This window comes from Brienomyrus brachyistius, chromosome 6 (assembly GCF_023856365.1).
Source record: "Brienomyrus brachyistius isolate T26 chromosome 6, BBRACH_0.4, whole genome shotgun sequence".
In the NCBI taxonomy this organism is placed as follows: Eukaryota; Metazoa; Chordata; class Actinopteri; order Osteoglossiformes; family Mormyridae; genus Brienomyrus; species Brienomyrus brachyistius.
The window spans coordinates 27065476-27204516 of NC_064538.1; the positions used below are offsets into that span (position 1 = coordinate 27065476).

General features: G+C 45.6%; 4 protein-coding genes across 4 annotated transcripts; 3 read left to right on the forward strand and 1 right to left on the reverse strand.

Annotated features, from left to right (window-relative positions):
* The first annotated feature begins 204 nt into the window (after window positions 1-204).
* sfmbt1 (Scm like with four mbt domains 1) lies at window positions 205-21623 on the forward strand. Its single transcript, XM_049016182.1, has 21 exons — window positions 205-360; window positions 6261-6386; window positions 8224-8318; window positions 9059-9302; window positions 11847-11935; window positions 12675-12927; window positions 13217-13314; window positions 13669-13770; window positions 13941-14100; window positions 14456-14538; window positions 15792-15918; window positions 16231-16344; window positions 16614-16656; window positions 16746-16813; window positions 16984-17123; window positions 17323-17432; window positions 17555-17730; window positions 18983-19158; window positions 19254-19469; window positions 19605-19733; window positions 20010-21623. Exons 2-21 carry the CDS (start codon window positions 6362-6364, stop codon window positions 20148-20150), a joined length of 2589 nt encoding a protein of 862 aa, XP_048872139.1. The 5' UTR covers window positions 205-360; window positions 6261-6361; the 3' UTR covers window positions 20151-21623.
* A 227-nt stretch (window positions 21624-21850) lies between these two features.
* Window positions 21851-41197, forward strand: stimate (STIM activating enhance). The gene is made up of 8 exons (XM_049016185.1): window positions 21851-23339; window positions 35371-35419; window positions 35751-35846; window positions 36475-36596; window positions 37648-37760; window positions 37992-38069; window positions 38438-38587; window positions 39017-41197. Exons 1-8 carry the CDS (start codon window positions 23126-23128, stop codon window positions 39131-39133), a joined length of 939 nt encoding a protein of 312 aa, XP_048872142.1. The 5' UTR covers window positions 21851-23125; the 3' UTR covers window positions 39134-41197.
* A 720-nt stretch (window positions 41198-41917) lies between these two features.
* LOC125744415 (musculoskeletal embryonic nuclear protein 1-like) lies at window positions 41918-45028 on the forward strand. The gene is made up of 3 exons (XM_049016186.1): window positions 41918-42168; window positions 42921-43047; window positions 43617-45028. Exons 1-3 carry the CDS (start codon window positions 42160-42162, stop codon window positions 43712-43714), a joined length of 234 nt encoding a protein of 77 aa, XP_048872143.1. The 5' UTR covers window positions 41918-42159; the 3' UTR covers window positions 43715-45028.
* Window positions 45029-46744: 1716 nt separating this feature from the next.
* On the reverse strand, window positions 46745-52610 carry ruvbl1 (RuvB-like AAA ATPase 1). Its single transcript, XM_049016184.1, has 11 exons — window positions 52303-52610; window positions 51751-51837; window positions 51483-51615; window positions 50760-50911; window positions 50377-50466; window positions 48918-49067; window positions 48007-48070; window positions 47716-47914; window positions 47519-47621; window positions 47289-47380; window positions 46745-47132 (listed from the first exon to the last, which is right to left on the reverse strand). Exons 1-11 carry the CDS (start codon window positions 52441-52443, stop codon window positions 46973-46975), a joined length of 1371 nt encoding a protein of 456 aa, XP_048872141.1. The 5' UTR covers window positions 52444-52610; the 3' UTR covers window positions 46745-46972.
* Between the last annotated feature and the right edge of the window lie 86431 nt (window positions 52611-139041).

Sequence of the window (139041 nt, forward strand, 5' to 3'; positions counted from 1 at the left end):
GTGGAGCAATGCACTTGACGTGTGCTTTAGGGATAAACGACACTGAAAGACAGTGCGCTTGTGTTTATTTTTTACTTCAGAACACATATATGCCCTGCCACAAGCAGTGGGTATCTTTTTCCCTTTGTTTAAATATGGCTTACTGATTTGCTGTTTTATTGTGCGTAATTGGACGTAAGGAAGTCCTGCTGTACCGCGCGAAGCAGAGTGTGTTCCTGGCAGCCCCAGTTTCAGAAAGTGGATGTGTATTAGAGGTTGCCCATGCGCAGTGACGAATTGTGCCATATTGAAACGAGGCAGTCATCGGCGAGGCGAGCGGAGATACAGCATCTGAAATCTACTTGGAAAAACTCAGAGCAGGTCAGACACGCTTCGGAGACCTAATTATTTCAGTAGATTACAATATGTGCTAACTGGCGAAAGCGATCTTTTGCGTTTTTTTGAGCGTCGTGTCTTTTTTCCCGTTGATAAATAAACGATGTTTGGGGTTTGAGCGAGTACAAGCGCCCCTATCGCCAAAGCAGGAGCTCTGACGTTGTAGTAACTTGGTCATAAGCGCTAACTGTGCACGGTGTACCAAGGGAACTCCCCATCTAGCCACGGAAGCCGCTCCCGGCAGTTTCATGGGCTGCGATGCACGAACAGTCATGTGGAAAAAAAAATATATATCATAAAAAACGCCAGTCGTTGAATATGCGACCATTTTTTCTTTTAATCGTTTCGTGCACGTTGCTTTTAGGGATAGTATGGTGTGAAAGTTGCGCGATCGCTGTCTCTTTAGCTGCTGTATGCCACTGAAATCAAGCAGCCGCATTTATGCTGTTACCCCGAATGTCATTATAGCGACTGCATGGTTTCTGCTTTTCCAAAATCGTATTCAGGATTACTTTAAATCTTCTGAAATAATCTGATAAACGGAGTGCGGTCAACCAGCTACACTGCCTACTAGCACGTCTGGGTGACGAATAGAATAAATTCCATAATATGCACTTACTGGCATTTCGGGTCAAGTAGTTTACTGACTACTAATGATTTAACTTTTGATATTACACCTGCTACGTACGCACTCTGTATGTGTTATACAGAAGCATCGACAGCCAACATGAAATATAACTTTATCTTATGTTGTACTAGCATTAAAATGGCGGCGTAAGATATTATTTTGATAGTTTATCGCTGAGGATAGTGTGTATCTCTATTAAACTCGTGTGTTGAGATTATCGCACTATGTCGAGAACTTATCATTGTGTCCTGTGGCTTGGTATAGCCTCGCACTGGTTCCTTGAGAACCAGTAAACTTCTTAGGCACGAGACAGTATTTTGCGGTAATTACCCTCAGAATCAGCGCTTTTCGTGTAAAATTATGTAAACACTTGACATCAATTGCATGTCATTAATAAAGGAATTAATAGTTTATAAAATAATCATTGTTTCTTCATCGTTACAGTTAATATTATGTTGTTAAGTTAACTTAAGGTAATTTCGGAGAGTATGAATTTTTGGATCTTGCTGTCATGTTAATTAATGTGTTGGATGGATATGTTCACTCTTGGGACGTTAGGAGCTTAAATGAGGATTGTCTGTCCAGGCGCCTGTTTATCTGCGCCGGGTCGCGGCCAATCAGCCGCGCCGGTCGTCCGCTGCTCTACAGCTCCTTAAAGTCCGTGCTGCCACTGGATGGAAGAAGTTCATCACGTTTTATTGCACCAAGATAACAGACAATTTCACGAGCTGCGAGATTCTTGAAAAAAAGATTAAGATTAAAATAAAATTAAAAAAAAAAAAAATCGTAACATATAACAAAGCAAGATTTTACAGTCTGTGAGCTAAACGTTATATGATGGTTTGTTCCACTTTAGACTATTGGCGTCTTAAGAATCGTCGAACAATTTCACTACTTTTTCCAGTGTTAGATTCTCTTGACATATTTCTCAATACCTTTTGACAGATTTTTAAAGTAATGATTAAACTTAAAATTAAATTAATAATAACTTTAAATAGTGAATATTCTGAAGTATAAATATGATTTTTCTTTTTAGTGTATATCAGATAAAGAGTTAAATGACTGAATTATTGAATGATACTCATTGAGCTGAATATCAAAGTGCACTGCCTGGTGTGAACAAATGAACGACATTCCGTTAATGGATTGAACTTTTATTTGCATTGTACTGGTATTGTTCTTTTTTTATGGCATTTATTGGTTATAGTAATCTGCATCATTATTTCTTATTCTCTCAATCAAATCTCATTACAGTGTTTGCATATAGTTTAATTACAGTTGGCAGGATTATTTAGCGTTTCCATGCCATTTAAAGCGTTATCTAAACCAGAGGTAGTCAGCCCTGATCCTGAAGTGCCGATGTCCGGCAGGTTTTCCATCCTACCTTGTCTCTGATGAACCACACCTGATCTCAGGCAGATAGTAACTCATCAGGTAGGCTGGAAAACCTGTTGGATACCAGCACACTAGGATCAGGGTCACCTACCCCTGATCTAAACTAATTATTTGGAATGCATTGTTTGGAGATACATTTTCCCTCTCTATCAATCGATATTGTTTTTAGTATTAAGTTGCAATGTTAACCTATTCTAACTCTGTATGAATACATGAAGGTGAATCGAGTTCAGTGATTTTACGTGTTTACAATGGCCCGATTCTTTGCTAAGCAGCAATGTCTCAATGACTATAATGTAGCCTTAGTATTACTAGGATGTTTACACTTCTCATAAACTTCAGCCTGAACATTTGGCATCCATTTTGATCAGAATATTAGCAGTTAGAATATCAGGAAGTTGATCACACAGGGAAACTCAACATCAAATCAGTAAATGAATAAGTGCTTTCAGAAAATCCCCCACCTTTCGTAGATTCTTTTAGGAACTTCTCCTTCATGTTGAAAATCATTTAAGCTGTCTTAGATTTCCTGATCACATGTATATTTTCTGATGTTTTAGATAAAGTGGATTTGGTGTTACTGCATAAAACTGTTTAGCCTACCTGTCATTCCACTCCCTCCGTATACTGTCCTCCCTTCTGAATGAAACTTCATTTTGGGCTGGTTTTCTTTTGGGTGAACCTGAGTAAACAAGCTGTTCCTCACCTGTGACACATGGCTTATTCATCATACCATAGTTACATCGCATTATGTCAGATATAACTTGGTTAGCTATTCAGCGTGAGCTCTGTAGCCTAACCCTACCCTAACCCTAACCCTAACCATACCTCACATTAAATGCAGTCCTTTACACCTCACTTGGCATGATGTTTGCCAATTTCTGTCCTGAGGAAAAACAAGGTTTCACAGAAAAAAAAACTTGACTCTTGGTCACAAAAATCTGTTAAATAGGCAGGTCCCAGGTAAAGAAAGTCTGACATACGGACAACTGATACTTATAAATGGGCTATCATAGAGCCTATTGTATAAAAAATTCCTGTTGGATTCTGATTCTCCTGCTTCAGATAAAGGAAAATCAAATATAGCGAATGACGCGCTGCAAATGACGTGAATACCATTACATTAGAGGTAGTATATTAGCCATTTGTGGAATGTTTTAAGATAAGAAGGAGATTCACATATTTAAATCTGAGTAACTGCCGGTAACAATTTTAATAGTAATATATATGCATTTGATGTGCAGAACACAGGTTCCTCTGCGCTTGTGAAATGTCTGATGGAATCGTTTATGCCGCCTGTTTGTCTGCATCTCCGTTCCCCCTTTTGTCTTTTCTGCAATCGGAATGGGGCCTAAGTTCTGAGCACAAAGAAACTTTTCCTGATGTGGTTTTGTTGTTGTTTCTAATCCTGGCTCATTGTTTAGAGAGGATGGGTTGAATGAGAGGCTAGCAGAGACAAGCTGCCTGATGCTCATTTCAATATTAATAAAGATATCAGCAGTGACAAAGACAGCCTGACAGAGAGCCTGAATGGAGCAGGTCTGAGCTTTACATGCAGCCTGTGACCACTGGCCTCTCTCCCTCCTCTGCATGGGAGTGTGCTGTTGCATAAACACTCCTCCACCCCCCCTGCCTTTTTTTTGTATTTACTTTTGTTTTTACTGCGGTTGACAGGCAGTGTTTTACGTTTTGTTCGGATGGCTGTGGTTTTCTGTGAGTGAAAATCGAGGTTGATGTGTCAGGGTATGATGGATTTGTATTGGGGAAATGCAAGAGAATGAGTGTCAGTCTAAAACCTTATGTAAGAAGTCAGAATGTGCTCTTTCTGAAAGTGTTGTCATTGTGCGCTGGCATTAACTGTGGCCTGTGTCACAAATGTGCCTTTTTAAACCTAATAGTGTGACCCTGCTTTTTGAAGGGGGTGGAGTGGAGTGGTTCCCTCTGGGTTTGACTCTCGCTTTTCTATAAGAATGCCGGGGTCTCTTCTCTTTTTAGACAAGAGGTTTGGGCCAGCGTGACCCCGCCCCCCCCCCCGGTTTTGGGTATTTCACGGGGTGCCTAAAGACCCCCCAGAGGACTGAAATTAGCAGAAAATACGGACGTGTTAGTTGAAGGTCTGGAAAAGACTCAGTAGAACCTAATCCTGTTCCTCTTGCTCACTCTTAGAGGATGCTGGGAAATTGTAAAAAAAAGGTAGCACTTGTATTCTGGCGGTCATCAGCCCCCTGCTTACCTTCCTGTGTCATTAGCTCCGTCGTCAGGCCCAGCCTTCTCTCCTAGCTTCCATGCTCATCCATCCCGCCTTTGTTGGCTAAGTTGCCCGTAGCCTCTCAGTAGAGGAGGATTCTGCTGGCCGCCTTTCCCCATGAATACCAAGCGTATTCTCGCCGCACCCCCTTCCCTCGGCCCGCCTGTTTTGTCTGCACACCCACAATGCAATGCTCACCCGGGGCCTGGCGGGACCGACCCTGCACCTGTTGCCTTTTTTTGTTGTCTCCCTAACCCTGAATTTAACTTGGAATCTGGGGGGGGGAGTGTGTGACTCGCATTCTCTGTGGTCTCTACCCCCCCCCCCCCCAGGAAATTGAATTTAACTTGGAATGAGTTATTATTTCTATTATTTCTGTGGAAGCTCTGGGGGGCGGGGGGGGGGGGGGTGTGACTGATGCGGGTAGCAAAATATGTTTTGTCAAACTGACCTGCAGTTTGTAGGCTGCAGTGGGCAGCGAGATTCCCTCTCATTCTGTGGTATTTCCAGGTTCTTTACCTCTGCATAGATCCTGTCCCTTCATCCCCTTTCAGCAGTGCTCCTTGGTGACTGAACCCCAGGGTCTAGGCTCTGGTAGAACCACCTTTCCCTATTTAGACCATTTTCCCTGCTTCAAGTCAAGCAGCCGTTTGTCCATTTCAGAGCATCAGTCACATGACTATAATAAACTACAGCTGTGGGTGACAACTTTGACTGTTTGGCACTAGGTGCAGGTTTGTATATAAGACAGAGATCGTTAATTCTTTAGTATAGTTTTTAATTCCACCACAAAAGGATTAGAAAAAGGTTAATGGTGATAGAGTGTACCACCATTCTTTTCTTGCTGGTTTGTAGTTGCGCCTTCTATCGGGCTGCCCTGGTATGAGAACAGGATGTGCGGCACTAGGTCGGCCTGTCCCGGGCAGCATGAGGTGGCAGTACAGTACACGTGCACCCTGGGAGCACGATGACCCCGGCTGCCAGGTTAAGCGCCACCTTCCTGCGCTTCTGTGCGGGCTGCTAAGCGGGTTCTTAATCCCTGCACTTTATGAGATGGGCTGTCTGCTGATCTGGTCTGACAGAGAGAGCAGCATGTGTGCCACCTGTAACCGAGGGCCGACCTGTTACCGTAAAGCGGCCTGTTACCGTAAAGCAGCCTGTTACCGCAAAGGATCCAAGGTGCTCTAGTCGCGCAGGGTCAGGACGTGATTTCTTACCGATGACAGTAGTTAACTCTAAAAGGGGGTCAGAAACCATGAACTGATCATGCGGCCTGAAAGGCTGGAAGGACACACCTACAGAAATGTCAAGGCAAGAGGAATGCTCCTTTAGCTCAGCAAGTAGAGCTGTAGTGTTAACAATCCAGTTGTTATGGGACCAAATCCTGGGGAGCGCATATAAATTATAACCCTTTCCTCTACAGTGAGTTGTTTTGGATAAAAGTGTCAGATAAATGAATAAAATTTAAATATAAGGCTGGCGGAGGTTTACAGCCATGACTAACGTTAACTTGTTGATTTCTCCTTCCAAACACATCTAATGTCCACAATGATTGGATGAAAGGAAAAATGCACCACTTCTTCGTTCCTCTTCCATCCTCTTCTATCCCTGTAGCGATCAGCCGTCTGTGAACGCAGTCCTGAGCCAGGCGTGAGGGGGAAGGGGGTGCCGCCAGGCCTGGAGCAGTAAACGTGACCACCAGGGGGCGGGCCACCATGAACCTTGAACTATTGGAGTCTGGTGAGTAAGGTGATTAAAGCTGTCGCTATCAATCAAGTAATCGGACAGTTCATCTGACCATTCATTGAGTAATCGTTTATATGCATAATATAACAATGTAATATATTACATTGTATTTGGCACTAGGCAGGAACCAACCAACCAACCAGGGTGCACATTCAGTCTGACACATACGGTCAGTTTAGGGCCTGCAGTTCACTGAAGTTGCATGTTTTTCAGCAGTGGAAGGAAACCAGAGGATTCGCCTAAAAGCCATATAAACACAGAGGAAACATGCAAACTTAGCGTGAACATGCAAACACACACAAATTCTCGGCTCTGTTCAAGCCATCAATAAGTTGTGTTAAAACACTTTTACTCTGTCATCGGAAACAAAACTTAGCAAGCTCTGCAATTTTAATGGTTGTTTCTTTTCAACATTATCTAGTTCTGTGCATCTATGCTTAAAATTGAAAAATCAGTCTGAAGTTTACCATTACTGCTTAAGCACGAGGTCTGCATGTGCTCTCCAAGACAGTCGTAATCATTCTCGTCGTTGCTGCTGGGCTCTCAAAAATGAGTCAGGAGGATGAGTGAGTGAATGAGTGAAAAGCGAACAAGAACTGGATATGAAAATATATTCATCTTCCGATGTATGGAAATATTTTCTATTCCATGGAGACGATATTGAGCAAAAGCAGGTGATTTGTCGGCATTGCTTTGTGTCTATTGGCACAACTCACAGCACCACCAACTTATTTGACAGATTGTTGATAGGGAATAAGCTCTGTTTGACTGTATGGTCAATGTTTAACTCGTGAATATCTCAATGTGAACTTTTTCCAATATCATTCAGCCCTACAGCACATAATATGTTCACAAAAAATAATCAATATTATATGCTTATTATGTACAATATTATGCAAGATGATGCAGCTAAGCGACAGGGCTAACCTTCGTTTTTGCAGAGATTATTTTACGTACAGGATTCGTAGAAAGTAAATTAAGCAAAATGATTTAAGTCAAAGTGATGACATACAGGCTAGGCTGCTCTGAAAGGCGAAATGGCGAGTATCTGTGGCTAAGCTCACATTATTGGGTGAGTCTGTCAAACCTACAGTAAATGTTGTCTTTAAAGATACAGTTGTGTTGCAGTCCTGCTGTAGTGATATTTAAGTTATGCTTTGCAATACTCAAGTTGGAACTTCATCCGCTATGCACCATCTTCCTTCTGTCATATTGCCGAGTAACCGGGAAGGGAAATTTTAATATATGCTTTTTAATAGAGTCATGGACTTTAGCTGAGTAATTGTGACAGCTCTAAAAGCGATAGTGGTGGTGTTGGGGGGGGGGGGACACTCATTACCTGTTTCTGCAAACAGTGACTGCTGCCAGTGCTTTAGTGCAGTGTTCATTGGGGCTCCACCCCAAACATGTCCTTCTTATTCATCACTTGGTATAAGCAGATATGACCCAGAAGAAGAGTGTGAAATCTTATGGTACTTTAAGCACAATCCACCATGTATGCAATAAACACTAAGTTAACAAAATAAAGCCTTCTTTAATACAATAAAGTGCAAGTTCAAACAATAAATGCAAACTGTATTATGTACTGCTGTATATATGAGCAAAATAATAGTGGAGAGCAAAGAGTGTCAGTATTTGTTTGAGTGTTGGATTTTAAAGTGGGTGGTCTGGGCATCGGTGCTTGAGATAATGAAAATTACATTTGGTGTTTGCCTGCGTTTGTGTCTGAGTTTGGCTGAGTGTTTGCGTGTGAGTGGTGAGTTTTGAGATGGCATCGCTGCTCCTGGGATAAAAACCGACTTCTCTCGGGGTGGGGGGGTGTCCGTTTTAGACGAGGGTTCCGGGCAGGATGACTCCGACTTCAACTGGGACGAGTACCTGGAGGAATGCAGTGTGTCGGCGGTGCCTCACCACGCCTTCAAGCATGTGAGTCGAGAGCCCCGGCCACCAGGTGCTCACAGAGCAGCTGTTTATGACGGCGTGTCAGGGCCATGCACAGCCTGATGGGAATGTTGCCCAGAAACTGCAGTCTTTGGCTGCCATACTTCATGCTAACTTCTGCCTTACTGGCTCCTCCAGGGCAGTTGGGCAGTGTAGTATTCTGGGGGCCAATAGTGGAGAGCGAATTTCAGAAAGGGGCGGGCACAGCCTCGCAGAAAGGTCCCCCCCCCCCCCTTGCAGTTATAGGGGCTACACTCTCCATCTGAGAGCTGTTTGCTGAAACTCCCCAGCCATGATGGGGAGCAGTCCAAGCCTAGCTAGATACCATCCAAACTGCACTTTACGAGATCCTGAGTGAATTATAGTATCACGCTGCTGGAATTTGTAATACCATTTGGCAGAAATGAAAGGACCTTCCTAGCTCACACTGTCAGATCTACCACTAGGATAAACAGATTAGGCTTTTGTGATAAACAAAGAGCCCAGTTTCCCCTAAATTTGTTTGTGAGCGACATATCTTTGTGGATTACCACAGCGAAGGACCTTATAAAGGTTTATGTTGAGTTTTTGGTAAATTGCTGAAAATATACTAGAGGATTGACCCACCAGGGACGTGTGCTCAGCACTCAAGCCTTCGCCCAATTTTACACCATGTTGTGTAGCATATCCGGGCATTGCACAGGCGTTGTCCTGCTGATGCTGTGGAATCTGTGCCTTCCTACCAGGTTGACCTAAGCCTGCACACAGGCCTCAGCCCCGGGATGAAGCTGGAGGTATGCGTGCGAGGCGAGCCCAATGGCAGCTACTGGGTGGCCACCATAATCACCACCTGTGGCCAGCTGCTACTACTGCGCTATGAGGGTTACCACGACGACCGCAGGGCAGACTTTTGGTGTGACATCATGACTGCGGACCTCCATCCTATTGGCTGGAGCAAGCAGCATGGCCGAATTATGAAACCACCCGAAGGTACAAAGTTTCAGTTATTTTATTTAACCATAATTGCTATTATAGCCTTAATGAAGAAATGTGATGAGTAGTGATGGGTATCGAGAAGCAGTACTGAATTGGTACCGGTTCTGGACTGGGCAGTACCAATACTATTGATGAGCTTCTGGACAAACGGTGCCACTATTGGTATTTTTGTTGTTGATTCATTCTAAGCGCACTTTTCCGATGCACCAAGTACCGTACTTTTGGTACTTAAAGAATGTGTTGGTTTTCCATTGGCGTAAAAACTGGTACTGGCGCTGACAACTCAGGGTGGGTATTTTGTACTGAAAAAAGGCTACGGTAAGTGAAATGGCTGGACACTGTGCGATATTACTACCAGAATTGCATGTTATGCCCATGCAATTCTTACATCGCTAGTCAGCTATATTAAGATCGGGCTTTTGTTTACTTTCAATTCTGTACGTTCAGTATAGCGTAGGGAGTTTGTTTCATTAAAATATTTTTACTTTTCATAGGAAAAAAAATCAGTCATTTTTGCAATTTTAATTATTATTCCTATTATAGATTATTTAATATAAGTTTAAAAATAAGTTTAAAGTTTACCTCTGCTTTTGCATAAGCGTTGCGTGTGTTCTTCAAGACAATCAATCATTATAATTCTTGCTGTTTAAATCACTGGTAGATGGTTTTGTGAGAAATTTATGTTGATCTGCTTTTTGCTTTATAAATACCCCAATAATTATTGCAACAAAATACTGTGCCTCCCTAATTTATTATACAAAATACTTCATTAGTCCTTGTTCTCTGACTTCGCAATTTTTTTCAAGGCTGAGGTTGTGTTTCAGAGGCAGGGTGTCTGCATAAACAATCCACAGAGAAAGCAAGTTCCACCTCAAAGTACCAAAAAAGTATCCCAGTTTGGAACTTTTGGTACTGGTACGCGACCGGTCAATGGAAGCCAACAGAAAAGGGAAAGTACGGAAAGTACTGCACCATAAGCACCGTACCTGTTGCGGCAGAAAAGCGCCCTAACTTGTAGTAACGAATAAAAACATATTGTATTCAATAATACTTTGTAATACAAAATTTTGTATTAACTTTTAATACATTTTGGAGTTGTAATTTAATGTGAATGTGAATATACATTGAATATTTCAACTGGCAATATTTCTGTTGTAATTTAATTGGGAAAATAATCAATTCAAAAGTATTCAGCTTCCACAATTCAGTTCCAACACATACAGTTTATAAAGTTCATTTTTATAGTTCTGTCACTTGAATTCAGCTCATTTACCTTCGCCTCGAAGTAAATTTCGAGACAACAAATTCAGTTGGAAACATTCAGTCTGTATTAATGCCATCTCAGTCCTTTTGTTTTCGCTTTACAAATACGCTTAAAATTTCAGTGGTTTAAAATGCAGTCTTAAATTCAATATCCAGGACTAGCTGGATAGTGAACCAGCATTACAGGAATACAGGAAAATAATTTTGCAAAAAAAGTTGTTAAAATAACTGTTAAATCTCTTCACATCGTATCATGTTTGGTTTTTGCACCACATTATATAGAGTAGTATTGATAAGAGTATCAGTAAGTATTGGCATCGATAAGCAGTATCTGTATCGATGTCTGTATCAATAACATCCCAAGTGATGAGTATCTTTCATTGTAGATATTTCCTTTTTGTGGGTGTGAAAATTTTCTCATACTACTTAATTATGATTCATAATAAATAAATCACCACACTCCCTGGCACACATGCATTGAGCAAACAATACAGTTGCCCATCTGTAGTCAGTCCAACAATTCCCTTCTACCCAGAACACCAAATGATAACTGTAAAAAAAATGTAAATGTGAACACGGTTTTGTTGCATCGTCAGTAGGAATGTGAAAAATAGGGTTAGAATTGCTAAACTGGCTTTGCTCTCAGCTCTCACATTTAATTCATAAACAGCATGGCAACAAAACACTAGCTACTTCATTGTTTGGCGGCCAAATCCTTCGTATTCCTGGCTAATTTTCAGTGCTACAGCCGAATCTTTGATGTTCTTTTGCTGTTTTTTTAGAGTTGGATGTTTGTAGGCTTTACCAGCTTTAAAGGGTTTTGGATGAGGTAACCTATATGATGTGAATACCATCTCAGTTCCCTTAGTGAGAAAAACAAGCTTTCAACTTTGATCTGGCTTCCCTGTTAGCATTGTTCTGCATCACAGAAGTAAGCTCTCACGTTTGAAGTCTTGGATTTTAAACTAATTTGTATTGGCTTGTTTCTTAATGCCTGGTGACAGTTGGTTTGTTTTACATTTTGGTCACACATTTCATGCTAGGTGAAACTGTCCCTGCTCACAAGACTAAGGGTGTGTAAACCTGCAAAAAACGATACATTTTCAAATACAGTTAGCTAGCTGTAAGTCTTCCTTTCTTCCATCCCCATGTGACATTGCGTGCTGTTTTTTCCAGAGCAAGTTTTACAGGACTAACACTGCATGACATTAAATCATTAAGTTAGGACGCTTTGGTGTTTTTTGGAAACTGGACCCTTCAACCCCATTCTCCTAGGTGTGCGCGAGAAGTATGAGAACTGGGAAGCTCTCCTGGAGGATGGGCTACTGGAATCCTGTAGTGCACCTGCCAACCTGCTAGAAGGGGTGAGTGAGCGAGTGAGTGGGTGAGTGAGTGTGTGAGTGGGGGAGTGAATAGGTGAGTGGGTGGGTGCTAGGGGGTGGCAAGTAAGGGGGTTCGTTGATATTTTTTGTTTATATTTTTTATATTGTTTTTTGCTCTCAAAGAGGATTTGAGGCTTGGTGATACCTTTATCAACTTTATGAGAGTTGTTACGTTGTATTTATTGTTTAAAGTGAAACACATGACAATATTGTGTTGTGTGAAAGTCATCTGGCCCTCACATTATCCACATGTATCAAGATATTTTTAAGGGTTTAACTGTTAAATATTAGATTGTTTTTTGCTTCCTGTACCATTACTGTTGATATGACACTTCACACATCCGTCTCAGTCCTGAGTGCGGCTGGACGCCACTTTGCCATTTTCAGTGGAGGCTTTATACACAAATTAGACGAAAGTGCCCGGATTGTATTGATAAATTCTTCATCGATCCATTCTAAACCTCCTTATGGAGTTCTGGGTCCTGGAGGCTGTTACTGGAGCCTATCTTAGACATCAGAGGTTACGAGGTTAGAGAAGAGCATGGTCTGAATGGCAGGCCATTGCAGGGCACACATGCACACGATCATGCAGTATTCACGGAAACCAGAGTGCCCACAGGAAGCCACTGTCGCACGTATACTGGGGGGGGGGTGGGCTTTGAATAGCGGCTGTGCTGTCTGGTGAGCCACAGCACTTCCTTAAGATTCTCTCTCTTCTCAGCCGCACCGTGGGAAGAATCTGTTGGACCTCCTGTGCCCGGGTACGAGTGTGGAGCTTCAGGACAGCGAGGATCCTGGAGTGGCCTGGGGGGCAGTGATTGAGGAGAATGTAGGGGGGCGGCTGCGCCTGCTCTACGCAGGAGCCGAGGGGCTACCCCAAACGCATGCCAAGCACTGGGTCTTCTACCTGCACCCATTCCTGCACCCTCCTGGCTGGGCACTGGAAACTGGCTGTGCACTGGCTCCCCCTGCTGGTGGGTATCACATTTACTTAAAATAATATTCAAACGTGATCTTCTACTGTAACCATTTCCTTTATAATGTGTCAAAGTGTTTTTTAAACCACTAGTGATTATAGCTAGACTCTGGCAAACGTATTTTGTGTATGTCTTAATTGTTGCTATTTTTAAATGATGGCAAAAGATGACCATCGCAGTTAAAAGCCCTTCTGCTCTCACCCTGTGTGAAACATGTCATTGCAATTGTATACGGTACTCTGACTCTCTTTCTCTGTCTGTGTCTGTGTCTGTGTTTGTGCTTCAGCGATACGTGCTTTGCGGAGTGAGGCGGAGTGGAGTGAAGTCCGACAGAGAATTAGCTGCCAGGCAATCGAGGGGACTGTCCCTGAAGATTTATTTAAGGTACTCATCTGGAGCCATGAGCTGCATAAAATATGTCTGCTCACTGTTTGTTTCTCTGCATCCAGCTCCTGAATAGTTACAGCACAGGAAATAAAGTAGATTGTAGCTTGGTGATGCTTGTTAAAGTCAGCTGGATTTCACCCTGCCAACTGGAATCGAGATCTCAGCCACTTTTAACTACTGTTGCAAAGGTTCAGTCATTGTTGGCCATTAAGTAGGATGTAACTGATCAGCACCTACCTATAAAATGCTGTTTGATCTGGCCCGCCTTGCTTTTCTGCAATAAAATTCGCCGTTGACATCAGAGGAGTGAGTTGACCTGATGTAGCCCAAAGCATCTCCGTCTGTGCTTAGGACAAGCCGACAGTCTCCACTCACTGCTTCAGTGAAGGCATGAAACTGGAAGCTGTTAATCCCGCTACTCCTTTCTGCATAAGCCCCGCTACCGTCACCAAGGTAACCCATGCCGTCTGCCCGAGGCCCTATTCTGAGATGCATGCCAGTTGTATAATATATCACGTGTCAATAGATCATCGAGTTCGGTACAGCATTAAATCTTAATAAGAGCATTGTATGTATTTTATATAAAACGCTGTTGCCGATGGTGGCTGACTGTGCTTCGCCAGGTGTTCAGTGATCAGTACTTCCTGGTGGAGATGGACGTCCTGCAGGGCAGCGCGGTGTGCAGGGGGGGCAGCCGCCCCTTTGTGTGTCACAGTGACAGCTCTGGGATCTTCCCCGCCCAGTGGAGCCTCAAAAATGGGGTGCCGCTCAGCCCGCCGCCAGGTTACTGACTCCGTCCTCTTTAGCCTGTTTAACGTGCATCGCGTGATAAATGAAAACAAACCACTGCTTTTATTTACATGTGCACAACTTGATAGCAGGGACGAGTGCTTTTTCTGCTCATGAAATGACTATCTGCCTGTGCCTTCCCTGGTCTGTCTATGTCTGCCTGCGCCTTCCCTGGTCTGTCTATGTCTGCCTGTGTTTTTCCCGGTCTGTCTATGTCTGCCTGTGTCTTTCTTGATCTACCTATGTCTGCATGTGTTTTTCCTGGCCTGCCTGTGTCTGTCTTTCCTGGTGTGGTTCATGTCTGATGGTGTCTTTCTTGCTCTGTCTATATGTGTACCTGTGCTCACAGGATACCAGGGCCAGGACTTCGACTGGGCCGACTACCTGAAGCAGTGCGAGGCAGAGGCTGCACCCCAGCACTGCTTTGCCCCAGTGAGTGATCTCAGTCTAGGTGCTGGCTTCCTGTATGACATGCACTCCTTCTGCAAAACTGCTCCGCCACGCCTCACAGATACTGCCTTGCGCTGTCCAAAGGAAACCATGTTTTCACACTTAATCAGCAAAGGTTTAAGTAAGCAGTTTGTTAAATGTTTGTATTCATTTTCTGCCAGCAGCTGTAGCACGGGGCAGACCGAAAGCGTTCACAGGCTGGTCTCTTGTCACAGCTTAGGACACATTTTCTGTTTTCTTTTTTAGTTTTCTTCTTTGTTCGACCCTGTGTGAGTTTTCACTGTTTGACATCAGCGGCAAGACTCGCGCTCACATTTGATAGGTATACATCACGTTGCACATTTCCAGTCCTTGTTGAGTTTGCAGTGGTGCAGTTTGCTGGCGCATTAGCCGTGAACGTAGCCTGTTGCTGTGGTCAGAGGAGACCTGGAAGTACTTCATTTTTTTTGCTTTCAGATTAGCAGCTATAAACACTGATTGTGGTTCACTGTACCTTCGCCCTTAACCACAACTGAGGAAAATAGCTGCAGAAATCAGCACGAGCAAAGCGCTGTTTCCCTGTGTTTTTACAAATTCTTTTTTCAACACTGGAACCAACCTCCCATGCCACAATGCTCCATGCGTCGTTCTAAAGGGGTTTTTTCAGTTTAACATGTATCCCTTTGTAGTTGTACACACACACACACGTATATATAGAGCACACTGTAACTGTACATAAGAGAGAAATATCCATTTTATAAACAGCGTTATATACGACGCGTTTGTAATATAACTGGCCTTGTACAATTTCCATGCTCAGCAGATTTGGAGTTTAATTACATTTCCTTTCTGAAATCTCATGCCGTTTGCGTCTGTTTTTACTTTGCAACTTCCAACTGAATTTAATAAGTGATCAGTGGATGACTCAGGCAGCCAAACATGTTTTTGGAGAAGCAGAGCTAATGCAATTGTAGTTTAAATTAAACAGCATTATGTAATAGCAGTAAGCGGCAGATATCAGGAAAAGAATAACAACAGACTGTTTGTCACATATGTGATATTGAAGAGAGTGTAACTTACTGTTTAGCAGCTTTCTGAGGCTTTTATAGCTGAAACACAGAAGGATTTGAAAGGCGAAGCTCAGACGGATCACTTTGCTCTTTTCACTTCTTAGCCTTTAAACTTAAAAATATGAATCCTCCGCAGTCACCCTCCTTGTCAGCATTTGAACTGCTGATGCATTCCCTGCCCTCTAGGAGCTGTGTGACCATGACTTCGTGGCATCCATGAAGCTGGAGGCGGTGAACCCACTCTCTCCTGAGCACATCCACGCGGCAACCGTCACCAGGGTCCGGGGGCAGCACATCTGGCTGCATCTGGAAGGTAGGGAGGGAGGGGAGAGCACTGTCGACCGTGCTCCGACTGAGATGCTGGAGGAGAATCGAGATATTACACATCTGTGTACTACAGAGCCCTAGAGGGTTTTTTTTTAATTTTGTGCACACAATATACAGAATTATGAGCATAATTTTCCTTAACGTGACCACAGAATACTAAATCGAGGTCACAAAATCCCCTCAAAAAACATTTAAGAACAACCGTTTACGGTACCTCCAGGGTTCCATAGAATTCAGTTATCGAAAATGTCTTGGGTACTGACAGCGTCGTCTCTGGCTCTGCTTTGTGTCTCTCCAGGGGTGAAGCAGTCCGTCCCAGAGGTCATCACGCATGTTAATTCCATGGACATCTTTCCTGTCAGCTGGTGTGAGACCAATGGCTACGCCCTAAGACACCCCAGTAAACCTCAAGGTGGGTGGGCCACACCAGGATCATTTCCCCAACTTGGATGTAAAGATCAAGTTATTAATGTTTTGGTTTTAATTGCTAAATGATGGTGTCTCTAGTAGTACAGTTTAGCAGTGATCCTGTTATCTATGCTCACTGCCAACTTTCCTGCACGGAAGCAAGTGTTCCTCTCCCAGCTGCTAACATGTAAAGGTGCTGTCATGTCTCGTCGTTTTTTTACTCTCTGTCCAAACAGGTGGATTTCAGTTCTTATTTTTGTTTCATGTTTTCAGTTCAGAAGCAGAGGCGGGTTGCAGTGGTGCAGCCGGAAAAGCAGTAGGTATCTCGGGGAGAAGATAAAAACTGAACAGCAAGCGATTTATGTTGGGGGGGGGAAACTGACCTGTTGTATGTTAACCCGGCAGCCGGACTCCAACCAGAGCCACGCCCACCGATGCCCTGAAACAACAGGAAAACAACCAATCGGAGAGCGGTTAGTGTCATGCCCCTGGCGACCAGCACCTCTGAATAAGTCCCTATTGTACATTTCTCCCCGTTGCTGTAGGCAGTATTATCTGCATTCCCGATTAAGTTTCTATGTATTTGAGGATCATATGTAATTTCCATTCTAATCTCGTACCTACTGACCACGGCACCCCGCAGGACAAAGCAACGGAAAATACTCCTGCCCCAAGATCTACTTCAACCACCGCTGTTTCTCCGGGCCGTACCTGAACAAGGGCCGCATAGCAGAGCTGCCGCAGTGTGTCGGGCCTGGCAGCTGTGTTCTGGTCTTAAAAGAGGTATGATCCCAGCCAGGCTGGAGGCAGAGGCTGCTCTGCGTGACTGGGTGTCTCCAGAGTAACGTTACTCTACCTCCGAGTCGCCCTCTCTCTCTCTATCTCTCGCTTGCTCTGTCTCTCTCTCTTGCTCGCTCTCTCTCTGTCTCGTCTCCCTCATCTCCGCACGATCTTCAGACGCCTACCTGTCCTTTCTCCCCAGGTGCTGACTCTCCTGATCAATGCGGCCTACAAGCCGAGCAGCGTCCTGCGGGAGTTGCAGCTGGATGAGGAGTCTCGCTGGCAGGGCCACGGGGAGATGCTCAAAGCCAAGTCAGTGCTGCTAACAGTGGATCCGGAGCACCGCATGCTGCTGTGTGATATCGCGATGTGGCGAAATAATTTTACACTGGGCTGAGGTTTCTCCTGGTCTGCCACGTGCTCCCGACTCATAGGTACAAGGGCAAGAGCTATCGAGCCACGGTGGAGATTGTGCGAACGGCAGATCAGGTGGCGGAGTTTTGTAGGAAGACCTGCATCAAACTTGAGTGTTGCCCCAACCTGTTTGGGCCACGCATGGTTCTGGAGCGCTGCTCCGAAAATTGCTCCATCCTCACCAAGACCAAGTACAGTGAGTGGCTTGCCGTCCGCCCCCCCCCCCGCCCAGCGTGTCTCTCTCTGCTGATCATGAGCTGCAGCGTATCTTATAATCATTTGGCTTTTTCTTGAAAGCACATTAGCAAGCCGCTCGTTATCAGTTTGCCCGAAATGGAAGTAATTCATTCTCATCACAAGGAGATTCATATCTCCATGCAGGTTCCATGCATCTTTCTTATGTATTAATAACATGCTGTGATATCAAAATCACCAGATCTTGGTTTATGGCATGTGGAAGCCAGACTGAAATTCACAAAGATGTAGCCAAATGTGACTGAGAGGTTAATCGCAGATCTACATTAAAATGTTTCCATTTTATTGTAACAGTGTAATTTGGCTTTGAAGCTTGATATCCACAGTGAAGTTAAGGCAGCAGATTTGCAGCCATCAAAGTCAAAGTATCTATTATCATCTTTAGCTGTAGGATCTAGGAGTCATACTCTGAGATGAAATTACAATCTTGTTGGTCGTTGGTCATATTTCTGTGTGTTTTTTGGGAAAAGCTTGTTTGATCTTTAAAAATATCTGATTTTCCCCACACGGAAAATAATATAGTATTGGATTTTTGTAGAAAGACCGTTTTAGAGCTTTGTTAATTAGATGGGCATGGACTCATAAACAAGTTTGCTGAATTCAACAGGCTCCCCCTTGTGGTGGTTTGCTGTAATACTGTTGAATAAGGTCCTTACTCTAGTGTAAGCATCCATCCTCAAACTACTTATCCTGCTAGGGATAGTGAGGGGCCTGAACACAAGGCTGAAGTACATCCTGAACAGGATTCCAGTCTGTCACAGGTCACATACATATGGGCATTCACACTCTATGGACCATTTCGAGGCACCAGTCATCCTAACTGCGTGTCATTGCACTGCAGGGGAAACTGGAGAACTCGGGGGGGGGGGAACCCCCATCCATGGAAATGTGAGCCATCCTCTGAACTAGATACAGTATAAAGTACACAGTGATGGCTCATTCGAGATAACAGTATTAGCAACCCTTACATATAACGGCTTGTAATGCACTGGCTAGGATAATACAGAAATTGCAGGCGGGGCAGAAATTCTGTATAGATAACTAGGCTTCATATCACTTTAAACACATATCTCTGTACTGGCTCAGTTAAACACAGGTGGTCTCTGTTCTCAGAAGTGTGACCGTCAGTCTCGCTGATTTGGCGTAGCACCTGTTCATGGCGGGAATGTGACAGGTGTGCATATGCTCCACAGCCCATTACCACGGCAAAAAGAAAAGCAAGCGGATTGGCCGACCCCCAGGGGGCCACACAAACCTGGAGAGCGGCATGAAGAGGACGGGGAAGAGGAAAAAGAGGAGGAAGCACTTCTTCGTTCACAAGAAGAAACGATCAAACTCCCTGGATAACACCCCTGCCGGCTCGCCCCAGGTATGTTGAATATCTAACATGCACGTACAACCCGTGACTACTGAGTAGACAGAGAGTCAGCTGATTCCCGACTCTCTCGCTTTTCTTATCCTCAGGGCAGTGGTGATGAAGAAGACCTGGATGAGGAAGACTCCCTGAGCGAGGACTCGGGCTCAGAACTGCAAGACGAGCTGCTGGATGATTCTGAACACTCCGAGAGGAAGTCGCAGCCTCCCTCGCCGACACTCAATGAGACGGTCCGAACTCGTCGCAGGCGCAAAGCCCGTTCATCCTCCTACTCCGACGATGAAAACCGTCCCCCCTCGCCAAAAGTTAGTGAACGGACGCCCTCTTCTCCTCTCGGTGTCAGCAGGGTGTGAGCGCTGTATGAGAAGCCTGGTTCCTTGAAAATTGCGAATTGGTTGCATCTGGTTTTGGCTGATCTTGCCGAATCAATCCGCTCTCAGATGCAGCGGGGAGAAGCACCAGAAAAGCTACGGCTGGACAGCAGCCCCCTGGAGTGGAGTGTGGCGGACGTGGTGCACTTCATCAGGACCACGGACTGTGCTCCCCTGGCACGCATCTTCTTGGACCAGGTAGTGCAGGAAACACATCAAAAAATATGACATTACATGCATGTACTCGTTAGTTGCTTAGCTGAAGCTTGCAGCCGGCACTTTTTTTGTTATGTTATTCATTTGTACAGCTGCATCTTTCATGCAAGCAAACTTGTGATTCCTGGACAGCCTTCAGGTTACCGGTCTGAGCCCTTCACGTCCCCTGCTGGCCCATAGCAGGAACTCTCTGTTTATGTAGCGTTTGTTTTTCTAAATTTACGGCTGAATTCGCTGCTGCCACATTTGTATTTCCAGGAGATTGATGGACAGGCCCTTCTCCTCCTGACACTTCCCACCGTACAGGAGTGCATGGGTCTTAAGCTGGGACCGGCCATCAAGTTGTGCCACCATATCGAAAGGGTGAAACTGGCCTTCTACCAGCAGTTTGCTAGCTGAGATTACCGGAGCGAGTGGGAGGATTAGCTCAGACTGTCGGCCAGGAGTGGCGAAGTGTTTCCACCGATCTACAAGCTACGGTGTACATGCAGTGGAGCTGTACACCTGCAGCTAAGGTCACTTTCATCCAAGGCATTCTTCTCTCATAATCGCGAACAGAGTGGCCGTGGCCATAAGGTATCTTTCTGTCTGCGGTATGAAGCCTCCTGTATCAGGCTTTTCTCTGTTCGGTGCAAGCCGCTGATGGCTTCTAGTTAGCTGTCAGTATTATTATTTATACAGGCACCGCAGGTGTGGATTTCATATTTATTTTATGTTTAAACAGCTTTGAATTGTGGAAAATGAATAAAATGCAAAAAGCCAAGCACAAAAGCATACACTGAAGCAGGTAATATATTCCTGTGAAGGGAAGATATTTGGTTTGTTTTTTTCGTCAAATCTGTATGTATTTGTTTGTCACTGTAAATATATATACATTGTACATCTAAGGCGATATTTAATGGTAGAAACAAATTTGTGTTGCAGCATGAATGTGATTTCACACTTGAAACATTTTAAATCCACTGGAACTATAGTGGCGACAGTCGGTTATCAGGGTACACAGCAGAAAGGTCGGCAGTGCTTAGCACTGAATTCTGGGAAATTGAGTTGAATTCCGAAAGCATTCATCGTGCTCATGCCTTACATTGTGAAATGCTACTGTCTTTGAAGAATAATCCAAGGGATTGTTTTTGCAGACTGAACGAATCTCATATGAAAAAGCAAGGGTCAATTTTGTATGTGGTACCTTTTACTCTGACCCAAACTTTATATAATTTTAAATAAAAAGCAATATGAATTATAATTAGCACAACTTATGTGTTGACACTTATTGGTCTTTTTAAAACACCCAACTGTGCAATATTGAAACAACTGGAATGTTTATGTTAACAGGCATGGGATTTACTGGCTTTAGCTTTAGGTGTAACATTTATTTTCACAAAGTGACATATTTCTTTGAGTCTAGTCAGAGGGTTAAAGGATTTTCTCCTACAGGCCACAACTTGTACTGTTAACCTGATTAACTTGAAATGAGACGCCCTGCAGAAGCTGAAAAGGGACGCAAGTGTGGCAGAAAGTCACCTATTTGTTTTCATTCAGGTAAAAGTGATGCAGAAATTGTAAATAACTTCACAGTAGGCAATGTCTTCTCTTGTATCATTTCTTTTGTATGGATACCTTTAATATGTTATTTTTTGTTTGTTGTTTTTACAGTAACGTGTTTTAACAATTCATTGAACAATCTCATTTTTCTTGCATGTTCCTTTTTCCTGTTCTAATGTTTAAGGTTGGAAAGAAATCCAAGTAATGAAAACAAAAAAAAACTGATTGTTGATTTATTGATCTGTATGTAAATTAAATTGTATATACGTTTGTGGAATATGATTGCTATTTAAAACCAAAACGATGATAAATAAACCACATTTTCATTAATCGATCTTTATATTTTGATATTGGTTTGGGTCATTTACTGTACAGATCTTGCGGCGACATTCCGCTACTTATGTAATAGAATATAAGCATATGTGTCATAACTTAAACCTAAAGAAGGAGTATAAATGGGCAACTTAAAGACAAACTAAGAATTGCCTTTACATTGAGGAGGATATTTAACTTAATAGATGTTCTTTTTTTATTTTATTGTTTACATTAACCACATAATATCGAGATACTCGGTTCAGTTTTTTTTCTTACAAATGTAGTTCCGCTTTTAATTGTATGTCATACAATTCCCAGAATGCACCTCGCTCGACGTCGTGTACCCGAACGTCATCACGGCCGGAGTTGGTAATGAGTGGGCAAGGAAGCAGCTGGAATGGCTGTTTTCGAACTCGTGAAAAAGATGAAAGACGTAGACGCGTATAGAATATTCTTTGTATGTAGTATATAGGGTAAAGAGTTTCGGCGGTTCAGAGTTTAAGACAACGGATTATTTTAGTTGTTTGTTATTCACTGTGAAATCTAGCTAGCGTGCTAACCTACGTTGTCGGTAGAGAGGATGCTGATGTCGGAAACGGTGACTGTGGTAATTTCGTCTATTCAGTGTTTTTGAAACTAGTTTACTTCTGGGGAATACATGCCTTCCTTCTGCGATCGAAGTCGTAATTGCTAACACGACTAAGCGGTTGTGGAGACAGATGTGAAACCACATTTGCCAGCGACAACATTTAAAGGGACGAGGAAACACGAGGGCGACCAGAATAAACCTGTTCGTGGTCGGACGGTGTCATATGAAACTTTACATTGTCCATTTAAAATGTTAATGGAAAAGTTTGTTACCTCGGGAATATTTGAAATTTATAGATGATGTAACTATATAGAAAACGCTGAACTAACTAACGTTGTGACCTGAAAACGACTTATCTCACAAGCAGGTGAAACAGCAATCCAAGTGTCGCTCAGATCACGATGTTTAAAAACTAAATGCATGACAGTCCTATTTGACAATTGACATAAATGAACCGCATCGTTTAACAGTTGCATAAACTTGCTATTTTACTTTCTAAATGTAATGGGAAGGGCCAGATGGCTGTTGGTGACCAGCGGAGTGTCGCTTTTGACCACCATGAGATTTGCTTCAACTCGCCTAAGTTGCTTAAACGTAGTTAGACAAGCCTTTCGTCAAATATTGTTGTCCGTGTTCTTTTGGAATGTTTGACATCGAAACAGTCATATGACCTTAAAAGCTGAGAAAATGCTAGTTGGAGATGTCCTGTTCCAGCACACCGAAGACAAGTTCCTGGAAAGGCGAGCATTTCACCTGCAAATAAGTGTATACTAGTCCATCTGTTCTTAGCTTCACTGGGATCCATGTGCTGTCAAACCAAAACGAAGACCGTGGTACGAAGACTCAACGGTTGGAGCAGAAACCAGACATTGACTTTTCTGGTCGTGGTTTAGTGACCCATTTTTTACGTCTTGGTGACCTCCCTACCATGGTGGATAATGGGGTGAGAATGATGTCCCGCCCTGGGGATGGGGGTGGTCCAGGTGGCATGCTCTCTGCAGCTTCATCTCTGAACTCATCCTCGTCAGCTGGCTCTACGCCAGCCTCAAACAACCAAGGCTGCAAGAATGGTGCATTGATGGACTCTTTTGGCATCTTCCTGCAAGGGCTCCTTGGGGTTGTGGCCTTCAGCACCCTGATGTGTGAGTATTACGTGACAGAACCTCTCCTGCTTGATTTTGTAGGTAGTGGATGGTTGGCCTTCAACTTACTTCTGTGAACCAAGCAGCTGCATCTCCCGATGAATTCTCAGGCATGAATATCATTTATTTGCGTACTCTATAAATAACAGTAACTCTGTTGATATCAACAAGTTGAGCCAGGACAGGCTCTGTACATTGTCAAGCCGTTATTAACTGGTGATTATGTCTGTGATGTAGAACAATAGTAATATTCTCACTTATCTTTAGTTGCTTAATTGATACTGAGCACTAAGTTTGTCTCATTTGTCAAGTTGTATATTTATTCTGGTTCATTGTCTGGCTCACAGGGACTCCTCTTACAAAAAGCAGCCTTTGGGTTAGTTGTCACTTTCCAAGACCATTGTCCTGCTAGAGATTAGAATTTGTGAGTTTGTAGCTTGTACTGAATACAAACATCAATACAGTTTGACAGATTTTGTCAGTTAAGCAGCTGTCTAAATTTATAACAGTGAAATGGCAGTAACTTGGTAGTTCACACTCTGTATGATTTAGAATATAATAGGATAAACTGTTTAACTCTCTTGTTGTGTTGTTCCAAAACAGACTGCAGCTATTTTTCTGTGCCTGATAAGTTTTTTTGTTTGTTTGTTTTGTTTTTCGGGTAAGAAGGGTGAATAAGGTTCACGAATGATTTGATTTGGTAGTTTGTGACTTTTAGGGAAGTCATTGACAGCAGCCATTTCAGAGAAGTTCTGCATGCTGGCCTTTAACCTAGAAGACCACATGCCTCATGCCGTTGTTACTCTGCCTCTTAAGTAACTGCTTAAGTAGTGCTGGCCCAGGGGGCTTCTGACCATCTCATTTTATTGAGTCTGAGTTTCACATCCTCTGTATAAATGTCTATTTGGCCTGTCATTTACATTGAATTTCTGTGGGCCGTTTCACGTGGTTGTAGAGTCAGGACTGGCATACAGGCAGTATTTTGCGCTTCCTGAATAGTCAATATCAGAAGAAGCTTCTATCGAGGATTAAGTCTGTAGGAATGTAGGTTCATGTTTACCTTACATTCCAACATTTTTAGGGTTTGTTTGCATCTGGTGTACCTTTTAAAAATATTGGTACTGAATTTCAGAGTAAAATATGAAGACAATGGGCATTAGATATTTGAGAAAATGAGACAGTGTTTGTTCTCTCTAAAGCTCATTTGTAATTGTCCAAAACTTGACTGTACGATGTGTGTCTGGGAAGAAAAATGTCAGAATTGACTGAGAGCCCAGAATTGACTGAGATTTATGGGTGTTTCTGCTGGGTTATAGTATCATAATTGAAATGAAAATTCCGGAATATATTCTTGGTTCTTCTGAATTAATTGCATATTGCATTGTCAACATATTGTACTGTGTTTTTGTTAAGTCAAGAAAATTGAGTGTGAATAAATTTGTGGAAATTTTAATGTAACTAAGGAAATGTCTGCAGGGAAGAATGGAAGGTGTTTTCTGCAGAGCTCCAGCAAAGCAGTGTGCAGACCTGCACTGTGATTAAATATCTGAGGAACAGGCTCTGCAGGAATGTGGCCATACTGCAGTGCCTTCTTCCTTGTCTGTCGTACCCCCTGCCTTTTCGGCTCCCTTCCCCTAACCATATGAGGCCCCCTCTGGTATATTGTATGTGTTCCAACTTGCCCTGTCTTTCTGCTCCTTTTTCTTGGATCAGCCTTCAGATAACTTACTGGAAATTAGCAAAAATATCTTAAAACCACCTCAGCTACACACTGATTTCACATCACAATTTGCATAAATTGGTTTCAGACTTGTATATGGTATTTACTGTGTTTTATTTTTCTCATTTTTACTGGACAGGTGTTCAGGTAGTCAGCTACACTCAGGCTCAGTAGTTCAGCCATTGTGTGCAGTGCTCATTCCCAGAAAAGTGTATGTTGTTTTTCATCCTGGTCCAGTTAGTGCCTGAGAAAGTTTCATTTTTAGCTGTGCATTGCGCCCATACAGTCTCAGCATAGCTGTGTAAATGCAGTCAGCTGGCTGACACTGAAAATGCACAGGTATCCACCCTCAGTGGACCTGCTGGGGTATGTTAGGCCTCTGAACCCCACAGACCTCCTTTTGGTGACTGATCTTCTGTTGCGAGTGTGTTCCTGCCATGACAGGCCTGATTTTTTGTAGACCTCTACTGAGCTGTACTGCATGATTTGTAGGCTGCTTGGCTGATGGCTACTTTTTTAATTAATGAATGCTGTCAGAATAACTTTTGATTGAACACTTTATAGTGTCTTTTTGCCAGCCACTTATCAAGTGCCATTCCTTACGAAATCCAGTGAGGAACAGCACTGAGACTGAATAACAAGACACAATCTCACATTTCACTAAATTCTGAACTATTTTTGAACAAAGCCTGTTTAGGAAAGTTTCTACTAATATGTGGTCTTTTATTTTGCAATATTGCCCTTCAGTAGTGAACAATAGTAATATTCACACTTATCTTTAAGAGTGGTGTGTGATTCTGTGGGCCTCTAAGTAGAAGGTCACTGGATCAAATCCCATGGCTGGAAGAGTGAGTTCACTGTAGGGCCCTTGATCAAGGTCCTTAAGCCAATTACTCCAAGAACACTGGCTGACCCTGCTCTTTGATCCTCAGTTGTATGGTACTTTTCACAGAAGCATATTCTAAACATGTAAAATACTCAAGTTCTAAAAGTAATAGATTCATCCATGGTGAGGAGAATTACAAAACTCAAGCTGTTACCGATTGTGCTGTAATCAGTAAGGTCAATGCCAAGGCAGGAAGGTCATCCAAAAAAGGGGCAGACTGAAGGGAAAGTGTTTGCTTCGTGAGCAGGACACTAGACCGTTCCAGGTCACTTTCACAGGCTAAGTGCCAAGTGCTTCCCATGGCTTGACAACAGGGTAAACCCTAGACTATTACATATTTCTACATGCCCATGACCACTTATGACATGCAAAGGTAATGAATTGTCTGCTCAGCAGTTTTTGGAATCTGCCCTCTATCCTGGAGCACCATATCTGGCTTTGGTTTTTCTGTAGAAATGATCTTTCAGAGCAAGAAAGCAGGGGGACCTGGCTCATACGAGTCCCTGAGTGATGAGAGGAAGCTCTTCAGATTCATGCCTCTGAATGTTTTATTAAGTCTTTTTAAAATGTTCTGTGTACCTAGCACTAGAGCTGTCATGATTACACGATTAAACCTGTTTACTCAGTTCTTAATAGACGTCAATTTAAAATTGACAGAATTGGCCATATGGCAGGAGGAGGATGCGACATAGCGGATAAGGGTCTCGATAAAGAACGAAAGCATCAGATGTGTGGAAGCATTTCAGATTAAAAGTGAATGAATATGCACACATTCAGAAGACATTCAGGTTTGAGGGACTTTGCCAATAATGTGAAGTTAGATAGCTATAAACTATGTGCCCTTCAGCCTCTTCTAGTAGTCCAGCTTGTCTTTATTACTTTGCTTTAAATCGTTTGACTTAATTTACTTCCTATGATTCCTCTCAGGATAATGGCTGCTAAAACAAAAGCTAGCAACATCTTACATAAGACATAATATGGTACATTAGGGCTGGGCAATTAATCAAAAATTTATCAAAACCAACATTCAGAACCTCTAATCGATGTAATCTTGCCTAAGGCAATTACCTTTTTAAAAAAAATAAATAAATAAAAATTTAGTTAATACTTCTGTTAACACTTCCCCTAGTGTGTGTTCCGCATGTATTGTTTCCTTAAAAACATAATACCGCGTGTGCTGTCACGTGACTCCGCCCCGTTCAGGCTGCTACATGGAAGCAACATGGAGGAGAATTCAAACACCGAGCTGACTGAGCAGCTCCAGCAGTGTGTTCCAAAATGCCATGTCCGTCGTTTGCACACACTGTGGCTTTGGTGTAGCTGACACCGAACAAAAAAGAGGTCAAATGTAAACTGCAAAAAAAACAGTTTCAGCTACCAAAGGTAATACCACTAATCGGTTTCAACATTTATATTTAAAATACAGTGGAAACCGCTTGTATGGATCAAAAAGCTTGGGACAGAATCATTCCTGTACAAATACTGTTTAAATAATTAGATTGTAGGAATCAAGTAGTCTGCTTACAGTGTTCATGCCTACTTTGCCTACTAGCTACCTAAGGCTAATGCTGCATACATAGAAAACATGACAGGAAAAAGAAAGTAATTTTCACTCACTTACAAATATAGATTACAATAAAATAAAAGTTTATGATAAACTGCCAAAAACGAGCCAATGAGATGCAGTAGAAAAACAACAATTAGCTATATTTTATCTGCAGTACCGTATAATAGCGTATTTGAATTATACACAGTTTAGTTGATCATTTAATTTGTGCTGTACTGTAATTTAAAAAGTGTTTGAAACTGCTGTACTGTATTTTGAGTCTATAAAATTCAGTCAGTAGCGACACTGTTTTATGACTTTATGTTCATGTAATATATGTACAAATGTCAATTAGATGGTAATCTGCCTGAGACGTAAATAAAAAGGAAAATTTGGTTATAATGATCATCCACTTATAGTGGTCAGTTTCACCCAGACAGACCTGATGACTATGAATGATTTTCCAGTGTAATCTATTTTGTTTGCAAGAAATACGAGCTATTTATTTTCTACTTTTGTTAGAGAACTTGCTTTGTGCATTAAAACTAAAATGTGACCTTTTTCATAAGACACATTCATTTCAATTTATTTGTGCTTTTGATTTCAGTTGTTTGAAATATTCAGTAAATCTGTGTGTTTCCTGCAATTATTTTTAAATCATAAAGGTAAGATGTACAGTCTTTCATTAGGAAAAATATCCCAGCTTTAATAGTTGAACATATTTACAGTACAAACCTTGTCAGTGAAATGTGAGGGCAAAAAAAACAAACAAAATATTCGTTCATTAATCATAATTGAGGTAAAATGTTCGGTTGCAATAAGCATTTAAGAATCAAGGAGTTAACTATCGCCACATACTTAGGGTATAACAAATAAGTTGGTAGTGTTGCCGAGAGTTCCGCAAAAAAACACAAAACAGTGGCGACAATTCATTTTTATTCAATATTGTCTTTATGGAATCCAAAATATTTCCATACAGTGGAAAATGAATATCTTTTGGTGACTGGTTCCTGTTTGCTTTTCACCTCCTCACTTTTTTTAAAATAAAATTTCTCACAAATGCGCCACACTGTCTGTAAGTCAGTCAAACAGCAAGGATGAGAATGGTTATGATTGGTTTGAAGAGCTTGTGCAGAGCAAACACAGTGGAGGTAAATTACAGACTGACTTTCTTAAACATACACTACATGTTGAAAAGGATCCATCAGTAAAATTGCGAAACATACGTTTTCTTTCCTGTGACTGAATACTAATGTTTTAGTGTAGCTTACTAATGGTCTTAACCTAGCTGCCTGTTAGCTGTCGGTATTTGCAGTGTTACAATTCCATGTATGTAACATGGTATGTCAATATTAAAATCCCACATTGTGCCGGCCTTGTATTGAGAATGGCACGCTAGCGCAGTGGGTAGCATGCATAGCTCCTTTGTGTGTGGTTCTCCTCTTGTTTGCATGTTCTCCTCGTGTGTGTGTGTGGGGTTTCAGCTGATCTTCCTGTTTCTTCCCACAGTCCAAGAACATGCAACTTAAGTAAACTGGAGTGCCTAAATTGATCATATATGTGGGTGAGTGTGCACTCCTCCTCCAGGGTTAGTTCCTACTTCACACCAATTTCAATATTGAAAATATTATATTTAATTATCTGTAAGTTATATTACAGATCAGGGCTATTCAAATCACAGACCTCAAGGTCTGTGTACTACATATTTCCCAGCCTTCCTTTACCCGTGAGCCAGGTGTGAGGCCTCTGTGCCCAGTGAAAATCAGTAATTATTAAGCTAGCTAGCTTGGAAAACTGATTTTGAAATCAAGGTCCAGATTTGAAGAGTCCAGTTATAGATAACCAATTACTCGATTAATCGTCAATTTTAAAAGGTAGATTACCAAATTATTAATATAATAGTGACAATGAAGTACTCACTCCCGTGGTTCTTGTAGACCAAAATGTCAAATTTAAGAAAGGAAATGAATGTACCCGCCCATGATAAGTAACAACAAATAATGGAAAATAACCTCACCATAAAAAACACATTTTTCATGTGAAAGATTTAGAACTTGGGCAATAAGATGTCAGAGCATTAATTGCTGTTGGATTTGGTTGGCAGTTGGTTTATGTTGAGCAACCTAATTGTCTGCAGGCAACAAGTGTGAGGCCTTTTCTAAGAATCAGTGTGAACTGAAGTAGCCAGCTCTTGCAGGACGTGGAGAGGCGGGAGCAATGCTTTGACTGGGTTCTCCCTCTCGAAGAATATTTTAACGAACGTGCTGTATTGTCAACCTTCTGAAATGCTGGCAGACAGTCGCTGTCTCGGCTCTTAGCTGTATTGACGGAGTAATCAGCGTTCCTTTTTTCAGGGTGACAAACAGCCTGGCCGTGCCTGTTGATTTGTCACCATCGATAAAAGGGCAGCAGCTGAGTGCAAGCTGTTCAAAGGGTCCGGTGGTCAGCAGGGTTAGGAAAGGGGATATGGTGGATTAAACAGCACGGCGCTCTCTCGAGCAGACATAGTTACATGATTGCGGTTTGGTAAAAGACACCTCTGAGCGGGATCGATCCATTTGTAACCACGGGAGTTGTTAGGCGACAACGCTGGAATTGAGCCGTTTTATTTGTGCGAATGCGGAGGCGGGACTGTGCAGAGTCCTGCTCTCTGATTTGTCCAGTTTTCTGCAATTTCTCTCCCAAGGCTATGATGAAGTCGATCCAGCTGCTTTCAAGGCACCGTTGTGAGTTTTTCCTGGTGACGAATCCTTGCATAGCGATCCGGACATGCCTGTGCACTTGCTCATAGTTCGTGTCGACTGGACGTTATGTGATAACAAGACTGACATGTCAGTCATTGCCTAAATAGGTCAGCTGGAGGTTGTATGTGAGTGACACATGGTTGTGTTTCACCAGTCAGGCATAGGAATGTCCCAGCGTGTTGCGGCCCTCTGCCGCCTCCTGTTGGCTCCTTGCTTTCTAGGCAATGTCTGCTTGCCGATCTGTGAAGGATGCTGTTGCCGTTTTGGTATTTCCGCATGCCGGAGGATGTTTTCATCCCTGTTTAGTAACATACAATCTAATGCTTCCATTGCCACTCTCAAGGGAAACCTTCCTTTGCCAGCATAAAAATGACATGAGGGTTGGTGTCCTTTTTTCTAGATGTTTAGAAACACACTGAGCAAGTCTGACTGCTTCTGAATAATAAGCGTCGGACTATAATGTCCACCTGAGGCCCACTGGAGATTACTGACCACAGATTTGCTCGTGCCGCTAGTAGAGAGCCCTTTGTGGCCATGGGGTCAGAGAGCATTCCACTTGGCTCTGACACCTGACCACAATGGAGACCTCTTCTCTTTCATCCGTCTCTACTCAGTCCAGGACCTGCGGGGTGAGGGGTAATGTTTATATTACATGGTGAGTACCAAATGTCTCTAAAATATGACTGAAACCTGTTATTTTGACATTGTGCAGACCATTTTGTCAGACCCCACTAGCAAACTCAATTTAATAAAAATCTATGGCTCTAATCAAAATAGTAAAAATGCCAAAAGTTTGGTATTTGGTTATTTATGGTGAAAGAGGCAGTTCACCCCAAAAATAAGATATGTTTTAGAGGGGCTTTAGTGCTATATATTCATCTACGTTGTTCTGCTGGGAGTTGCCTAGTTTTGAAAATATTAGCTGTAGAAATGTCAGACTTCTCTAAAATATAATGGGAGTGAATGGCATTCTTGCTGTTGAATTTTTCAAATGTATTTTTCTAGTGCTTTAATCACTACACAAACAATGTCATTCACATATTCACAGTTTTAGGATGGACTTAGGGCTGGGTAGGGGTTAAAGTTGTCATTGATGGGATTTTTCCCCATAGAAATGAATGGAGATTACCCCCCCCCCAAACGTATGAATCCAAACGTGTGTGTGTCTGAGTGGAAAGATTCTCGCCAGCTTTGACCATGCAGCCAGGGGCTTGAAGCACTTTTTAAAGCAGATTTTGAGCCATTGTACCTGCCTACTAAAAGGCGAGGAAGTCATAAATCATTGAATAGGGTGAAGTGCGTTAGGGGTGCCGCATAAGAGCATAGAGAGGAGTAAATTGTTCTCCAGCATTCTATGACAGCCTGTGTACTGGAGGCTAGCACTGCACTGAGACAGGTAGTGTCTTCCTGCTTTGTTTTTATGGTTCCTGGCAGAGTTAGGAGCTCTTAATTTGGTGTTGGATCACTGTTGACTTACACTAACTGTGTAAGCTCTGTTCCACAGCTGGGACTTATATCAGGAATCCTATCGGAACTCTTTTGTAACATGTTTCCACTGCAGGATCTCAGCCAATCGTAATTCCTAAGAGGTAATTCCTGAACCTTTCTCCAGCCCCTACTCTAGGGGTACGTACTTCTCATTTAAAAGTACTGGGCTGCACCCCATAGCAATAAACTTTGCTGATTGGTTGACCACAAGCACTGGCACTTGGAAGTCACACACAAGCACTGTGGCATTGCTGTTGTTTTTTTATTATTGTGTACCAATTTTGAAATTTTGTCAGCAATACCAAGCAGGGGTGGGGAGGAGGATGCCGACAGTGAATCTTGCAATCTTAGATTAGCAGGAAAAGATTGCATCATTTGGCATTCTGTGAAAAATGACAAATAGTACAGCAGTCAGTTTTGAAAACCATTGGAACCGGGTCATTTATACAAGGTGTCATATTGAGTATGCCGGGCTGACCCACGTGTTTTACTTGCTCCTTTGCCTATTAAGCACATTTTATTGTACTGTCCTTCTTTTAACTCTTTTTTTTATTTATTTTATTAATCTTAAACATCTTTAGATTTTGACTATCTGAAAGAATTTCTAATCATTTATGTTTTAACCTTTTAATTTGTTCAATCTATATTGCTGTCCATTTGCTCGCCATGAATATACCCCTGGTTACTATTTAATTCTGTGGATAAAACTAAGGATCACTCTGCTGGTCAGACTTAATAATTAATAATAAACGTCATGCGCTGTATAAAACCATCTTGCAGACCATTACTTACCCGTTACCCATATTTCACGAGATCATCCCATATTTTACCGAATTAATGCTGTATCTGGTTTTGAACCAATACAAGATGCGATTTGTCTTGTATTTTCAAACCGTGCAGTCGATCCCCCCACTTCCTGTGTCATCCTGTGTTGTTTTTTTTTTTTTTTTTTAGGGTGGCAGTGTAGTTTACTTGCATATGAAATTCTGTGATAAGTTTAACCTATTAATGTTTTGCATCTCCTATGCTTATTTAGCATAAAGATCACAGTTCCTGTTGTGTGGTGGGGAAAAAAACATGCTGTAGTGGCCAGGAGCTACAGAAGTTCCCGGTCCATACAGCCCAGGACCTTGGAACTAGGGGCCTCATTTATCACATTTAGCATAAATTTCATCAACATTTGTACGAATGAAAACAGAAAACTGCGTAGTCACTAAAAAATCGGATTTATCAAACTTGGCGTATGGACCTGTGTCAGCAAGTTCCCCATTATAGATGTAAATGTGTATACAAACGTATCCCTGAGATCCTGCCCTGCAGTCACCCTCAAATAACCATAAATGGTCAATGCAAATGAGCTGTCTGCTCAGATAATGTATTAAGACAAATCAAACCTTTCTGGTTGCAAAGTCTGACTATAGCGACAGTAAATTTAAAAAGAAAAAAGGGAATTTTGAACATTGTGAGGTAGAGGCAAGATGTGTTATTGGCTTATATTTGGGGACCTAAGCACGTTAAGAGGAATATAGAAAGGATGATTGCATGGGAGGCTAAGGATGACATCAAAAGTTTCTTCCAATATTTTAACTCCAGAAGAGCTCTAAAAGCTGAAATCCCTAATCTGCAGGATAGTAAGGGTCTTATAATTGAAAATGAAATTGATATAGTAAATGAATTTAATGATTATTTTACACGGGTGTTCACAGTAGAGAATACAAGTAACTTGCCATTATTTAGTACAAATACAGCATCGTCTATGACCAATATATGTATAACTGAGGCTGATGTGGTGCAAAGCCTAGCTAAGCTCAAAATCAATAAATCGCAGGGCCCTGATGGCATCTTACCTTTTAGTTTTAAAAGAGATGAGGGATATTATTAGCCAACCTTTAACTTTATTATTTCAGAAATCCTTATCTACTGGTGTGGTACCTTCTGATTGGAAGCATGCTAATATAACGCCCATATTCAAAAAAGGGGATAGAAGTAATCCAGCAAACTATAGGCCAATCAGTTTAACTCGCATAACTGGAAAGGTAATGGAAGCTATAATCCAAGTGAAAATGGTAGATTACCTGGATTCAAATAACATTCTGAGGGATAGCCAACATGGATTTAGGAGAGGTAGGTCTTTGCCCTTAAACTTCTACATACATGAGGCATCTGAAATAGGGGATACCCTGTCATACTGTGTTGTACTGAAGCAGTCGGGAGATGCTGATATGGTACGTGAGACTTAAAACAGATCATGAATTAACCCAGGCCATGGAGTTACTGTATTTGTCAGTGTTACGCCAACATCACAGGTGACTTGTGCATTAATAAAATGTATCTGCTTTCGATTGACGATAGCAGCTTCAATAGTACTCATGTTGTTTACACCTCTACCCGAATTTCCAAAAATATGCATTTTTCACAGTCAAGTTTTGTTTAATAAATCTTGAATGAAATGTTATATATGCACATTCCAGACATCGTTTTGTGTGGACACAATTTGATAAATGAGGCCCTGGGTTCCTGAACTGCAGTGGGAAAGCAACTCATGGTGGTTCCCCTTTCCACTCACTGCAGCAGAGATTAGTACCTTCCGTCAGAGGATGAATGGGCTGTGTGCAGCTGTAGGGTGCTGTGTGCTAGAAGGTGCTTGGACTGCTGCTCTGACAAGTCATTTGCGTATTAGCCTTAGGATGACGTGATACAATGCATGTACTCTTTTGCTCTTTCTCTACTGATTTGCTTAGTAGTGGAGACTCCATAAGAATATCATTGTACTATGACTTACTATGTAAACCTTAGCTTAAGTACAGAACTGCAAAGCCATCTGCCTTTGAACAGAAATAAAACACTGAGCGATGAGGTGCACAATATATGTATCAACCAATCGGTTGCATCGGATGATCGGCTGTTTTCCAAAATGGACGACAAGGGATTCTGTCAAGTCATTCACCACTTTGAAGCAGGGTTGTGACTTTCAACCTGAAGAAATAAGGGACACCACCTCCTCTCCTGGGCAATACAATTTGCCAAGGATCATATGGTCAGAAAATAGACAGATTGCGTCCAGGATTGGCTCAAAACAAAACACAGCGTTTAAAATGATCCCATATAAAACAGAATTGGGTGGCAGCTGTACTTAGAAGTCGTCTCAGAGTACCAGCCTGTGAGGCAGTTTTATATGGCCTGTGGCATATTTTTAATTTATTATTAAATCTGTCCAGCAGATCGATCTTTCATTTTTTCCAGAATGAAAGAATGTTTCACCACCAGCAATAATGAGAAAAGACCGGGGGGTCACTATAGTGGAACACAGACAAAATAAACCCCCAGCTAGATGTTACAGCTTGGGGCTTTATGGTGATTTATACTAAGCAGCTAGGCTATGATGACCATAAATACTCATCTCTTGCATTTGGGTTATGAAGTACAATGCTGCATTTACTACAGGTAGGTCTGCTCACTGTCTGTGGGATGGTGACTCTGGTTTCTCAGGTGTAGCGACCTCGTGTGTATGTGTATGTATACCTGCTGTATGTGGAATGGAGCAGTGTGTCTATTCAAGAAGGTGCCTTGTCTAGACTTGAGCTAGCAGCTATGGTGGATGCTCATCAGGAGGCTCTGCTTTTGACGGATGTTTGTTTCCTTGACAGTGAAGCGCTTCAGGGAACCCAAGCATGAGCGAAGACCGTGGAGGATCTGGTAAAGCATTGGCGCTCCTCTATCACTTTTAGCTACATGCATTCACTCTGGCCTGCAGGGGGCGGTCTGTGACAACTGGAAATCACTGTCCTCTGCTGTACCAACGTTTTTTTTTTTTTATTACGTGTGCAGCAAGGGTCAGTAAGATGTGCTGTGTTCCTCGTTTTATGTAGAGAGAGAAACCCAATGCTCCTTCTCAGATCAGCCTATCTGCTGCAGATGCAGACACCCATCCACAGCAGGAAATGCATCACCACTGTCACCTTCAACAATAATCCAGAGCCACTTCCTTACGCTTCAGTGTGTCACCCCATTTTCTCCCGCTGCCCAGGTTCCTGGATACCTCCAAGCAGGCCATCGGGATGCTGTTCATTCACTTTGCTAACGTGTACCTGTCTGACCTCACTGAGGAGGACCCCTGCTCACTGTGAGTGTCTACCTGTCTCTGCTGTTCATTTTTACGCTGCTCCAAAACACTCTTCATTACCCCAGATGTTTCCAGCTATAGTTGAGTGACACAGACCTTTGATAAATAGTATGTCTGTCAGGACATAGCAGGATTTAGTCAGTCACTAACTGAGTTCCTGTCTGTTTGCAGTCAGTTATGTGTGTTTAACACTGTATTGCAGTTTATACTGCAGTTCCAAAACTAACACCACTTACCCAGAATGCATCACAGTGAGCCTGTATCCAGAACGCGAGGATGAAACACCCAAGACTGTAGTCCTGTATCAGACAAACTCATTTATCACATGGATCAGTTATTTTGTGAGTTATATTTAGTTTATATATATATATAGTGAAGTTGTCCTCTAAACAATGTTAGTCATATTTTAAATGATGAAATCTTTATTATTATGAAATTTATTTCAAAATTGTCACATCCGTTCATAATGTGACTGTTGCATATGTGCCCATCGCAATATTAAGATATACACCACTCCCAGCCCTCATATCCACCTCACTGCCCGTCCAAATCCTTTCCCATTATTTCATTCACCTGATTGGTTTCACAGTTTTTGTAAATCAGCCTCTGCCTGGCCTTGGTCCTGCAGGTACCTCATCAACTTCCTGCTGGATGCATCCCTGGGCATGCTGCTGATCTACGGCGGCGTGCGGGCGGTCAGCGTGCTGGTGGAGTGGCGGCAGTGGGACTCGCTGCGATTTGGGGAGTACGGTAAGGCTCATGGAGCCAGGGAACAGGGAGGGTGGGTCATTCTCGGGGGCGCACTTAACGGGGGTGCACGTACGCATTCACCTTTAAAAGTGATACATGCAGCAGTCGATTGTTCTAACAGCGCAAATACGTACGTATTTTATCTGCATTTGTGCTGATACGACAAGAAATTAGTGTGCATTTTAACCTTCATACTGCAAATGAAGTAGGGGTTAGAATATAGTTATGCTCATACACAGCTATGTGCATCCCTGGTTATTCTGTAAGGTGTCGGGATGATTCGGGAGGAAAGCAAAAACCCAGCACATTTTTGAAACATATCGGGATCGTATGATGGTCGATTGTAAAGACGTAGAGTTAAAAAAATGTAAAAAAAATTTAAATACCCCAACATTTCAGGTGGGTTTCTCCAATACTATATTTGTCCACTAGGTGGCACCAATGCGTTCTCAGTGTGTGTAGGGGGTACCTTTTGGTGGTACTGTTCTGCAGTCAAACTAAAAAATGCTGTCTGTGTGAAATCTGGAGGAGAAACCTAGTTGCAGCACAGACTGGTGCTCTGCCATTTTATCACTGAAAGGGTGACAATATGTAACAGGTCCTACAATGCATGAAATGGTTCACTTCACTCTTATCGTAGATCTCCAGAGTCAGAATTTCCTCAGCAAATTGGTCATTAACGTTTGAAGAGATTTATATTATGATACTGATTAATATGAATAATTAGGGTTCAGTTCCAGAGAGATCAGCTTTAATTACTATGTGGTCTAAAATGGGAGGAATCTTCCATCGCAGTGGTAAATCAACATTCACTGCTAAATAGGTTGGTGTCCTTGCATCTACTGAGTTTGATACTGTGTTATATTTAAGGTAACTAAAAGAGCCAAATTTCTTTATGTGAAATAACATGTTACAAACAAAGCTTCCTCCGCTTCTTCCTCTGTTTGGGAGCAATCCCGAGAACGCTATGTGAATATTAAATATGAATTTGTATGAAACGTGCACGTCAGCCTCGCTCAGTATCCATCGCCGTCTGTGTTCACGCCCACAGGTGAACCAGCTCAGTGCTCTGCATGGGTGGGCCAGTGCGCCCTCTACATCATCATCATGATGTTTGAGAAGGTCCTCATCATCCTGGTACTGCTGATGCCTCAGTGGAAGCAGGTGAGAGAGGCCGCCGTCGCCCGAGAGTGCCCCCTGTCTGGCTGTGGGGGGGGTGGCGAGCCATGGCATCAGTCAGCTTGGCTCTCAGTTCTTGCACATTAGTATGACCCCCCCGCATTAACGATATGCAGTAATTTTCTGTTTTTCCACATATCCCGTTGTCTAATAAGTCTGCATGTGGGTCTTTGTCCTTTCGTGTGGTCTTCCTGTGTGTGGGGGCACACATTCCAGCTAACCCTTCTGAACCCAATACGTAACCCGGAGCTGGAGCTGGCCATCGTCATGCTCATCGTGCCCTTCTTCGTCAACGTGAGTACCTGAGCTTGTGCCAGTGTCATGGGCACTTCTTAGTGGTCTGCATTTTAATGTGTTTAAATCAGGGGAGATACAGGGATGTCAAGTCACAAACATAGTAAGAATAAGGGGAACAGTACTGCTTAGCAGGTAGCACCATCTCCTCATGCTTTTAGGGCTGCAGGTTCGAAGCCCAGTGGCCCGACCGATCCTACACTCCAAGCATAGTCTTGGAGACTGTAATTCTGTACACAGATGCTTTTGAAAGGTGGATTATGCATTGCATACTTGTATCCCTTATTCATTCTCCTCATAAGTTGTGTATCTTTGGTTACGTTCAAACAGAAGCTTCTGTACCAGTTGGCTTTGTGTCTTGCCTTCAGGCCCTCATGTTTTGGGTGGTGGACAACTTCCTGATGAAGAAGAGCAGGACGAAAGCCAAGCTGGAGGAGAGGGGGAGCGGAGATGACTCCCGCGGCAGCAGCAAGGTGCGCTATAGGAGGGCGCTGTCCCATGAGGAGTCGGAGTCGGAGGTGAGGCCCCGGGCTGTGTGTGTTACTAGGAGGACACTCACTGAAATGACTCCAGGGCATCCTGCTTCCGCAATGACCCTGGGGCTGCAGTTACCAGGGTGATCTGCCAAGTTATCCTACTTAAGAAGGCCAAGCTTAGGAATATTCTGTGGTGCTCATGGAAGTTTTACTTACACAGAAACGTTCTGAGGGCAGAACAAAAAAAGATTCAGAAAGCTAAGATCAGATTGTAGAGGAAGTGGGTCAAAGCAACTAGAGGAGGCAGGACCAAGACATCTGATTGCTTGGGCCCAGTTCTACAATTTGATTGGTTATCTCTATGAACCAATCATTTTTGTTCTGCCCTCTTCAGAAAATTTTTGTGTATATAAAACTCCCATAAGCATGCAGGATGGAGAGTGACTGATGCCTGCTTGACCCGGCCCTCAGATCCTGATCTCGGCTGACGACGAGATGGACGACTCGGATGTGGAAGAGGACACGCGGCGGCTGACCAACCTCAAGCCCGTTAAGAAGAAGAAGCACCGTTTAGGGCTTCCTGTCTGAGCCGCTCTTCACCCTGCTGGCTGCTCCCACACTTCCCCATGACTCCCAAACTTGGTGGAAACCGTAGCCTTTTAAAATGCAAACTTATTCCTCTAACAGATCGTCCCGAGGAGGTTGTGTTGACGACTGCTGAAAGTCAGCACTCCTCGTTCTCCAGCTGCTAAAACGGAGCTGAAACAGAACATGCCATGAGTGCAGTGAAAATGAACAAGCGGAGACGATAAGGACCATTCAGAATGTGCTTTTACTCTGAAGCTCGCTGGTGTTTGAGTGGGGCACTACATTTGCCTTAATGTCGAGTGTTCTTATAGAATTTGTAAACTAACTCCTGTGACTGTTTTGAGTGATTGCTTTTGGCGTGTCCCCCTGAGTTTTCCTGGGTCTGGGGTCTTTTCAAAGAGCCTGTGTATTAGACTGTGACAAGACTGTAGTTAAAAGGGAAAGGGGCTGATTAAAGCTTCCCTGAAATCCTTGCACTTTTCCTTAATCTTAGAGAGTATAATAATCTGACATTCTTCTTTTTCACATTTAAAGGGAGTCCCCCACAGCCATCATGCATGTATATTTATTTGCTCACTCTGACATTTGATCCTTTAAGTTATGTTTTTTTTTTTTTTTTTTTTTTTTTGCATCCTGGGTGTGTTTCATTCTTCATCATGTGCTGAGGAAATGGTATATGCTTTACTCATCCTTTTAGAGTAACTGATCCACGTGTCAACAATGTAGCAGAGTCAGTAACTCATGAATATGAACAGTCTCGTCTGGGTCGGGTTACACTTCCCAGCAGACAGGCTCTAATTGAGCCTAGACACTAAAATGGAAATGGCCAGGTGCCATGATGGAGAAGCTCGCACCAGATTTTTTTTTTATATATATATATATTTTTTAAGATAGGTCATCTAACGCCCAAAACTGCAAAGGTCATGTATTGATTTGCTGGCTGTTTACTTCTTGGACTTGCAGGGTTAGTCTGCCTGAGGGTCAGTGTCAGCTAGGGGTCAGAGGTCATGGTGGACTACTGTCCGCTCAGCAAGGCTGGAGAGCTGCCCTGCAGTTGCTTTCCTGGAGCTGCTCGTGGGATGACAGCCCCTCCCCCCCCACCTTCCTTCGTCTGATTGTTGCTGTTAAATGTCGGTATCACCGTGAGAAGAGCTTGTGGTGCTTTTGTGTCGTCTCGTTTTGTTATATTTGCCAAACTGTGAGAGATTCCGAGGCTTGCATCCTCTGGCCCAGAAAACTTCCAGTTCCAGTTCTTACCTCCAGCAGAGGGCGATCATGACCCAAATGTGACACTGTCTCCTTTTGCACCCCCACCCCCAACAGCTGGATGCCCATGTGTCAGGGTTACTTGTGCTTTGCAGGAGTGTGCGTGTGCACTGCCCTTTTTGTGGGGCGTTTGTACAGGCTGCATGGGTTTAATCCTGCTGCCTTAATTGGCGTTTAAACATATACAAAGGAGTGAGGTCATTTACAGGCCCTTCTTAATGGGGTATAAATCCAGGTGGCCAAAGAGAGGAAAAGCTTAGACAAGGCTAATGCATGTCACTGAAGTGATGTCACCCCGCAAGAATCCGCTGTGTCAGAAATGGCACCGAGGTCTTGCTCTCATTGGCTGTGCCACTTTTGGGGTTGGACATAGCTGATGGTATTAATGTGACGCATTCTGTGCAAAGGAATATTCTCTGCGTGAGTGCTGAGCTGAGCAGCTGCAGGTATGTGTGTGTCCACTGTGTTCACACACAGTCTGATGTGAAGTGAGGCAGGATGAGTGGGATTGGGGCCTGTTTGAGATTTTTTTCCCCATTCCCTTTAACAGGATATCATATCTAAAAAGACTAACACATCCATACCTGTTCTTCCTTTGTTGTGGTTAAACTGTATTAAAGGGACCATGTTTCTTACGTTATCCATGTTAACCTTAAGGAGACTGTACTCAATGAGAGCAAGGTCTGCTGCAGGTCAGATCAAAGGACCAAAAGGGTTTTGTGGGGATTGTCATGATTTCAAAAAATTGGACTCATGTACTTGCAAACCAATTTACAATAAAGTTTCTATAACATCGAATCATCTAGCAATATGCTGTGAAGTTTTTTTCAGTTATTAGTCTGTAAAACGAGGTTCTGGTTTGTGTTCCCATTTCATTTTTGTTTTTCTTGTATGAGTATATTTGGGCGCTACATCCTGACATTAACCATTAATACTACAGCTGCATTTTAACCCTTTCGTCTTTCTGTAATGGAAACACAAATGAATCTAACCTGGTTTGTTCTCAGTCAGCCTTATTCTTGTTGGCCATGTTAATGGAAAAAGAGCATTAATGAATGACGAAGCCTTGACCTATAAAATAAATGTTCCGTTACATCTATTTGCATGTGTTTATGTGCTCATAACTCCGCAGGGCTTCTGTTACTAGAACACTGTTCCTTAGGTCAAGTTCATGTGCCCCCCTCCCCTTCTGTATCCAAGTGGATGAAATAATGACAGCAGACCTAGAAATGGTAGCTGAAATCTGTCCCCCCCCCCCCCCGAAGTCGTTCACTGGGTCTTGTTTTTCTCAAAAGCTCTCTCGCTGTTCCTGTTATGGTATCTAATGCTGAAGGAATGTGGGATTACACAGACGGGGGGGGGGGGGGGGACATTAAACAGACTCACAGGCACTGCTACCACTTTACTGCCTGTGTCGAGAAGAAAAGAGGGAGGGAGTTTCAAAGGAAGGAAGAGTGTGTTGCTAACGGGGGGCGGGTGCATGTTGCTGTTGCTTTTTGTTGTGTGTTTTTTGTTTCTAGTTCATCTGGAGTTTGTAGAAGTCGGTCCTACTCCCAGCCATTTAGCCTCATGTCTAAAAGTTCCCTGGGAGCAGTGGGAGAGGAGGTGGGGCTTAAGGGCCAGGCACAGAGCAATGGTCCTCCTGGGAGTAACTGTGTATATAATGGGTTGGACAGGGAACTGGTCCAGAGGAGAAGGAGTGGCTGAGTAGCTTGTGCCTTCTTTTCTGACACTTGTGGAGATCCGCTGCAGAGCACACAATGTCTCAGGTAAGGTGGGTTTGTGTTCTCTGGGCAAGGCAGGACTAATGTCATTTTAGTTTACAGATGCATATATATACATTCAGTAACCACTTTATTAGGTACACCAGTTCTAATGCAGCCTGCTCTTCTGAATAAACTATGTGGCTCAGAAACGTTCAAGGTTCATTTACTGACTAGGGATTGAAATGGCTAAGATGCCTGATCTAAGCGATTTCGAACATGGTGTGGTTGTTGGTACCAGATGTGGTGGTTCCCAAATCCGCGTCGACAGTTTACAAAGAATCTTGTGACGGACGAAATACATCCAGAAGTCAGGGGAGAACAGCCCAACTCGGTAAAGTAAACAGGAAGACCACAAGTGCAAAAATGAGAGCTCAACACATTTGTAGTGTGTAGAACTGATCTACTCTTAAAATTGTTCTGCAGGTAAAAGTGGATCCTTCCTAGTACTCGCTAGGGGTCACTGCGTGTATTTCATTTATTTGGAATTAATAGGACCGTAAGGGGCTTGTGAAACAAATATATTATTGGTGGGGGAAATTCTGAGTCCCCAGACAGAATGGCAGCTCCTTTCACTTTCTGAAGAAACACTTGATTATAATGTGTCCCCTTTTTGCTAGTGCTGGGCATTCTGAATCTGCCAGGGTGTCTAGGCCCCCTGCAGCCCCCCTGGTTACTGAAATGATAGAATAGTGATGGTTCAGTGAATGAGAGAGGGGCAGTATTGACGATTTGTCTCTACTCTCTACCCTACCAAGCCCGACGACCAGCTGGAAAAGCAGAATCGGCCAGTGATGAGGGAAGAGGACTTGATTGGAGCCCGTGAGACTCTGGGGTCAAAGGGTCCACTGAGGAGCAAGACTTTTGAAGTCATGGATGAGTGTGGTGAGTTCATTTTGTGACCTCCAGTTTTCCGCCTTATCTAATAAATAAACTTTTTTGCTGTCCTTCCCTATGGTACATTGCATGTTCCCAGGGCCGAACCACCCTATAAGTGACATCAGCTTTGTTTAAGGGCGCAAAACAGCAAGTGAAAAAAATCTGTAGAAATATGTGATATTACCGTTATTTACACTAGTTCGATTTTTCATTAATTTTTGTGTGAAACAGACGCCAGATAGCTAGTCAGCAGCTGGATACCCAGTGCTGCCGAAGTGTTTTTAATATAAATGAACTGCCAGATTTTATTTTTTGCTGGGGGGAGGGACTCTTCCCTAAGGCGTTAGACCGCACAGGCCCTGTATGTGCCCAATGTGGTTAATTTACATGTTTTCTTATTTTGAATTTTAATTTTTAGACTTTCTATTAGTTCTGTTGGTTATTCTATCAGTTTTTAACTGACCAGTTTTACAAACATGTCGTAGCGTCACTCGCTGTGTTTGTTCCCCTGTAAGCCGATCAGCTACCGTTGCATGTCAGAGAGGTTCCTCACCTGCTATGCTAATGATCTCCAGAGCGGGCTGGCAAAGCTGCGCCCTCCGTCTTCAGTGGCGTGCGGTCCGGAGCGGAGACCGCCTTCCAGAAGCCGCCCGCTCATAGCAAGAAGACTTGATCGAGGGATGTGAACATTGTTGCAACAATCTTGGAAATCGAAAAACAAGTGGATTTAACCATTTCCCTTCTTTGTTTTCTGATTGATTCTTTTTTTTTTTTGATCCAGCCGATTCAGTATAACCTATAATTATTACTTTTTGCATTTGCTCACAGCGAAGTTTTATGAACCTGTTCCCATTACGTATCATCCCCAAGGGCACTGCAGCGATGAGCTTTAACGGGGTCTGAGGCTGCTAATGTAAGGTGTAAGTAAGGTGTAAGTCCGCCCTCTTTCCCTATAAGGAGTGGTTTCGCGCAAAGCCATGTTCACTCTTTACCTGAACTACTTGCACACATACAAAAGAAAAGAGCGAAGCAAACAAAAATGGCTTTTGATTCACTGTTTACATTACGAGTGAAACATTTGTTATTAGTTTTATGACCGCTAACCCCAGTGTTGCCAACTGTCATGCACCAGGCGTGCCACTCACGCTTTCAGTCTTTCACGGTCGTGTAAGAAATCTGTATTTTTCCATTATAAACATAAAATTAGCTACATCAAATAGATTGGGATAGTTTTGCAAACGTAACCGACTATTTACAAGGTAATGAAACTGTTACATACGTGTAAATGTGTCTGCACACTTGTTTCGAACTGAAAATCTCACGCCAGACACCATTTTAACCTGCTATGTGTACAGTTGCTTATTTTTGTTTCACATTATGTATAGATTGAAACATAGAGTGTACTGAACCACTGTTTACACAATCTTGTTTCGTGAATAAATGTTTAAATATAGTGATGCGTAACCGGTATGTTTGTTGGCAATTACTGTGGAGTAAGCACTAGTCTGATAACGATCAACCAGTGTTTTTTAATCACAGTTAAGAATCCAGAGCTGTAACAGTGTGCTGAAGTCGGTGGAACGCTAGAGGGCAGAGTGGAGCTGCAATGAATGAGCCAGCATGTACTAATCTTTGGGCTGTTATGGGTCTTATTCGGCATTTACTGTTCCAGGATCGGATTTATAATAATGTTGTTATGATGGTCATGTGTAAACCTATTCTGTTATAATGATCCATACATGGTTATTACCATGTTTGTTAATGATTATAAAACATTTCTGAGATTGCATACTAAATTCTTGCCACAATTGATTTTATCCTCATTGCACAAGCTTTAAACAGAAATGATGTCAACACGTTAGTAGAAATTCTCCATTTTATTACCTTAAATTCCAACAGTGTGTTTGTGTTACATGAGCATTGCATGATGCCCAAGATGTCAAACACCTTGTACCTTAATAAATTTAATTACTTAAATTTAATCAAATTACAATCGTGCGGCCATTCACTTTGTATTTGGTGTCTATACACTGTGTGCACAATTATTAGGCAAGATGTATTTTTGAAGATTCATTTTAATATGGATCAAATACAGTGCTAACAGTTAGTCCAAAATGTCAAAAAACCTAAAACCCGAATGTTTCCCAAAGGAAATATGAGTGTGAACATTCTTAGGGGAATACATAAGTTTATTATTATTATTAATTATTAGGAAATTATTAATGTGCAGAATTATTACGCAACTAAATGAAACATATCCCATCTCACCTTATTCTCATCTGTTAAAGTGAAAATAACTCAAAATTTACAAATAAACATGTCTGACATTTTTAAAAAAATCATTGACCAATATAGCCACCCTTATTTTCAATTACAGTAATAAACCTTCCATTCATGGAAGTTTCTGAATAAGTTGACGATCACCTTTTTTCTGCAGCAGCAACCACAACTTCCCAGACACTGTTCAGAGAGCTGTACTGTTTTCCTTCCTCTTGTTTAAGGGCCCACAAGTTCTCAATAGGGTTTAGGTCAGGTAAGGAAGGGGGCCATGTCATTATTCTGTCATCTTTAAGGCCTTTACTGGCTAGCCACGCAGTGTCTACTTTGATGCATGTGATGGAACATTGTCCTGCATAAAAGTCATGGTCTTCTTGAAGGATGCAGACTTTTTCCTGTACCACTGCTTGAAGAAAGTGTCTTCTAAAAACTGGCAGTAGGTTTGGAAGTTGATTTTGAATCCATCTTCAACCCAAAAAGGTCCAACTAGCTCATCTTTAATAATACCAGCCCATACCGGTACCCTACCTCCATTTTGCTGGTGTCTGAGTCGACGTGGAGGTCTGTGCCCGTTACTGATCCAGCCACGGGCCCATCCATCTGTTCCATCAAGTTTCACTCTCATCTCATCAGTCCATAAAACCTTTGAGCAATCAGTCTTCAGATATTTCTTGGCCCAGTCTTGATGTTTCAACTTTTGTGCCTTGTTCAGTGGTGGTCAGGTTTCAGCCTCCCTTACCTTGGCCATGACTCTGAGCACTGAACACCTTGTACTTCTGTGTGCACCAGGCAGGTTACAGTGCTGGAATATGGCAGCACTGGAGGACAATAGGCTTCTGGTAGCTTCATGTTTGATTCTTCTCAAGTCTTTGGCAGTTAATTTGCATCTTTTTGTCTCAACAGATTTCTTGCCACCCTGTTGAGTATTTGCAACAAAACGTTTGATTCTGTGATCACACCCCCATATCTTAGCAATTTCAAGAGTCCTGCATCCCTCTGAGAGACTGTTTACAACTTTTGACTTTTCAGAGTCAGTCAGCTCTTTTTGGCCCATTTTGTCTGAGGACAACAAGCTGCCTGATAATTATACATGCCTTGATATGGGTGTTGATTTCTTTAGGCCACACCCTCATTACACATCACCTGATATGATTAACTCCAATAAGTGTTCAAAGCTATACAGCTCGGAGTTGGAATATATGCATGAAAAAGATGATACGGTCAAAATTCTCACTTGCTTAACAATTATGCACACAGTGTATTGTATGGTGTCTACATCATACCTGGGTATGTAAAAAGGCTGGATGGAGATCAAACAGGTAACAAGTACTAGGAGACGAATAAACTGGTGTAGACTGAGAACATATACATCTTCTGCTGAAGAGGAAAACAGCTTTCACAGACTACGATACCCACAGCAAGAACATACGACACACCACTGGTTTATTTGAAATGTCAAAACTAGTTCATTCACATTGCAGGAGCTTCATCAAATGCATCCAAAAATAAAATTTAGTAATATGATACAATTTACTAGCCAGCAAAATGCATGGGGGGTGCAGAGCCAGAAGTAGCCATTAATGGTGGTAAGGAGCAGAAAAATGAAAGGATGATGGAGGGAGGAATATAGGAGGGTAGGGAAAGAGGAGGCCAGTTATTTCATGAACTTGTCATGTTGGTCCTGCAGGATCTTAGCGGAGGACTTGGCGTCGTAGAAGAGCTCGTTAATCTCCTCCACCTGCTCCCTCTCCACGGTCTCCTTGCCCTGGACACGGCTTAGTAGACTGGCAGGGGTCAGCAGCTGCACAGCATACCTGCAGTGCACACGGGGGGACAATCATACTCTCAGAAGTCGGAGAATACATACAAATGGAGACATGGGAGGCATGGGACTGTGTCCTGGTGAGGAAGGAGTTAAACTGAGGGAACTGAGAAGTAGAGGATGATGGGAGCCGTGAATCCTAACTCACCTCAGTGTGGTTTTGGTGCCGATCTCTCCCAGGTGAGTTAGGGCCTCCTCGCTGATGCTGATGCCCTCTGTCTGAGCCCGGATCTTAATGATCTACAGACACAGGGAAGCATTTTGTCACCCTGAGTGCACAACTCTGGCCACCAGACAGCTAGATACCTCAAATGAACCCTGAAGCAGGTGACCTATGGGGCGACTGGGAGATGCGGGGGGTGCGGTAGGGTGTGACACCTGTTTCATCTCTTGAGGAGTATATAGCATGGTGCGGATGATCATCACTCTGTCCAGCAGGTCTAGGGGAATGCCATGGGGGGAGGAGATATCCTCTGTGCCCCTGAAAGGAGAAACGAGAATCAGCGGGTACACCGCACTCAAGGCCAGGTGCTGACAAAGAGAAGCAGCTCAGTGATACCAGAGAAGAGGCTCACCTGATGAGGCAGTTTCCGCGATTGGAGGCAAACACCACGATGGGAGAGATGGAGCTCTCCAGGGCTCGGTGCAGGTAGGTGAAGCATTCAATGTCCAGCATGTGCACCTCATCCACGAAAAGCACGCCGGGCACCAACTCCGCCACACCCTGGTCGATGTAGCGGTTCACCACCTTGTTGATCTCACTGCGCAGCTTGTCTGAAGGAGGAGACCCAAGGAAACCATGTGACATATCGCTCCTGACTAAGGAGGTCAAGCAGATAGACGACGCCGTTGTGGCCCAGGCCCACCTGTGATCTCAGTCTTCTTGGGCTTCATCAGCTGGCCCATCATTGACAAGATATCTTGACCTCCCTACAATGAGACACATGCGCTTTAGTAATTACGCAAGCTTGGGAGAGCCGCTCTGGAGGATGTGCAATACTGTGCAAGAATCTTAGGCAGCAGTCAGAGAACATTATACTTTAATGTACTTCATGTTGGTGTAAAACTATGCTATTATGTCTGCAAAGTGTGTCAGCTTGGCCATTTCAAAGGCCCTTCTAAAGTCACCCTAGTACTTACAGCAACCATCCAATACACTGATGTGTTTGTTGGCTTGACCATTGGCACACCTTGTTTGGCTAATCAATATCTCTTCAAAATATTTAATTACTTAAGTTAATTAATTAGATGGGCTGGCCCCCCTGTCCTGGGCTGTTCCCTGCCTCGTGCCCATTGCTTCCGGGATAGGCTCCGGACCCCCCGCGACCCAGTAGGATAAGCGGTTTGGAAAATGGATGGAAGTTAATTAATTATTTGAGCTGGTGGTAAAATTTAACAAATACATGGAATGGCTGGGATGCCTCTGTGGTGAGGTCTGGGAACTGAAGCGGTGTTCGTCTAGCCCTCCAACAAGATATTAGTAACTTTTTGGAGAAAAGAAGAAATTCCTTTTATTGTGTTACTGTTAATTTGTACATCGCTGTTTCTCAGCACATATACGCTGACTACCCAAATAAATAGACTTCAACATTTTCTTTGACTGCCTAAGACTTTTACACGGTATTGAATGTGAGTATAGTAAAAATATCAGAGTCTGCATTTTAGAACATACCCTGAAACTACCATGACCCTACAGCTCAGAGTGAGCGACCTGCACCAGTGTAACGTCTCATTGACGTGGGAAGCTGAGAGGCCGTGAGGCCAGAGAGAGCTGCACCTGAGGCCGGGCATTGGCTACATCCAGGTCATGCAGCGTGACATCCTGGATTATCTCCTTCTTCTTGTGCACGTCCCCCTTGGGCAGTGGTACGTACTCCTCTGCCTCCAGGTCAAACTCTGTGGCGAAGGTGTCACAGCGGCCTTGCCTCTGAGGAGGGACAGAGCACGCGAGTCAACCACCATTCACTACCCATTCACTACAGTGGTGGGCGGACTACAGGCAACTAAAGCAAGTCAAAATCAGTGCAGCCAAAGCGTTTCAGACATTTCTCCCGTAATCCTCACAAGCAGCCATTTATTGAACTTCTCCCACCACATTATATCACCACCATAATTTATTATTTATACTATTATAACTGTTAAATGTAATCCCAGCATGATAGGTTTTTCTCAAATTCAAAGTAGAATCTGTATTATACTTATCTTTTGGGAAATGATCAAATGATCTTATAAGTAATTCTTAAGAAGCATTTCCTGCACTACTATATACGTAATACAAGAAAATACCTGTAATTTCAACTTTAATACCTGTAATTTTACCAAGAAAATGTCAGACAAGGTCAAAGATAATCAGCTCCAGTCTTCACAATGTTACAGGTTTTCACTCAAACTGTTACTTGATTCATTGTGGACTGCAAGCCACCTCATCTGGCTTCCCAGAAGTAAACCTGGCACTAATAAATTAACTGGTTATGGATGCCTGGTCAAAGCGACAGGCTCATTGGCTTCTTAGCTAGCAGCCGACCCATAGCTGTGGACATGGGAGGGGTGCTGGCTCGGTGTCTGACAGCATGCTAACTCTGGAGGAGGGGGAGAGAATGAAAGTGGACAGAGGGAAGTTGTAACAGGGTTGTCAACAGCAACAAATGTAAGGGGCCACCTTCTCCTTCAAGCCTCCTCCGCGGCACTCGGCCACCTGCGCTGATTAAAGGGCCTGTCGACACGCTTTTCAACGGGCGTCACGGGGGAACGCGGCAAGAAGAAAGAGCCAGCCGGCCAGATGAGGAGATAGGGGGATGAAGTCGGGCAATGAAAAACGTAGGAATGAGGGAGCCATTCCCGAGCACAACAGCGGGCTCAGAAATTAAAAAAAAAGTCAAAAAGGGAGAGAAAGATAGGAACGCGGCAGAATCTACACAGGCCAGAATGTGTGCGGAGAGAGACGGAGGCTGAAAACGAGAGCGCTGTGTAACCTGGGCACGTCACACCATGTGGGGTGTAATTTGGGGAGCACAGGTGGTGCATGGCCTACACACAATACCCCTACTGTACAGGCTAGCTCGGCAGACTTCCCGCACACATGACCAAATACAGAAACACACTGTTCAGTCTGACAGAGGGAACACACTATAATATTTATACATTTGGACAAGGGTATGCAGTGTGTGTGTGGATGCACCGCATGCCGCATGTTCTGCACCAAGCCTGCGAGCAGCATGGTGCAGGTTTTCCCCTACCTTCACTGCTCCGCTGTTCGCTTCGATATAAATGACATCGCCGACCTCGACTCGCTCCTTCTGCAAGCTTTCATAGATGCTGGGATCCAGCTGTAGGGACAATAGCATCAAGCTGATGTATCTGTACCAAACGCAGGGGAAAGGTTTCCTTGACTTGCACTTTATTTATTTAGCAGATGCTGTTGACCAAAGTGACAGATCCTGGAGTGATTTGGGGTTGAAGGGCTTACTTGAAGCCTTGTGGTTCAAATCAGTCTGCTAGCTCTGGTATTCGAACGAGCGACCTTCTGATCACAGGTGCAGCCTCCTAACCCCCGGAACCACACATCTTCTCCACCAAGGATCACATCTCTAATCATGTGAAGTAGGACTCTTCATCAAACCTTTAGCTGCTTGGTGCCCTTGGCGGTCTTCAGACCAATGACGACATGGCTGATGGTCTTTCCATAGCCCCCCATGGGATTCTCGGTCTCACACGGCGTCAGCTCCGTCACCTCGCCCTCGTACACCTCCTTGGTCTCCTTGATGCGCAGCCCTGACACGCAGAAGGGAGCAAAACGAGGACGATAAATGAACACAAACAGGAACATATAAGACAAGGTCATTGAGTATTCAGGAATGAACTTATGGCCCCTTAATCGAAGCATAGCAAATATTGAGTGTTAGCAACGCTGCATGTTAAAGGTGAAAACGTGGCAAATACCCCGTTATCATGGGCATTACATCCCGGTCCCTGCCTGCTCTGCAATGAAGGACGACCTCCCTTCAGAAACACACACAGCCCTGTGCAGCACAGACGCTTGATCTGTCTGCAAAAGCTCCACTTCCACACACATGACAGGTCACATCAACACCCACAAAAGCTGACCATTATTCTCCCCTTAGATTATTACATCCCCCACAGTCACTCCCTCTTAGACCGATCGGTAGAGTGTGGAAAAACAACATGACAGGCATTCTCTGTGACCAAAAGGAGGAAGCATTATTAAATCTCCTCCTACGCCCGTTTCTGATGAACCCTAAATCCCTCCACCCCCTTGCTCCCAAAATTCTAACCACGGCTGTATTTTTTCATAATCATGAGGAGTTCAACCCCCGTCACCTACCAATAGCCCTTCGGAAGTTCTCCATCAGCACCTCGGTCTTCTTGATCTCAGAGGAGTAGACCTCGCTGCCGACCATTGGGCAAAACGGCACCTTATTGCCCAGCTCCTGTGCCATAGCCAGAGCTAAGGCTGTCTGGAGTATCAGAAGGCAGTCATGACCATCACCGACAGCTCAGGGACAAACACATACCATGTCACATATCCATAGATGTGACAAAAAGCCATTTATTATTATTAAAACCCCAGGTAAAGGTAATAAAATGTTCACCTTTCCTGTTCCGGGAGGTCCTGCAAGTAAAATTGCCCTCCCTGCCATCTTCTTTGAACGGATCAGGTCCACAATAATGCCACAGGCCTGGAATACGGACAATAGGGATTCTGTCAGCCATGGTATGTTAGTTACAAGGGTGTAACAGCAAGATCTGTGACAATATGAAACATTACAATGCAGCTACATCCAGTGTCATTGTAAGGACTGTTCACAATTCCATGATCCACATGTAATATATATCGGAAATCATTCAAAATTCCAACAGTGCACTGCTATAAATTACTCCATTTACCGGTATTTTTATAAAAATATTAGCATAATACAACTACGGCAGCCACTACTGCTACTACAAATAATAATACCAATAGCAACAACAATAATAATAATAATAATAATAATAACAAAGCAGCGTTATATACTTCCGTCACAAAACATTTAAATTAATATGAAGAAGCGTGTATAATATCCTTATGACTGGTACAGGTGCACAGCAAATGACCTTCTAGTCCCCTGGCCCTTCCCAGCACATGACACCGTTCGGCTGGATACCTCTCTGGCAGTCTCTTGCCCGACCAGACCGGACGCGGACTGCTTGGCATTGCCGGCCTCGTCCAAGCCGAGCCCCTTAATGTGGCTATGTGATGCGATGCGCTGGGTCTTAGTGGTACTTTTCACCTCTTCGATCTTCATGGTTGCTCTTTAAGACGTTCAGGGATATTTAAGAATAATTTAAATGTAAGACTGTTTATCTAAATTCTCCTTATCTGACAAAAAAAGTCACTTCGCCGTTAAAAAAATACGTGCCTGAAACACACTTTAGCGCGTCTCCATGTGGTTACTAGGGAAATATAGGAAGTCCCGCCTTACGCTTTTCTTTTGAAATTCATTGGCTAATGCTTCGCCTAGCGGCCAAGTGATTGGATAGTGCCGTATCCATCCCACATTATATTCTGAGGTTAATTTCCGCTAGTGTTTCTAACATAACTGACTTTAGGGAAACATTATTTTATTTCCTCGCAGCCTCAGTGTACAAGTTACAAATTATTTTATTGCAATTAAAATGTATATTATTCATTATACGGCATAGTTTATTTATTTCAGATATAACAGCAATGCGATTGCCTTTTTATTTGTTTCCTAGCATATTGGTCATAAATAATTTAACCGATATTTGATGACATTTGGAAAACAACCCCATCACTTGAACGCATGTGAGCAGGGCCAATGTTCGTATATAAAAATAAAAAGGTCTTATTTACTGACTATTTGGAAATGTTTTACATAAGGATCTTATTTGTGTTGCACCGGAAATACGACCATTTCCTCTGAACTGTGGAGTTTTCCGTTTGTTTCAGTTCGGTACAGATTTGGAAGAGAAACTGAAGTTTCCCCTAAAATGTGCGTTATATATTAAAATGTTTATTTAGCGACTCTGAACAAACAGTTGATCTTGTCATCAGATAACGGACCGTAAAGATATAAAACGATAAAGTCTGTTTAGGAAAACTAACGTAGAATTAAACCTCTGCGCATAGCAGGTAATTTAATCAGCAGCTTATACTTGATCGACTAGCTGGAGGGTCACAGATCAAACTGAAAGAACGACGTGAACAAATACTGAAAGGGATGATACCGACCTGATACTCTTGTAGAAACGTAACACAATTTATTTAAGGCATTGGCGCGTTAGTCATGCCGATTCGGCCTCTTTGGAAAAGGTTGTATATTTGCTATTGTATAGCTACAAACTAAACTAAGAAGCGTTAATGCGGTTCTTTATTTACAGACAGGATGCTAACCCCAAAGTAAATGTGGCTGTTAAACAGAAATAAAAAACCTTTCTGTAAGCTAGTAGAAGGCCCTGTACATCCAGCAGATGGCGACAACTTAATGTATTGGCTTTTTACTCTTCGGCCCTTCAAAAAGGCCCTTATTCGTACTGATAAAAAATATATATATTGAATTCAAAATGAGATTAAAATATCCTTGACTAATTTCTGTTTAAATAAAACTTAATGGTCCTTTGTTTTTCAAGGGATATAAAAATGGCTGGTCCCCCATCCTGGGTTGTTCCCTGCCTCGTGCCCATTGCTTCCGGGATAGGCTCCGGACCCTCCGCGACCCAGTAGGATAAGCGGTTTGGAAAATGAATGGATGGGATATAAAAATGCTGTTATGTATATATCCCATGCTTATAAAATAAAGATGTAAATGTGGGAATATATAATCATTTAGTTACTTATTTTACGGGGAGTCACTGAGGCAGCCGCTTTGCTGAAAAGATGGGAGGGGCAGGTGGGGTTTCATGAACCACGGAAAGGAAAGTGGGGCGACCAAACACAGGAAAGAGAGGAGCGCAGTGAGCCCTGAGGGAGCAGAAGCACTTCCTCACCGGCAGAGCCCTGCAAATTCAATCCTCCTTCTCCCCTCTCCCCTTCCTGCCTCTGCAGAGCTCGCCTGCCCCTGTTTAATCCACTCTTATTATTTTTATTAATGTCAGGAATAGACAATATATCCTGTAAGGGGAGAAGCATAGTCAGTGAAGGCGCAGGCTGAGAGCAAGGGGGGGGGGGTGGGAGGGCGATGAAAGAGAAGAAAAACTGAAAAGCGGACAGAGAAGCGGCTGAGTGCAGGCGGCCGCTGAAGTGTGAATGGCAGCCTGTTACTCTACGTGGCACATGATGTTGATTAAAACGAGAAAAGTGAGGCAGGAGCTTTTGGGCTCAGGGCCTGTGATACACTTCCTTTGGCGTCCCCGATGGGAAGTGTACAGGAAGGAGAGATTGCCAGCGAAGGAGAGCGGGCGGAAAGACATCCAAGGGAGCTTGCTCTCTTTTTCTACTGCATTTTCCCCCTTTTTCCCACTATTCTGCTGGGGTTTGGCACTCTAGCCCTACAGCCCCTTTAGTCATCAGTTCATTCTCTCCCTGTCACTTAGACTCCCCAGCATAACTGATTTCTTAGCCCTAATTGCAGGTTTCAGTTGACACATGCCCTTGAATGACAAAAGTGATTTACTTAAAGTAAGTGTGTTGTAACACATCATCCAGTTAAACGGGGGGGTTTTGAGCCCCAGACTTCGGGCTTCCCCTGGGAGTGTGAGCTGTGATTGAGTTGTGCAGTGGGATGGAAGTAGGTGGTCCAGACCTGGCTCTGTGACCTGAACTGTGGACACCGCCAACTGGGGACATTTCCAGGAAGCACTTGGATTTCTGCTCTAAAAGTGTTGCTTGCAGTGTATCTTTCGTTCAGTATCACTGTGATATGAGTACTCTGTATGTTCCCTTTCTCAGTGTATAGATATTGGCCCAAGTGTCTTTTTTTGGTAAACACAGAATGCTCGCTGTTATTTAATGTTCGCTCTAATTTCAATAAGACTATTCATTTGAGTGTGTGTGTATGTGTTGGGGGGGGGGCAGTAACAGTGGAATCAGGAACTGCTTATTGTAACTGTATTCCTAGCTGAAAGACATTCCAGTCAGTTCCAAAGGCATACAACATTTATCTCAAAACTCCTGCAGTTTGTGACATTCTGTTTTCATTAAATGAATGGTTTAGCATGACTGCTGAACTAGTTTTTAACTGAATTTCATATTTTTCTTGGGTACACCATTGTTGGGGCTGGGAATGGAAACTAGCTGGCATCAGTTCTGGGTAAATAGTACTGTTGTCAAATAAGTATTTGACATCCCTGTTCTCTGCTTCTAAATGCATGTTTCTGAGCACTGATTAGTAAAGCGTGTGTGTGTAGAGTTTTTCCCATAGAAATGAATGGAGAGTCCCCTCAAAGATGTAATTACAAACCTGTGTGTGTACACATGAGCTTATGAGTGAGTTCCTATTTCGATTAAGAGTGCTGAGGACATGTTTTCTAATGGACCAAAGGCATGAGCTCCAACTCTGGTCTTGTCGGAAGTTCAGGAGTTGACTAGAACTTTGAGTCAGGGTGAGGAGGTGGGGGAAAAGCAAGAGAGAGAGCTGGGGGCGCAGAACTAATTCAGACCAGATGCAGTACTACGGACACACAGGACAGTCGACGTTAAGGAGCAAAGTCAGTTTGTCTGTTTTCGGGCGTCTCCACATCGAAGTTTTCCCCGCTACAGTAACCAGCAGGGTATGATAGTGTGACTATGTCACTGAGAAGTGGACGCCAAGCTTCTTCAAGTGTCTTGCGCTAACTGTTCATCACAGGGCGAAGACAGATATTCCTGCCCGCTTGTTCAAGTAAAGTTGCACTTCTGATCCACCGGGTGGCAGCAAAAGTCTTGAAATTAAGTTCTTTGCTTTTCAATAGCTGGAGTTACTCCATACAGTAAAAGAACACCGGCGTAAAGCACAATTCTGTGAAATTCAGTAAAACCTTACGCATCTTTATAAAGCTATACATTATAAGTCGTGGTCTGTAGATGTATAGATAAGGGTCACAGTGTACCTTCTTGGGTATAACTGCGTACATTGCTTGGTACCAATACCAAAGCATCCTGGTCCATGGAACTGTTATCACCGTACTTCGGTAACGGGTTGCCAAGGACCAGCCCTCTAATCCCCACAGATAAACCTCCACTTGGTCGAGTAACAAAGTATGAGAGCGTAACTTTACGCGTACGTGAGCGCGCTCTGTAGGCGCGCGCATGCGACCGCGGATCCCCGGCGGATCTGCAGATACTTGCCGCGTCCGGGCGCCCGTCTCTCCCACGCTGCATTTACACGTAAGCGTGCATGTCCACACATGTGCGGCCGCTTCGGATGCGGTGGGGGGACGGCCAACTTGAAAGCCCCGGGCACTTTCGGGACAAACTTCAGAGCGGGAGCACCCATGCTAAATCGAAATCCATGCAGTGTTTATTCTGATTACAAGTACTCTTTGTCTTGTAAACATATGGGGCAAATCTTAATACTCTATATGGTACGTTTACTCATGCAGGTAAACGTCAACAGTGTGTTCCTTGTTTATTTCCATGTAGCTGGCTGAATTATTCCAGCAGAAATATAGCAATGCAATAATTAAGCGTTATAAATTGTGCTAATGCTGAAAAACTGGCTCCAGAACCAGAGTGAATAGAACAAACATTCCTGTAAATAAAAAAATAAACCACTGAATATTTAATCACTTTATTTTACTTTTTGAAACAGATGGTAATTTTTAAAAATGCTTTTTATAATATTATAACCACGTGGATCATATTTTGTTACGCTACAGTAAAGCATTGCGGAAAATAATATACGCTGGAAAAACTTTGCCGACCCAATAGTAGGTAGAAGGCGGTCGACAGAAGGTCCTGTGAAAACGCTGCCAGCTCTGATAAAGTCCAAACAGGAATTCAATTAGCTGGGTCCTGTAACATGTCTTGGCATAGAAATGAGGCTTTGTGGGAGGTAGCTTAGCCGCCGAGTTCTGATCAGGCGTGGAGAGTTTATTAATTACTCCAGTACCAAGCGGCTTGGCCAGTCTAGCTACTCCTCCACCTGCTTAGCTTTGTTGTGATGTATGATTTATAGATAGGGATTGTTTTAAGGAGAGCAGCAAAAATTTGAGCTAGGACCCAAACATGCTGATGTTGCCTAGGTAGCTAAGAAGTAAACAAGTGAGCTGAAGCTCAGCAGATAGCTTCTAGTGAATGACTCAGGCTTGGGTGAGGAGGTCACCTGCCCATCAAAGCATCCAGGGGCACTGACTTCGAGCTCTGGAAGATGATTGTCATACAGAGGGCAGTCTGAATGTGTGAGGTGAAATGCAATGAGATGCAGGTTCGAGTCTTTGTAGGGTGGGCAAGGTTGAGCTGGAGGCACGATCACGTGAGAATTATCGCAAAAGGGCTTCGGTGCAGGACGAGGGGCGATGCCTGAAGTTCGGACGGCTGTAAGGTGCCGCGGCACTTTTAAGGACATTTCGTTTTCATCTTTTTCTCCAGATGGGTTCTAGTGACCAAAATGACTTACAAAATGCAATGTAATAAATTGCTTTTGCCTGGTCCCATTTTTCATTTTGATCACACTGTAACCTCTCGCCCAGCAGAGAAATGGCTGCGTGCAGGCGGCTGTGAGGGCGTCCACAGCCTTTGCAGGCCCAGAGGCAAGCAGAGCCACTTCAGTCAGTCAAAGTGGCGGTTCTGCAACTTGATCTGTGGCCACCTTTTCTACGCAAGCCAAGTTTGGGCAGAAAAGTGTGATGGTGACGGACCCGTGTCAGACGCCCCTGCCTGACCGCTCCCGCGCGTCCCTGTGCCGGACCCGTGTCGGACGCCCCTGCCTGCCCGCTCCCGCGCGTCCCTGTGCCGGACCCGTGTCGGACGCCCCTGCCTGTCCGCTCCCGCGCGTCCCTGTGCCGGACCCGTGTCGGACGCCCCTGCCTGCCCGCTCCCGCGCGTCCCTGTGCCGGACCCGTGTCGGACGCCCCTGCCTGTCCGCTCCCGCGCGTCCCTGTGCCGGACCCGTGTCGGACGCCCCTGCCTGCCCGCTCCCGCGCGTCCCTGAGCCGGACCCGTGTCGGACGCCCCTGCCTGTCCGCTCCCGCGCGTCCCTGTGCCGGACCTGTGTCGGACGCCCCTGCCTGCCCGCTCCCGCGCGTCCCTGTGCCGGACCCGTGTCGGACGCCCCTGCCTGCCTGCTCCCGCGCGTCCCTGTGCCGGACCCGTGTCGGACGCCCCTGCCTGCCTGCTCCCGCGCGTCCCTGTGCCGGACCCGTGTCGGACGCCCCTGCCTGCCCGCTTCCGCGTGTCCCTGTGCCGGACGCCCCTGCCTGCCTGCTCCCGCGCGTCCCTGTGCCGGACCCGTGTCAGACGCCCCTGCCTGCCCGCTCCCGCGCGTCCCTGTGCCGGACCCGTGTCGGACGCCCCTGCCTGCCTGCTCCCGCGCGTCCCTGTGCCGGACCCGTGTCGGACGCCCCTGCCTGCCTGCTCCCGCGCGTCCCTGTGCCGGACCCGTGTCGGACGCCCCTGCCTGCCCGCTTCCGCGTGTCCCTGTGCCGGACGCCCCTGCCTGCCTGCTCCCGCGCGTCCCTGTGCCGGACCCGTGTCGGACGCCCCTGCCTGCTCCCGCGCGTCCCTGTGCCGGACCCGTGTCAGACGCCCCTGCCTGCCCGCTCCCGCGCGTCCCTGTGCCGGACCCGTGTCGGACGCCCCTGCCTGCTCCCGCGCGTCCCTGTGCCGGACCCGTGTCGGACGCCCCTGCCTGCTCCCGCGCGTCCCTGTGCCGGACCCGTGTCGGACGCCCCTGCCCGCTCCCGCGCGTCCCTGTGCCGGACCCGTGTCGGACGCCCCTGCCTGCCCGCTCCTGCCCGTCCCTGTGCCGGACCCGTGTCGGACGCCCCTGCCTGCTCCCGCGCGTCCCTGTGCCGGACCCGTGTCGGACGCCCCTGCCCGCTCCCGCGCGTCCCTGTGCCGGACCCGTGTCAGACGCCCCTGCCTGCTCCCGCGCGTCCCTGTGCCGGACCCGTGTCGGACGCCCCTGCCTGCCCGCTCCTGCCCGTCCCTGTGCCGGACCCGTGTCGGACGCCCCTGCCCGCTCCCGCGCGTCCCTGTGTCGGGCATCCCGTGGCATTTAGGGTCATTTCAGTTTAAGGCTTGTCAATTTGGAGATTCCTTTGTTACCCCTCGTGTCTCGTTCCAGTCTCGATCACCTCTTGCCCCCCCCCCCTTCCTCCTTTGTCATCTCTTTATCTTTGTTTGAATTTTTCACATTTTTGGTGCCGGTGGTGCGTGCCCCAGACACTGAGCGGCCTTTGTGTGTGCGTGCGGGAGCGGGCCCGTGCAGGAGGCGTGGAGAGGCATGCAGCAGGACACGCGTGTGGCCCCCTGACGCCAGCCGGCTCGCCCGCCTGTCTCACACCGCCGTTGTTTGGACACACCTGAGCACCACCAGATTCACTCCGATGTCCTTTATGCCTCTTTCTTTTTCCCCTTCTCCATTCTGCAGTGCCCGCTATCGCCTATCTTCCATCTTTTCTACCTATCGCTTTTTTTTCCTTCTTACGCTTTTTCTATTGCTGCTGTCTCTTGCTTTTCATTTTGTTTTCTTTCTTTTTCAGAAATAAAAGAAATGCATATATTCCTGCCGTGTCAATGCAAACATACATCAGCATCTTCAAGACACCAACAAAACTTGTTTTGTATTTTAACATAAATTCCCTTTAACAAAATCAGGACGTGTTGAATGAGAGCTGGTTTGATCAGAGTACTTCTGCTAGGGGTGTTTGTCGTCAGCTATACAGTGAGCAGTGTTGTTGCCACGGTTGCGGGTATAAATGCAGCCCTGCTCCTCAGTGTGGACTTTCTTCCTTTCTTCCTATAACTCAAACGTCCTATAACCCAAGGCGTTGAATCCATAATGGTAGGCATCCAGAGGTGGCCTCGATAACAAGATCGTTTAGCTTTGCTTCCATGTCATTCCCATAAACGTCATATGATTTGTGAGCACAGTCAGCAAGCGGTATGTACTAAGCTAACAACTGCCCCCTTTATATCATTGTCCTTTGTGAAAATGTCACCACGAATCACATGACTCTTCATGAGGAGTGTCATTAAGAAATCTGTGTTTGTTTGTGGAATCAGTCCAAGTGAAAATCAGGCCCCGCAAGCAAAACATTGCTCCAGTAATAAAATAATATGTTAATTTATATAGGGGGGTGGGATTTGACACATCCATGAGCCATCCCCCCAACATGGCTCATTATCTGGGGACGCATTTAGAGAGTGATGCAATGAATTAACTTGTAAAAGAATGCAAATTCCATGGAAATGACTGTGGTGTCCGCAGAAGATGCTAGTGTTTTCATTTTGCCGCAACCTTGAAAAATGCTCAGGGTCACAATTAAAGTCATACTTTTATTAGAACTATTCAGGGAACCCATAGAGTCATCTCCAAAAGAACTCTGTGGAATGAAAGAGAAAGTAGATTACAGTGTGTGATGATACGAAGTATTTTTTTTACAGTCTTTTTCTGACAGTCTGCATTTAGAATTGTGTTGTATGCAGTCTGGGGTCAAAGTTCAAGTGTAGGGAAAACGGCATAGGAGAGTAAGTGCTGCTTTTATTGCAGGTGACACCTGAGGCGGCTTCTGGCACGACGGGCATGAGGTAACGTAAACCATCACGCTGACCTCGAGGCCGGAGGCTGAGCCGCGCCTCTGTGCCATCAGACGCCGCTTTGGAATCGCTCCCTCCAAACTTCCTGGGATCCAAACTTCCCAGCTATCGATTGTCTGAAATGGCCCCTTTTTTCATAAGTGTGTGTGTCTGTCTGCGTATGCTTGTGTGCGCGTGAAGGCATATAGGGGTAAGAGGTGAGCGGGGGGAGGGGGCGACGGGGGGGGCAGGCATGGAGCCGGGAGGAGGGAGACTCAGCGGTTCCCTCTGTTGTTTATCTGGGCCACGAGGGCGAAGGAAAGTTCCAGACAGAGCGATAAGGCTAACAAACAAAAACAAACAAAAAAATAGAGAATGAAAGAGACGAAGCAGACATGCAGACAGATGTCAGGGCAAACTGGAATGCCGGCTGATGGGCCAGCCTGAGGGTGGGCACAACAATGGCCTCTACTCAGCTGCTCATCGCCATGTGGGGGGCGCGCAAACCAAACATTTGGGTGCCCGTGTGCCTGACAGGTTGGAAGGTCTTGCTTTAAGGAAAGAAAACCTGCTGTTGTTTCTTTGTAAAGCAGCTGAATGCAGTGTCTCTTCTTGGGGGGCTGGAGATGGGCTTGCCGTTTGGAGCGGGTGGGCAAATAGCTTACTGTGATGAAGTTTTGCCTGCATTCTCGAACTCGCAGCTGATTTATCATATGACAGATTATACGGTGTTCTGATTGGTCAAATGGGGCGGCATGGTGGTGCAGTGGTTAGCACTGTTGCCTCACACGTCTGGGACCCGGGTTCGAGTCTCCGCCTGGGTCACATATGTGTGTGGAGTTTGCATGTTCTCCCCATGTCGTCGTGGGGTTTCCTCCAGGTACTGCGGTTTCCCCCCACAGTCCAAAAACATGCTGAGGCTAATTGGAGTTGCTAAATTGCCCGTAGGTGTGCATGTGTGAGTGAATGGTGTGTGAGTGTGCCCTGCGATGGGCTGGCCCCCCATCCTGGGTTGTTCCCTGCCTCGTGCCCATTGCTTCCGGGATAGGCTCCGGACCCCCCCAACCCAGTAGGACAAGCGGTTTGAAAAATGGATGCATGGATGATTGGTCAAACCCGTTTAAACTTATTTAGGAAAGACCGGAATGACTGAGGGCTCATTTGGGAAAGATGTTTAATGTTAGAGCATAGCTGCCGTAAATCACAAAGAATAGTTAGGGTGTGGTGTCTTTGCGCAGTCATCTGCCCTGTTAAAAATGGTGGATGCTGATGTGTTGGGTGTATCGAGTGCCGCTCCACTGTCTGTCTGTTCTTCCGACCTTCCGCCATGCTGTCCGCCTGTCTCTCGTTCCCCAGCTCGTCCTCGCTCACCATATCAACTCTCCCTCTCCGTCTCCGTCTGGGTCACCAGCCTGTATCAGGATGTGGTGAGGCTGGTGGGCTCCTAATCCGGACAGGCATTCGGAGAATGCTGCTGAGGCGTATTCCTGGTGCAGGGGGAAGTCCGGGTCATGTTTATTTTACATTCTGTCTCTCTGTGTCTGCATCAGGATGAGGGAAATGGTACCAAAACCCAAACGGCCACCGACTTCCTCTGCACTCATCCCCTAGAGTCCGGTCTCTCCGTGGGGTCTCTCCGTGGGGTCTTTCAGTCTCAGCCGTGGCAGGCATCGTCCTTCCCGGCATCTAGGACTGCCGCCTCATCGTCATGGAGACCAGCGGCGTCGCTGTTGACAGAGCGGCTCTTTTAAAGTCGTACGCTCAAAGGACGTAGCAGGGCTTCATTAAGTGAGCCAGACATGGAACGCAGAAGGCTTGAGGAATGACATCAGTGCTGGTGCTTGGCTGTGAAAAGGCCTTCAGTGCTGTGTGTGGGCATGTGTCTGAGAGCGGGAAGCGGCACTGATCACCGCCACCTGTGCTCTTGGAGGGATTGGCCTGCAGATGCGTTGTTAGCCTTAGTGCAGATCGAGGAGCCAAATGTAGCCATGGATGACACCAAGGCATCGTGCCTCCATCCAAACCGTCTGCTGTGGCTTTCCCTTTGGAGAAGCAGTAAGGCCGAATGACCACCCCCTCCCGCTTTCCACCACATTCCCACATGGGCTGAAGGCCCCCGCCACGATGGCCCCTAATGACCCCCAGCTCACCCCCACAAACCGAAACATGCCACAGCGGCAAAGGCGGTTTTTGCACATCAAATTAGCCTCAGTCTGCCGTGCGGCTCTGACGTCTCTGTTTACCTGCTGGGGCCCAAACACTGCCGCTCTGTGCCGCGACTGCGGGGGTCCCTCTGGCTTCGGCGGGACCCCGCCTATCTCCAGTCGCTATCTCTGTCCTGACCTTCTCTCTTTGTTTTCTCTGTTTTCATCTTCTCCTCAGTCCTTCAGGGCACACGATCAAAAGTGGGCCCGAGCTGCCAGGTTTTACTGAGCCTTTGAGGTGCAAACCCCCCACACCCCGCCACCCAAACTCTTATTTCTGGAGAGACATCCCCTGTCCCACCCCTTGCGACCTACTACTGACCCCAGCTTCATCCCCCCTCCCGAACAAGCCCTTGGGTCCAGCCAGCTGGCACCAGACAGTCATTCTAGCCCCACTGTAGGTCACTGGGGGGGGGGGGGGGGGGGGGGGAGTGACATGCCTTGCTACTTAATGCGCTCCTGACTGTCGCATGTAACCTCGTTTATCCGTCTGCCAGTGTTTAAGTGTCAAGTGCTTTTCGTGACCCGTAGGTAAGGGATCCCGACCCCAGGACTGTCAGCGGGTGGGGGGGGGGTCACATATGCATATACTGGCCTGGCGTCAGGCCCCGCTGCTTTGAAGGCTCTCTCCATTCACTTCTCTTGGCCAATAAATCAATAATGGTGTTTATTTCCCTTCCGTGTGGTTTCATGTAATAAAATGAGTCGTAATTAATTTGAAGATCTCCGAAGAGACAGGGGAGGTAGCGAGGCAGCTTTCGCGGAGCAGCACAAAGGCCCATTCGCTGTTTCACTCATTCTGTGTGCAATTGTCCCCCACTAATACAGCACTCAGAAACCGGCAACTGGAGAAAAAAATATATTTTGAAAATAAATTAATTTTATTTAGGACGGCGGTGGGGTGGGGGGGGGGGGTGGGGGGTGTTAAGCAGATTAAAAGAGTTGGCTTGCGTTTTGATTGAATTAAATTTCCTCTTTTTAAACGTTGACCCAAGCTTTTGACAGCCTCCTCGTCTTCATGTTAATTAAGCGTTTGCAAAAAAGAACAAAGAAAGCACAAAGGCAACATTAAAAAGAGGAATTCATTTATTATGTGGGATTTTATAGGGAGACTGTGTTAGTGGGTGTCTGTGTTGTTGCACCATGTCAATACAGCTTATACCCTAAATCTTTTATTTGCAGGAGGAGAGAGAGCGTGTATCTGAGGGTGTCGGGGGGGGGGGGGGTGCGTCTGTAGCAGTCTCCCTGCCAGTGGGGCAGTATGGCAGAGAGCTGTCCCACCTGCTTATGGTCTTCAATTGCTCAGTGCCTGGCAGGTGAAGGTTCATAGGGTGAATCAGCCGTGGCCTCCATCGAGCTGGTCTAGCCAGTGCCGGATCTCACATCCCTATTGGCTCAGGGGGCTCCGAACCAGAGGCCCCCAGGCGACTTTCAGAGCCAGCCGCAGGACAGCTGAGGCCCGAAACTGGCCACTGATGGATGTACGAGATTAATTTCCATAGGAAGGTCAGCCGTGGGTATTTGCAGTTTTTCTGGGAAAAGACAATAACTGGCAAACTGATACATAAATACGCGTGTATATATGTGTGCTGTTCAATATACGTGTGTGTAACATATGACAGTATGCTATGTGAATTACTTGTCGTCATGGTGACTTGTCTATCGGTGTCGATCAGTATCGCTGGCTGTCCTGATACTCGAAAGGTGAACCTCAATCACATGGCAGTATATGAATTCCCTGTTACTCCTCATATGTGACTCTCTAACATTGGTGCTGCTGCAGTCTTCTGTGTAACTAGCTCCTAGATATTGATGAATGGGTAATCCCAGGTCCAAAGCAACAGATGGTTCTGTTTTGGTGAACCTGTCAATCAGAAATGCTCGCGACCAAGGTCTCTGTCCGTGTTTCTCTGCCAGTAGCTGCAATGGATTGTGGGTGGGTGTCTGTGTGTGCAGATGTGGTGTGTTTGTGTGTGCATATCTTAGTATGTACACATATATATGGATTGGGTTTATATTACATTGTAGGGACCAAATGTTCCCCACAATGTAATAAAAACCTGTTATTTTGACATTGTGGGGACCATTTTTCAGGTCCCCACAAAGATCAGTGAATGCAATTAAAAAAAAGCTAGAAAGTCTTCTACAGTATTTAGTTTAGTTACTTATGGTTAAGGCTAAGGTTGCGTAAGGGTTGAGGTCGTCATGTTGTTTTCCCCATAGAAATGAATGGAGAGTCCCCACAAAAATATAATTACAAACCTGTGAGTGTGTGTGTGAGTTGCAGGTGGGCGCTTGTCCCTCCTCTTGCACTTCCCTATCCAGTTTCACTAATGGATAAGACTCAAAGGCAACCAGCTCCGGGTCGCTCTGCAGGGACAGTAGCAGTACAGCAGGTGTACGGATCGATTCGTGTGGTGCGGGTACGTGGGCAGGAGCTGATATAGGATTCAAAGGAGCTTGCCTTGGTACGCTTGGGAAATGTTCCCAGAGACATACGGCTGGGTATGTGAATTAAAATTTAAATCAGGGAACAATAAAAATTAAGATAACAATAAGTCGTTCCTGATAAGGGCATTTTCTAGATGAACTGTAAATGAATTCTATGAATTCTTTCCATAAAGTGACACACCTGTCGTCTGGCGTCATCGAAGACTATTCCTCTTCAGCAGGCCGCAGGTGTCAGTCCAGGCTCCATTCAGTGAGCAGAGAATCGCTAGGCTGTATATCACGCGTTACCGCGTCCCGATGCGCTCAGCCCCACATCGGCCCATTAAGGGATGGTTTTGAGTTCCGGTTGGATGAGTTTTCACATGGACACGTAAGCAAGGTCTCCGCCAAAGAGAAGTTCTGCTCATTCTCAGAAACTGCTGATATATATTTATATATCATATGATGAAACTTCAAAATTGCATAAATTTAGGAAAGGAATCTATAGCTAATGGAAAAAAACATAAACCAAGAAATAAGGTGAGAAAATGTAGGTACATTGCAGCATATGGCAACAATATCTTATGTGCTCCATAAAAGCATATAGCAACAATTTTATATGTATAAAAAGTAATTGTGACAAATGTACAGTACAGGTAGGGTCCATGTAAGGCAGTGGTCACATCATGTTAACCGTGAGCTACAAATATCTCAAAGAGAGCCAATGGGAAGTCCGTGTTACACGCAGTTTCACTGTCTCCACCTCTCGGTGGGCAGCTTTTATAATTATTAAACCCCGGTTGTAGGAATAGCTCTCGCTAGACAGAATTTTGGAAACCCCTGGTGTACAGGATATATATCAGGTGTACAGTTCTGATATATAATGTTGTGTACAGTACCGACAGTGAGTGAGAAGAAATTGCAAAGTATTAGTACAGCGTTGGAAAGACGCTGTGGAGGGCCCCTGCTCTGAGTGCATGCGGTCCGACAATGAGCGGCTGTAGGGCAGGTGTACATCTCCGGCGATGTCAATAAATCGTCCCCATAGACGCTGGCTGTGTTGGGCCCGAGATGGCTGGAAATCTGAGTTATGCCATTAGCCATAGCGAGACAGTGACAGAGAGTGGGGGGAGCTGCAGTATCAAAAGGGGGGACACTGCAGAGATTGTTCCCGCAGACTGACAGTCCTTTTAGCCTTATCTTCCCGAGTTACTCTTACAGAACATGAAAGAGGAAAAAAACAGTCTTTCTCTCTTTACTCTGTCTCTTTCTCCAATTTCTCTTTTTCTCCCCCATCTATCTCCGCAGACTTTATTCCAGCCTCTTTCGGCCTGCCTGTCATGCTGCTGTCCTTCCTTCCCTCTCTTTGCCGGACTTTTCCAGTAACGCGTCGGCCATCGCCGATTCTCTTCCCCACCGTCTTCCCGCACCCACTCTCAGCTTCCGAAATTTTCCGTTTCGCCCGCTCCGGTCATCCGGCCGAATTGTCCGCAGTAGTGTGACGTTTAGTCATGCGCGTACGTTTACTTGGATCTTTTTTGCAGTGGGTCGGGGGTGTATTCTTTGGACAAACGGAAAAGGACCGATTGTATAAATGAAGGGATAATGGAACTGAGCACACCCTTCTGACCCCGGACGCCTTGATAGCGAAGCGCTCCTTAATGAGGCTGGGCTTATCTGTCCTTGTGGCTGGAAGTCCAGCTCTGATGGATGCCATGTTGGCTGTTAATATATTTGATTGATAAGCTAAAATGAGAGCAAGAATCAGAGCTGTGAAGCCTGTGGGGGGGGGCAGCGTCAGAGGGAAGAGGGAGGCGAAAATACGATCCCCGCTTGTAGCAAAATGACCTCCGATAGAATCTGTGGTCCTCCATCCTATCTCACAGATAGGCTCGGGACACGCAAATGTAGGCAAACAGATCACACATGACACACACACACATGTGGCGGCCAAACGCACAAGTGCCCCCTAGTGGTGAGGGGCAAGAGCATCTCGGTAAAGAGGGTAAGATAAGCAAGACACTGAGACAAGATTTGAGATGTGCCGCGTGAGTTATGGTCACATCTTCTCCTCTCGCCTTGCCAGTACTGTATTCCGGGGGGGGGGGGGGGGGGGGGGGGGGGGGCGGGGGTGTCTGTGATACTGGGGGGAGACGGAGAAAGATAAGACTGCTTCCCTCAATAACACCAGTCCAAGCTCATCTGCACAGGCGAGCGGGGACACGTCAAGTCATATTGCGTCCAGTCAGAGGCACCTATGATGAAGTGTTACAATTACTGCTTCGTGTCCCTTCAGAGCGAGGCTCTGTCACAGTCACGGGGATGTGACCACAGCGAGGCTCACACTGCCCGCGAAACAGAGCCTCTCCCACTGATCACTGCAGCCATCCATCAGCCACCCCTCTGCAAGCCACACAGCCACACGGTTACAGTGCAAAGTGCAAAGTGTGCCCGGCAATCATTAATCAATAATATCGATAGAAAATTCTGATGCACCTCCACGGAATAGTGTAAGATATCACATTCTGCGCACAGCCGTTGGGAAGAATGTCCCACATCCCACCCCTGGAAAACTCAGGTGCCATTTCACGGTAGCTGCTGCCCCAAGAGATAGTTTTCCAAATTGCACCTTCTGAATTCTGCCCAGGATAAAACAAAACAAAGGGGCAAATGATTAAGCATTACGGAAAGCGGCGGAGACAGAGGGACAGGTGGGGCTGAGAGAGGATGGAAAAGTTATCCCTCTTGCTGCCCACCCCTCCCCCCAGCCTGCTGATAGGAATCTCCCCATTTCGTTAAGAGAAGCAGAGAGGTGGCAGGGTGGGGGACGTCCTGCCCCCGGATCCCGTGTGGGCTCGTAAAAGCCCGCGGCGAGAGCCGTCCGTCTTCACTGCCAGCACTGCCGCAGCCCGGTCCGAGTGCAGGTGGGTGGGGGTGGGTGGGGGTGGGTGGCGTAATCCCGTCTTAGGGGCCGTGTTCAATTATGCCAAGAGACAGACGTGGTGGCAGTCAGGGAACCATGGAGTTCGGTTTGGAGATGTGGGACGTTGACTTAAGAGTAAATGAGGCCAGAGTAAATGAGGCCAGAGTAAATGAGGCCAGAGTAAATGAGGCCAGAGTAAATGAGGCCAGAGTAAATGAGGTCGCTCCTGGCGTCGCCTTCCGAGCAGCGTCAGCACCCATGGCCAGTATGTGGAGACCCCTCCCTCCCCCCAGGTCCCCCCTCTGCCCCGCCCCCATCCCCTGCCATGTTTAAGGCGGAGGAGCGTGACCTGTGGGGAACTTAAGCATTGTGTGAGACTGTAAGCGCTGTCGTCCGGGCTGCGCGCTGACATCATCCACATCTAATATGCCGTAGCATTCGCCGCTAATCCTGTTTGTCGTGTGGAAAATCCTGTTTCTTTTTTGTCTTCCTCAGACTCACATCTTTGACTGTAGGGCAGAAGGGAGGAATAGGGGCGAAACGCTGCACTTCACAGCCCCAAAACCACCAACAATAACACTGCATGCACCCCCACCACAAAATATACAGAATATTACACATGCAGCAGCCTGGCATCCCGCCTGCACGTCCCAGTGATGTCCTGACAGAGGCTCCAGCCTGATGGTGGCCCTGAATATAAAGGGATGGATTATATATCAGAGAAATTATATTACCTGTGATTTTTGTTAACTCTAAATTAACAGCATAATTTTGTTAACGCTAGCTAAAATGTGTATTTAGTGTTTCTATAATAAATGTTTACACAACAGCATGTTCTTAAATGTGAAAGTTGTAATGTAGTCATTCTGAGTAACCTTTTCAATATTATATTTTCATATCCATAGGTATGAGCTTATTATTTTAATCTAATAATAATAACAATAATAATAATAACAATTAATTATCAATTATTTTTTATCAATTATCATTATTATTATTATTATTTATTATTGTTATTATTATTATTGATGTTGTTGTTGTTTTGTTGTTGTATCTGGATAAAAACACAATTAACAGTAGAATCGATATCCAATTGTAATGGCAAACAATACTGTATAATACATTCTGCCAATGTACCAGGGTGGACAAAATGACAGAAACACCATTTGAAGAGGGCTGCACCTTTGAAGTAACTAAATCACAATTACAAACACAGATACAAAGGTGGGTCATATTAAGCCGAATGCCAATTAGCAGCAACTTAATGGCTGTGAAAAGAGGTCTGACAATCAGCACTTAGAATTTTTCATTTACATTTACATATTTTAGAGACGCTTTTGTCCAATGTGATGTACAGCGAGGCAAATAGCAAATTGCAAACATTAATGCTGTCAAGGACTCAACCAAGCATTAGTGCGGCTAGGCTGAGCTTCCAGTGAATGCCCAGGTACAAAGGTAAGCAGTATTAAAGCAGGAGCTGCTTAACGGCTGCACAAATACATAAATATGGACCAAAGTATGAAATTAATAACACAAGTCATGGACTAGCAGTGCAACATGAGGGCATTCAAAGAACATAAAGGGTAGAATAGGAATTCATGGATGAGATGGGTCTTGAGATGTTTCTTGACGGTGGAGAGAAAATCTGATGACTGATTGTGGTTTGGCAGCTTATTCCACCATCTGGGAACCACTTGAGAACTGTCTGGAATTTTGAGAAATTTCTGTTATCGCCAAGTTTACTATGAACCTAAAACATACAGTACCTCAATCGGGGAAGAAGATGATTTAAGAATAATAAAAATATAGATACCTTTTGTCCCAGTCATTTTCCATGGTAATAAGCCAATGCATTTTAAAATCACATTAGAGAAGCCAGAAGCTGCTTTCTTTATGACAAGAGGAAGAGTCAGGAAAACATGGGGATCCACCCTCAAAAAAATGGGGCGCTCACATGGGGATCCACCCTCAGAAATAACGGGGTGCTCACATGGGGATCCAGCCTTAGAAATAATGGGGCGCTCACATGGTGATCCACCCTCAGAAATAATGGGCTGCTCACATGGTGATCCACCCTCAGAAATAATGGAGCGCTCACATGGAGATGGAGATCCACCTTCAGAAATAATGGGGCGCTCACATGGTGATCCACCCTCAGAAATAATGGGGCACTCACATGGTGATCCACCCTCAGAAATAATGGGCCGCTCACATGGAGATGGAGATCCACCTTCAGAAATAATGGGGCGCTCACATGGTGATCCACCCTCAGAAATAATGGGGCGCTCACATAGTGATCCACCCTCAGAAATAATGAGGCACTCACATGGTGATGGAGATCCACCTTCAGAAATAATGGGGCACTCACATGGTGATCCACCCTCAGAAATAATGGGGCACTCACATGGTGATCCACCCTCAGAAATAATGGGCCGCTCACATGGTGATCCACCCTCAGAAATAATGGGCTGCTCACATGGTGATCCACCCTCAGAAATAATGGGCTGCTCACATGGTGATCCACCCTCAGAAATAATGGAGCGCTCACATGGAGATGGAGATCCACCTTCAGAAATAATGGGGCGCTCACATGGTGATCCACCCTCAGAAATAATGGGGCGCTCACATGGTGATCCACCCTCAGAAATAATGAGGCACTCACATGGTGATCCACCCTCAGAAATAATGGGCCGCTCACATGGTGATCCACCCTCAGAAATAATGGGTCGCTCACATGGTGATCCACCCTCAGAAATAATGGGCTGTTCACATGGTGATCCACCCTCAGAAATAATGGGGCGCTCACATGGGGATCCACCCTCAGAAATAATGAGGCACTCACATGGTGATCCACCCTCAGAAATAATGGGCCGCTCACATGGTGATCCACCCTCAGAAATAATGGGGCGCTCACATGGTGATCCACCCTCAGAAATAATGGGTCGCTCACATGGTGATCCACCCTCAGAAATAATGGGCTGCTCACATGGTGATCCACCCTCAGAAATAATGGGGCGCTCACATGGGGATCCACCCTCAGAAATAATGAGGCACTCACATGGTGATCCACCCTCAGAAATAATGGGCCGCTCACATGGTGATCCCCCTCAGAAATAATGGAGCGCTCACATGGTGATCCAGAAATAATGGGCTGTTCCAACTGTGAGATGGAAGGGGACATGCACGGGGGGAGGAGGCTTGTTAATTGACAGGGAAAAGGGACGAAAAAGAGGAGGGGTGAAAAAAGGAGCATGCAGCAGAGGAAAGAGATTAAAAAGAGTAATTAGCAGCCGGGTGACTGATAAATGAAAGAATCATTAATTACAGTGGTATAACTGGTGGGGATGTAGTCAGGCACCCATTGTCCTCTCCTCTCTCCGCTTCTCTCAGCCCATCAAACCATCTCTTCTGTCTTTTGGCCCCCTAGCCATGCCTGTGTGCTGACTCCTTCCCCCCTAATCCACCGACTTGTATGGGACCCCCCCCCCCCCCCAAACCCTACCCACCCACCCCACATAAATTCGAACCCGGCATATTGCCCTGCTGGGGTTCTTCTCAGCGTTGGCCGAGTTACGAAACTCACAATCCGCAAAGAAATACATTACCATTCCAGCGATGTTTCCCCCCCCCCATTATCAGTTAATTTACGAATGTTAATATAGTAGATAATATTAAGACAGTAATATTGTTTCTGTTGTCGGCTTCTGCCTTGTGCAGATGCGCTCCAGTGATGAAATAATGCTTGTGTCGCGATAACATCGGCCTTCCCCTCGTTCCCTTGCTCTCTTTTGCCTGTTAATGTAATTAACTCTGATGAAAATGAGCTATTTTTAATCACCGTGGCGCTGCGTACTTTGTTCCCCTTCGCTTCTCGCCATCCCTCGCTCGCCAGCCCATTGTTTCGCCTCCACAGCCTCACATCCCCACTCGGCGCCTGCATGGATGCGTATTCATGCGTCCGTTTGCACAGACCCGGTAATAAAACAAGGGACACAATATATTGTTGTGTGAAGGCCAGCTGGTAGACACCAGGACCTCTGCCATGCTGCCCCAGTGCTGCAGTCAGAGCTGAGATTGCCAGGCTGCAGAGGGCGAAAACAATGAAAGCCCTGATATTGGATAACACAAGTAGCCGAAAAAAGGGGTTAAGGCGCAGTGCCAGTGAAGAGCTTGAGAGGGTGTGAGGCCTAGCTAATGTAGCATCTTTGTAACACTGACGTGCTGTTCTTGGCTACATCCTTCTTACTGTTTTTGATAAATTAGGCTCTGGGCCAGTGGAAGGACTTATGAACATGAATCAGAGTGAACCAGTAGATTCTCTATATCCTTGATGTTGCTTCCCCATGTTCCACCTAATAAATGGTTTCCATTGCCTTCACTGGCACTTCACCCATGAATGCAGCTACTAATTTCAAAGGGTAAAGCAGGTCCATCCAGGGTAATGTTCAAAAACACCGCAGCAGTGACTCTACTCGACTGAGGCTCAACGACTCTCAACCGAGTTCCACAGACTCTGTCGGGGTCCAGACTCAGAGGAATGAGTGAACGTGGACGAAGGAAGGGCAGAGTGCGAAGGGACTAAGAAAGGGAGCGATGGCTGATGTGAGGTGGTGAGTGGGGGATCGCTGTAGATGGAGGAAGAGGCAGGATGCAGAATGGAGGGCTAAGGACTGAGCCGAGTGTAAATCATGTTCATGGATGGAGTAGGGCCGCGGAAAAATCTGCGGCATGGTGGCGAGGATGTGACTCATAAACAAGGCGCTGACAGCACACTCATCACCAGGGACAGCCCTGCCTGCTGCCATGGCGATAAAGTGAGTCGGGGGAAGGCAGGCTGGCCACTTGCTGTTCTCATATCAGCACCATCATCCATCTCCACCCTGCCTCTCTGCTCCATCTCCCTCCATCATCCCAGTGCCCATGAACACATGCATATTAGTCCTGCCTTTTATTCAATCCAATTTTTTACCCTGCAACTTTTGATAAATAAGGCTTTTGATAAATATACCTACTGCATATAACAGAGTGCAACAGTATATGCAAAAAGACCGCTCACTTCATCTTGGATACAATGCTATACATTTTGGAGGCTTATAAACACTGCCCTTGGTGCTGTAACAATCAAATGTTCAAGTTTGCATGCTTTGGAAAAATTGCAAGTGTAGCCAGATAAACTATGTGTAATATAGTATATAAGAATAAGGTTCAAGCATGCAAAGGTTCTCAGACAGTCTACAAATCTGTAACTATTTTAGTCTACTGGCATTGGAAATCAAATATAATAAAAATTTGTATGAAACTCTTTAATGTAAAAGTATTATATGAAATAATATGAAATGAAATTTTACTTGATTAAATTCAGTATGCTTAGTACACTTCTTAGTACAAGTCTTTACACTTGTTCTAGATAACCAGTTAAAAAAATGTTCAATTTTTAATTGAGCATTATCTCTAATAACCTAATTATATAACTGTATTTTGGCTCTGAATTGCCATTCAGTAAGAATACACCTATATTCATGTAGACCCACTACCATAAACAAACCATAAATGGGCAAATGGAAGCAGCTGCTTGGCTAATTTGTATTATGAAACATAAGTGTGTGGTTTTGCAGGTGATGAAGTACTGTTGGCAACAAACAATGGGGAATTATCCATCCCTCAATCCATTGCTTCCAACCGCTTATTCTAGACAGGGATATGCCAGGCACTATAGGGTACAAGGCTGAAGTACACGCTGGGTGAGTCAGTCTCACGGCACGCAGATGTGCTCACACGCTCATTCACAATCTCTCTACGGCAGTGTTTCCCAGTCTGGTCCTCGGGGACCCGTAGCCAGTCCATGTTTTTGCTCCCTCCCACCTCCCTGCCAGATAGCCCACATTATTGCTCCCTCTTAGCTCCTGGGTCAAAAACGTGGACTGTCTGTGGGTCCCCAAGGACTGGGCTGGGAAACATTGGTCTACAGGGAATTTAGGTCAGCCTAAGTGCTTTGACTGGGTAAGAAACCTGGAGTAGCCAGAGGACACTAGTGTAACATGGGGAGGAGTTATGGTTTTATAGTTGAAATGGATGGACTCTCCATGCATTTCAGGAGAAATTTGTTATCACTACCCATTTATTAAACTAAGTTATTGTAGCTTCGCATACACGCTCAGCTATACATTTGTGCTTAAAAGGAAGCTTGCTGTAGAAGACTCACCCCAGATATGTTCCATGTTTTTTAATAAGTATTTTCGGTTTAATATATCCGAAATGCTCAGCACAGTAAATCAGGGTAAAATAAAAGCGGGGTGCCACACTGTGGTGAATATTTCTGGAGTATATAGGGGAAAAAAATCCAGGTTACATAATGATGGAACTTCATGCAGCGTGACATGGAGGCTTGAAAGACAGAAGCGTGTGCAAAACATTGTCTTGGGTTTGTTTTCCTTAATAGCGTTAAGTGAGGCACCTCTAATGGGCGGCTTATCAGCACCGTTGCAAAAGGGAAGCATTCAGCATAAATCTGAAAATTAAGATTTTTGGCGACAGATTTTAGAAACTTGACTGCCTTGTTCTGGGAAATAGAATTTTAGTGTCGCCTGATTTTTGAATTTGTGTCTGCTTGTTCCCCCAATAGTGTTAAGGCAAAGGCAGAAGGAAAAGCGCTTTAAAATGTAAACTTGACAAGCTGATTGATAAATTTAATGTATGGTCATTGTACGGCACATTTCTATATCTGCAGTTCTTTTTATGGACGGTTATAATTTCTTTAAAGCGAAGGCCAAAGTATGACTTGCTGAAATTTCGGTCTTCTTTTTTTCTTCTAGGTTATTTGAGGGCTACTGTGCATGAGTGCCATCACGCTTGCTGCCGAAGACGATGTTAAAGAACGGTTGGTGTTACATGTAGCATAATTAGTCAGTTGAGTGTAACATACACGTAGCCGGAAACTCACTGCCTTAAAACCTTCTGTTTCACAATGGTAACATTACACCTCAGGGGTGGCATGGTGGCACCATGATTGGCACGGTCACCTCGCGCCTGTGGAGGCCGTAGTTCAGGTTTCTGTCCTGGCTCTGCATGTCAGGAGTTTGTGTGAATTGGAGTTGCTAAATTTGGTGCAGGATGGATTGACACCCCATCCTGGGTTACGCCTGTGATTGTAACTGTAGCTACCTCAATAGGCTATGGACCCCACAGTCCTGTGCAGGACTAGCAGGCAACGGAAATGGATGGATATTGTACATAATCCTAATGTCTTACCTAACTAGGAAACTTTAATCCAGTCTGATGTCACGGTCATAGGCTAAATTAAGAGTCACCAGCCTCATGCACTTCACAAGTCCATTACAACCTGGTACCGGTCCCATAATTCCCAGGCAGACAACTCTGATCTGGGAGATGGCCAGGGCTCACACATGAAAAAATCATTCGTATGATGAAGCATGTATGCATGTTTGATTCCCCCAAACCTTAAGAGAAAGATACAGTATAACAGCAATTGTGGCTGCTGGAGGGGATGGTCAACAGGTCAAGGGGGATGTGACGTCTTTGACTACAGACTCATAGGGGTGTGACATCATTAGGTACAATCTCAGAGGGGTGTGACATCATTGGGTACAATCTCAGAGGGGTGTGACATCATTGGGTACAATATCAGAGGGGTGTGACATCATTGGATACAATCTCAGAGGGGTTTGACATCATTGGGTACAATCTCAGAGGGGTGTGACATCATTGGGTACAATATCAGAGGGGTGTGACATCATTGGATACAATCTCAGAGGGGTTTGACATCATTGGGTACAATCTCAGAGGGGTTTGACATCATTGGGTACAATCTCGGAGGGCTGTGACATCATTGGGTACAATCTCTGCAGGATGTCACTGAATCAGGTAAGGTCATCAGGTATTTTTTGAATCAGGTATTTTTTGCAGTCAACATGTTGAAATTTCAGTATTTTGTCAGAAATGCACAGGGAATATGCAATGTCTAAACATGTGGCTACAGTATATTTTTTATTATGCCAAATATGCATTTTTTTAAATATGTGTTATAAAACTATACAGGAAACTTGTGAGCCAGAGATGTGTGCAGTGTATTTACTGACAAAATACCCTCATCAGCTGTTTGTGAATGAAAGTGACATAAGTCAGAGAACCACCCTCCCGAAGGAAAAGCAAAAGACCCTTCAAGGCCACCATTGTTCCCTCATCACAAGCAGCTTGTTTGCATATCTCTCCCTGCCTTATTATTCACAAAGAGAAAACATTTATGTAAATTTGCACTGACACCCTGGTAAAGCAATATATTGATATCCTGTTTTTGCCTGTGTCCCCCCCCCAACCTTTCTGTGGGGCAGCATTGTGTTTCTGCCCATCACTGCATATACTGCACCTGTCAACAGGCCTCATCCATCGGCTAGCTTTACTTTAGTCAGACAGCAGAAGAGAAATGAATGGGAGGGACAATAAAAGGGTAAAGAATGAGCGCCAATCATGGAGCTTAAGCGACCCTGCAGGTTCCAAGAGAGGCCAAGGCATTAGGGTCAGAGGGCGAAAATGGCGGAGCCCGGAAGGCGATGCAAAGTGGCTCCCCGTCACCGGGCCGTCCGGCTCGCTGTCGTCCATCCTGACAGTGAGGAGGTGCGTTTCACAGGGGCCTGTGCGTAAGCGTCCATGCCTGTGCCTGCCTGGCAGAGATTGGGGGCCAGCGGTCCGTCGCCACAGCTCCGGGCCAGGGTGATGGCAAACCCCTGTCAGGCGTCTATTCAAGCCCTCGCCTGCTCTTCCTCAGCCCCCTCACCACACGCACCCACGATCCCCTTCTGTTCCCGCCGTTTATTACCCTCCTGTCCTACACCCACACTAAAGCATCGTGACAACTTGACAGCAGCGCTGCGGAGATCCCTCCTACCCACTGGAGTTTTGGCGGGAAGCAGAGAGAGGAAGCGGCAGCAAGCGATGGAACCAATGGGACGTACTCTTACCAGTAATGAAGAACCAAAAATCAGCATTGGTGCGAGTTCTTCAGTATGACTGTGGAAATAGTGGCTGTTGACCTTACTGCACCTGGTCATTCATATTGATCTTTATATTTTTGCACCATTGGTCTCACCGTCAACCATCCTTGACTTTGATGTAGGTAATATTTAGCAGAGTAATGTTTTAGCCTTTCTCCTGAATCATCTTTGGAGTTTCTTGCATTTGAGGAACTAGTTACAAACTGTATTGTAGATTATACTGACAGAGCCATTGTGTAACCTTACGACCCTTTTTGGTGTAAGTATGGTAGATCAAACTAGGGAGGTGTTTCTTATTTGGATCATGAGCTGTACTAATGAAAGGTCATGTACATTTGTACATTTGTACTGGTATAATGTAAATGTTCATATCTTTTTGGGGGTTTCTGTTTTTTTAGTATGTCCCCTCAAAGCAGGCCCGGAGTGGGTAATCGGGAGATTTCCCGGTGGGCCGCTTGACTTTTAGGCTGGTCGGAAATAAAATAATTTGATGCGACAGTTCTCGTGTTAGTGAATCTGAAATAGTAGCACGTACGATCCACAGTCACAGCTGACATCGCAGCCTTTCTATAACGATAGATTACATGGGTGCAACACCTGAGAGAGTTCCCCCCTTCCCAATCGTTCTAGTTGGTCATGCCCAGCAGACCATCTTTGAGCCTACAGATTGTTTAACTTGGTAAAATAGCAGTTAGCATAACAGTATGGAAAAGAAGAGACCAGGAGAGGGGGGGGGGGGGGCTGAAAAGGCCAGGCTAAGAAACAAAAGAGCATTGGAGGAGAATGCAGCCAAATGTGCCAAAATCAGAGAGAATTTTTCAAAAGACCTGGCAACAGGTAAATGTGGTAAACCTGTTGCAAAATATTAAACCAATTCAAATATAAGCATATTTATATAGTTTATCATGATGAATCAGTGTATGTGCAAATGTAATTTCAAGAAAACAAAATGTACAGTGATCCCTCGGCTGTATATCGCGGAAGTTACGTTCCAGACCTATCAGCGATAGGTGAAAATCCGCTATATATAAAGACCATATACTGTAAATAAACATTTTTTTTTATAGTTTAAGCCTCAAAATACCCCTCCCACACGCTTCAAAAGCAATAGGTGAAAATCTGCGATATAGCAGGGGTGCGATAGCCGAACGACGATATAACGGGGGATCACTGTATATAGAAAACTAAAGAGCGATCTAATTATTCAGTAAAATTAATATTTACTGTAACCATTTTGTAGTTTCTGACCAGCAGTTCGCTGTTAGTCAGTGTTCTGCATAGAATGAGGGACTGCTGATTAGCAGTGAAGATGTCAGGAAGGCTGGGGGGTCTGGTATTAAATATGAATTAAAGTTGCTTAATATACTCTTATACACACACAAGTGATTGATGGATTCCATATGAAGTCCAGATATTCAGAAGTTGATGAGATCTACATTTTAGATTCAGAGGTGAACTGCACAGATGTATATTAGTGAAATTAAAAGACTAATAAGTCATAGGTTTTTGTACAGCATATTTCAGACAACGTATTGTGTTGTATATGAAAAGATATTTTGATACTTTCAATCACTCAGGTTGCCTTCTCAGCTTCTCTCCACTGAAATTTGTTAAGAACAGGTTACAAAGCTCACTGACTCGGGAGCACTTGGAGGCCTTTGTGCTAATGTGCACAGAGAAGGAAATCCTTATGTTCATAGATAATGAGACAGTAATAAAGAAAGTAGCAGAGACCAGTCCACCACTCAGGCAGCTGTTACCGTTATAGATTTATGTTATTGTTGTTTAAGCCATTTACAGGTAAAAATTTGCATAGTAGTGCAACATGCCTCACATGTGAAGAAGTGCGAAATTAATTTTTATATTATTTTATTTATTCATTTGACATGTGTTTCGTTCATATTTGAAAAAAGCAAATAAAACCAGTGAATAATAAGAAGTGAAGTATTGCATCATTTATCCAGTTTTCCCCTCCTTGAAAAAAAGTGGGCTTGTCATGAGCATGAAGCTCCCAGGCTGAAAACTGCCCCCCTCCTCAAAGTGCATTTCATTTACAAAGTAAGTCCCCACCCTAATCTAATAATGTGTGCTGTGAAAATGGTTACCACATCTTCAGTGTTATTTGGTGTCTTCCTAATCTGGTATATTATTTGATTAATATTATAAGCTAACACACATTTAATTCTGTATCTAAATACATAGTGATGCATCTGATTTTGTTACCTGTGGGTGATCCATGAAGAATGTCTAGTGTTTGCAGAGATAATGAACAATAACCAGCAGTTAGCGTATATTTATCTTCAAGCACTTTATTTAGCTTGTAGTGCAGGATTGTTTTACTGAGCCGTTTGCAAAATGCTATGCAGTTGTTTCAATTCTCTCTCAGTACATACATTAAACAGCTCATTAGTAACTCAAAATTAGAGTGATGCCTCTTTTGATTTCAGGTCTACATTAAAAAAAATAAAATAAATATCTCTAAAACCTGAATGGAGTTTCACAAACATCTACTGCTTCCACTCATCACACACACACCCTGTCTGTCCTCCTCTGTCCCTGGTTGTCTCTGTCTGTTCCTGTCAGTCTCCGGCTGTCCCTGTCTGACCCGGTCTGACCCCGGCTGTCCCTGTCTGTCGCCAGCTTTCTCTCTCTGTCCCTCTCTGTCCCCGGCTGTCCCTCTCTGTCCCCCTCTGTCCCCAGCTGTCACTGTATGTCCTCAGCTGGCTCTCTCTGTCCCTGTCTGTCCCTGTCAGTCCCTGTCTGTCGCCAGCTTTCTCTCTCTGTCCCTCTCTGTCCCCGGCTGTCACTGTATGTCCTCAGCTGGCCCTCTCTGTCCCTCTCTGTCCCCGGCTGCCCCTCTCTGTCTCTGTCAATCTCCGGCTGTCCCTGTCTGTCCCCATTTAGCCTCAGCCAGACCTGGGTAGCATCACCGGGGCTCCTGCAGAGCCAGGTGATTGAGTTACTGTCTCTGGCTTCTGCTCACTGCAATGTAGGACCTGTGATGTCGCGATGCAGGATGAAGCCTGACAGCACCGCATTCCAAAGTGATTAGGCACCTAAACTGCTTTCCTCTGTCCCCCATCCCTTCCACCCACCTCACTGTCTGAGCTCCGCTTCAGATGTTCCCCATGCACGAGTTTCTCCCCCTGGCACCTGCCACCACCTGCCCTCCTCATCCCCCGCAGGCGGAGGGAGCCCCTCTGCGATTAGTAAGCCAATAGCCCTTTGTTGGCCGTGTAAAACGAAATGTTGCTAATTTGCCATAGACATGTATTCCCCGGGGGTGGGGGGGGCAGTCCCAGCTCACTGCACACAAACCACAGCCTCCCAGTGGAGTCACAGTGCTTCTGGCCTGGCATTAAGGAGTGGAGAACGAGGGGAGGACAGCAACGAGGGAGGGGGGTCGGGACAGAAGAGAAGGGATTAAAAAAGTGTCTAGTGGGGTGGAAAAATGTTTTAGAAATTCAGGAATAGAATTAACTGCAGGCTATAAATGTATTGTGCATTGCCAAAATATGTCTTTTCACCACAGACCAGAAACATGAATGATGTTTTCTCCGAGCTTGTGAAAAAAAAGCACAATAAGTATCACTGTGGTTTTTGTTTGAACACCAGGTCCTTGTGAAATACGCGATGAGAGCAGGACTTGTGACTGGGCCCACAGCTCCTAATTAACCTCCTCACCCCTGCTGCGAACTCCGTGTAATCACCCAGACACAAGGCACTCTCTATCTGCCGCTCTATATTGAAACCAAGATCGCTGAGCCGGACTCGACTTACATGGGATTGTTTAACTACTTAACCTTTCAGTCGAAGTATCGAGGACATGACAAAATGCTTTGCCTAAACTGCAGTCTGATTCAGCGCCACCTTTGAAACAGACACTCAGCCATTTTCAATAATGACCAATTGTTACATCATCACAACATCGTCATTTGGGACCACAGACGATTGATGTGGTTTTGATGCGTCCGGCTCTTGGGCTGGTGATTCATTCTTACTACCACGGACTCTAAATATGTTTGAGGTCTTTGTCGCAGTTTAACTCCCTCAATTGTCGGTAATTTGTGCGACCTATCTAATGTGCTACACTTACCATTTGTATAGGGCTGTATGAGCAGAAGCTGATTGCCTGCCGTGGCTTTTTGCAAAGTCATACAGTGGCTGCGATGGTGCTCTTGTTCTTGGGCTGTTAAGAGGCTCTTAGAAGGACACACAGTGCATAGGTTCATGTCGATGGGGTCATGAGAAAATCCCACACATAACATTTGAGCTGAGATGATTGACTTTGATGTGGTCATGTCTCGAAATCTATGAAAAATCCTTGTTTATGGGAACTGTGAGTCCTGTTTAATTTTTCTGTAATAGCCTGAATAAGCTACTGTAATAACCGGATATCAGTATAAAGCAGATAATTCGGAAGGAAAAAACCCCTGGAAATGGAAAAGAATATCCTTCTGTTACATGTCACCTTGGGTACTACAGTGTATGAGCAGCACAAGAAAATGTAGAACTTACAAAATTCAACAGCGCTCAAATACACTTTTATACAAGATGGAAAACTATGTGGAAAGCAGATGTTCAATATATGGGGTATATGTTTCAGACAGGACAGCCTGCTGTGTATGTGTGTGTGTGTGTGTGTGTGTGTCTGTGTGTGGATTTGAATGGCCCATACAATGTGATAAAAACGTTATTTTGACGTTGTGGGGACCAGTTCTCAGGTCCCCATAAAGATGTGAGAATGCAACCAAAAAACTAAAATTACCAAAATCTCAGATTTTTATTTACTTATGGTTAAGGGTAGGGCTGCTTGGGGGTTAAGGTCATCATGTTGGGATTAGAGTTATGCCCATAGAAATTAATGGAGAGTCCCCACAAAGATACATATACAAACCTGTGAGTGTATGTGTCTATGTGTGTGTATCTGTCTGAGTCCCTGTACATGTGTGTGTGTATTTGTGGGTTATGTTTATATTACATTGCGGGGACCAAATGGCCGCCACAATGTCATAAAAACTTATTTTGATGTTGTGGAGACCATTTTTCAGATGTAGATCGTTATGTTAGTAAGTTTTCCCCATAGAAATGAATGTAGAGTCCCCATAAAAATATAATGTGTGTGTGTGTGTTTGCGTGTGTGTGTAGAGGGTGTCCCCATTACATGCCTCTGAGCTGCCCAGCTCACATCAGCCCTGACTTCATAACTTCATAAGCTGACATTGAGTATCACTGAGGATGAAGGTTCATCTCTTATCTCCAACTTCCATTCTTTTAGAAGCATGTTAGTCTCTGGATGAATTTCATTATTGGCTGCTTTGTTAGTGGCTGTTGTGCAGCTCCTGCTCCTATACTGCTTACAATTGTACCTGGACATTCATTTGGAAGCTCAGCCTTGCTCCACTTAGTCAACTCCAAGTATGTGTGTAATGTGCTATTTACCTCACTTGTACATTGCTTTGGACAAAATCCTCTGCTAAATGTAAAAACGTAAATGTAAATATGAGCTGATTGAGTGCTAAAAATGTTGCATGTTGAAATATAACATGCAATGTGTGGCTGTGGATGTCTGGATTCTGGACACGTATGAATTATTAAGAGCAGGGATTAACAGAAAAAGTCAGTGACAGGACAGTGGTGGGACGCTGTGCTTGGCAGTGCTGTGCCATAGCTGTGCTGTGTGCTGGGGACTCAGGTTAGAGTAGGAGGGGCAAAGGTGGCAGGGAAGAAATGCAGGTCATCGTGCACGGAAATGATGGACGCGCCGGGATCCGGGACGGCCAGTGAAGCGCTGTGTCTTTAGCCTGTGGGCCTTAATGCATAGGTAGAGCAAACATGGCGTTGCGTTTGTGCCGTACATAAACCGTCTTAAAAGGGGAGGCTGTCAGACGTATTTAAATAAGCCCTCTGGCCAGAAATTGCCAGGCTTTTAAAAGTGCAGCGTGATTGACGTTGGTTTAGGGAGTTGTGACACGGGGGTTTGAAGTGCCGGTGTTTATGTATGTATGCAACCCCTAAAAAATTGTGTTTATGAAAACAGTGGCCGGGTTCCAATCAGATAGCGGTGCAGAGCTGGATTGGCAGCTGGCCTAGCCTCTGCGAGGGGGCAGGGGCAGGCGGGGGGCTTGAGCGATACATCTTAAAGGCTAGGTGACGTGAACAACCAGTAAGGGAAACACAGAACACTTTAAAGCAACATCAAAAACCTAATAGAAGCAACATGATAGACCCAAATGTACTTTAATACATGATCATGATGGAATATTTAAGCATCCTTAAGGAGAAAAGACCAACGATTGACTCATGCACTTTTTTTCAATCCCTGTAATCGCTTGCTGATTTCTTGATGGCGGTTCAGCAATTAGCAGGCTGCATGTTGTCCTTCTGTTCGTCCATGTTTTGCAAGCTGTTTTGAGAGAGAAAAGGGAGAGCTTGCTGTAATGAGGAGGAAGAGTAGGGGGTGCCTTCTCACCGCCTTTACTGTGCTTTGCCTTCACATCACCTTTACATCACCTTCATGGTCCGTTCACTTCACCTTCATGCTGCCTTCCCACCGCCTTCACACCACCTTCAAGTTGCCTTCACAGTGCCTTCACTTCACCTTTATGCTGCCTTCCCACCGCCTTCAAGCAGGGACGGATTATGGGTTGTGTGGGCCCCTGGGCAAAACGTTTGCGAGGGCCCCCCCCCCACCACCACCAGCACCACCACCACCACCACCACAATTCAAGGGCCCTTGGCAGCCAAACGCCCTCCCTATACGGTCAGGGGCCCTTGTAGGCAGAGGATCAAAGAATGTAGGCCCTCTAAAATAGACAAACGAAAATACATTGTTGATAAGCGTTGTAAATTGTTTTGGGCTAGGGGCCCCACGGGCCCCCTGCACCCCAAGGGCCCCTGGGCAGCGGCCCCGCTGGCCCGGTCCTTAATCCGTCCCTGCCTTCAAGTTGCCTTCACAGTGCCTTCACTCCACCTTTATGCTGCCTTCACACTGCATTCACACCACCTTCAAGGTGCCTTCACAGTGCCTTCACACCACCTTCAAGTTGCCTTCACAGTGCCTTCACTCCACCTTCATGCTGCCTTCCCACCGCCTTCACACCACCTTCAAGTTGCCTTCACAGTGCCTTCACTCCACCTTTATGCTGCCTTCACATTGCCTTCACACCACCTTCAAGTTGCCTTCACAGTGCCTTCACTCCACCTTTATGCTGCCTTCACATTGCCTTCACACTACCTTCAAGTTGCCTTCACAGTGCCTTCACTCCACCTTCATGCTGCCTTCCCACCGCCTTCACACCACCTTCAAGTTGCCTTCACAGTGCCTTCACTCCACCTTTATGTTGCCTTCACATTGCCTTCCCGCTGCCTTCATGCCACATTTACTCCACCTTGCCACCACCTTCTTGCCGCCTTCACACCACCTTCAAGCTGCCTTCACGCTCCTTCGCTCCACCTTCATGCCATTCCATCCCGTGGGCGGCTGGGCATCCGTTGCCCTCCTCCAAGCAGGAAGGGTTTCATAAACCACAAGCCGAGAAGCATTTAGTGCTAATTACCTTCATAATAACAGCCCTTTGTCCCCCCTCTGGTGGTGACTGCCCCTGCTATTCAGCACTTGCTGTTCACTCAACCAGTACTGATGTCCTGTCAGCCGGCACTTTTAATTTGCCGGGTTCGCTGTCTTTTTTCCTGCTCTCCAAGCAGCACAGAGTCGCCTGGCTTGGCGTGTCGGGGTTACAGCGCTCACACTATTCCTTGGGGGGCATTTTCGCTCTGAGCCGTATAAATCGGCCTTTGTCAGCTCAAACAGGCCCCCAAACGGGAAGCCAGGTAAAGCAATGCCCATCCAGAGCCATACTTCTGCTCCCGTCCTGCTCTCAGTGCGACGGGCGTCTGGCCTTCTTGGCATGAGCAGCCCGGTTGCCAGGGCAGTGATCCCACCCGGGGAAGTGGGGACTGTGGGAGTGTGCCGTACATCCTGCTCCCGCCCACACTGCCTAACCGTAATTACCGTGTGCTGGTGATAGACACACCAACCAGTGGTGAACAGTCTTACGGCCATTGCCAGCCAGGCGAATGGGCACTGGCAAAGCAGGTTGGGCATGAGGCAAATTGTGCCCCCCTCCCATCACCACCTCTCAGTTCTCTACCTTCTTACCAATTTTATTAAGATAAACATTTGACTAACTGACACTAAATAAGAACTGCATGTACCTGTTTCGACTTACCTACAAATTCGGCTTAGGAAATGGATCAAGTTCGTAACTCGGGGACTGCCTGTACTGCTATAGCATTGCAATTAAGTCAGTGTTATCTGTAAATCATACCCCTATTGTCCCAGATATCAGAAGAAAATATTGCCTGTAGATTTTTATCTGTAAAAGCAATGGATCATATGATTACTCTATTTTGATATATCCATTTCAATCCGCCCTGTTCAGGATGTTTACCAACCAGGTCTTCCTGGCATGCTTTTTAGGTTCACTGCTAATCTGTACTCAATAAGCAGTCATGGCACACAAGATGGTGGATGGATGGATGGATGGATGGATGAGTGGATGGATCATATAGCACCTTCTGACCAGAAGAAAGCTGAAGCTCATTGCCAAGGTTGTTGAGATTTGCTGTGCAGAGTAACTGATCCTACTGAGAGGCCAGCTGACCACCAGACAGTAAGAGGTGTGCGTTATGAGAGATGGGTGGGCTGGCTGATAAATGGTTAGCTGACCAGTGGACAGTAAGAAGTGGGCGTGGTCAGAGACAGGTGGGCTGGCTGATGAATGGTTAGCTGACCGCTGGACAGTAAGAAGTGGGTGTGGTCAGAAACAGGTGGGCTGACTGATGAGTAGTTAGCTGACTGCTGGACAGTAAGAAGTGGGCGTGGTCAGAGACAGGTGGGCTTGCTGAAGAGTGGTTAGCTGACCACTGGACAGTAAGAAGTGGGCGTGGTCAGAGACAGGTGGGCTTGCTGAAGAGTGGTTAGCTGACCATTGGACAGTAAGAAGTGGGCGTGGTCAGAGACAGGTGGGCTTGCTGAAGAGTGGTTAGCTGACCAGTGGACAGTAAGAAGTGGGCGTGGTCAGAGACAGGTGGGCTGACTGATGAGTGGTTAGCTGACCACTGGACAGTAAGAAGTGGGCGTGGTCAAAGACAGGAGTGGCTGAACCTAACTGCCATAAGAGACTGTCTCTCCTTGCCATCCTTCTCCACCTCCAAGGAAACTTCTGTACTTATTACCAGCTGGATACCTCGACTCCAACTCTAGCATCATTCCTGTGGAAGAAAAAGTTCTTATAATCCATTTACTGAATTTGATTTATTTCTCTGTTCTTTGCAACCCCCCCCCCCCCACCTCTCCCCTCAATTAGCTTATTTCATTTTGTTTTTGAAGATTGGGAGACCTGAAGTGTTGACTGGCAAATGGCACCGCCCCAGATCAACTATATCTATTAAACACCACCCACCCACCCACCCACCCACCCTCGTACTCTCGCTCCTCTTTGGGAGACAAGGGCATGTTGCAGAGCTGATTTGGCCCTTGCCTCCTTCCCACTGGCTCCTTCAAACCCTGTTCCTCTCCCTTTGAAGTGGTGCATGCAGAATGGAAATTCTTTGCATATTAAATTTGTCCGTTGCCTACAGCATATCCATTACACAAGTTTAAAGAATGCTGGGGAGTATCTGGGAAGTACGCTTTTTTTCCCAATGTTTTGAACTTAGGCAGTCATGAGCCGTGTAATCTATAAAATTTGCCTTTCTTCTGAATGTTTCTCTCATAACTGGAGTGTTTGATGTACAATTATTTTACTCATTACAAGTTAATTTTATTGTTATAGTTCGCAAATGTTTCCCGGGGTCATAATGTTAAAAGTTTAAGAAAAAAAATGTGAGTGAGAGATGGAAGACGTGAGGGATGAGAGCAAATTTGGATTTCTTCCCCTTACTTTGGGCCCTTGTGCACGTCAGAGATTGGGGAACAATTATCAGGTTGTGCGGAAGAGAACTGTTGAGTTTTATGCATTTGTGTAAATTTGGGGGGGTTGATCGTGGTGCCACATCTATTTTGATGTTATTGCCACATTGGGCAGTTATTGCAAGAGATGATCGGTGTTGCAGGGGTTGATTATCATGACCATGAATGGCTTGAATAATTGGTGTTTTTTCATTCCTTCATGGATGGAGGTGAAGTGACCTTGAGCATCGCTGTGCTTCTGGTTTCTGGTCATCGTTCGCTGTCAGTGGCTTTCTTGAACAAACCTGGTTGAAGCTAATTGAAGTTATGATTTTGTTCTCTCGTGAACTTCAGAGTCACTATACCTGTTGTATTACACTCAGTCATGTTCAGTGGTGAACATTTCAGGTCCAGAAAGTAAAAATCCAGACCAAGATTTTGTTCCAACCAATCAGCTGAGTACTCTGTGACTGTGACTCTTTATACTCAACTGGTTGGTTGAAACAAAATCTTGGTCTGGATTTGTACTTTATGGACCTGAAATGTCCATCTCTGGTCATGTTTGATTTTGAACACTAGTAAATGTCAAATGGCCTGAATTTCACAACAGAGCTTTCACAACATCCTTCCTGAATAAGGTAAACTGAGATGGCGCAGCTCAGAATTAGGAGCCATTTCACGGCCTTGCATTCTGTAGACTGCACTTTTCATGACTACTATTCTGGCAACAGAAACAATAGCAAGGAGGTTACTATTACAGATTGCTACCAAGATTTGTGAGATTGATTGGTCTCACTGAAGTATTTTCAAACACATGGAAAACCACAAAGGCTAAAGTAAGACTCAGTGTACCATAGCAAAATGCTCAACAAAGTATGTCAGTGTGAAATGAGCAGTACCCCCCACCCCCAATATCAGATATATCCAAAAGGTTGGGTTTTGTAGCATATTAACTGAGCTATGATCTGAGACTCGCCAACAGACCGACCGGGCTGTGGTCCCGCGCTGCTCTTGTTCATTTGGGATCCCATATTGCTGATATCTAAGAAGCCAACATTTCTTGTGTATCAGTGGAGAGGTTTAAAGAAAAGCAAGAGAAAGTAAAATAACACAAATTCCAGAAGAAGCCAATGATTGCATGTCGTTGCGGGTTAGAGAGGAGCAGCCTGAAGCTGCCTCACAAGGTACAGGGCCACTCTTACCTTTGGTAGAATTCATTTTCTTTGTACTTCTGCTGTTAATTAAGAATCAAAAGGGCCAGCCTGCATGCAAACACACAAACACAGACATGCACAGGATTTATTGTGGAACTTTCTCATCTCTCTGTGATAGCTCTTCCATTTAAATATATATATATATATATATATATATATATATATATTTCCCCCCCCCATGGTAGTTGTCTAAGCTATCTCTCTTCAATAATTTCTTTTTAATTTTCTTTAAATGGTTTAATACCATCAACACTTACATTGCTTTGTAGCATCATAATAGTGTTCTTTTAAGCCTTAGCAAGAACAAAAAGACGACAGGTTCAAAAGGAATGTATCTCTCTGCTTTTTACTCTTTACGACGAATCCCTCTCTGTCTTTAAACTCCTCTCTGCACCGTGAAGATCCCTCTGTCATCTCCTTTTTTTTCCAGGCCTGTGTTTTTTAAGGCTTTTGTCTGGTAAAATGTTACATCGTTTTGATACAGGCACTCATTAGCTGTTCAATTTAATTAAAAAAGGCCATTCATATGAAAATGTGAGACTGATAGTGATTTTTTTCCTAGCAACAATCATCTACCTCTTGCAGCAACTTTTAATTAGAACCTTGCTTGATTGACGTCAAGCGTTCTGGCTGCTTGCTAAGTCTGGACACACACCCCCCCCCCCCATACACGCACAGAGGCACGCACACACAAAACGCATTAAAACGCAGCGGTACCCTCCCCATGCTCCCTCAGGGCTACGCAGACATATAACACAGAATCAGCCGCTCACTCTCTACTCGCATGCATGCATGAACACCAGAGAAGAGCGAGAAGGTGCAAACGTGTGTAAACATGTGCAGGACACACATCTGCTCAACATCAATATGAACAAAGGAATAAAAGTGCCATTTCCCACACGCATACATGAAATGCACATTGAGCACCGCACCCCCCCAGATTCTGAGTGGGAAAAAACAGCAAAACACCAGCACTGTGGATACTTGGGAGGGGGGGGGGCGTGGGCTATTAAAACAAATACCCAAAATTACCCTCAATCTGTAGATTTATACATCACAGAGCACTCAACGAAAAAAAATATATGGACAGAAACTAGATTAACAAGAGGTAATCAGCCTTACTGACCTACGTGTCGGAAGTAGTTACTCTCTGTGTGTCGTTAGCCTAGTAATTGATTGAAAAAAATGTAAGCTTGGCCCTTCTCCACCAGCTACTCCTTCTCAGGCCCACTGCCTAATGAGCCCACATGACTGTGAGGCTAAAACGGAGCCAGCACAGACCTCTAGGGAGAGGTGGGGCGGTCTGCCTGCCTGTCTCACGCTGCCTTTCTCTCACACTCTGCCTGCCTGTCTCACGCTGCCTTTCTCTCACACTCTGCCTGCCTGTCTCACGCTGCCTTTCTCTCACACTCTGCCTGCCTGTCTCACGCTGCCTTTCTCTCACACTCTGCCTGTCTGTTTCACTCTGTCAGTCTCACTCTGCCTGTTTGTCTCATACAGGCTGTCAGTCTCACTCTGCCTGTTTGTCTCATACAGGCTGTCTGTCTCACTCTGCCTGTTTGTCTCATTCAGGCTGTCTGTCTCACTCTGCCTGTTTGTCTCATACAGGCTGTCTGTCTCACTCTGCCTGTCTGTTTCACTTTGTCTCATTCTGTCAGTCTCACACTGCCTATTTTTTCTCATTCTGCTTGCCTGTCTCACTTTGCCTGTTGTTTTCACTTTTCCTTTTTCACTCTGTCTGCCTGTCTCACTCTGCTTGCCTGTTTCACTCTGCCTGTATCTCTCACTCTCTCTGTCTCTCTTTCACACTTTGTCTCACTCACTGTTTGTCAGTCTCACTATGCCTGTCTCTCTCACTCTGCTTGTCTGTTTCACTTTGCCAGTATCACTCTTGTCTAATTCTGCCTTCCAATCTCATTGCCTTTTTCACTCTGCCTGTTTCACTCTGTCTGCCCGTCTTACTTTGGCTGCCTGTCTCACTCTCCCTGTTTCTCTCACTCTGCCTGCTTCCAACACTCTGTTCACCTTTCTCTTTCTGCTTCATTTGTCACTTTATTTCTGTCCATCTGCTTGTCTGTCTATCTCTGTCTGTATGCATTCATCTGTCTAAAACTGTCTTCCAGCTTTTGTGTCCTTCCGCCTCTGTGTGTATTCATCTGACTTTGTGTCCATGAATTTTGGGATATGTTTTGCTGTGAAGAACCCATCGAGTGCATCTTTCGGGGGGTGGGAAAAAAACGGATGCATTTCTAGACCGCCTTCGAAATGGGACAGCCTTTTTGCGCCACTGTGACACATTTGGTCTTTGAATGCAGCCTTAGAGGGACGCAGCACCTGCTTTCGGTCGCAAACTTTATACCTGGCAGTACAGGTTGTGGGCGTGGTCAGAGAAACAGAATGAAAAGGGAAGAGCAGGTTGGGGACAAAAAAGGCATGAATAGGTGGGGAATCACCTGTTAAATTACTGATGTGGACTGTATGTAAACGGTGTGGATGTTCCTCAGGGTGTGAATTGGAAGAAAGCAGTAGAAAAGAGGATAATATACCCAAGGGAATAAAGAAATAACAGACAGTGGCAGAATGGGGATGAGGAGTGGGGAGCTGGGGGGGGATCATTCTGGGACAGCCTCATAGCTATCCAAGCTTACAGTGATGGGGTGCCATTGGTAGCCTTACTAGCCTGCTGTTTGGCTCCCATTAAACCACTATTTATTGTGCGAATGCTCACGTGCATGATAAGAGGAACCCTGAAAGAAGGGGAGCAGCAAGAACAGATCAGGATTCACTGTCTGTGGTGAGACAGAGGTCTGTAGGGAACTGGCCCAGTCTCTCCAGACTAGTAATTCAAATATCTGTCACATCTCTTTATCTTTGAAATGGCTTATTTTGGTTTGGCCACTTTAGTTTTAGTTTTAGCAGTTTATCAGCTGGGAGGGAGGCTGTTGAGTATTTGACATTAAGACCTTCCCCAGCACTCGCAGAATCCCCATTTCTCCTCCCCTGGTTTGTAATTGCTGGTGCTCTCAGAATACTCATTTCTCCTCCCATGGTCTGTCATTGCTGGTGCTCTCAGAATCCCCATTTCTCCTCCCCTGGTTTCTAATTGCTGATGCTCCCAGAATCAACATTTCTCCTCCCCTGGTTTGTAATTAATTGCTGGTGCTCCCAGAATCCCCATTTCTCCTGCCATGGTCTGTCATTGCTGATGCTCCCAGAATCCCCATTTCTCCTGCCATGGTCTATCATTGCTGGTGCTCTCAGAATCCCCATTTCTCCTCCCCTGGTTTGTAATTGCTGATGCTCCCAGAATCCCCATTTCTCCTCCCCTGGTTTGTAATTGCTGGTGCTCTCAGAATCCCCATTTCTCCTCCCATGGTCTGTCATTGCTGGTGCTCCCAGAATCCCAGTTTCTCCTCCCATGGTTACGGTGTTGGCTGCTCCTCCACCCTGCAACTCGCTCACCTGCTGAGCAGCTCATTGCGATGTCACTCAACTGGCCACTTCATTCTGTCTGCGTTACAGAAAGTGGCAGACATTCTCCATCTACTGCATCTTAATTAGATGTGTATCAATTAATCAATTGCAAACAAAACAGAGGATTTCAGGGGGAACCACTGGATGTATTGGAAGAATGAGTTAGTGTGTGCTACCGATGAGGTATGATTAAGGACCAGCAATAACCCAGAGTTGCCCAAATTAGATTACTAATTAAAGAAATGATTGGTTGAAGAGTCCTCACACTTGGGTTTGAAAAGCTGACCTAAAGGTTACTCCAAAAACCTGTATACACACCGGCCCTTTGCGGATAAGGTTGAACACCCCTGGTCTACAATGCTGGCAACAGCTTTTCATGGTTCCTTAGCTCTCACCTCCTGTTGTCTTGTTTATTTGTCTGAACTTCAAAGCCAGAACTCTCACTCCAAAGACTTGCTTTTGGTGCTTCAGGGATGGTGAGAAAGTTGCTCTTTTGTGTATCTGTTGGTGTTTCTTGAGACCTGCAGCCAGTGTATTCAGATAAACATTTGCTCTATCCAACTGAATCAGACACACGTCAAGACTGCCACTGCAGCCCAGATTCTCTTAGTCATTTTTGATTATGGAACTGCAGGTTTGTAACGTGTCAGAAGTAAAGGAAAGCCTGGTCAACCACTGTCTTTGCGTCCCAGTGACCAGACTGCACCCCCCATGAAAAAGTCAGGTGTGGCCGTGTGACATCACTGGCGATGCTTGCATCACCTGTCTGATGGTTAATTTTTCCGGGCACCAGCATGCGTCTTGTGCCGGAGGATGGGAAGCGTGGCAGGAAATTCAATTGGACATACTTGGATTCACATTCATTAAAGACCAAGAATGCATTGTGACTGCCCCCAGAGTTAGACCTTGGGGAAAGTGTCCTACGGAAATGGCCCATCAGCATTTATTTATTTCACTATTTTCCTTTTCCTTTTTGTTGGGGGGGGGATTTGGGAACGATTTTACAGACAACCCCCGACGGCAACTGGATGTCGGACTGGGGATGTTGTGGGTGGAAATGTTGTTCCCATTACCGTCTTTATTATTTGATTAGGAGTTTGTCATTGACGTTTCCGACCCTTTGCCTAGGGTTCAGGGCAATGCAAACACAGCGGCTGGGGCCTCTAATGCAGGCCTCCGCAGGTCCTGCTCTGAGCACAACACTGGGACACTGTCCAGTGGGACAGGCAAAGAGGAAAAGTGAATGAGTAACCCTGCAAAAATATCTTTTTTTTGGTTTGTAACATGACCATTTCTCCTTCACTTTCTGAGAATTCCCCAGCATCAGGCCCCTGGCAGCAATACGGAACTTATTTTAGAATGTGCTCTGAAAAATATCCGCTCATTTTTTCCCTATTATTTGCTTCATTTAGCTATGATTTTGCCATAATCTTTATTTTTGACACCGATGCCATCCTTCAGATAGTAACTGCCCAAAGCAAACTCGTTCCTCTTACAGAGAGCGACGGACACTGAGGTGGGAGTCAGTCTGTGTGTCATGGAGGATCTTAGAGATGATTCACATGTTGAAGCCATTCAGATGCTGTTGTTTTTCTCTCTCTCTCTCTCTGTTACACCAGCAATTCTGAGCTATGAGCTGGCGATGCCTTTGCTCATTTACCAGTAGACCAGAGGCTTTCCCAGTTAATGACTCAGCTACATGTCTTGCTGCTGTGACTCCCACATCTGTATCAGCACGGTTTTCCTTTGCTCTCACCTCAGATGGAAGAGCAGCTCTCCTTCAGCTGAGAACAGGCCACTTCTTCCCAGAGTACAGAAGGCCTGGCTTCGATGCCAAGCTCCTGCCCGTGCCAGGGGACCTGATCTGGTGGAGCCCGGGCGAGACCGGGGCCCGAAGGCCAGTGTCGGCACGTCCCAGTCCGCCACGCACTCGGGGGCTGATGCAGGTGATAAGGGCATATCGGAGTTACGAATGGAGCGGGCCCTTATCGTGCGGTGCAGGTCTGGAGTGACGGCGCCGTGTGAAGTTATGGATGAAGGAGACGGAGCCACTTCCTGCTCGGCGTCAGACTGAGTGATGGTAGGCCGTCCGCTGGCCAGACCAAGGCACGGCATCAACCATCCTGACAGCAGCCAGTCGCGTGGCGGCATGTCTCGCTGTCACAGGGGCACCGCGACGGGCTCCGACTGCAGAGGAGGCCCAAGCGTGCCCCCACATCCTGCTCCCCCCTTATTAATACCAAGGGTATTAATATTTACAATCAGGAGGTTACTGGCCAAACATGCAGTACACTGGAGATATCTGCTAAACGCAGAAATGAAACGGAAAGAAAGAGCTTACATGGGAACAAGTTTCATCTGGAAGTTGTTACAGTCCCGGCTGCTCATCTGGATGTAGTTTTGTGTTATAGAATACAAATTTTCATTCATTCATTCATTCACTCTTCTTTCGTTAATGCTCTTTTTTTGCTCTTTGGCTTAATGAAACAAAAATGTTTCTGCACAGACGGACCTTTTTTCTCGTTCCGCTCATCCCTTCAACAGCTCTGGCCATTTTTTTTGTAATTCCATTTTGCCTCTCATCTTCTACAATTGCGGCGCACTCAGCTCCCCCTGCCCAACTTCTTCATCCCCTTATCTGCTCTGCTGCCCCACTCTTCTCCTCCTGCTTCTCCTCCTTCCTCCTATCCACTCATCTCCATTCCCCTCCCTCCCCTTGCTCTTCCTGTCAGAACATCAAATGAATGCATTTTAATATTTGCCTAACTGACATGTGGCTTTGACTAATACATTTCACAGTGGAGTAAAACGTAGCGTGGCACTAAAGCGTTCTTTTGTGACGCCCCAAGGATTTTTTTTAATTGAAATCTTTTGGTCTCGTAATGATTCAAAGTAACCCCCCCCCTTCAGCTTGTCAGAGAAAGAGAATGTCCGTAATGTCTGGACTAGTGTGACATTGGGGGAACATTTCCTACTGCGTTACGGCTGCAGTGTCGTGACACGTTACAGTGCCATGTGCGTGCTGCGCTCTTTGTCATGCTAGGTGCTTGCAGTGCCATGTTGAGTGTTATTAGACACCTCACAGCAGCACTTGGATCGCTGGGCTACTGGCAGTGACAGACTGAGTCCCGACGGGCAGGCTGGCTTCCTCTCTTCAGTCCATGGCCGTTTTTGATGTTCCTGTGATGTCGGTCCAATTCGGGAAGGACCGGCGCTATCAGAATGGGTCGTTTTTAAGCAGCACCGCGGCAGTGGGTGTCTGGTGCACGAGTGTGTCTTAATGCATGCAAATGTATCTAAGGAGGTAATTGTACTGGATCCTTTGCTTTGTGCCTCTAGATCTCTGGGGATGTAGAAGGATTTTTTTTCTAAAACCCTCTTGCCCAAAGAGGGGGTCTCAGGGACTGATCTAGCCAGCTCACTTCATATGGATGGTATGATGACAAAGTTTATATAGTGTGGAGCAAGTTCTGAAGGTGAACTGCGTCTCCCTCACTTAACTGCCACCCCCCCCCCCACCCCCGGGTGTTAGGGTCGGGTCAGAGCTGCGGTCCAGACCTTCTGGAATGCATTGGCCGGAACCTTCGCTCAGAGTTCCGTTCCTGTGTGCCGTGACTGGGTTCCTGAGCCCGTTCCCCTGCAGGGCTCTGCCTTTCCTGTGACTTGGGCATAAATATGAATGCATTGCTACAGTTCAGGAAAGTGCAATTTCATTAATTAGAACATGTTGAGTAAAGAAACCTACGTTTTTTTTTCCTCTTCACCCTTTAAATAAACACTGGAGGCAGGAGGGCTGAGCCTGTAACACGCACGCACTCACGCACGCACACCAAATAAGTAAAACAAAAAAAAGAAAACAACAAAGAACTTTCGTCTGTGAACGTTCCAAAAGATCAGGGCGTCTCAGTTTATACAGGCTGCCCCACTTGTGCCCTTGAACGTACCTAAATGCCGCGTTTCCAGCAGTAAGAATGCTGGTCCATTACCGCTGTATCCAGCGAAAGGGACACGGATAGTTATGGGCTTTCTTGTGGTTGTGGCTAATTTGAACTTTATCAGTGTGTTCTCTTTGAGGATTTGCCTGAAGCCTGCTCCACGCAGTTGTGTTCAGCCTGATAACCAATGCAGGAGCGCAATCTGCATGGAGTGGGGTCGCGACCTCCCCCCCTTCGCACACTGTCATCGCTGCCGCTCAGATAAACATTCCCAGGGCTTACGCACTGCGGAATTTCCACAGCCAGGTGGAGATGGGGTGTCTCTCCGTAGATGGTGGTTGTTCAAGCTGGGGAAGCCTTTGCTTCGCAGTCTGGTTGAAGCTGCAGTCAGGATGGGCTTTGATCCGATGTCAGCATCCTTGACACAGGAGAAGGGCGCTGCCTTGACAAACAGCTGATGGGTGTACCTGCCGGTTGTTCCTGGTGACACATGGTGATTTGAGGGGGCTGGTCCGTAGAGGTAGAGGAGGTGGTACCTAATGGAACAAGCAACTTGGAACTTTTTCTATCATGTAAACACATTTTCTCTCTTTGGAAAAATTCACTATAATCAAATGCGTTATTGTCACTGATGGCGATGCAATTAATGTGTCTGTTGTAATGATTATGCCTGTGTGAGAGGATGTATGGGCAGCTGGTGTCTGAGACAGCTGGCAGTGGGAGATGCAGTGAACTTAAATGGGGCGATTTCATTGGCTACTGATCTGACGACGGACAGGCGGTATGCTGGGGAAGGCGCCTGGTGGGAGAGTGTGAGGAAGGGCCGCCTGCCTCCCCCCCCCCACCCAGCCCGCAATGGACTCATTAGCGACAGGACGCTTAACGGTAATTTCCCAGCGCTGCCGCACACCTGGAGGACTTGGCTTTGAACGTCCGTCCCGATTATACACGTGGCAGAGATAAGCGAGCCATTAGCTCTGATAATTTCATGGCTACTGCTGGGGAACAGAGGAAAACGCTCTGTCTTCACTTGCTTTTGAATTCCAGTAGCTGATTGTGCGAGTGCTTCACGTGTGTGTGTGTGTGTGTCTGTGTGCGCACGCGTGTGTATGAGTACAGAGGACTACGAGCCTGTCCACGATCCTTTATTACTGACAGCCCTTAATCCCCACAAGGTGGCAATTGGTCTCATGGACAGTCCTGTCTCACATGACTCATGGACAGCCTGTCTCTCCTTACCAGTGGACAGTGTTGTATCTCTGGGCAAATGGCCAATCCTGTCTGTCCTGACACATGGACAGTCCTGTCTCTCCTGACTAGTGAACAGTCCTTTCTCTTTGGACTCATGGACAGTTTCTTGCTGAATTTTAAATTTATCCCAGAGTGTTGTGGTGGACAGTTTTTGGATCGATGGCTAAGCAGGTCCAGGTTATGTATGGAAATTGTGGGAGACAGAGATGAGGGGAGCACACAAGTGTCAAGGCATATGTAGTATAAAAGGGAAAGAATGAGACCAGACCAAATTGGAGTCCTGGCTCGGGGTCAGTGGACAGAGGCTCTCATGCTGTAGACACCCTGCCCAGGTAGCTTACTCTGAGGTTCTCTGATCGTCTCTAGCTACACTCAAAGATGGCTTCCATACATTTCTTTGCTCACCTCATTGATTGATATAGTTCTACTCCTTTGGCACAGGATCACAGAAGCATTTTGGCATTACACTCCAGCAAAAGATCCAAGTATATTATCATAATGATCCTTAACCTGAATTAGTCCAGTAAAAGATCTGGCTGTTTCAATGGATATATAGTGTGAGTCACTTTGGACAGAAGCATCAAGCGATGCATCGGCAGCACACTACCGGTACTGTGTATCCGCACGCCGCTGTACCTCTCCGTCAACTCGCTGCTGCCGCTCTTTTCCTAAACACTTCCCCATCGTATAAACAGATCATCCTTATTTCCTCAGATTCTGCCAATTCGCCACGCTGTAGCTGTTCTTCCGAGCTGAACTACCATCTCATCTAAATTAGCCCTGTTCTGAAGGACCCAGATCCTCCTGGTCTGTCTGTTTGTACTGCATCCATTCAGTTATAAATGTATTTTTGTATGTACGCCATATTTTTTGTATTAATTCTTAATTTTTTTTCTTTATTTCCTCCTGCATTGTCACTGGATTGGCCTAGCGAACTTCGTTGTACACTGTACGATCACAATAAAGGCATACCATTCACACAACGTCCCCTTGATCCATCTATGTCCATGCGCCCATGTGTAAGTATTTTTTGTAATATGTTTGGCTGTTTAATCTGTCACGTTCCGAGGGCTGTGGTCATTTGGCTTGTTTTCCCCTTTCTTCAAGCATTAGCTGGCATAAGATCTCGCCCCACGCTATCGTTCTGCGTACGCCTGTTCAAACGTGTTCCCCACCCACCTCCGTAATAGTCTTCACCCCTGTGTCAGTTATCAAATTGCTGTGAAACTAGTGACCATTTCCGTTGCATTAAGAACATCCTGAGTGACGATTAAAATCTGAAAGCTCAGTAAATGGCCTCGCTAATGATGTTTTGAAGACTTTCTCAATTTATGTCTTGCATTTGTTTAACTATTAGGAGCCACTGAAATGATGTTAGGCAAGGTAGATTGTTATATATATCGCAGTTTGTGGGGTGTGTATGATGCAGTCTGTGCTGTGACACTGTGGGTGTGTATAATGTAGTCTGTGCTTTACAGTGTAGGTGTTGTACAGTTGGACGTGCTCAAAACAGCTCCCCAGGAAGGCAACCTAAATCCTCAACTGGCTCCTTTCAAAGCGGAGGGGCAGCGATGCTACTTTGAGCCCCTCCTGGATGCCAGTGCAATCTATGGTTTTGTTACAGTGTTTGAACAGTGCACTCTGTTATTTTGTTGCAGTGTTTGGACACTGCGGTCTGTTGCTTTGCTTCGTTTTGGTGTTTGGACACTAGAGTCTGCTCTTCTGTAGTGTTTGGACAGTGTGATCCCTCGTATTCCTGCCATCCCAGCAGCGACGACTGTGATGCCTCCCACATACCCGTCCTGCTCCTGCCTGCTTCCTTGCATTATATTTTAATGGAGTTTAAATACGCACAGTTTGAACTCTCTACTCAGCTGGAAAAAGAAGCTGAGAGGAGAGAAGGAAAGGGATGGAGATGCCGGTGACCTGTGTCACTTTGTGATGGGAGTAGGGATGGGATGATGGCTCCTGTGTGGATTCTAAGCTCCTCGCTGCCTGTAAGCAGGCCAGTAGCCTTTTTGTGTCAAGGCACAGCTCAGAATTCCCTCTCAGGAGTCCATCATTATCCTGGTCATTATGACTTCATGGTGAATGTACATCAGTCCAAAGGGGTTTTAGGAGTGGGACAAACAGTCTGAGCGCACCCCTCCCCCCCCCCCCCCCCCCCCCAAGTGTGTGGCTGCCGAGGCTGTGATGACGGTATAGAGGAAAAAAAATGCCTTTAAGTAAATAACGAATATACATTAAAGATAAACATCCTGACATTTCTGGTATCTGTTACTTCAAAGTGCATGTAGCAGAAAGCCCAAATTAAACCTGGAGACAGTAAGAAGATCAATAGGGCTGAGATGAAAATTGAGTTGTGCTCTTGATTGTTCAGATTATTTGCCAATGAATGATCCAAGCTGGTAAATATTGAAATGCAGTCACAAGGCTTCAGTCATGTGAAAACCGAGTGTCTAGTCGAGTCGCACAGCTCTCCATTTGTGCTTACAAAATCAATAATGCACTTGCCTCTCAAATGCCACATTTAAGGGCTCACAATCACTTAAGCTCAGAATGAACATATTAAAGTCTCCAGGACTGCAGCGGAATACAGCTCAGGTTCAAGTGGAAATGAAAGGCCTGTGTAGATCCTGAATGGACTTAGAGTTAAATCACTGATGCATTTGCCTTTCTGCAAAGAAAACCCTTCTATCCAATGTGGTTCAGCATCCAATCACATTCCACAGCACAGCCATTAAGTGCCTTTTCTTGAGAGCGTCTCCCAGAATCCACCACTGCCCACGCCTCGACTAATTAGTAGCGCAGGCGGGGCAAAGGAGCATGGTCAAGATACACAAGGCCTGATGGGGAACACTGATCTGTGGGATTCATAGGGACAAGGTGCGATGCGAAAGGCAGATTTATGAGACTGCCTGATTTAAAACTGCTGATAAACGGGGGCAAGTGAACCGCGGTGCAAATCTGAGTGCCAAAGCTCTGGTCGAAAACAGAGGGAGGATTCATTTACAGCCTTTGTAAAGAGTACTGATGCTGCAAAAGAGCAAACCTGCGAAGCTTATTCATTTCCTGCTCCGGAACTCGATATTTTCTCCCTTTAATAGAAGCAGCATGTTGCACAGTCCAGGCTGCATCATGGAGTAACTGATGAGAAACTTTACTTACCATTTATATAAGCATATAGGAATTCCTTGATTATCACATATGTCTTCTTTCTCGGCTGTGAGATACACAGACACTGGTGAGAGTAAAGCTCGACCTCAGAGCACCCCTAGGGCAGATTTTGGGGTTACGGGCCACAGGATTCAAACCAACACCCTCCTGCACAATGGTCTAACACAGAACAACACACTGCATCATAAAGCAAAAGAGTCACTCTCTGTTTGTACACAGTCAGAGGAGGGTAGGTGGGCTGTCACATGACCTCCTTGTGACTGACTTGTTGTTCCCCAGTCAGATATGAGTGGGGATGGCAACTGGTTCCTCAAGGCGGTCTGGACTTCTTGCCGGGAAAGCGGCAGTGCCTTCCGAACATGCAAATGTAAGCAAATGCAGTGCGTCTAATAGTACACAGACTCCAGTGTCTCCGTCAACTGGAGCCAGGCATGCAGGTGGCCCCACCTGGCACTAACTTCCCCTTTCTCTCTGGTAACTGCCAGGAGTACAGCAACCACCACAGGGAGTCTGCATCTGGGTGTTTGGCCCAGAAATAGACGCTGTCCTGAGGACACTTAGCTTGGTCTATTTAAAGGTTTGACCAGAGCGGTTCTCCATCAGCAGGGATGCAGCGCTTGCACACACACACACACACACACACACACACACACACACACACACACGTCGCCTTCGACGGATATACTTTCTCCAACTTCAACTTGAACTTGGGCTTTTATTTGCAAATCTTAATTCCTGTTAGCGGGTTGATTGATTAGGAAAGTCGGTCGGTTGTGCCGCCCCAAACAACACGAATGTGCGAGAGATACAGTAAATAACACTTAAAGCAAAATTAATTATTGTAATTAATCCCCCCCTTTTCTTGCGCACAATGCTAATGCGCTACTCCTGCATTGCACACGGCCATTTTAAATTAGATGAATAAATTTGAAATGTAATTATTTTTGGAGCTCAGAGCTATTATTTCCCATTATGAAAGCGGGGCAGCCAGTGCTGGCCGACTCATGACGGCCTGTCTGGCAGACGTACCCACAGATAGACGCATCTTTGTATCTGTTTCGGCTGCCACGCACATGGGTGCCCCCCCACCCCACCCCCAGCCCCAGAACCCAAACCGCATTAACCTCATTTAGCTCCCCAGTAACCCTCACCCTCCGCACAGTCACCCAAACATAGTGAAGTTTGGTAAACATTCCCAACTTTGTTTTTGTAGTTCGCAATGAAACGGAACCAGCGGGTGGGGGGGGGGGGGGCGGGGGGGGGCCTCCCTGCAGACAATCAGGCTACAGTGCGTCACTGGAGCTGCAGATGCCTACGTGTGCTGCCAGCACACGGCACAAACACGCAAACCAAAAGAAACACGCGTGACTGGACGTGTGAGCGAGGTGTGCAGTGCACTCCCCGCCGATGCTATCGCGTGGCATTCGGCTGAAGATCTCTAACTTCTGAGCGGTCCCCACCTCCCCCTGAAAGGCTGCCGCTCGCCTCTAATTTAATTAAAAGCTGACAGAGGCAGGGGATCTGAGGGTCACGGTGCCCCCCCCGTCCCCGACGTGTCCCCGTCACTTTGAAGCCTGTGTTGGAGACAGTCTGTATTAGGCCTGTCTGCCGCTGAGCCCCTACCCGCGGGACCCCAGGGGGCAGAGAGGACTCGGCTCCCATCAGAGACATTGTCGTTGCCTGCTTGCCTCCACGCCTCACCATTTCTCACTGCTTCTTTGCTTACATGTAACCTTCTACATGCTGGTCTGCTTCTCGACCTACACATTGCCTTCTTACACAGCACAGTGCGTAAATGCTCCAGTCCTAATGTATATTAACAATAACCTAGTCGCCTGCAGCTACACCCTCTACGCACTGTGCGTACACTTGGCATTTAGACTTGCTAGTATTTGGCTAACATTACATGTTTTTCTTTGGGCCATGCAATTCAGGGTCGCGTAATAATAATAATTTTTTTTCACTCAGAATCCACATTGAGATTTTCTCTCACGATTCTTGAACGATATATTTCGCTCTTTATTATTATTTTGCATTACATGTTGCCTTTATGTAGACGGAACAAACAATACGTGAAGGTGCACGATGTCAGCTAACATTCCGATGTTGCCAGCCGATATTTAAATGTCGTCGATATTTGGCAGCACCCTGGGATAAACCGCTGTAAGCACTCCTGACAGTCACCAAAGTCTAAATGGACTTTCGGCACATGAGAACCAACAACCCACATGACCCTGAGAGCCACTGTGGACCAGGGGACAGCAATATGAGTACAGCAGCAAGGCAGGGTCTGCAGGGGGTGCTCTGGCTAACGTGCCACTGATCAATACACCCTCAGACCCCCGTGTCGTACATTAAACCGTTAGCTGGTTGTACACGAGGTGAGCCGCGGTTCCCGGCTTGGGTGTATGTGCCGTTTAATACTCCGTCCTGGGAAACAATTACAAACTCCCTTACCCACCCCCTCTGTCCCTCATTCTCTCACTCCGCTGTGATTTCCATTCAAGTCCGCTCCTCAGGCACAAAACCCTTCTGTTTATTTATGTATCCAGAAGGAGGATGTGGGCTTGCAGCCAGGAGAGGTGGGGGGAGCGGGAGGTAAAGCTGAAAGCCGGCCTCGTGCAAACTGCTCGTGAGGCTACGTGTGCATGTGTGCGTTGGGGTAGCATGAGCAGCATGTGCCTCGTCCTCGCGCTGGGGGGGGAGGCAGAGTGGTGTACGCGCTTGTGGGGGGGGGGTCCCCTCAGTGTCCCCTGCCCTGGCATGTGAGGTGGGTCGACCCTCAGCATGGTGGCTCAGGTCACTGGTCCGTGTCACAGGTTGTAACCAGGCCTGTAGCCAGAAATGAAGTTCCGGGAAATTTCGAGGAGGGTTGAAACTCATAATTTTACTAAATGTCTACATGTCTGCATGAAACGCATCTTAGCTAAATCTAAAAACCCTCTGTAATATATGTAGCTCTTCTCTTCCATATGAAATGTAATTCTCTTTGGATTGAAATACTGCAGTGAGCGTAATAATATTGTCATTACGTACGACATCGAAGTAGCATCACCTCACTGGGGAACTCCGGCGCTGTGCTTGGTTCCAATCCAGCACCGCGTTCTAGGCTCTGCCTCAGACCACTAGTCTCCGCTTGTTTCACGCTCAGTAGAGGAGCCCGGTCTCTTCTCTTCAGTGCATTACACCCCCCCCACCTCCGCACCTCCCCCCACCCCCCTCTCTTCCTCTTTGCCCCCCCCGACTCTCTCCCTCGCCCAGTGTTTCTCCAGGCCTGAGGCAGATAGGCATCTCTGCTGGAGTCTGCCAGTCTTTCTCCAGACAAAGTGTTTTCATGCGAGCCGCTCCGCTTCCTTGGGAACCTTCTCCAGCCACCAAAGGGCCGCGTAGCCCCTCTCCCATGGCTGGGAGGCACCGGCAGCCATTTTCCCCCCCATCTTCATTCACTGGGTGTCGTATTCTCTGGAAGTCGTCTGTAATTTCTTTGGACCTTCACTCAAAAGTATATCTGCAGCTTTTGCACATTAACCTCATTACATTACATACGTTTTGTCTAATTTTTACTGAGAAATAGGTTTTTTGGCAAGCAGTTTCCTTAGCAGTAACCTTCTTTGTACAACGTGTAGTTGAAAAACAGCAACTGAATCTGGTAAACATGCTGTAATTGGCCGTTTTCAGCTGATGTTCCTGAAGCCCTTGTCTGCTCTGCATGGGGGAGGGAGACGGGGTCCCCTGAACTGTCACTCGCATGTTAAACCATGTGGGATTTCTATCGCCGTGCATCGTACCTCGATCGGTAATTTTCTGTGTTTTGCAGCATCAGACACAACAGCGGAAGTCCATTTCCCAGACAAGTTTGCCGGCCTAGTAGGCGTTGACCCACCATTTTTTTTTAAACCATGTCGTGATTTTGTGTTGCAATCGAGAAAGAAAGAAAGCAAAGAAAAAAACCGAGAAGGGAAAGGAGCCCGATTAGGAGGCCTGGTGATTATGTCCTGTGCTCCCCAACTCCTTCCTGTACCTGACCCCTGGATAACCTCCAAAACTTTCAAGGATTTGAAAGGAGTCAAGCAGTCTATTCTCTCTCCGGGCCCCAGTGTGTACATTCCTCACAAGCTATCGCCACCATCACTTGACAAGAATTATATAATTGCAGTCTGTGATCTCTTATAGGCCAAAATGCACTCATTTTCCTCAAAGGCCATTTTCAAGTCGTTCCCTTTTCCTTTCCTGCTTCTCTCTCTTGTTCCCTTTCTTCTGAATGTTAAAAATATACACATTAAATCATGGCTTCCCACTCAGCTTAACCTCCCCATCCCTCTCATCTCCTCCTCCTCCTTATTTACGATTGTACCATTTTATGATTCTCATTGAATGAAACGGATGCTCCATTTCGGCTGATGGACTTTATGAGCCGCACTGATGTGTTCGTACGAGAGAAACCCGCCCACAGGACTAGACGAGCGGAGCACTACCAAAGCCATCTGTGTCATTATCTCCACCTTTGGTTTTGTGATGCTGATCAGCCACTTCCCAGAATGTTCCTGGCTGAGAACCTCACACCTGCCGGTTGACTGTACACTGGTCCGAGAGCACAGGGGTAAAGTGAGCAGTGCGCTTCACTTCCACATATTCTGAACCGTGGTACTTCTGCCATATTTCTTGGAAAAAACATATAGTTGGCCCTGTGTGACCCTGTGATTCAAATATCATACAATGGACGATTAAATAAGTAACCGGAGCAACCGTTGAATAAAGTTCTACAAACTGGAAGTGTGTCCACAATTTTGGCCACTAGTGTACAATCACTAGTGTATTTGCACTTTCCCGCGACTGTATCACAGACCATTGACATCTGATGAAATGTTTATAACCAGAAAGCATTATCATTCTGATATTTACACATGCTATGGACTCCAGTTTGAATTCTAAGTGGGTTTGACTGCGCAGTCAAGGCTACTTTGAATACAGTGTCAGTGTAACTTAAGTAACTCTTTGCATCAGCTACGTTGATTTTTGAATGACTTTTTTTCTAGTCTAAGTATTTTTTTTCTCAACGTACGTAAATGAACAGACACTGCCAGACTTACACTACCATCAAGTAACCAGATGTGAGCTTGACCATTTTTCTCTGTTCCTCACTTCAGTCTGATGGCTCTGGGAATTACGTGTTAACCTGCAAGAAACACTCCTTAGTAACATGTCAGCTGCAGAAAGCTCATTCTGAGGTCTGTTCTGCGAAGAAAAAAGCAAGCCCAGTCACAGTTGCAAATGTTACTGTTCCGTTCAACTTAATTTGAACCAGACACATCCCTAATGTGTTTGGCTAAAAAAATATTTTTAATTCAGCATTCCAACTGGGTAATCGTGCATTTTGAGGTCAATTCATTATGTCAAGTCAAGATTGCTTTTAAATGATCTATGTTAAGGTAGAGCCTGCTGCCTTTTTGTAACTTTCTTGTACTTGTACAACATGTAAGTGTGTTGTGTATGCTGAAATCTCTCTGGCTATTTCTATTTATTGGGTGACTTGCTCCATTTGGCATTGCCTTCAAATCACTCCTCTTAGTGTGTATATCATAACGATCACTGCCGCCGATCTTCTCCCTTTCAGTGTGAACCCACCTTTCTCTCCATGCCTTGTCTTTTGTCCCGGCTAAACAGGCTGCAAACAAGCAAGCGCGCGATAGAGGAAAAGCGTCCAGATGCGTTTCAGATTCCTGTTGAACTTCAGCCAGGGATGATGTACATTTGGAGAAGGCAGGAGTGCCAAGGCTCAGTGAAGTTTGCCTGCGCTTTGCATGGGCCCCCATCCAGCCTGCGCTCATTTGCAACAAAGTGGAGATTCTTAACTCACCTGCAGAAAACAAGCGACGCCTTATCTGAGCGTCGACTCTGATTCGCAGCCGTAATACCTACAGTAATGGAGCGTGAATTGCCCGATAAACAGATATCTTTTTTTTTTTTATTGTGCCAAACAGCTTTTGATAAGCAAATGATATCGACTTCATTGCACTAAACTCTTGTCACTTCCTGTCCTCTCTTGTCTCCTGTGCTTTGGTGGGAAATAAAGGCATTGATAAAGTATAGTCTACAGTATCAAATCCACTTCTAAAAGAATGCATTTCCCCATATTAAACGCTCCTCCCGTTCTAATCTGATGGGAACAATGGGTAACAAAAATGAAAATTAAATGCTTTTTATTTATGTTTTGTATGTATCAATGGTCAGACGTGATTTAATATTGTGAATTAATAAAGAGTGGTTTAGATTGTACTGTTTAGATATAGCATTGATTTATTGCACGTTTCTGGCCGAATCGACACCGCTCAATAAACAGTTTACATTTTAATGCATTTCGTGGCCCCTTCAGCTCCTGTCTTGATCTCGCGTTGTGGTAAATAGCATTTTGCTTCACAAGTTTTAATAAGAATTTCATAGCTCCAGAGAAAACATTTAAGATAAAAGCTGAATAAATTCTGTCCAAATTTTTTTTTTTATTAATGTCTTCTACACATTACGGCACATTAATATGCTCCCTCAAAAAGTACGACAGTTTTCGGGGGTAAGGAAATATGAAAAATTAGCATTTCACATTTTCTGCAAAAACAATTACGGTTAATTAGGCTCGTTTAAACAGACCTGTAGGCTGTTTGAGTAATAAATACATTTTTGGATTTAGCTAGTATGCAGGAGGGAAGAATCAGCATGCAGGAGGAGGACAATCTCATAAGTCCAGGTCACCTGCCTGGTCTGCGTTTGACAGGAGACCTACTTGCTGGATACCGCTAAGCTGAAACTAGTACATCCACCTGCTCTGTTTAACAGCTGTTAAAAGCACTTTGCATGTGCTTTGAAATCATGATGAAAATGTGGCCTGTATCGCGTCAAGCGAAATCAACAGAGCTCATGCCTGAAAGCTGCTATCTTTAGCATAATGCTGTCAGGAATGACACCAGAGAAACAGCCCTGGCCTTTTGTCTCCGGGTCACCTTTTTCACATTTGCATCACCGACCTTCGCAGGGTGATGCCGATCGTCACCCAGATGAGTTTCCCTTTGCAGCTGTTCCTTTGATTTCATTCGACTAATTAGCGATGATTTATGACGGCGGTGCTCGCGGCGAGGAGACGGACGTGGCAGTGCTGTAGCGTTACTCTCAGGCCCGTGGAGCGCCAAGTGTCCAAAAGCAGCGGAAACATGCGATCGGAGTATCAGAAACTCCTTTGCTGTGTGCCTCAGTTCCTACGGTACAGATCCTATTGTTTATGATGCATATTTGCATTGCATTGCCGTCACGTGTTTAGGTTTGATGTCTTCTGTTCTTGTCCAATGGAGTATTTTTATTGAGAAAAAGTATACTTATAAAGTATGAATGTCATAAAACATGCCGTCTCGCCTGTAAATAATTTGCAAATAAGCAAGAAACACAAAAAATGGCAGCAATATCATGTATAAATTGTGATGGTTTGCAGAAGTCTGTCTTGCCCGACGTGCGTCCTTTTAGTCCGAGTGCCACAGAGCTGATTCTGTAATGTCCTGCTTCACAGGTGTCATACACACATGTCCATCAGAGGGCAGTAGTGATCTGCTGTCTAATGCTTTGTTTGGGGGGGGTGAAGCTGCACTGAATGGCACAGCTTTGAAGACCTAAAGCAACAAGGGGGTTTAAAGATTTATAATACAGGAGCGACCATTTTAGTTTTTTCTCCCCTTTTTAGGATGGCAGAAAAAGAGTGAATCTTCGTAAAAGCCGGGGTCTGGTGAGTGTCTGCCGGGCTTAAAGCGCTGTGTCTCCTCCGCCCCTCCCTGGGCCTATCTGTCAGGGCCCCCCGCTCAGTACCTCACTTTGATTCGGCCCGACTTGTTGACGGGGGACCTCCGCCCGGCCCCTGACAGTCCACCGGCGCTCACCGACACCCGCCAAGGCCACCGCCCACTCGGGGTCTTTGTGGGGGGGGTTGGTTGGAACTCCCCTCAGACACGCAGCAGCTGCGCTGACTTCACATGCCTGCGTGCTCAGACGGCAGCGTGCAGCGTGTCAGATGACGCACCCGGAGACCGCACCTTATCGGCAGATGCGAGAGATTTGGTGTGAGCAACAAATCCGCAAATGTAAGAGACAACAAATATGACAAAAAAAAATATCAACGTGCCAACTAACTAAACTTATTTTCTTAGTGCGTGTGGCAATTCTGTCTATATGAATGTTTTGAGCAAGCCGCTGGATTTACTGGCTTGATTTCATTTAAGAATAATGGCCTTAGAGCTCAGGTTCATACTAGCAGCCTAAGTTGTTTGTGCACCACAGCCATGGCTATGCAGTGTACCTGCGTCATATCATGACCCGCTGAGGACAGGCAGCCGCAAGCTGACTGTGGATGTTTTTACTTGACCTTCGAGATGCTGTCTGTCTGTGACGCCCAGACTCTGAAGTGCGATAGGTGAGCACTGAGCTTCGGCAATGGAGCATCTCGTGCGTCAGGAGGGTCTCTGCTGAACTCCCAGCACTCCCCAGTACCCTTCAGGAGACCTTGAGCCCACGAGTGGAGATTCATCATGTAGGGAAAGAAGAGCCTTTTTTTCCCAACCAAAAAAATAAATGTTAAATGACCCCGAGGAAAGATAGCAAAGTGAACGCGTAAAGCCCGAACGAGATTTGGAAATAAGAGTGATAAAGTCTGGATTACTGTATGTGTGTGTATGTGTGTGTGTGTGTGTGTGTGCGTGTGTGTGTGCATGTGTGTGTGCCCCTCCTCCTTCACTCCCAGTATTCCCCACAGTGGTCAATCATGTGACAGTGGGGTGCGGGTGCGAGAGGGAGGTGGGAGTGGCCTGTTATCTCCCGCATCCCACTGAGCTGCCCGCCAGCCCCCCCCCCCCCCCCCCCCCACCAGGCTGCCCCCATCCCTCGCTCATTACCGCTGTTATTATTCCGCTCCTTAATTGAGGAGCATTTCATCAGCGTTAATGAGATCCCGACTGGTGTCGGAGCGCTTATGGATCCTGCCGCTTCTGCCTTGGTTTATCAGGAGCTCTGCAGCCCCTGGCCGCCGACAGGACCCCCCCCCCCCACACCCGCCAAACACCAACATGAGGCCGCCTACGAAAGCAGTAGTGTCCGGAAAGCTAATCAGTGTTGAGGAAAACAAGGGGTGCCGAATCCGCGGGCTGATAAGGTGTCACATCCACGTGCCCCACCGCCCCCCAACACAGCACCAGTTGCACACCGCAAACATGGTGCCTTACACACCACCAGCTAACAGTGACGCCCCTGCTGTATGATGTGTTGACCGATGCATATATAACTGTGCTGGAAAATCACACACCTGTCTGTGGTGTATAACCTCAAATTATGAAGGAAAAAAAAGGCGAAGGAATGTGCTCATGGTGTGTTTGTGTTGATGTAATGATGGCTGGAGAAAGCAACACTCATCACTTAGAGTAATATTTAGCATCTTTTGCCTCCTCTACTTTGACTAATTGTACATTTTATTTCCCCTACTCCTCCTGGGGGGTGATGCCTGGAGACCTCAATCTATCAAGATGTCCAGCATACCCTGCTATATGTGACGTCGCCACCATCAGTGACGTCCCTGCATCCAGCTCGCCCTTCTGCCTGTGTCATCTTTCATGTCTGACACCACTGCCTTACCTTTAGTTGCCTGGTGATTGGAAGAAGACTCGGCATTGGCTTGTCATCTTCCCTGCTTTCCAGTTATTTCCCAAATCTTATGATTGAGACAATGTGACTTGACTCTTATTTGACTATCCCTGTCGGCCCCTGGAGGATGGGCTCCCCCTTTGAGTCTGGTCCCTCCCAAGATTTCTTCCTTCTTGGGAGTTTTTCCTTACCACTGTCGCCTTTGGCTTGCTCACTGGGGGCTTTGAGTGCGGATGCTGTAAAGCGCTTTGAGACGATGTAATGTTGTGATAATGCGCTATACAAAAATAAATTTGTTGTTGTTGTTGTTGTTTTCTTAATGCCTTACTGATTGTTCCCTTTTGCCATCTCTGGCTGTAAGATTCTTTTGTGACGTAAAGAAGGAAGCTGGACCTACGTGGGCCGACTCTTCAGTCTGAAGCTGGTTCCTTCCCAATCCTCTGTTTTTCTGTGTTATTGGACTGCATAGGGGAGCCTCAGGACCGTATAGGGGAGCCTAAGGACCGCACAGGGGAGCATCAGGACCACATAGGGGAGCCTAAGGACCGGACAGGGGAGCCTAAGGACCGCATAGGGGAGCCTAAGGACCGCACAGGGGAGCATCAGGACCACATAGGGGAGCCTAAGGACCGCACAGGGGAGCATCAGGACCACATAGGGGAGCCTAAGGACCGCATAGGGGAGCATCAGGACCACATAGGGGAGCCTAAGGACCGCACAGGGGAGCCTAAGGACCGCACAGGGGAGCATCAGGACCACATACGGGAGCCTAAGGACCGCATAGGGGAGCCTAAGGACCGCACAGGGGAGCATCAGGACCGCATAGGGGAGCCTAAGGACCGCATATGGGAGCCTAAGGATCGCATAGGTGAGCCTCAGGACTGCAAACTGGAGTCTCAGGACCACATAGGGGAGCCTCAGGATCGCATAGGGGAGCCTAAGGATTGCATATGGGAGCCTCAGGACTGCATAGGGGAGCCTAAGGACCGCATAGGGGAGCCTCAGGACCGCATAGGGGAGCCTAAGGACTGCATAGGGGAGCCTAAGGACCACATAGGGGAGCCTCAGGACCGCATACGGGAGCCTAAGGATCGCATAGGGGAGCCTCAGGACCGCTTAGGGGAGCCTAAGGACGGCATAGGGGAGCCTCAGGACCGCTTAGGGGAGCCTAAGGACCGCATAGGGGAGCCTAAGGACCACATAGGGGGGCCTCAGGATTGCATCAGTGGATCAGAGGGAGGCCTGGGGACACCGAGAAAGCTGTCATCGGTGCCACTGACCTTGAAGGTCGGGCCCTTGCTGACCTCTGGCCCCCATCTGAAACTACTGATGTAAAGCACTTGTTTAAACAGAGGGGAGTTGGCCAGTGTCTCAAGGCAGAAGGCCAGAGCTCAGACCTGTAGTGTGAAGGAGGCAGCCCACAGCAGATGTGGCTAGTCAGCTGAGCAGAAAACAACCAGACTCTGGGTCCTAACTTTCCAATTATCCAGACAGAGAAGAATGGCAGGTCAGCACCACATCATCAAGAACTGTCCAGGATTATCTCCCTGTGGGTTGCTTTGTAAAACACGCTCAGGTTTTTGGCAGCATTGTACATTGTAAATATGTGTGACTGTTCTGTTTATTATATTCTATTCTGGGAATTTTCAGTTAAAACGCTCATTGTTTGCTTGTCTGTTTGTGATCGGCAGCCTTGTCTTCCAGCTTGTAAGTGTAACATCTTGTAATGTTCTTCCTATAAAAATTTTAAGCACTAAACAAGATCCAGACTCTGCAGTGTACTGCTCCAGACACCACAATACAAACGAATGCTTCAAACAACAGTCTCTGGTAGGTAGGTCGGTTGGTCGGTCAGGCCGCACCCAAATACTGAACACGTTGTGTTCAAATGATGCTTTGGGAATTCATTTAGGATGCTCAGTATCTTGGTCAGGGTTCCTCTTATTAACATACAGCATGTGCTAAGACTGGGTCGGTTATCAGGCCAGAGAAATGCTTTATTTCCTGTCATTTATCACTAGTTCATTCTTTAATGCATTTCCATGTAATAATTAATGTGTTAGTACTGGCCCATATTTGCGGCACCTGTCTTATCCATTATTTACCTGTATATCTTGTTTTTCCATCTGTGAAATGTTATCTTCTGATGTCAGGGATGCCTTGTATAGGGACAGTCCTTTGATGTTATGGCTGAATTTTCGATTTTCTGTTCCGTTCTGTCCTGACAAACGAGTAGTTATAATGCAAGTTATTTAGTCTTATCATTCCATCGGCTTCATTGATCATCCCACTGCATGCAATAATGCAAATGTCATGCGAATATGCCGTTAGATTTATGAATGGAATAAAATGCCTGGAAATAACCTGCAGTTTCTATTACGGATACTGTGATGCTGCAGTAAATTTAAGATCCTTTTTTACATTTGTACAAAAGCCTCAAGCCATTCTGTGACAATCAGCCCGAAATCCAGGACAGCAGGGATAACTTGTTTTTTTTAATACTGTTTTTAGGTACCTTCATGCACTTTGATTATCTAAGTGGTTTTTCTGTTCTGGGGAGGTTGTCTGATACATTTAGGTCAAGTAGGTTAAAAAAGTTGATGCCTTTCAAAGATCCTTTCTGAGATTTGTATTTCCCTTGTATAAAAAACGTAGGCTTTATCAAAGTGGATTGCAAGTTTTATATAGTTCATATTTCATCACTTTTATCCTTTAGAATTAAGTTTCAGGATTATTTCTGCTTCAGACTAATGATCAGGACAATAGCCCCGCAGCTGAGTGATAGACAATGCAGCGTAAGATTATGTATGCGCTCGATTCAGCGCGCTGTGTGTTTAGCCCGTGAACGTTATGTCATGGAGTCACGGGCCACTGAAAAGCAACAGTGGCCTTCATCTCCATTCGCACACAGAGATGCTGCCGCGCCGAAAAAAGGGCGCTTGCAAATGAGATGGAAGTTAAACATGCAAAAGAGGGCATAGAACAGATCTGGCCTCCATCAATTTGTTTAATTCCATTAACAGAAGATCTGGGGCACAGAGCCACACCGAGGTGCGCACGCACACACACAGAGGCACACTTGCGCACGCTTAAACACGCAGCATCCTGACACCTGCAGCGGGCAGCCATTGTTTAAGCTCTTATTGCAGCCTCCCGCCCCCCCACCCCACACTCCCTGTGGAGAGCAGCTTTGCGAGTTGCTCTTTTCTCCTGGTATCAGCCTTTCTTATGGCCCCCTTGTTCCTTATGTGCCCCCCCCTCTCCACCCCTCGCCCATCACAGTGCAAACACAGCTGACAGGGGGCCGGCCGCGGACGGCTCACGTGCCGCTCGGTAAATCCTCCCATGCACCGCAACCCTGCCCAGGGGCCACGCTGCTTTGTGTATGTTTGCAGAAGTCCCTGTCTCTCACTTTGTTTATCACGCTGAATGTGTCTGATTATCAGTGTGTGTGCGTCTGTGTGTGTGTGTGTGTGTGTGTCGCTGCTGTGTTCCTCTGCCTGCGTTTGTGTGCCTTTGTCTCTGCGTGTCCGTATGTGCCAGCGTGTCTCTGTCTGTGTGTGTGTGTTTCAGTATGTGTTTCTGCATGTATGTGTGCATCTGTGCGTGCGTACTGTATGTGCAACTGTCAATGTGTGTTCGCTTGTGTGTGTGTCTGCGTGTGTTTATATGTCTGTGATTCTTTGCATGTGTGAGTTTCTGCATGTGTCTGTGCTCCAGAACCAAACCCTGTCTCTGTTACAGAGGTTAGCGTGAGAATTTTCTGAAACCTTTGCAATAAATGTCCATGAAGACCAAACATTAGAGCACCGAAGCAAGGGGCACCACATCCTGTCAACAACATGCCACGGCCAAAAGACCCATTTCGACGAAGGACATTGTGCCGCAGAGGAGGTTAGCGTCAGTCCGATAGCTCACGGTCCTGCTGCACCCAATAAGGCCAGCTGTCAGGCTGTCAATCCAGCAAACGGTCAATAAATCCATTTTCCATTCTTAGGTATGAGGTGCAATGAGTCGCTGCACAGGGTGCAGATCCTGGTAAGGCACTGCGAGAGGCCGGCCAAAGGCTTGTCGAGGCTTCCTATCCGCGACCCGGAAGATCCAGTGATGCAACTGTGCTCTCTATTACAACTCAGATTATTGCACTGATAACTGCACTCAGAGGAAATATATTGCTGTGAATAGGGAAGCACATAAGAACATTATATGGAAAATAAAAATAAAAACAATTTAGGCATCGTCGTGGGACAGTTTCCGTCGAGGCCTGGAACTCTGCGTCTGGTTTTATTTTTATGGAAATCTGATGTCAGGCAGCCTTTCTGTGATCCCTCAGTGTGTGTGTGTATGTGTGTGTGCGTGTGTGCGTGGATTTTGTATATATTACATTGTGGGGACCAAATGACCCCACAATGTGATAAAAACCTGTTATTTTGCCGTTGTGGGGAGCATGTGAAATTTCATTAAGATCTGACAGCAATAAAAAAAGCCGTGTATTTACTTATGGTCATGTTGTGATTAGAGTTCCCCCCATAGAAATGAATGGAGAGTCCCCACAAAGATATTATTACAATCCTGTGTGTGTGTGTGTGTCTGTGTGTGTGTCTGTCTGTGTGTGTGTGTGTGTGTGTGTGTGTGTGTGTGTGTGTGTGTGTTTTGATCAGATGAAACATCATTTCTGGCCAGGCTGGATCTGCGCTGCACATAACTGCGTGCACGTGTTTGTGTGTGTGCCTGTGTTGTTTGCTGTGATACAGAGTGTGTGTGTTAGAGGGGAGGAAGTCTCACGTCACACCTGCACTGTATTTGCATGTTCAGTCTTTTCCATTCCTCAGTTCCTCAGAATATCTCCACCTTCCTGGAATGGGCACTCAAAAGAGCAGCTGAAAATATCCTATTATTTGCATCAGGATCCGTTCCAGAGTTTCCGAGGCTTATCAGTGTGGCCTCTTCATCAAGTACTTCCTGATGAAAACTCTCACTTTTTCCAGATTAATTTTCTTTGTTTTTTTTTTTTTTTTTTTATCAAAGCTTTTTCTTCTGCCTCGCAAACAAACTCTGGTGACTTTTGAAAGTTAAGGAGCTCTTGGTCTCGCATGACGGCCACCATGTGCCCGTTCAGGAAATCATACAGATCTGCAATCCTTTCAGTCTTCAGGGTTACGTCCCGGAAGCCATCCATCCATCCATTTTCCAAACCGCTTATCCTATTGGGTCGCGGGGGGTCCGGAGCCTATCCCGGAATCAATGGGCACGAGGCAGGGAACAACCCAGGATGGGGGGCCAGCCCATCGCAGGGCACACTCACACACCATTCACTCACACATGCACACCTACGGGCAATTCAGCAACTCCAATTAGCCTCAGCATGTTTTTGGACTGTGGGGGGAAACTGGAGTACCCGGAGGAAACCCCACGACGACACGGGGAGAACATGCAAACTCCGCACACATGTGACCCAGGCGGAGACTCCAACCCGGGTCCCTGAGGTGTGAGGCGACAGTGCTAACCACTGCACCACCATGCCGCCCCTCCCGGAAGCCAGTGGACTTTATTTCCTGAAGATGATGTAAGCATGGTGCAGCTCATCTGAAGATGCTTCCCATTGAGGACGCTTTGCCTTCTCATGCCTTTCTGCCATTGTCACACAGTGGGGCTGTGCCCTGCCTTTGGTGTGGACAAGTTGGCGCGGGCCATTTGCATGCAGATCTGTGTTCTCTGCGCCATGTGTGAACCTCCCAGACTGCTCTGTACAGATAATCGACGGGCTTTTCATGGGCCTGGTCACTGCCGTCCTGGCATGATGGATGGGGCCCGTGCTGACGACCACTGGCGCTCTGACCTCCATGTGTTTTACTGCCTTCCCTGACAAAGGGGCTCCGCAGCTGCTTGCCTGGGCTCCACACCCCAGGTTAAAACAAACACAAACGCCCAGCCCACCTCCAGTCCCGGTCCAGCCGCGTGTCCGGGGGGCAATAAACTCGTTATCTCTCCTGGTCAGATTCTAATCTGACAGCAGTTTCGTAGGTTGCCAGGTAACCCAAGAGTCTTATTCTCAGCTCACCCCCCCCCCAAGGCCCCATATATGGCACCTTACTCCAGTACTCCATATTAGCCTGCCCCCCCATCCCCCAGGCCCTGTGGTCAGGATAATGAAAGCGCTACACCAGCTAATCAATTAATCCAGCCATTGATCTAAGTGCTTAGCCCTGCCATGGTTTTTTTTGGCTGAATATTGAATATTCCGGGCCATTTGGATTGTAATGGGCTGACATGCTTCCTTTTGTATGGGATTTGTAGGGAGATGGCATGTAGGCGACATGAGAGGAAGATGTGAGTTACAGCCCTGGAGCACATTCGGCTCTGGGAAACAGTGCATTGTGGGCCGGCTGTGCCCCGTGTTGCAGGACGGCGCAGTACGGCGCTTGCTCGTTGAGCAGAGGGGGGGCGCTCACTACGGCCAGGCGCCCATGATTTGTTTACATGAAGAGGAAGGGGCTTTGTGTGTTTCAGATGTGGCGCACTGCCATGTTATCTGATGTGTGGCGGTCAGGATTGAAGTCTCATTATGAAAGAAAGAGCATCAAAGGAAGGCAGAGCCATCGCCTAGCCTGGACAGGGAAAGCCGGGCAGATACCAGTGCTACACAACCCAGAAATAGCACAGCCTGGACAATGCAGTGCCAAGGACAGAGTTTGGAGCGTCCGCTGTGAAAGCCAGTGCACTGGCTTCGTCTGCCCTGGCGTGAATGCATCTCTTTTTCAGGCTGAATGGGACATTATGGTGTGTGGCAAAGGGGATATCCTGGGCTCTGACCCTTGCCCAGAGGTCAAGGGGAACTGGGCCAGATGAGAGACTGCATAATTACAGCGAAACAAAAACTCGCCACCAAACTATTAGCATTGGTGAGATCAGAGCAGGCATTTCAAGAGGGCAGGTTGGGCCTTATCGCGATGGGCGCCCCGTCATGTGACCGCCTCCGCTGGTCTCAGATTGGCTGATGGCTTATCTCTCATCTGACTGTGATTGGCCAAAGCCTGCAGGCACAGGAAGCTTTTGCCTCTTTCCCACACTTTTGCCCAGAGAAGGAGTGACTGCCAGACATCATGGCTGCAGCGTACTGCACACACCCACTTAACCGTCTGGGACACTGCGTCTGTATGTGTTTCTTCTTTAGGATTATTCATCCTGACGGCTGTTTGTCGGTTTGTCCCTTGAGTCATTACAGTAGCTCCTTGTTTTGAGGATGTTATTAGTTATGCTAGTTCTGAACTGGTGTTGTATAAAGGTCAGAGTGTATTCATAATAGCGTGTAGCTATTAAGGCAGCAATTTACTGCAGTCCAGGCAATCTTTTCTGTTCCTCTGTGACAAATGGTCTTTGCTTACTCAACCTGACACAACATCCTAAAATGTGCACCGTTGTTATCCATTGTGAATTCTTGTGTCTTCAGGCATCTTGCCGGTGTGCAGGTTTTGTAATGCTGGTTGATTCTTGAATTAGTTAAAAGCATTCATTCATTCATTCATTCATCTTCTATACCGCTTGTCCTATAAGGTCATGGAAGTCTGGAGCTTATCTTAGAAAGATGGAAAGGCAAGAAATAACCCAGGACAGGGCACTAACCTTCATTCATCTGTCCGTCTGTCCGTCCATCCATCCATCCAGCCATTTACTCGGTCGTCCTATTCAGGGTCGCAAGGTCCCGGAAGCTACAGGCACAAGGCAGAGAATAACCCAGGATGGGTTATTCTCCAATCCGTCACAGTACTTAAAACTACAGTATGACAAAATTATTCTTTCTGAAATTTAAATTTCAGTTTCCCATTATGTCATTAGTTCTGACCACAGTTCATTATCATATCTGTGCTGTTCTCATTTTTGAAAAGCCTTGACCTATTAATTTAAACTTTTCTGTTGTGCTGTTTTTGTTCTGTCTGAGTCATCTGCGGCTCAGAGCTAGAGATGCAGTACAAATCTCCTTTCTGGTGATTCCTATTAGTCCCATCAGCTGTACCGAGCTTTGATTTCATTAGGCGCCTCCTGTGATTCTGTTGCAGGTCACATTGTTATAAGCGAATGTTTGTATACAGCCATGGAGAGCAGACTCTTAATGCTGAAATGAGAGTTTACTAAGTTGTTTTGCAGTATCACTTTAGAAAATTCTGTTAGTACTGAGCACAGGAATGAGATAGCAATCTGTTTCCCAGATATCTGCCTATTTAAAGCTACAAAGCCGGGCGCTGGACATGGACACCGCGCTAATGAATCAGGTTTTATAGGGTTGGCGCGTGGAGGGGTACAACTGGCCGATTTAGTGTAAGGCCACGCTCCCCCAGGAGTGATGGATTGGAAGGTCCAGCGGTTGCTACAGCCACCCAGGTGTAGCTTTGCGTGGGGGGGCTGGTTTCTGGTTAGCCTCACCATTAATGCTCTCTAGAGGATTTATTTCTTCTTTTTTGTCAGTACGAGTTGGGGTCAGCATAGGCGAAGTGTAGTTCTAGAGTTTGGGGCCCAGATTCCTTGGGCTAAGGAACAGGGGGAGGGAGGGGGGATGGGATGGCTAGAAAAAGCTTAAAACTTATCCGTCTCTCTGTCCATCCATCCATCCATCCATCCATCCATCCATCCAGCCATCCATTTTCTGTAAACACTTGTCCTTTTCAGGGTTACAGGGCTTAAAACTTACCTGAATAGAATGCTTTCTTTACTGCATGACTTTGTTTAAGATGTAAAATAACATTTCTTTTGATTAAAGAAATCATAATTTTTATATTTTGGTTTTCCATCATATATAAAAAGCATGAATTTTGGGAAATCCAGTCATAAACAATTCACATGCAAGCTTTTTCAGACAATTATTATCGGAAATGTTTGTTTATATTTGAATTGGTGAAAAAAAGTTCCATGCTAATCTGTGCAAATGCAAGTTACAAAACCAAATTTTATCCATGCATCCATTGCTACCACTTATTCAATACGGGGTCAGCCTGCTGAACAAGGGCCCTGCTCAAGGCATGGCAGCACCCTAAGAAAAATGCCAGGGTCATGTGTACACACTCATCACACCGGGTTATGCCACTGGGTACACACTCATCACACCGGGCCATGCCACTGGGTACACACTCATCACACCGGACCACAGCACTGGGTACACACTCACCACACTGGACCATGCCACTGGGTACACACTCATCACACCGGGCCATGGCGCTGGGTACACACTCATCACACCGGGTCATGGCGCTGGGTACACACTCATCACACCGGGTCATGGCGCAGGGTACACACTCATCACACCGGGTCATGGCACTGGGTACACACTCACCACACCGGGCCATGCCACTGGGTACACACTCACCACACCGGGCCATGCCACTGGGTACACACTCACCACACTGGGTCATGGCACTGGGTACACACTCACCACACTGGACCATGGCACTGGGTACACACTCATCACGCCGGGTCATGGCGCTGGGTACACACTCATCAAACCGGGTCATGGCACTGGGTACACACTCACCACACCAGGTCATGGCACTGGGTACACACTCACCACACCGGACCATGGCACTGGGTACACACTTACCACACTGGGTCATGGCGCTGGGTACACACTCACCACACCGGACCATAGCACTGGGTACACACTCACCACACCGGACCATGGTACTGGGTACACACTCACCACACTGGGTCATGGCGCTGGGTACACACTCACCACACTGGACCATGGCACTGGGTACACACTCATCACACCAGACCACAGCACTGGGTACATACTCACGACACCGGACCACGGCTCTGGGTACACACTCACCACACCGGACCATGGCACTGGGTACACACTCACCACACCGGACCATGGCACTGGGTACACACTCATCACACCGGACCATGGCACTTGGTACACACTCACCACACCGGATCATGGCACTGGGTACACACTCATCACACCGGACCACGGCACTGGGTACACACTCACCACACCGGACCATGGCGTATGGATCATCATACCAGATCATAAAGGCGTGTGCATCATCATGCTGGGTCATGACGGCATCTACACTTTCATCACGCTGGGCCATGGTGCGTCTACACACTCACAATAGGAAGTGGGCTCAGAGACCATTTTTAGTGGATTCACCAGTCCGTCTAACCACACGGTTTCAAACTGGGGGATGAAACCCATTTTAATCTGGGGAGGAAAAAGCTAATTCCATTTTATCCTCCAGCCATTGGAAGTATGAGGCTAGAACATCACACTCCACCCCACCCCTGGCCAAACTCCGCCTAATCTTTACACAAAATGAAATACCAGGCAATAAAAACTGTTTGCATGTTATGCTAAACTCAGGGGCGACATAAATGGAGTGGAATCCCTGCAAAGGTTCTGGGGGCTCAGACATGGACAAAGGCCCTTGGACATGCCATCAGTCTGTAGGCGGAACTTCAAGGTGGCTTTTTGCCTGGATTTCTAACTATGCCCCTGGCTGAAATCGTAGATTAAACTCTAAAAATTGAGGAATAATTCATTAGATTCCTTGCATAGACTATGTCAAAATGTATGTATGCAATATTTGGAAAAAAAAATACGTTCTGGTTTCCAAAACCATGCACACCTGGCATCAGGTTCAATCATGCTGCGAGTTGATTGGTCGAATTGAGAGCAGCCACTGGAAATTTTGAATGAAATTCTCTGGCATGCATCAGCCATTCAGGGCCTCTGGTCAGTATGGGGACATCATTAAATAGTAAATGCAAATGTCATCTGCCTTGTCTTCTCCCTCTTTCTTCTAGGCAGAGTGCTATCAGGTTCTTTTTCACTACTTAAATAGCCCTGGTGCATTCCTGGCTCACCTTTAGACAAAGACGCCTTCTGTGTAATCTCTTCTTAGCCTATTCTGTGATCTTTGGGCAGGATGATGTCATTGTGAGCTGTGTGTGTGTGTGTGTGTGTGTGTGTGTGCGAGCTGTGTTCTATCTCAAGTGCGCATAAATATTGGAAAAAATATGATCATACTCCTACGTGTATCTGCATATTAATATCTATGATCTTTATTATCATATTTTCCCGTTTCACAACCAGTAATATCCCTTATTTATTATTATATATTACTTTAGCTCTAAATACTTTTCCAGAGCCCAAATTACAGTGCAGGTGCTTTGAGAATAATAAGGTGTCAGGTGCAGGGAGACCTGAAAAAGCCGGAGCTGCAAGCCTGCGTCTGCCCCTTTACATTCTGCAGGCCAGCAAGTCTGACGCCGAAAGCCACTAAATTGAAGGGTGGGATACTGATGGGCCCTGCCTGACATGTGCAGCCATTCCTTGGCAAGGATCCTGCTCAGTCATACCGCTCCACCATCCTCCAGAAGATCATCCTTCACTGGCCGTTGAGCTTACTGAAGGCATAACCAGCAGAAGGGCCATGTTTTTTGGGGGTTACGTGGCCCTCAGATAGGGGGCAACGGGAGCAGGCAGGTGGCTTCATGCGGACATGTGGGGCTCAGGCTCTGAGAGCAGCTGGCACCTCCCCTAAGTTGGCACTGGTTCTAGTTTGGATACAACACCGGGGACCACAGGGCCGGCGAGAAAGACAGCATAATTTAATAGCTTCATTAGGGCTGGAAATTTACAGTGACGCTCGCTTTCAAGTCATCCTCCGCAGTCGTAAAACAGAGTTTCAGGCGCACTGTGGTCTGGAAACCGGACCAAAACAGGAAAAGATGGGCCCTGTAACGTCTGCTGGTGTTCGACGGCGGGGAGGTCTGTGTGGGCAGCTGCGATGGAGGCTGATGAAGAGGGGAAGGTTCTGCTCTTCTGCTTTCCCCCTTTCCAGTCTCCGTGGACATGTTTTATGGGGAATGTCCTCCCTCGCCGTGGAGAGCATGTTCAGGAAACTGCCGGCACGGACATAAAACAGATTTAAAGCCTGTGGAGGCTGCAGAGGAGAAAAGGTGATCCTTAGTCAGATTCCAGAGGGGATTAAGACGCCCAGGCATCCCATGCATGCCCATCCACACCCTTATGCTCGGAAAAACGTGCACACGACACACACACACGTGCACACCAACACTAACTTTGCCACACAAACCCGGGCCCCATTTATTCCATCATCCCCAGTGGTATGTGCTTTACTTTTGACTGTCATAGGAAGCCGTATTGTTTCATGGTGCAACAGCCTTGCTGTCATAAACAAAATAGTTTTACCCACATATGTCCATTTTGCAGGTCACGGGGTCAAAGGTCAGCTATATACTCTGTGGCTCCCTGCTAATAATGAAGGACACAATTTACATTCTGGTGCCTGACCACATTTACCACACGTGGTTCTTGGAATTTAATGACAGAACCAGATCTGGACAAGAATGTTATTGATTCCAAGATGCGCGCTGGTGGTTCATTCTTCAGGTCGCTTCAAACCTTATAAAACTCTCTGTGGTGTTCGCCCAGCTTAATGAGTGTTGGCAGAGCATTGTGGGATAGATGCACACCATCTGGCTGTCCAAGCATCCCAAACCCTTTGCTGTTTGAAGTCTGCAGGGAGAATAGAGTCCATTCAGTGCCCCGTGTCACTGCTCTGTTATCAGCTGAAACACTACACTCAGTCCTCCCCGCAGCACGGGAAGAGGGACGGAGAAGCAAAGACAGAAGGAAGAATGAAAAATAGGAGGTGATAGGCGAGGTGCTGAGATATCGAGAGATGGGGATAATTGAAGAGGTAAAAGGGAGGAAGTTGTGTGGTGACAAAAAGGGGAGTAATATAAAAACGAGAGGGGACTAGAGCCTTTTCAGGGCAGAGAGATTAGGGCGGCCGAGAGTGATGCAAGAACAGAGGAAACGCAAGGCTGCATTCTGATGGGAACTGAAATTAAGGCAGAATTAAAGCGTGAATGGGAGGAGGGGAGTGCAGGCAGCGGGCACGTGTTGCGGGCAGTCTGTCCGCGGGCGCCGGTCTCACCTGTCAGACATTCCTCCTGAGTAATCCCATGCAGAAAGGCGGCCGAGCGCGGCAGACCAGGGGCAGGGGGCGGGTCTGGCTGGGCGGCCTGTCAGCATCAGATCTCCATTTCAGATAGCAGCAGCCAACCTCCAGGACCCGGCGGCTGTGGCAGCTCTCTGCACACACACAGGAAAACACGCCGGCTCACGCGCTGCCCAAATTCTGACATCACTGCACCTGAGCGCTCGGAGAGGCACAAAAGCACGCATGCTGTTCCATTATTAAAGGCTGAAAACAGGAACAAAACACACAAATAAAAATTAATTAAGCAAATTTTCCCTAAGATCTGCCTCCCCTCATTCCTTCACCACACCCACACTCGTTCATTCTGGTGTCTTTTTTTGTGAATTACAGGAAGAACCTCTGCTTTCTGTGAACCTTGGAGAGACAAGAGTAATTTAACATGGAATGAAAAAAAGCCCAGGAATTTCCTCTGATTCTTCTTCAAAAGGACAATATCTTGCATGTTTTTGCCCACATTTTGCTTAAAGAAAACAAGTTCTTCATTTGGGGTAAAGCTACCATAGATGTCAGTGCCCTCTTTACTTCCTAGCCTCAGAAAAAGTCAAACATGACGTAAAAAACAAGAATTAATCAATCAAACAAGAATATTCAGAAAAATCAGGCTGACAACTTTAGAATTAGTTAAATTCTGGCCAATAACTTTTTTTTACGTTTTAACGTAAGATGAACACTATGACAGTAGATCTTCTTAACAGCCTTAGGCTTTGGCCGGCTGAACACCACTACGCTGGGCTGCCGGTGGCTAAGCCTTATCCAGCAGCCCGACTAACCACAATGACCAACATATAATTCGTGTGTCATCACTTCAGCCCGAGTTGGACACGAATGCCCTAATCTTGATTCTGCGAAGGCAATTTTAGTTTACGCTGTTTCTATGAAGTTGCAAAACTATTGCAAAACTGTCTTCCCTGCAGAAACTCGTATTAACACGCTGTTGAGCATCAATGTGCAAACTTATTTTCTGAGGTACATTATGGTTATTTTTACATTACAGGATATATTCACAGGCAATTCCATGGGACTCCGACAAAAAGGAATACATTGAGTCAACTTTCAATTAGCCCCGGATTCACACCTGGCAGACAAGGTGAGGTGAATTACTATCCCGAAATATCTTTTATAGTATAGCTGTGTAGCTGTCGGCTGCTTGAATTCCTGCTCTGATGTAGAACTTCAGCATTTTTTTTTTACTATACCCTGATGCTGCTTTTTGGGAACTGAGGAAGTGCTTAACAATGCAGCCGCATGGAATGGGAGGCCCGCTCCCTCGACCCCCCCCCCCCCCCCCTCGCACAGCCGTCTGTCAGCGCCCTGAACATCGTGTCCCCCGCATGGCCACATTATTGCTTCCTGTTAGGGCCTACAGTTCACCCAGAAGCTGTGACCTCACATTGTTTGTTTGTCTGTATTCCTGGCATAAGGAAGTGCTTGCTCGTCCACCCGACAGAACGACTTTAGCTGCTTTTGTCATAACACCTGCTTAGCGTGAAAATGTTCACTGATTTGAAAATCTGCTTCATCAACTGAATATGACATGACACTTCAGTCGCCTGCTCTTGTGTCCAGTGAGCAAATAGGAATTATAAGTGTTTTGAAAATCATTAACCTTCTAAACAGTACAAACAAGACATGAAGGCAAGTAATGGAGGTGAATGTCTGCATCCTTTATTAGCAGGTCAGTCTGTCATAGGACAGAGAGATGTACTTACAGCGGTTATAAGCATTTTCTAACTCCTTTCAGTTGGTGAACTTATGATTGTCATGCAAACAGGGTAAAGGTTCACTGCAAATAACACCCAGTGCTATTGAAAATAAAAACTAACAATAGTGGAAACCAGAGAGGAAGGGGAGCAGAGGACAATGCCTAGGAGCTTCGGGTGGAATTTCTGTTTTCACCTGCATGTAGGGCAACCACTCGTCCAGATTTTGTCCCCACAATGCTTTTCTCCCACCCTCTGTCTGGACTGCTGTTGGGTCTCCTCCTTTTAGCCTCCTTCTCCTTTTTCCCTCCCTCTACCCATGTCCCATCAAAACCTAGAGGTACTCTCACCCTCGATTGCATAAAAAACATGATACGCACACACACATACTACGAAAGCCGAGAATGAGCGCGCTTCCGTGGTATGTGTGTGATATAGAGCTCCGCCCTCCCCATACTGTAAGTGTCCTCTTAAGAATCATGCCAGCGGTCACAAATATGCCATGAGAGCAGGAAAAATGCCTTGAGAATGCAGGGTGGACCCCAGCCTTGTGCCCTGCGCTGCCTGTGAAAGGCTCCCAGTCCCCCATAGTCCTGACCAGGATAAGCAGTTTGAAGATGGATGGATGGATGGATGGATGGATGGAAATACAAAGGCAGCTTCTGCCTGTCCTGTCTATACACACATGTGATAAAAATGCACCTATAGCTATTGCATGTGTTGTGTGGTTTTGAATTTAATGCATCTATTCCCAAAGGAGAGGCTGATGTGGAGCTAAAAAGCAGCTGATTGGCTTTAGCCTCGTTACCAAAGACCTGAACTGTTCACATCACACCCTGCTCATCACGCATATCCTACCCCCAGCACCTGGAGCATCTTTCCAGAAAGTGAAAGTATAGTGACAGTAAGGAGACATGGGCATCAGCAGCTCTAGTGGGGGTTAAAGAAAGCTGGAGCCAGATCCAGGCTGATCCAAACTGACTTCCTCAAAGGTGACCTTGGAAACTCCGTTAGCAGCTCCCCTCCCCCGCCCCCCATTTGGAACAGCGTCCCTGACAGGAAGCAATGCACCATGGGACAGAGTACTGGCCGACTGGACTCGCTGGCTCCCGGTCACTGTGAGAACAAAGAGAAAGGCAGCGGAGGAAGGTGATTTATAGATGCTCACAGTATATATGGATATTAATAGTAGTTTAATCTCCCTGCCTCACCACAGGTCAAAAAAACAAAGGTGAAATGTTTACCAGATGGAGTCTGCGAGGAGTCACTTTTAAAGGGCACCTCTATAAGTCCAGTAGCCAACTCGAGCACTACCTAAACATCCACGAGATTCCTGTTTGTACTGTTATCACGAGCTCGATGCCAAACTGTCGTTGGCCCCAGTGTCACGAATTTATAATAGCACCACCGGGCATGGTGGATCGTGCAGTGAGGGCAGACACACTGCCGAGTGATGAGAACCTGCACTGGAGAACATGAAGTGGCGAGTTTCTCTGAAAGTTATGGTTTAGTGCCCTATGTGTGAATTTCAGAGGGACTCAGCCTTCATACACAGAAGCAGAATCTTTGATTAGTTTCTTTTTCTGACAGCCTGGGTGCCTCTGATCAGCTCAGGGCACACGGCACACATGCGGGACAGACGCAGACCACAAAAACACAAAGGACACAGAAAGAGAGGGCAAGAGAAGAAGAGAGGAGGTGTGTATCAGAGAGAACTAAGAATTTACATAGTCAGTGTGGAGATCTGGGGGTCATAGTTAATCTGGATCATGATCATCCATCTGCACATGTAATCCAACCAAATAGGCCAAACTCTTGTTTAGCAGAAGATGTCCTGACTAAACAAAACCACAGTTCTTCCATATGCTAATGGCTGTGCATATTGGTAAGTGGTCAGTGATAAAAAAGAAAGACAGAAATGTCTTGCTGCACCACCTTCAGCACTGAAAGGCAAGAATTGACTGCGGTAGGAAGGTCCTGTCAAGGGTATTGGTTTGGTTTGAACATTGCTAGGGACCAAATCAGCCCTGAACTCCACACCCACCTAAACACAGACAGCACCCCCACAATACTGGTAGGGATGTGTCCCAACCTTCCATACCGAAATCTATACCCTTGGGTACTGCACTTTCAATATAGTTCAGTTTCAATTTAGTAAGATTCCTAAATTCAACAGATTCCTTTCATGTGACACGTTTCCCAAAGGTGGGAACATCTCAGCCAGAAACTCTTCAACCAATACTGAAGAAAATGTAACTGCAATGTAGTTTTTGAAAACAACAGCAGTGTTTCCTGGCTTTACGTTAAAATTAATAAGCAAAAAAGAAATATGTGTTAGTCTTAGTAGATAATGTGTGCTATTGCTTTCTTCACAAAGTGAAGTTTGCTATTGGTCATTATTACTGGCTGTACACCGGTAGGCCGGCGGAGCCTTTAACAGACTCATTGGCAACGTGCAGTTTACACTCCCCATCGCCTAGGGTGTCAAGAGATCCGGTGTGTGGATGGACCGGACTTAATTGTGTGACCCTCGGAGGCGGGAGGGGGAGGGGGGGGTGGTTCACATGATCTGCACCTTCCTGCTCTGAACGCCGATAACCTCCCCCGGCCCCATTATCCGGGGGTGGGGCGGGAGGCGTACTCATGCACGGGGGGTAACCAGAGACAGTGAGGCTACCAATTTAAGCGCAGCTCTGCCCGGCGCTGAGGGGACCCGTTTATGTGCTGTGATTAGATTTTTGCCCGTGCAATTGAATCTGCTCTTCCCATGGACACGCTTCTCTCCCCCGTAGCACTTAAGCTGAAAGCCAATCCGGCCCGCATCAGATGCATTTATAGTCGTATCGTTGGGGGCTTTTGTGTTCTGATACACTTCCTGATTATCTGTTTATGTAATAAGCATGTAGCTACAGTAGATGCGCTGCGGAGAAAATTGGCTCTTGATCCGGCGCTTAATCAGTCTTCCGTTTATTATTTGTCCCTTTTCCCCTGCCTGACTGATTCAGCATGAATTTCGGTAGCGTTTTGTTTAATTTAGGTGCGCACAATGCTGAATTCTTGTTATTTGTTATGCTGTATAGTGGTCATGTTTGATTTCTGAGTAGACTGCACCTGATTTCAAGCTGTCACTGTAGGATGGGTGCTTCGGACAGAGCATCCATATGATCGTCAGGGCATTATTTCTGCCCGCTCTCCGGCTCGTCACGGTGATATTTATTTCATCCTTCTAGATCTTTTGTTATCTGCTTGTACTTTGCTGAACTTTGCCTCTGATACTATTAATTGTCTCTCGCTGAGTTTCATTTTATCGTTGCATCTTCATTGTCATCATCCATAAAAACTCGCAGTCATTAATAGGCTCACTGCTACATCTGCATGTGTTTGAGCTCCATGTCAGAAACGCACTTTGTCAGCCCATAAGCGGCACACACACACACACACACACACACACACACACATGTGAAATTTCACTAAGTGCCTTGTTTACACAGCGACCTTTGCTCTGAACAGAAGCCGCTAATATGCACAAATGACTGCCAACAACTTGGAAACATCAAGTGCCTGACCTCTTAACAATAATGACATCTGCTTCTGGCCAATCCAATTAGTGTCCCAAAATGACAGTAAGAGGACCTGTCGGTGGGCAGGAGGAAGGGTGGGGGGGCAGCTAGGAGACGGGGGTACCTGCTTCCCTAGCTGGCAACTGTCACTGTCTCGGGCTAATTGGATTGTGAGAGCGAGCACCGTTAATGTAGGCTGCGGCCATCAAGGCCCCATTTAAACTGGAAATGATCTGATTGCTGGAGTCTATTAGCAAATATGGAGGGCAGAATGGCTTCCTGCGTCACCTCTCCCTCTCCCTCCCAGTCTCCCTCTCTCTTTCCACTTTGTCGAAAAGTAAACGCGCATGTTGTTACTTAGCTAGTCAAAAGTTAAGCTGTGACGGGCCGGCTAATTCCGCGTGCCCGTGATCAACATTTGGCCTGTATGCTTAGGGGCTGCAAGGTGAATGGAAGCGCATGTGGCGCCCCCTTTTGAGCGGAATCGAGGAAGAATTCTGGGTGAACAGGAGGAGGGAGAGACATGCAGGTGATGTTCTGCGTCCACGAATCTTCCTGTGCGAATAGAAAAACGGAGTGAAAGGTAAAAAAGCAGCTTGATGAAAAGGTGAGCGCCCAATTCACAGCACGCGTAGCCTTCTCTGCCCCCGTCCTCAGCACCTCCTCTGTCTTATCGCTGATGCAGTTTCATTTGGGAGCTGCAGCCTTATCAAAGGTCTACATCAAAAGAGCTTCTATGGTGACCTGCCCTTCCAAATAAGCCACAGTGCTTACACTTTACAATGGAGAGAAAGCAGGAAAAGGGGAACGAAAGAGAGAGAGAGAAAATGTTGGGTTTGACAGGTGTCTTCTGAGAATGAAAAGAGAGCTGTGAGCGATGAGGGAGAAGCACCTCCGGTTTGGCGCGGGCGGGACTGAGGCCGCGCCCAGGGGGCTACCTCCGCCCTCCGCGGGCAGCTGATCCAGCATCTAGATCCCTTTTCCTTGAGATCAGATCATCTTGAGTTGGAGGAGCTGCACTCAATGCTTCAATGCCCTTGGGAAAAGAAAGGGGTTTTCATGGAGGGATGTAGGTCTCCAGTGCTTATAAAAGCAAAAGATGATGCAGAAAAGCAGAGAAATGAGACATTAGCAAAAGCAAGTATGGCCACGTTGATAGCTTGCAGGTTAGCTTAACTACACAAGCTAGCAAAATGTAACATGGTACATTTATAGATGCTCACAGTATATATGGATGTAAGACGGTAAATAGGTAGGACTGCAACAAATGCTGAAAACAACCTCAAAACACCAATAGACTGTGACCCATACCAACAAGGCTATACCCACAGAATGTCAAACATCTTTTCTGTTCTCAGTAATCCACTTCATGATGGGAGTGGGGTATTATCAGGAAAAGTGTCAGATTTTCTAGCAAATGGAATACAGTGATTCCCCGTTATATCACGGTTCAGCTATCGCGCCCTCGACGCGTCACAGGTCTCTGCGTATCACGTACCTTGCTTGTGCTCCGACTGTTTTCGTTTTGTTTTAAGGCCTACGATGGCTCCCAAGCATCCCGCATCTTCTAAGCCTTCGGGTAGCAGTGAACCTAAGCGCCAGAGGAAGACCTTGACCATTCAGGAGAAGGTACAACTCATGGATGTACTTCAGGAAGTAAAGCTTTACGCGGCTTGAATGAATGGACAGTACGATACGTCAAGCAGGATAAAAAGAATGTAAGAGCCACCGCATCACTTTCCTTTAGTCAAACAGGAAAGAGGGTGGCAACTCCTGGGAATAAAGCCATCGTTAACATGGAATCACATATGTATACATTTCATATTATTATTACTATTATTATTATTATTGTGTGGGAGGGGTATTTTAAAGTTTAAACTATAAAATGTATATTTATACAGTCTTTCTATAAGTGTGGGTGTGGAACGCATCTTCCGCGATCGCCGGGGGATCACTGTAGTTCTGTTTTAGTATGGGTAAGGTGATTTAATTGCATATGCTTTAATACCTCTCATAGTGCACCTGCTTATGTATCCTGCAGTGTTCCCATTTCTCCCCCCACTCCTCAATCCCTCCCCTTCGTCGCTGATGCTGGTTCTCCACTTCTTACCCCTCTCCTAACCCCACTATCCCCCAGGCTGGTTGACCTGTATTTATAGTGATTTGTGTAGCCAACACTGGAAGTAACCAATGCCACTAACAGTATTAGCTAACTCAGGAAGTAACCAACGCGGCTACGAGTATTAGCTAACACAGGAGTAACCAACACCACCAACAGAATTAGTTAACATTGGAAGTAACCAATGCTGCTAAGAGTATTAGCTAACACAGGAGTAACCAACACCACTAACAGTATTAGGTAACATTGGAAGTAACCAATGCTACTAAGAGTATTAGCTAACATAGGAGTAACCAACACCACTAACAGTATTAGCTAACATTGGAAGTAACCAACGCTGCTAAGAGTATTAGCTAACATAGGAGTAACCAACACCACTAACAGTATTAGCTAACATTGGAAGTAACCAATGCTGCTAAGAGTATTAGCTAACATAGGAGTAACGAACACCACTAACAGTATTAGCTAACACAGGAGTAACCAACACCACTAACAGTATTAGGTAACATTGGAAGTAACCAATGCCACTAACAGTATTAGCTAACACAGGAGTAACCAACACCACTAACAGTATTAGCTAACACTGGAATTAACCAACCCCACTAATGGTATTATCTAACACAGGAAGTGACCAAAGCTGCTAACAGTATTAGCTAACACAGAAATTAACCAATGCCACTAACAGTATTAGCTAACACAGAAATAACCAACACCGCTAACATAAGTAACCAATGCTGCTAACAGTATTAGCTAACATAGGAAGTAACCAACACCGGTAACAGTATTAATTAACACAGGAGTAACCAACGCCACTAACAGTATGTGTGTGTGTGTGTGTGTGTGTGTGTGTGTGTGTGTGTATATATATATATATATATATATATATATATATATTTCATAAATGTAGATAAGGTTTTGAGTATTAAGTGCTAATAACACAAAGACTAGCTTTCGTTCCATGCTCACTGTGGTCTTCCTTGCTTTAACTGTTTGATCTATCTTACTGCTGTCCTTCAGTATTTGCCTTAGTTCAGTTCACTATCTAGATCCAGTCTTACCATAAACCTCTGATCCATGTTTTTGGAAGATGAGCAAAAGATTTGAGGAAAAACACACACCAGTAGGTCTGCACATCAGGATCTGCCAGGTCTGCACATCAGCTGTAACATCAACAATGTCAGCCTCAAGCTCACGGTCAAAACTAGCCAAGATATCTTTCCTTTCTAGTATTGGTTAACATAATGTTGGCTAAACCTGAATGCAGAAGTGGGCACTAGCCATCAATGCACTTTCCAGCAGCTATCCTATAGATTGTAGGTCACCATTGCCAGGAACACAATGTGGAGACACCAGTTCATTTTGGATTGCAGGACGATTCACATAAAATGCTGAGTGGGAGGATTCAAACCCCCAACCCTGGAGGTGTGAGGACCCCAATCCCCCACTGCCATATTATTTGCTGTTTACTCTTTGTCTGTGTCTGTAGGTTCAGACTTAAATGCTACAGTATAAAATACTAAAACAGGAACATCAGGCATCACAATTAGAGCTGCAAGTCTGTGCCTGGTGAATGCACGTTAGGAATCACTGCACTGTTCATTGTTTGACCAAGTTAGGTAGAAGGAATCTAATCAACCATTACCGGCTATTACCAGCTCCTCTCTATAGCGCGCTGAAGGATCCCACGGCTGTGTAATTGCTGGTCTTCCTGGGGTTTGTCATTCCAGTGCTGTTGCCTGCATCTCCGCGTGATGCACAGAGCCCCAGGCTCGGCGTCCCCCCCCCCCCCCCCCCCCGTTGTGTGACATGTGTGTGTTGCATTCGCTAGGTGCTGCACTGTGCCTTCCGCCATATTCCCCAGTCATTTTCACCATCTTTCTCTCCATGCCTAGGCAATTACCCCACCCCAATTCCACCCACCTGCCACCTCATTCTGTTCCTTATCAGTCCTTCTTTGAAACAGTTAAAACTATCAGCACCCCCCCCCATCTTGAACTTCCATTTCCCAGCACAGACACGCTGCATGGTAATGCTCCAATCTCAGCCCCCCCCCTGATGGTTTTTTCCCTCCATCCCTTGTTCTCCCACATTTTTACCTTTTCCCCAGCAGAATAAATGACCTGTACAGATTATTTTCTAAAGGGATTTGCAAGCGCTTGTATTAATTAGAGGCGTTATCCCATCTGAGTGAGCAAGACCCTCTGCCACTCCATCCTGATTAGAGGTGCCCCCCCCCCCCCCCCCCATGACTGCTTGGGTACATGCGCGCCTCCAGATCTCACACGGCCCCCACGGAACCAGCTCTCCGAGCTCTGGAGCTCACATCTCCCACTTCAGGTACACGGGGAATTGAAAAGGAAATTCTAATTACTTTTCATTCATTCCGTTCATTTTTGTTGTAACCTTGTAACACGGAAGACAAAAAAAAAAGAAAAGTGGGGACACAGAGAGGTCGGTGCTCTGAGTGCGGGGTCCCCGCGATCCATGCAGGGAGACACAAAGGAGGGTTTCAGCCGTCAGCCTTTTAGGAGCAGAGCCTGGGGTCCGACACACTTTGTTCTGTTCAAACAGAGACATGGTGACTCTCCTCAAACATGGTGCTTCATGTTAATGACAGTGCTTGCATCTATGAATAGAGAAGACTTAAATACTATAGCATTGGATCCTCTGCAATTATCGGTTTGAACTGCAGAAGGACGTTAAAAGGAAAAGCTTCCAAAATGTCCCTCTGGCTGAGCAGAACAAGAATTAAGAGATACATACCTCTGCCTGGTGCTCTATCTCCCCCCCCCCCACCATTCCCTGCCTGGGGCGATTTCTTTAACACAGTAAATAAAATGTATGTTTTAAGGGGGTTATTTCTGAGGGAACTGACCTTCTGACAAGGCTACATGTGACAGCCAAAGATGGGAACGGAGATGCTCTGCCAGTGAAAGGTCTCTCTGTACGTGCCTCCCTTTTCCCTCGTGCCTGAAGAAGGTTGCACGTATGACGCTCCAAGGTCGGGATCGACTGGCAGTCTGAGAGTTGAGCTAGAGGTCGTGGGGCTCCTCCCCCAGGAGTCTCATCGATGACATCAGCACTACTTAGCAACATGGAACCCACCTCCCCATCTCTTCTATTTGTTTTTCTGGCCATTCTGAGTTATCTTGTGACCTCTTTCATAAAATTTGACAGTAAGAGTATAAATAAACCGTTTGTCCCTCTACCCTCATTAAACTCGTGTTTAACATTACCCTACGAAAATTAGGGTTCCGACAGGGTATAATGAAAACTGAAAAGTTAAACCTTTATGACTGTATATAACCTGTAATGCAGTTGTTATCAAATGCAAAATGAAGGAAAGATATGATCTATGGAATTATGGCTCGACATGCTCGGTGCCTTTACCGTAATCATTTCAGATCCACGTCCATCACTCATTATCCAAATTGCAGCACATGTACGCCCCAGTGCATGGCTCTGCGCTCTTGTCATCCCTCCTTGCAATGGCAATGAATGCATGACGCAGCCCTTATTCAAATCCCATCAAGTGGCACTAATTTATTCATTTGTTCAGATGAATGATATTTGATATCATTGTTGACATCTCAGCTATCGCGCTGATACCGCTTGTGGGACGCAGCGACACAGAAGTGTTATGAAGAGAGTGATTACAGCTTACAAACTAATTTGTGTGTGAACAAATACATTTGCTTTCTTATCTTGCCATTCTGTTAAACTGCAACAATGTTTTGCATATAGAGCTGTGTTGCTTTACAATGTATTTACCGCATAGCGCCAGTGTTATTGCATTCATTGTTATGTTATTTGATATTGCTTGGGCATAGAGAGAGCTGCAGTACTTAGGCAATGTAACAAGGTGTCAGGAGTCCTTTGTGTCAGTAGAGATATGCCTCGGCAGTGATACCAACGTATGACACAATTTAAAAATGAAGAATGCAAAGAGAGTGAGGAAGTAGGTGAGAGAAACCAAAAGTAAAGTAACCATGTACAGCAGCTTCACCAGCATAGGAAAGTGAGGAGACACTTAGACAAAAAACATATTTAAAAAGGACAAAGATGAAAGAGAATGACTCTCCTGTGCTGTAATTACGCTGCAATAACTTCAAAAAATCCCAGTTTTCCAAGCCCAGCCACTCTGAACGACAGCCTCACCGTCTGGCCTTATCCCCATATACTATTAATCTGTCAGCCTATATCATGTGACTTTTAGGTCCTTATGTTAAGGTCAGATTCAAAGACACAGCCTATCTCTCACCACCAATGGAAGGTTTCCGTTTCTATATTCCTTAGTTTTGTCAGTTCTGAATATAATTGTGTCAGCCTCAAGATTCAGAATTCAAGAATGTTTCAGTGGACACATGTCACAAGTGCAGGGGACACTTAAGTCAACCTTAAATATTACAATTCATATAATGTGTGGCTGTCAGTACTAGTGCAGTGTTGTAACTGTTGATGTAACTGTTGACGATGTGGATCCTGGCATCCTGTCCAGGATGTACGCCAGCCTGGTGGTCTGTGCTGCCTGGAACAGGCTCTGAGCCCCCAGTGACTCTAACCAAGATAAGAGGTAAGAGGATGGATGGATGGATGGATGGATGGATGGATGGATGGATGATCTGTTAATCAGCAGTATGAGTCATTGTTAGACTCCAGGGGTGTGAATGTTTTGAATATTGTGATTTGAATCCTATAATATAATATCTATATACTTCAGTATTGCTAACTTAGAATAATACACATAGTTTCTGAACAAGAAACATGAGGTACACATTGAGGGGGTATCCATGCTTTTGAGAATTATGACACATATGCGAATGACACAAGCTAAGAATACAGGCGCTTCACTTTTGGTTTTGATTTTTGGCTGTTTTTTCTTTTTTACCAAGGATAGATCAAGTCATAGCTTTCTTATTTACACTGAGTTAGGCGTTTCAGAACTGCTATAATCACGTCATTTTCGGACAGTGGACTTTTAAAGCTTGAGCCACTTCAGACATGAGCTGTCAGATACAATTTAAACTCTCAGGTTCAGACACAATGACCAACAGCCTGTGTCTCTGTGGTAGCACTGCTGGTGTGATTGCATTTTAAAATTCCTGCACCTACCATATGCACACAAGAGACCAGCATTATGTGGCCTGGTTATTGATTCCAGTGTCTTTATTGTGCCTGTATTCCCCCAGCGCTTGTCATTGGTGCATTTGAATGTAAACAGCCCATAACAGATAACGAATGGGGTAACACATAAGTCCCTAAAGGGGACGTATAAGCAACACGCAAGGGACCAGGCAGGAATAAATGAGAGGGAGGGAATGAGGCAGAATTAACGCATCCATCCATCCATCATCTAGTGGGTTATTTTGAACAGGTTGTGGGAATGGTGGGATTAAGTCATGAGAAATATAACCTGGAAAGCGAAAGAGAGCCCTTGGGGGTCAGTAGGTAGCACTGGGGCTTCACGCCTGCTGAATGCCATGAGTTTTCATGTTCTTCCCGTCATGTGGCTTTGCTTTGGCCTCCCTTGTTTTCCCCTCCTAAAACTCACACTTAGGCTAATTGCTACTTGTAAAATGCCCATTTTTGTATGTATTGTGTGTTGTGTGTGTTATATGTGTGTGTTGTGTGTACATGTATGTACCCTGCGACAGACTGGCATCCAGAATCTTCTTTTGCGTTGTGCCCTATCATGCTTGGGACAGGCTTCAGGTCCCCATGACCCTGCCCAAGATCAGCAGCTAGAAGATGGATAGAAATAAAAAAAAATAATTCCCCCTGAGTAGCAGAGTATTCCGAGGAGGCACTGGAAAATCAACTCTGTTCTGAATCCATTTCACAAGTAAGGGAACAATGAAAATTAGCCTTTGTTGATATCTCAAGGAGAGAATGTTATGGATCCGCAAGATCAGTCCTTTCTGACTTATCTAGATGACACAACCCAATTAAGACTGGAGGACGGATGTTTGTAAATATGGCAGCATTAGAGAATTGCATTAGCACATGGGCTTAACCCAATAAGCATAAATACCTTTCAATTCAATCTACCGCTGTGAGAAAACAAGCAAATCTCCAATTAAAATTCCTATGTCATATAACATGCCTTTTAAAGGTTACATCTAATTGAATCCATTGGTTCTTGTCTTCTTATCTTCTCTGTGCCTGAAAAGTTAAATTATTTTATTGCATTTTCAGTCACACAAGATCTTCTTTGTTTTTGGATGGTTCATAAAATTACTTCAATTAAGTAAGAATGGCGGAAAGTTTATGAGAAAGTTTGGAAGGCTCTCAATCGCTTTACTAGTAGCCGTCTGATCAATGGGATGGACAGGTGGGCTACTAATGCCTCTAAATCTTCCTTATGTTCTCAGAAACAAAGCAGATAGTCCTCAGTTGAGGAGGTGGGAGGCTAAGGAAGAGTGTAATTAGGGCTGGGAATCAACCCACATCTATGGTAAATGACAGAGAAGGTACAGACACAGATAACCTTGGTGGCTAAAAGCATCCATTATCAGTTAGCACAACCATAATTAAATTAACAAGCTCTTTACCCCCTCAGAACATCAGATTTCCCTATGATAAATGTAATTATTAATTAAAGAGCACAATTAAATCTATATCTGATTGTTAGTCATTGGCAATCGGATGGGGGCGGGGTTGGGAGGGAGGTTGCAGGCATTGAAGGACTTTGCCGCGATAATACAGCTGTTTGAATGGTTGCTTATAGATGAGAAGATGGGATTCTGGGTAAACTACAGTACATAGTCGAGTTGTTGATAAAAAGGTCCGAATGACAGAGGGGGATGTCAGGGACCCCTGGAATGTACTCATAATGGGGTGTGAATTCAGAGTGACAGGATAGCAATGGGAATAAGAAAAGGTTGGTACAGTAAAGGCGTCCGAAACTGGTGGCCACTGGAGATACTGAGATCACAGATAGGGCAATAATGATGGGAACTGCGCTCTAACTGTGCTATAAACAAATAGGTGGGAGCAAGTGAACCTGACTGACAGCCTCATCACAATGTTATTGTCACTCTGGGAATTGTGTGAGGCGTTTCGGAGGTGGGGGGGGGGGGGGGGGGGGGGGGCGTAAAGGCTTGGCTTGGCTAGAGACAGAGGCATGGGCATCCTTGGGGAATCCTGGGAGAATGGATGGGGGACTCTTTCCAGGGGGTAATATTGACAGCATGCTTGAAGCTGAGTTATGAGTTTGGGGCGGAGAGGAACAATCTGTGAACGCTGAAGGGTGGCTTGGCTAGGCCCGTTCCCCGAGGGCACCTCAAACACAAGCATGATGCTTGTGAATAAAGGCACACAGTGCCGGCATGGACCGCTGAGCGGGAAAGAAGCCTGGGAGGGGGTCAGGAGCACCAGTACACCAAAGTCTGAAGGCTTGGCTGGGTTAATGTGAGTGGGGAGATGTGGGAGGTCTGGACTGACAGGGTATAAGAGCTGGGCTGGATTTAGCTTGGCTTGGCTGCGGGGAGTGGGGGAGCTACAGCCTCCTGCCAATCAGGGTTTTGGGGCAGGACCAGCAAGCTGAAAAGTGTGAGAGCTGAAGCCTTGTTATAATTTGCCTCTCTCAAGAGACCAAGTTGCTGGAGCTGAGAGGTACCGCTGCCCTTCATTCCCATGCAACGATGATCATGCAAGGGGTCATTATTGGTCCAACAGGGTGGGGAAAGGTCAGGGGGGATGTGTCCCCCGCCCCTCAGCAGCTCCTGAGATTAAATCTGAAATACTCAAGGTAGAGTCACACTAACACTCACATTTGGTTTCATTTGTGCAGCAGTCGACACAGCAGTACACAGACATGTTTTGGGTAACACTTTAGCATGTGGCTGCTCCTTTACTGTTAATAAACTAAATATTAATCATTTGAATATATATTAATAGATAGAAACATTTATTCATAAACAAATATAGAAATGTATTGCAATCATATCTTGCTGCTGGTATTTACAAAACATTTTGTAAATCGCTTGCAAATATAAAACAATGAGTTAGCATACCCACAAACAGGGATTTCGTAAATGGGGAGGGGGCAATTAGGACTATTTCAAGGGTCTCTGTCACTCAGGGTTTCCTGAAAAAAATTTGCTTTCCTGGAGCCCAAATATCTCGGTGAGATATTCCTAAATTTGATTATAAGTGAATATTTATATTTAATAATATATCATCAAATGATTTTCCAGTTTAAACTGAAGTGTTACCTCGTTTCATTATGGTACTTCTGACTCCGAGGTATTTTTCTTTTCTCACATTAATTCGCTGTTACTGCATGTTCACAAGTAAATCTCCTCTGAGAATTTTAAACAGGCACTCAGCGCTGGACAAACAGTCAAAGTGAGTCCTCTCACACTCTTATGTTAATTGGCTTGAGTACTTGCCCCCCGTTCGCTCATAGCCTAACCCTCTTAAACCAGAACTGTTACTCTGATACATCTGATACACTCTGCAGGGGAAACAAATACCTAAGCTTCCTTACATTTAAACTTAATTGGTGCAAGAGTAGCGTTTGCTGTGAATATAGACTATGGTCATGCAGTACTGGCCAGTACGAATTTGCAACTTCATCTTTG

Excerpts from the sequence above, each read along its gene's own strand:
- ruvbl1 (XM_049016184.1), bottom strand. The coding sequence starts at position 52,443 with ATGAAGATCGAAGAGGTGAAAAGTACCACTAAGACCCAGCGCATCGCA. Across the intron at positions 50,467-50,759 it reads AGGGCACCAAGCAGCTAAAG|CTGGATCCCAGCATCTATGA; the intron begins GTTTGATGAAGA and ends TTGTCCCTACAG. Across the intron at positions 47,133-47,288 it reads GGCACCAAAACCACACTGAG|GTATGCTGTGCAGCTGCTGA; the intron begins GTGAGTTAGGAT and ends TGTGCACTGCAG.
- sfmbt1 (XM_049016182.1), top strand. The coding sequence starts at position 6,362 with ATGAACCTTGAACTATTGGAGTCTG. Across the intron at positions 13,771-13,940 it reads GCCCCGCTACCGTCACCAAG|GTGTTCAGTGATCAGTACTT; the intron begins GTAACCCATGCC and ends GTGCTTCGCCAG. Across the intron at positions 17,731-18,982 it reads CCTCACCAAGACCAAGTACA|CCCATTACCACGGCAAAAAG; the intron begins GTGAGTGGCTTG and ends TATGCTCCACAG.
- stimate (XM_049016185.1), top strand. The coding sequence starts at position 23,126 with ATGGTGGATAATGGGGTGAGAATGATGTCCCGCCCTGGGGATGGGGGT. Across the intron at positions 35,420-35,750 it reads CGAAGACCGTGGAGGATCTG|GTTCCTGGATACCTCCAAGC; the intron begins GTAAAGCATTGG and ends CCCGCTGCCCAG. Across the intron at positions 38,070-38,437 it reads TCGTGCCCTTCTTCGTCAAC|GCCCTCATGTTTTGGGTGGT; the intron begins GTGAGTACCTGA and ends TCTTGCCTTCAG.
- LOC125744415 (XM_049016186.1), top strand. Across the intron at positions 43,048-43,616 it reads TGAAGTCATGGATGAGTGTG|AGCGGGCTGGCAAAGCTGCG; the intron begins GTGAGTTCATTT and ends AATGATCTCCAG.